Below are 108730 nucleotides of genomic sequence, written 5' to 3' on the forward strand. Positions count from 1 at the left end.
TTTTTCTAAATATTCTAGAATGAATATAAATTAGGAAAAGGAAAAAAGTTTTACAAAGAATGTTTGTTTTCATAAAATTTCAGAGTGACCACCACTTCACAGTAGTTTTCAAATAATTGATTTGTTACATAAGGATTTAAAAAATGATACGTTACACAATATGCCAGTTTGCCTAGCAAATATAGCCCTGTATGTATCTTCTGTAAAAAAAAAAAATCACCTCTGCACTTATTCCAAATTGCTTCTTTTAAGAGAACTTCTGATCTCACAGATAAAGCTAGACTAAAAAAAAAAGTTTTCTTAGAAACAACTAAGGATTCTCTCAGCATATATCTTTGATAAACTAATGAATGTCATTGGTAAAGCTTAAATTTACTTTGCATTAAACTATAGTAGATGGCTATTGAATCAAGAACTAAATATTGTATTGAACTGAATATTTAAAAACATACTTATCTCAAGATGTAGATATCTTCTAAAAGAGATAAGAACCCATTTGAAACAATAATAAACAGATAATACAGGCCAGGTGTGGTGGCTCACACCTGTAATCCCAACACTTTGAGAGGCCATGGCGGGAAGGATCCCTTGAGGCCAGGAGTTCAAAACCACCCCAGGCAACAGTGAGATTCCATCTCTACAGAAACAATAACAACACAAACAAAACAAACATAATAGAAAAATGTCTCAAGCAGTAAGAAATATGAGAAATGGAGAGGGCTAAATAAACATTAAAATGTAGAAAATAATTTATTTGACCAAGTGTTTGGACCAACATTACAACTGTAGTAGATACAATTAACGCCCTTCCCAGAACCTTTACCTGCCAGATTAATTGTTCCCCAGCTGCTGTGAGTTTTGGCTAGAACAAGAGGAAGACACCTCTCCCAGAGATGTCTGTGTTTGTGGTTATGGAAGCTCCTACCCACTCAGGGGTGCCTGTAGGGAGTAGGGAGGCAGCCCTTAGCCAATAATTGACCAACACAGGAGTACAAAATACAATTTGTCTCAGCGGAACAACTCCTAGGAGCCATTCAAACTCTCTAGAGCTCCACATGGGATCAGGATGAGTCTAGACTTCTGTTAAAAGCATATCTTTTCCTAGGTTTTCCACCTACCTTATTTGGCTTCTGTCATTTCCTAACAGTTTCCTTCTGAGAACATTCCCTCAAAAAAAAAAAAAAACAATCATTTGCACAGGAATCCTCAATTCAGGCTCTGCAGTAGGGAAACTGACCTAACAATAATCAACCTACTCGATATTTTAGCATAAATATCATGAATTTAAAAATGACTCAGGTAATTTCTAATTTTTCTTATAATTTCACTTTTGCTCCAATGAAATGTTGTCTTATGTACTTCTGAGAATCACTGATATCAGATTAGTCAGATAGTATTTGTTGATTTTATTTCTGTTTTTTCAGGGGAAGAAAAGCTCTTTTATTTGGAATGAAAATATGTCTTAGAGCCCAACAAAGTTACTGCATTATTTTGAACTAATATCTTAAAATTTCCCTTCCTGCTTGACGCTTACACTTTTTATGTTATACAAAATATATGAAGGGGAAATATAAATATGGCTGTATATGGCACAGTTATAAAATGTGTTTCAACAGTCTTAGTGTACTGAACTACCTCTCTTTGAATCATAATTTTGAGAACACAAGTCTTTCATGATTAGTCTTTTATAATTAGTTGATCTACATTAGAACTTTTTCCAATTATTTCTACATTTCAGGATAACTGAACAACTTCTTAAGAAAATGACATATATTAATGTCAATCATGCAAAATTAATTTCCTTTAATATTCACACAAGAAGATGCATGCGGGTGGATAGGACAGCTAGAAATGCTGGAGGGCTGGTTTGTTTATTTTGATTTTGCTTTCTTTTCCATAATGAGCATGTAATTCAATGAGATTGTCTACACAATACAATCAAAATCAATTAAGAACCACGTATTGATTTGTTTTGCCATATTTAACTACATTAAAAGCTTATCACTGTTACCATTTAATGCTTACCAAGTTGTTTTACTGCATATTAAATGCAAAATCTATATTAATATAATCGAGACTTCATATTTGGAATTGAGGGGGGAAATAAAGAAAATAAAAGGTTAGATTTCCTCACCAAAGGTCAATTTTCTCTGTCGGTTGAAAGATATATAAAATAATTTAAATGACAAAAGTGGCAATTTTTTTGAAAGCAAAAACATGTAAGTTCAGTTTAACATTTTAATTGTCTGTGTGTATACACACAAACAGGTGCCCTTATATACATACATATGCGCTGTGTGTTTGTGTGGGCATAATATATTTCCTGTATCAATCCAGTTTCAGTTGTAAAGGTGCTTACTTGAATAATTTTAAAACAATTTATTTCTGTTGAATAGATTGAAATGTTAAGATACCATTTCATTTTTAATTGAAAACAGTTATGCAAAAAGATACAATGAAGCAGTAAGAACCCATAGCTCCAGATAGAAACTTCCAGAAACTGATAAAATTTAATAAATTTGGGCCAGGCACGGTTAAGGCCTGTAATCCCAGCACTTTGTGAGGCTGAGGCCGGTGGATCATGAGGTCAGGAGTTCGAGGTCAGTCTGGCCAACACAGCGAAACCCCATCTCTACTAAAAATACAAAAAATTAGTGGGGTATGGTGGTGTGCACCTGTAATCCCAGCTACTCCAGAGACTGAGGCAGGAGAATCGCGTGAACCTGGGAGGCAGATGTTGCAGTGAGCCGAGATGGCGCTATTGCACTCCAGCCCAGGTGACAGTGCGAGACCCCGTATCAAAATAATAATAATAATAATAATAATAATAATTAATAAATTTGAAGTGTTTGAAGTAAACATATTTAAAAGTTTGACAGTTATGCTGAAAATTCACCAGAGCATGGAGCAGGATGATTAAGGCATGATGAAATGTAAGATATCAAGAAGCAGACATCTTGACCTCAAGTTCCATCTAGTCTATTTAGGAAGTCAATAAATGTATATGTGTGAAACAATGTGATAATTCAAATAAGATTTCTTCACTTAATGGGTATATATCAGTTACCTATCACCACAATAATGCTGCATAACAAGCAGCAAGAAACCTCAGTGACATAAAACAAGTACTTACTGCTCATACATCAGAGGCAATAATTAGATGGCTCTGCTGATCTTAAATAGCTCACTTATTCATCTGAGGGCTGGCTAGTTTCCAGCTGATCTAGGTTGGCCTTGGCTATGCCCAATCATGTGTCTGAAGTCTAGCTAGCTTACTTACTTATCTATGGGTTGGCTCTAGTCCATATGTTTCATCCTCCATAAGACTAGCCTAGCGTTTTCTTCTAGCAATGGCCAAAGAATGAAAATTAGAATGTTTCGTTCAACCACCTGCTATATGAATTCTTCCAATACCCTATTAGCCAAAGGAAGTAATGTTGCTGAGCCCAGAGTCCAAGTGAAGGGGCACCAAAAAGCTATAAAAAAAAGAGCATGGACTCCGAGATGAGGAAAGAATTAAGGCCAATAACTCAGTCCACCACAGTGGGTATTTATTGAATGATTATACTATTGTCAGAACTTGTTGGGGTTAAACTCTTTTAATAATCTTTACTGATATACCAACTTAATGGCAACAGGTAGAATGTGTTGCTATATATAGTTACATGTATATATATATATAAAATATATAAAATGTTGTATATATATTATATAAAATGTTATATATATATAAAGTTGTAGATTTATACCATTGAATTCCATTCTTTTTCTTTTTGCAGAAAAATCATTTGTAAAGGTCAGATTTCTCACTGTTTATAAGATTAGACTTGTTTTAAAGTTTATTTTTATACTATAAAAGTATCACTTTGCTAAATGAAAGAAATGTAAAAAACAAAATTTTAAGTAGCTATAACCTACTTAGGAAGGAAAAATATTTGTCAATTTTGTAGAACCTACTTACAAAAAGCAGTTGAATTATTTGTATCTCCTTATTAAATAGTTCCCTGAAAGACTGCAAATTTTAATCCATTTTTTTGTTACTATTGAGATTACTACATGCACTTAAAAATAACGAAACTACATTTTTAAGGTTTTTTTCCAAAACTAAATTTTTCATTTATTAAGATTTTGTCTTTTACTTCTTTGTAATAAAATTAGTGACTTTTTTCAAAATGAACTAAATAAATCATATTTTAAAAATTTAAATAAAATGAATTATCAATATGAAGCTAAATTTCAAACCAAGATAAATATTTACAACATTGTAATGGTAATTAAATTATTCTAGATCTAAGATATTTGAAGCTAATCCAGGACATCAAGAAAAAAGGTCAGTTAGGAGGCTACCTGAAGTTACAGAATATGTCAGAAAGATTCCCTGGGCCCAGCTGATCCAGGAGAAGCATTACCTAACCATTGAGCTATCAATTGCAGCCCATAAAAGGACATGGATGCTATTTATTATACATTGTTCTCTTAAAATATCTTTAACAACAACAATAAGCTATGCATTATTAGAAAATCTTGTAAAACAATTTGGTACATTTACATCTCTAATGCTAAATTTATATATATATATATATATATATATATATATATATGCACAGAGAGAGAGAGAGAGAGAGAGGAAAAAAAATACCAGAACAAGGTTAAAGAATGACTGTTTTATAGACTCTGGTTAGTAACCATTTGGAAAGAAAAAAATAAAACTTTTTTTTTTAACAAGAGGGGCAGTGGTGCTGGGGATGTGGCACAAAGTATTATTAAAGTATTATTATCAAATATTTTATAATTTATCTTAAAATTTAAATGTGATTTTAAGAAAGTACCATTTTACTTAGTAGATTGTGTATATTCAGAACTCATGTCCAAAATATCTGACACCAATTAGATACATAAACAAATGAAAAGACTAGGATAACCCACTATCATCGCTATTAGTATTATTGTTCTGGAAGTGTTATCCAATGCAATTAGAAGAAAAGAAAGGTGTAAAAATGGAAAGAAAAAAAAAAGTAAGCCAGGTGCGGTGGCTCACGCCTCTAATCCTAGCACTTTGGGAGGCCGAGATGGGTGGATTACAAGGTCAGGAGTTCAGGACCAGCCTGACCAACATGCAGAATCCCCATCTCTACTAAAAATACAAAAAAAAAAAAAAAAAAAAAATTAGTTGGGCATGGTGGCGCATGCCTGTAATCCCAGGTATCTTCCAGACTGCAGTGCAAAAAGGGACAACCCAAACAGACCCTGGTCATTTCACTTAGTCAAAGAGACAAAAATAAGATTTGAGGAGGCTGAGGTCCCAGCAATTTTCAAAGTAGAGTATCAAAAAGTAGGATTTGCATACAGAGAGAACAGTGGAGATTTACAAAAAGTTCTCCTCAAGTCTATAGCTGGAAAATAGCTGGAAGTAAATGGTGTTCCACCAGCCAGTGTGAGAAGGCCTGTTAATACATCAGTAGTACATAGGTACTACTAAGCCTATATACCATATGTGTGTGTGTATGTGTGTGTGTATATATATATATATATATATATATATATATACATATATGCCTATATACCTCTTACTACTCTACCAGGTAGAGCAGTAAGTAGTAAAATTCATAAAAATCACTACTAATCTTACTACTCTATCAGTAGAGTAGTAAGAGGTACATAGGCTTAGTAGTAGGATTAAATTTGCCGTAGGTTAAGACTGATTTAGACCCACCCTAACAAAGCTTAAAAAACAAGCCTGATTGACACTACTTGATTTTAAGATGGCATAAAGCTACAATAAGACAGTGTGGTATTGGAGAGTAAATAGACAAACATATCAATGGAACAGAATAGAGAGCCCAGAAATAGACCCACATAAATATAGTCAACTGATCTTTGACAAAGGGGAAACTGCAATGCAATAAAGAAAAGGTCATTTGTTTTAATGAATAGTGCTGGGAAAACTAGACACCCATGTGCAAAGAAATGAATCTGTATACAGACCTTACACCCTTCACAAAAATTAACTGAAATTGGATCATATGCCTAAATGTAACATGCGAAACTGTAAAACTCATAGAAGTTAACACAGTAGAAAGTCTAAATGACCTTGGATTTGGCAATGACGTTTCAGATAATGAAACCAAAAGACACAATTCATGAATAAGAAAGTTGACAAAGTGGATTTCATTAAAATTAAAAATTTCTGTTCTGTCAAAGATAATGTCAAGAAAATGAAAAACAAGCTACAGCCTGGGAGAAAATATTTGCAAAACACATGTCTGATAAAGGACTGCTATCCAAAATGTACAAAGAACCCTTAAATCTCAACAATAATAAAACAACCCAATTAGAAAATGGGCCAAAGACCTTAAAATACATCTCACCAAAGAAGACATATAGATGGTGTCTTAGTTTGTTTCAGCCGCTATAACAAAATACTGTAAACTGGGTAGCTTATAAACAACTGTTAGTTAATTTATGTCTCATAGTTCTGGGGGCTGGGAAGTTCAAGATCAAGGCTCCAGTAGATTCAGGGTCTGGTGAGGGCCCGATTTCTGGTTTTTCATGTTGTCTTCTCACCATGTCCTAACATGGTGGAAGAAATAAGACTGCTTTCTGGGACCTCTTTAATAGGGGCATTAACCCCATTTATGATGGCCCTGCCCTTATGACCTAATCATCTCCCAAATGCCCCACATTCTATTACCAACATATTGGTGAATAGGTTTCAAAATTCTAGGGAAATACAAATATTCAAACCATAGCAGATAGCAAAGAAGCATATGAAAAAAAATCATCCATATCATATGTCATGAAGGAAATGCACATTAAAACAATGAGACATCACTACATACCTATTAGAATGGTGAAAATGAAGAACACTGACAACATCAAATGCTGACGAGGATGTGGGATGAACAGAGTTCTCTTTTACTGCTATGGGAAAGAAAAATGGTATAGCTACTTAGAAAGATGATTTAACAGGTTTGAGGGTTGGACTTTTTTTTTTTGGTTTGATTGTTTTTTACAAAACTAAATATACTCTTACTATACAATCCAGTAATCATGCTCACACAAAAATCTATATGCAAATGTTTATAGCAGCTTTATTTATTATTGCTAAGACTTGGAACCAACAAATGCTCTTCAGTAGGTGAATGAACAAATGAATTGTGGTACTTCCAGACAATGGAATATTATTCAGCATTAAAAAGAAAGGAGCTATCAAACTATGAAGAGATGACGTATCTTAAATGCATATTACCAAGTGAGAGAACTCAGTCTGAAAGGCTACATACGATATGATTCCAACGATATAACATTCTGGAAAATGCAAAACTATGGATACAATAAAAAGATCAGTGATTACCAGGAGTTGGGGGAGAAAAGATGAATAGGTGGAGCACAGAGGATTTTTAAGTTAATTAAACTATTTGGTATAATACTATAATTGGGGATACATATTATACATTTGTTCAAATCCATAAAATGCGCAATACCAGGAGTGAGCTGTAATGTAAACTATGGTCTTTGAGGGATAGTGATGTGTCAGTGTAGGTTGTTCAAATTTAAAAAATATATCACCCTGGCTGCGGACATTGATAATGGGGGAAGCTATGCATATGTGGTGGTAGAAAGTACATTGGAAATCTCTGTACCTTCCTCTCGATTTTGCTGTGAACCTAAAACTGCTCTAAAAAATAAAGTCTCATCTTTAAAAACCAAGTCTTGAAGACATCTGAATCCAACCAACCTCTTAAGAAAAACTGAACTAAAAAAATGGAGATTTTAACTTTCCTCTCTTAGTAATTGGTATAATAAGCAGATAGAAAATCAATAAGGTTCAAGAACAGCCTGGCCAACCTGGTGAAACCCCGTCTCTACTAAAAATACAAAAATTAGCTGGGTGTGGTGGCACACGCCTGTAGTTCCAGCTACTAGGGAGGCTGAGGCACAAGAATTGCTTGAACCAGGGAGGTTGAGGTTGCAGTGAGCAGAGATTGTACCAGTGTACTCCAGCCTAGGAGACAGAGTGAGACCCTGTCTCAAAACAAACAAACAAACAAACAAACAAACAAAAATTAATAAGAATACAGAAGACCCGAACATTACTGTCAACCAACTTAAGAACACTCAACCCAAAACTGCAGAACACACATATTTATCAAGTGCATATGAAAACTTTACAAGTAAAATTTGTATTTCTTAAATACAATAACAACAAATATAATAATTAATATATACTTATAAGTATATTAATTACTTTAAAAGTATATAAATCATGCAAAATATGTCTTTGAATTAAGCTAAACGATAAAATTGAATTAAATTAAACTAAAATGATAGTTAGTGGAAACATATTTGGAAAACCCCCAAAGATTGGGAAATTAAACAAGGCACATCCAAATAACTCAAGTCAAAGAAGAAGAAAATAATAATAGTATAAGAGAAATCAATAAAATGGGAAAAAAGGAAACAATAGAGGAAAACAATGACACCTAAAGTCAGATCTTTAAAGAGATTAATAAAATTTATAAACTTCTAGCCAGACTGATTAATAATAGAGAAGACAGATTTCTAACATTAGAAAAGGAAGAGAAACGTCACCACAGAGATCTTGCAGATCTCAAAAAGATAATAAAATAACATTATAAAAAACTTTATGCTAAGTAATTTGATAATTTGAGAGTGGCTTGAAAGACAAAAACTACCAAATCCCATTCAAGAAAACATGGATGACCTATACCGATTTGAGAAACAGATAAATAATAAGTCTATATCTACTAAATCAATTGAATTCAAATTTTATATGCTTTCCACAAAGATAAATCTGGGCTGAGAGGGTGCACTGATGAATTCTACCAAACATTTAAATAAGAGTGATGCCAAGCCTACACTGAATCCTCCAGAAAATGGAAGAGGGGTGAACACTACTTATTTTATGGGGCTATATTAACCTAATACTCTGCAGATAGACATTACAAGAGAAGAAAACTAAACACAGACACAGCAATTCTCTGAAAAGTTGAAAGAACTAGACTTCAGAAATATGTGAAAAGGACAGTACATTCTGTTAAATTGAGTTTTATCTTAGGAATGTACTGTTGGCTTAACATTCAAAAACCAATCAATGTAATTCACCATATTCATAGATAAAAAAGAAAAAAATTATATGATTATCTCAGCAGACATAGGAAAAGCACTTAACAAAACTCAACATCCATTATGATAAAAGCCATTAGCAACTAGGAATAAAAGAAAAACATGAGAGGATTTCTTTATAAACCTAGAGTATAGAAGGGTTAAGTATGATACAAAACTTAGAAGCCATCAAAAGTTGATAATTTCAACTATTTAAAAGTTAGGAATTACTACATGGCAAAAATAACATTATCAATAGTGAAAGACATATGAAATAACAGGTAAAATATTTGCAATACACATCACAGAAAAGAAGTAGTTTACTAAATTAGAAGCTCCTACAAATAAATCAACAACCTAATATCAAAGGGAGCAATGGATAAACTATTTAGAAAAGAGAAAATTGAATAGTTCTTAAACATTTGCTCAAGTTCACTTGTAAAAATAAGGCATGCCAATTAAAACTAAAAAGAGATAACTCACTTTTTCCTGAGCTGATTGCCAAAGATCAAAAAACATGTACTGTGTGTTACAAGGACATGAGAAAACAAGCACTCTCATACATTTCGGTGGGCACGTAAATTGATGTAATGTCTGTGGATGGCAATTCAGTATATCCATCATAATTGAAAATGCATATGCCATTTGAAACAATATAATTATACTTTTGGAAATTTATCTTACAGATAAACACATTTCAAAACTGATTATTGTACATGAGTAATTATTGCACCAATATTTGTAATAGCAAAAGAGTTGAAGTAAACTCAGTCCACCAATTATGGACCAGTTAAATCAATTAAGATATGTTCATAGAACAGAATATTATGTAGATGCTATACATATATGTGTGTTTGTTAAAATGAGTATATTAATATATTTTAAGAAGAAAAGCAATATGTAAAATTGTATATATAATACACATATATGTTTATTTTTACATGCATGTATAATAAATGTTATGTTATAAATGTTATGCTATGTTATAAAATAATATGTTTATTTTTACAAGCATGTATAATAAGGGAGACTGCAGATTTCTAACATTAGAAATGGAAGAGAATCATCACTACAGAGATCTTACAGATCTCAAAAGGATAATAAAGTAACATTATGAAAAACTTTGTGCTAAGTAATTTGATAATTTGAGAGTGGCTTGAAAGACAAAACTACCAAATCTCATTCAAGAAAAAAATAGATAAGCTATACTGATAGGTATAGTCATCCCTCAGTATCTGTGGGGGATGGCTCCAGGACCTCCCACAGATTCCAAAATCTGTGGATGCTCAAATCCCTGATATAAAATGGCATAGTGTTCGTGTATAATCTACACACATATCCCTGTATACCTTAAACTATCTCTAGATTTCTTATAATACCTAATACAGTTAAATGCAATGTAAACAATTGTTATAGTGTATTATTTAAGGAATAATGACAAGGAAATATGTCTGTACATGTTCAGTGCAAATACAATTTTTTTCCTCCAAATATTTTCAATGCGTAGTTGGTCGAATCCACAGATGTAGAGGGCTGACTCTGTGTGTGTGTGTGTGTGTGTGTGTGTGTATGTGTGTATACTTATAATCTCTGCAAAATTACACACAAGTAAGAGTGATTGCCTCCAGAAATGAAAAACAAGTGCCTATGAGAGAGGGGCATACCATTTTAACATTTTGGATTGTATACTGTATACATATAACCTATTTAAATACCAATATGTTAGTTAATTACAAAATAGTTATTTAAAAAGCTTAGTAAATTTAGTGTTGATAGCTCATGACATGTCATTCAAGTACTCTGAGATATTTAGAAATGTACCTTATATATTTTAATATTAACTGACAGAAGACAAACTGGATTGTCTCTGTCAGAGAAGAAACACTGAAGTGGATGAATTTTTGAGCTAATTGTTATGGCTTTCCTTATATTCTAGTTTTTACTTGAACAGAGGTGGACATGACAGGAATGGATACAGAGTGGGAAAAATAGGCTTATGTTGTCTCCTACTATTCCAGTCTACTAAAAGCTTACAGGTGTATGCATATGCGTGTGTGTATATGTGTGTGTGTGTGAGAGAGAGAGAGAATGAGAGAGAGAGAGAGAGACAAAGATTGAGAAACACCACACAACAGGCAATGGTGGAGGAAGGACAGCCACAAACTAAGAAGGATCCCAATAGATACATTTTCTTTTTGTTTTTAACTTTTATTTTAAGTTCAGGGGTACAAGTGCAGGTTTGTTACATAGGTAAACTTGTATCATGGGGTTTGTTGTACAGATTATTTCATCACCCAGGTATTAAGCCTAGTACCCATTAGTTATTTTTCATGATCCTTTTTCTCTTCTCACCCTCCACCCTCCAAAAGGCCCAGTTTGTGTTCTTCCCCTCTATGTGTCCATGTGTTCCAAAAGAGATACCTTTTCTACTCTTGCTATTACTTTGAGTCAGTAAATAGTTGTTGGGTTTTTCTTGCTTTCCCTAAATAGCTGCCTTTCAGCACATTATGGAGTGAGTGCTGGTACAATATTTATTTAAGCAATGAGCAAAGGGTACATTAAGAACCTTTTGTATTGAAAAATTATTGTTAAGATATGCTTATTACTACTTGACATTGCCAGTGTAAAACAGACTGAAGGATGAAGATGGCACCGTCAACAAAAAAGTGTTTTCAGGAACTGACACCTCTCCTCGTGCTCCAGAATTGACTCAATGGCTCAAGCAGACAGAAGGACTTGATTTCCAGTTAGAATGGCAGCTTCTGCAAATACTCAGAATGTCCTTTTCTCCCCATTAAATCTTTAAAACCCTCTACTATTGCCCCAGCTTATAATTCTAGCTGGATCACCATCTATTTTCCTGTAAGACCATTATGCTTCAGCAAAATTGGAACACACTCTCTCACACACACACAAACACACACACAAATTTGACTTTATTATTTTTAAGTATTTTTTATCAAATTTATCTCTCTGAGCTTTGCACAATTCTCTTCTGTTGACCCTTCCTGGACCACTCCAGGCCCTTGTTATCGTCCTTTCTGAACTGATCCCGTATTGCTCTTATGATAATTTAAGTGTTGCCTTGTCTTTTTTGAGATACAGAATTTTGTTGAGATTGTTTTTAGATTTTATTTTGTTGGGTTTTTTCTTTTTTAATTAAAAAAAAAAAAACCTATTGCACTCTGGTGAGGAAAAGCAACATTCCAAGGACCAAATCAGACTTCTGCTTCTGTCTATAACAGGGTGATCAGCTCCAGATTTGCCCTCCCTTCATAAAAAAACTAGGTAAGTAGACATGACATTTGATCACGGAAAGCTCAAGATTGTGTCTCTACAGATAATGGAATCAAATGAGGTGAGGCCTCCAATAGCCCTAGTTTTATGCTCAGAGGTACTTTCATGATTGTGGATCAGAGAAGGGTCCTCAAGCAAAGTGCACTCTTGTTGAGATGACAAGTCAGGAACCTGCAGAGGAGAAATCCATGCAAAGAAAGAGGTCCAGAAATTACTTAGGAGTCTTCTTGAGTCTTTGCTTACTAAGGTGTGCTGTCATAGGGTGAATCTCCACAAGGACAGGCAAAGGATGACTGGGAAGTTTAAAGTGAACACTTTCCAGAACTTGCAGAGGTCCAGGAGCCATTCTAGTTCTGATAGTCAGGGGAGGCCCAAGTGAAAACCCAGGGCACTTGTTACACACCCTAAAGGTGGCACACTTTAGTAGTGGGACTAACCTAGCCCTAGGATAAAGGCTGTTTTACACTTGCTCTAAGAAAACTTAAAAAAGATAAACAAATAAGCCTTGAGGCCAGGCATGGTGGCTCACTCTTGTAATCCCAGCACTTTGGCAGGCCAAGGTGGGCAGATTGCTTGAGCTCAGGAGTTCAAGACCAGCCTGAGCAACACAGTGAAACCCTGTCTCTACCAATAAATCAGAAAAAAAAATAATAATCCTGGAAAGAATAAACTTGATCCAGAAGCACTCTTTAAAGGAAGACCACAAAATCCAGACAATCAGAAATTTAATATGTCCACACACATACATTTTGTGTGTATATTTTTATTCTCATCTAAATGCAAGAGTCATAAGAGTAGGGATTTCTCTCTGTTTTATTCATGGATATATTTCAAATACCTAGAAGAAAATTTGTGCAGAGGAAGCATGCAATAAATATTTATTGAATGATTACTTATTCTTTATTGTATATTAAATATTTATATTATACAAATTCATGTCATAAAATATTTACTGTACATTAAATGTTTATACTACACAAACTCAGCCCTCATTGATTTGTGGCTGAAATAAGAAACATGTTCCCACAATGTCATCACTCAGATTTGAACCATGGTTGCTGTGGCCACAACACAGAGTGCTAACCACTATACAGTCACTGCATGCTACTGGGGACCTGACATAAGAAACGTGTAAAGGAAAAGAGACATCTTAGTTTTCAAACATTTCTTAATAAGTGAAAATAAAGATACACAATTGCAACTCTTGGTTTAGTTAGGAAAAAAATTATAAAGCAGGGAAAGTGAACTTTCCAAAAAGGAGCAATTGGTAATTCTTGATCAGCTTAATTAAGTAGTAGCTGGGGTTGCAAAATGTGTATACGCTTACCTTTTCCACAAGATATCTGCATGAAACAGCATGTTCAGACTGCACCACTGTGAAAGCCCATAAGTAGTCTCCAAGGATCACTCAATATAGAGATCCAGTGCAACAATATGGTTTCTACTGAAATATGAGGATGTGACTCAAGCAAAAAAGCAAAATAATGCACACGGAGCGATAGTATTATTAAAATCATTCAATAGATGTTTTATTTTTTCAAAATCTGACACATTTTCTTGTCAAAAAAAGATTTCTCTAAAATATTATTTTGGTAATTTTTGGTTTTGTTACAAAATAAAAACATGGATATGAAGACCATTTTTTCACATATTGCAGCAATTAATTTACCAGAAAAATCATATATTGTTTTCTACATTCCTCCCAGCACATATTATAAATGATGAGCTCCTGTATGCATTCTGTTGATGCATTATCATTAAAAAGTTTTCTGTGGGCTAATAAATCAAATTAATGCCACCTTAAAAGTTGATGCTCCTGGGGTATTACATTTAGCTATCTTTAGCGCTCACCTCTCTGATCAGCAGGATCTCAAAGCTCAGTTGTTTCTCCAGCTGACCTAACTTCAAAATGCCACACCCAACTTTCCAGCTGCCTTAGTTGCCTACACATCTCAAAGTTCGTATTTCCAATCGAACACGCTAACTTTCTCTCTAGATGCCTGACCTTGTCTGCACACCTAGTTTCTTTTCCCCATGCTTTCCATACTTTGGTCAATGGCACCAAAATCTTCATGTTTATACATGACAAAACCCTGAGAATTGTATTAGTGATCTCCCTGTTTCTTATCACCCAGATATCATTTTTCTTTCTTATGATCTCTATATTCCAAGCCTTCCTCCCAAGTCCTGCTGCTCTTCAGGACGTTATTATTTCTAATTTAGAGGATGCCAGTAGATTCTCCACTACCCTCCTTGTCCTGTCTTCCCTGCTCCTGCCCAGTCTGTTCCCTAGGGCTATTGGTGGGGTATCTCTCACTGCAGATCTAATCATACAGATTCTTAGTAAAATTCTTCAGTGGTAGCTTATACCAGCTTATGTGGTTCACTGATCATCTGTTTATTTTGCCAGGGTTTTCAGTGTTTAAAGCTAAAGTGAACTGTTCTTTAAAATCAGACATTTGACACAAATATCCGTATTTCTGGCTTCTCTAGAAAACTCAGTCTGACAGCACTGGGCACTGCATTTTCAACTTGGCGGCAATCAGCTGAGGCTAAGTAGAAAGTGCTGAGGGGGATGATGCCCTCTCCAGTTCCCAATAATTTGTGTGATACACTTGTACTTACCAAACCACTTCTCCCCACCTGTTTGACATCTGATGGCATAAGATATCACTTGATTTTACAGCTCCTGGCCTATCCAGATCCTACCTGAGGCTTTGACCTAATAAAATCTTTTTAAATTGTTTCTTTGTATATAAATCACAGCTTTGCCTCTCAGTTCATGTACCTCTCAGTTCACGTTCCTCACATACAAGAAGAGGAGCGAAGACCAGATGGTCCCCAACTCTTCTAACTACAAGGACAGGGCTGGGAAAATAAATATCCTGACTTCACATTTCTTACTCCCTCCAGTCTCTCACTAGAGCAATTCATTAACTAAACCCAATCAGAAGCTCTAGAATGGATGGTTCGGAAGCATTTAAAACCCAAAATAAACAATGAGGAGTCTCAGCATTTAATTTATCAAAATTATGATTGTGTCCCCTTTTAGAAGCAATGCTCCCTAGAACCTTAAATTCCACAGACACAAAGTTATGGGGACAGGAATCAAAAATTCTACCAGTAGGCTATTAGGTAAAATAGTGAGAGCAGCCAATCTCATCTCTATTCCTTTGTCCCTAGATGTTATATTCTGACTGTGTAGATAGAGTCAAATATTAGCTGCTGGCTTAAGGGGTATTAGCTGCATCTTGTAAAATGGTACCAAATCTCACAGAGTATATGTTTTTAGCTCGCACTGCAGCTGAGCTTCCTCAGGACATTGTACTCTTCTATCAAGGTAAGTGTTTTGGCCTTAACGCAAATAAGATCAAAGTGAATTCCGTTGGCATCAGTCCAATGTCTCACTTCCGTTGCTTTAAAACAAATCTCCTGGTCAAAGGTAATGTTTTGTAGATTGCCATGGATACAGCAATCTGTAATCCATGAATCAAGATGCTGGCAGAAGCCCCAAATGCAGGAAAGGCAGATCTGTTCCTGAATACACGTTTGTCCCTGTGTGGACAACTGCTGCCTCCTCCATGATGAGCAGGTTGCCAGCCGTTCCCTTAATATGTGATACAGGAACTCATCGCTGTCCTCTCTGCAGTCAAATTGCACACTCAGTTGAGTGTCTAGAAGCCAGATCAGCCTTGATGAGAGCAAGTTTCTGTTGTTGAGCTCACGCATAATCCCCATTCTTGATGTCAGGGCCACTTTGTAGTGAACCCATCAAACAGGCACTAGTGTGCTGGAATAAGAAGCTGTCTGACATCCGTGATGGGATCAATTACCTACCTAATGATTAAGTGCCCTCACAGATGAAGCCCTTGGGTAAGCATTTACATGAATCACAAATGTGTTACCCTCTGTGCCCATTATAAGAGATCCATCTATATACCTGTTCCTAGACATCCTTTGTCACCAAATGTGTTCATTTCAAATTCATGACCAGTTGACCAGTTCGTTAGCCACAGTTTATGAATCAAGTACATTCATACATTAAGCCATCTTTCCTTCCAGAATAAAAGTTCAGCCACATGGACCACCCAAAGCTCTACACATTGTGGTGAGTTCCTTTCACCACTATTTTTCAGGGCCAACTCTGAGTGGGTCTTTAGTTCAGTAGTTCTGAACTACCCTTCTGGATCATGCGAATTCTAATAGTGTGAGACAGGAGGAGGCAGAGTCCTGTTTTCCTTACTTTTAAGCCCCTAACTCATCCAGATCATACAATGGCTTCTAAAATTTCTCTTGGATTTATGAAAAGTGCAGTATACACACACCACTACACATACACGGAAGCCCACACCAGCCTTGGCCTTGAACTAGAACGTGTTGTTTTGGAAATATTTCTTATTGAATAGCAAGTTTGTAGCACTAAAAGCCAACTAGAAATTAACCTTTCCCCAGCAGTAGAAAAAGGCAACATAAACATTCTTTTGGAATTACAGATTTAAAAAGGAATTAAATGTTGTTTTAGAGCTAGGTTGGTTTCCTCTTCCCCATTTCTATTGTCAGTGAACTTACTCTGACTGGAAAGGATAGCACTGATGTCAAGGAAAGCAAACAGCACCCACTCATGTAAACAATCTCATCTGTAATTCATTAACCCTGCTACCCTCAGCCTCCTAGGAAAAGTGTCTCATTTATTATTTTCCAATCCTAAGTTCATGTTTGTCTTTCAGTTCTGGGACATTATTGAGCAGTAAAGGAAAGAGATGTTCAATTACTGGTGACATTTTTTACGTGGAGTTGCCAGTTTACACCAGTGGTACAGATTGTTTACTAAATTGTTTTCACCTTTGATGGATTAGATAGACTCCTCATTATTTATATTTCTTACCCATTGAAGAAAGTAGAAAAATACATATTACCAAGGTACCCCACTCTTTCTCATTCTACTATCTAAAACAAAAGAAGCAGAGACCAAAATAGCAGTGGCTACTGGAAAACAGCAAGGCCTCCCACAGCCTGGGATACTACTGGTATTTGAGACGACTCTCGATGGTATGCCAGACAATATCAAGTGGTACTCTAATCAGGCAAATAATGGTATCAGAAACCTATAATGAGAAAATTATTTTCTTTCCTAATTTGCTTCAATCCTTTAATTTCTTCAGTAAAGAAAGTCTCATTTCAATATCTAATGTTTTAACAGAGAGAAAGCAGGCTTCGGGCTTAGAACATTTGATAGTCAACAACATCTAGCTAGAACTTACCAACGTTATTATTTTTTCATTATCTATTTATGGCAATTGATACTGATGATATAGCAGTGATAATGAGATTTCTCTGATAAATTTTAAAAGTAAGTTGTTTTAAGAAAAAAATGCTAAGTAAATAATAGTACAAGCGATACATGAATACAATAAAAATCTCAAAATGTGACTACAAATAAAGAAATTTTGAAAACACTGTTAGAGAAAAAGAAAGATTTCATAACAACTTAGTCCTAAAGTTAGAATTCACTCAATATCAGTGAGGGTTTGTGTATGGGCTGTGTGTGTATATATGGGTGTATGTGTATATAGGAGAGGAGCTGGAAGTTTTGAACTTTCTGTTTCCCATTTCCACATGCTGAAAAGACTATGTTATTGTCACATTTTCCTCTGCGCAAATATATATGCACACATTATATGAATATATACACATACAGAAACACACATACACGCACCTATTTCAGAGATGTTTGGTAGCACCTGCTCTCTATACTGCTAAATTCTGTTTTTTAAAACTGGATGTGTTTGTGCATAATATATACATCTTTTTTTTTTCCTTACTGTTTACAATCATATTTGATCCTGAAAGTTCATTCTGAAATATCTGTCAGTTCCTTCAATTAAATGTATTATACAGTTTCATGAACATTATGTCCTTGACTATTTCTGTTTATTCACTGTCTAGATTGCCTTCTACTTAAAATTTTAGGCTTAATAAACTCATTGTTTTGAATTAAATGTGTCTGGAGATTTTGTTCTTCAGGAAGAATAGAGGTAATTAGGATTTTGTGTGTAGGAATTGAAGAGCCTTCATTAAACTCAGTAGTCTTATTCAGCTGAGATTAATGGCTAAAATTTATATTTTGCTGCAATTATTTATATTTCTTATGCAGTCATGCAAATTATATTATTTATTTTACATAAAACAACTATGTAGACAGATAAAGATGGTGCATTTATACTTATGTAGAATCAAATATTTCTTTTTCAGTGTTGAAAATTGTAATAGTAAAGTATAATTTTTCTAAGGATTATCACTTTGCTAATTTTTCACTTTCTGACATTCCATTGCATCTCCCAGCAATTACTGACACATTTTCCACTGGAAATGTTCTCACTAGGTTACTAAATGCAGATATTTCCTAAAGCACAACATATTTTTTTCCTTCTGTGGATTCTTGAGTTGGAGATAAAATTGTTGTGGCATTTGAACACAAGTTACTGTGTAAATAGACACCTTCTAGAGTTGCTTTTGGATTATTGAAAGTAATTTCAGTTTTCACTCATTATCATTAAAAAAAAAAAGAGGATAGTTTTGCCACATGTGCATAAGCCCAGAAGGGATGCTGTAAACTCCGAGGAAATCAGTAGTAATCAGCAGGGTGCAGTGGCTCATGCCTGTAATCCCAGTGCTTTGGGAGGCCGAGGTGGGCGGATCACTTAAGGTCTGGAGCTCCGGACCAGTCTGGCCAACATGGTGAATCCCTGTCTCTATTAAAAATACAAAAATTAGCAGGGCATGGTGGCGCGTGCCTGTAATCCTAGCTACTTGGGAGGCTGAGGCACAAGAATCACTCGAACCCGGGAGGCAGAGGTTGCAGTGAGCCGAGATCGTGCCACTGCACTCCAACCTGGGTGACAGAGTGAGACTCCGTCTCAAAAAAAAAAAAAAAAAAAAAGATTAGCAATCGCGTAGAATAAACAGATGTACACTTTGGCAAGCATTGAACCTTATAAAGACAAGAAAAGTTGGTGAAGTTTATTCTCATGTTCAAAGTTTTCATTCTTTGGTACAAAGCACATTTTGTAAGGCACTTTTTTAAGGCATAATAAATGTGTTTTGACATTGAATCTGTGTTTTGAATGTTACAGCTGTAATACCCTGGGACCAGGAATCACTTGTTACTCATCATGTAGATATTTTTAAACAAATACTCAGCAACAACAACAAAATAGTATGACAATCATGTATTTTTTTATGTTGTCTCCACAGACATTTTTTTTTCACTTAAAGGACAATTGACATGGCAAAAGCATATCATTCAGAGAATTCTTTACCTGTAAAATATAACTTTTTCAATTAAATTTTTAAATATATTAAAGTATAACTTTTATGACAGTCTATTAAAGAACAAATTAAATGCCTCTTTTTACAACTTACAATGTAAATTTTTGCATTTATTTTAAAATCCAGTTTTTCTATATGCATCTGTCATAACCTATTTTTGGTTTTCAGATCATTTTGCAACTAAAGATTCACAAATATTTTAAGGAACAAAGAAATATCATTTTTGGAGTAGCTAACGAAACTGCTGAATAAGAAAGTACTTTTTAAATAAAAGAGAAATTTTATAATAAAGTCAGAATCATATAGACATTAAAAAATAGCTGAATACTGTCAAAGCCTGTCACTTTCTCTTGGCATTAAGATAACAATGGAGATAAATTAAATAAACAGAGAAAGATGGTCCTCAAGGCCAGATCAGCAGCCAATAGTTTGAGGCCCTTATATCTGAAGACAGATTTTCTAGAAAGAGATGTAATGGAATTAACTTGGCATCCAGATATCTTCCAAGAAACTTTTGCTCTTAAATCTTGCTATAAAATTAAAATCAAATTGAAAGTTGAAATACTAGTTAAAATGAAAGAAAATTCCAAAGGATTAGAATTGGCTCAACCTATGTTATTGTGAAGTTTTGAAATGCCATTTTTTACAAATATGAGAAAATAATTTTTCAGGGCTGGTAGAAGATAGAACATTTTGTTTTACATTATTTATCTGCTGTTGAAAAGAAGACTTCTTCCAAAAGATTACAAAAACTATTATAAAGCAAGGATAGTGCCAATATGAATTATTGCTCCAGGCATTTAAAGCTATATTTGGGGAAGGAAATCTTTACTTATTTTATCCTGTTAAGAAAAAAGATTCAATATAATCTGAAATGCCATTTGATGTAGAGTCCTCTTGCAAATGTGTGCTGTCAGGCTGCTTTTTGTAATTACTACCTACCTTCTTGTCTTTATCACAGGCAGGTTTTACCATTTTTCTTTTCATTTTTTTTCTTTTGCATGTGCTGTTTAAGCATACGCTGATTAGCATTCTAATAGTTCAAAGTCAGGTTTATGCTTCCAGTTCAAGGTAGTTGACTGAGTATGGGCATTTATCTCTCTTCCATACCAAAATTTGATTAAAATAAAATTTTAAAAAATAATAGCAACTAAAACAATGATAGCTAATTTCTGTTGAGTACCAACTATGCCAGGCACTCTTCTGCGTGTATAGCATTTAATTCTCAGGATCTCCCATTTTATAGATATAAAAGTAGAGGCATAAAATAGTTAAGGAACTTGTGTGGAGTGGTAGAACCAGTAATTGGTGGAGCCAGAGCTTGAATCCGGGCTAATGAAGTGATCCCCTATGCTGCACTGCCAGTTAAGATATGAAAAAAGAGAAGAAATCATTACATGTAATGAAAGTAAGAGTGGCCCCTTCAGTTGATGAAAATCTTGGAGAATTTCTGGGAGATAGCAAACAGATTGGAGAGAATACAATCATATCAGGAGGAGAGAGCTATGGAATATTTAATCTAAGAAATATCTACAATACACTTAGACTAACTAGCCATCATCATGCCCCCAAAAATACAATGCAGCTGCAGAATTTTTCCTAACCCTAAAGCAGGCTACTATATTAGTCAGGGTCCAACTAGGAAATGGAAATGAAGTATTTACCACAGGCAGAATTTAATACAGAGAACCAATTACCCAGGGGCTGGTGCTGCTGAGAAGCCACACTGGGGATAGAAGGCAGAAACAGGAAGCAGGATGGAGTTGGTATCCCTGAAAACAAGGGGTCGGGTCACTCAGCAGCAATTTAAAGGCAATCTGTCCAGGGAAAATTGATGCTATTTCTGGAGATACTATCCAAGACAAACAGGTAAAGAGGGAGGAGGAAAAGATGTTTTCATCATCCTTTCCCATATCTCAATCTGCTGCCTCTGTGTCCCATTGGCCAAATCCAGCCAGAACCATCTTGGGTGAAACCCAGGAAATGTAGCCTGCTGCAGTCAGTCTTCCTATGATACAGAGCAGAGTAAGGGCAAGGAATGATTCTGAGCACACAGGCTCCAGACCAGCAAGGATGTTGCTAAATAAAGTAAAAAGGCCTTCCTGGCAAGCAATCCCAGCATGGGTGTTAGGGCCAGAGATAAACAGAACAAAGCCTGACATAACCCTGGATTCCTAACATCATCAGTCATGGGGGACTAAGCTCACCTGTACTCAAAAAGGAAGACCTTAGCCTCCTTCATTCCAAGAAGACAACTTCAGTGTGAATTGGCCCACATAACTGCAGAGGAATCCCAATATCAGTTGTCCAGAATTATCAAACTAGTTATTCCTTCACAAATATGAAGAGACAACTGAGAGTCAGAAAATATCTGACTTTCTGAGCCTTACAGCTGACTTTAAGACTGGGAAAAATGAGCAGTTTAGAAGAGAGGAATCGTGATAAATAAACAGAACCCCTAACCCTAGAGGAAACAATGATACTGCAGAAGGAAAATTTTATTTTTTATTTAATTTTTGAAAATGACAGCTTTATTGAGATATAATGTACATATTATAGAACTCACCCTTTTAAAGTGTATAGTTCAGCGGTTTTCAGTGTATTCACAGATGTGTGCAATCATCACAATCTAATCTCAGAACATTTTCATTATTCCAAAAAGAAATACTGTACCCATTAGCAGTCACCCCCCATTCCCCCACTACTTCCAGCCCATGACAACCCCTAATCTACTTTGTCTCTGTGGATTTTCCTATTCTGGACATTTCATATGAATGGAAACATACAGATGTACATTTTGTGACTGGCTTCTTTCTCTTAGCATAAAGTTTTTTTTGTTTTGTCTTTTTTTTTATTTTTTCCATAAGTTATTGGGGTACAGGTGGTGTTTGATTATATGAGTAAGTTCTTTAGTAGTGATTTGTGAGATTTTGGTGCACCCATCACCCAAGCATCATACACTGCACCCTATTTGTAGTCTTTTATCCCTTGCCTCCCTCCCATTCTTCCCCGCAAGACCCCAAAGTCCATCGTATCATTCTTATGCCTTTGAGTCCTCATAGCTTAGCTCCCACATATCAGTGAGAACATACAATGTTTGTTTTTCATTTCCTGAGTTACTTCATTTAGAATAATAGTCTCTGATTGCATCCAGATCACTGTGATTGCCGCTAATTCATTCCTTTTTATGGCTAAGTAGTATTCCATCATATATATCTATATCTATATATAGATAGATAGATACCACAGATTCTTTATCCACTCGTTTATTGATAGGCATTTGGATTGGTTCCACGATTTTGCAATTGTGAATTATACTGCTATAAACTTGCATGTGCAAGTATCTTTTTCATATAATGACTTCTTTTCATCTGGGTAGATGACCAGGATTGGGATTGCTGGATCAAATGCTAGTTCTACTTTTAGTTCTATAAGGAATCTCCACACTGTTTTCCATAGTGGTTGTACTAGCTTACATTCCCACCAGCAGTGTAGAAGTGTTCCCTGATCACCACATCCACGTCAACATCTACTGTTTTTTTATTTTTTTATTATGGCCATTCTTGCAGGAGTAAGGTGGTAATGTATTGTGGTTTTGATTTGCATTTCCCTGATCATTAGTGATATTGTGCATTTTTTCATATGTTTGTTAATTTGTTTATCTTCTTTTGAGAAATGTCTATTCATGTCCTTAGCCCACTTTTTGATAGGATTGCTTGTTTTTTTTTTTTTTTTTTATTTTCTTGCTGACTTGTTTGAGTTCGTTATAGATTCTGGATATTAGTCCTTTGTCAGATGTATAGATTGTGAAGATTTTCTCCCACTCTGTGGGTTGTCTGTTTACTCTGCTGACTGTTCCTTTTGCTGTGCCAAAGCTCTTTAGTTTAAATAAGTCCCAGGTATTTATCTTTGTTTTTATTGCATTTGCTTTTGGGTTCTTGGTCCTGAAATTCTTGCCTAAGCCAATGTCTAGAAGGGTTTTTCCAATGTTATCTTCTAGAATTTTTATAGTTTCAGGTCTTAGGTTTAAGTTCTTGATCCATCTTGAGTTGATTTTTGTGTAAGGTGAGAGATGAGAATCCAGTTTTGTTCCACATGTGGGTAGCCAATTATCCCAGCACCATTTGTTGAAAAGGTTGTCCTTTCCCCACTCTATGTTTTTGTTTGCTTTGTCGAAGATCAGTTGTCTGTAAGTATTTGGGTTTATTTCTGGGTTCTCTGTTCTGTTACATTGGTCTATTTACCCATTTTTATATAAGTACTATGCTGTTTTGGTGACTATGGCCTCATAGTATAGTTTGAAATAAGGTAGTAAGATGGCTTCAGATTTGCTCTTTTTGTTAGTCTTGCTTTGCCTATGTGGGCTCTTTTTTGGTTCCATATGAATTTTAGAATTTTTTTTTCTAATTCTGTGAAGAATGATGGTGATATTTTCATGGGGATTGCATTGAATTTGTAGATTGCTTTTAGCAGTATGGTCATTTTCACAATATTGATTCTACCCACCCATGAGCATGGGATGTGTTTCCATTTGTTTGTGTCATGTATGATTTCTTTAAGCAGTGTTTTGTAGTTTTTGAAGATGGAAAATTTTATTTTTTTATTTTATTATTTATTTTATTTTTTTGAGAAGGAGTCTTGCTCTGTTATTCAGGCTGGAGTGCAGTGGCATGATCTCGGCTCACTGTAATCTCTGCCTCCCAGGTTTAAGAAATTCTCCTGCCTCAGCCTCCTGAGTAGCTGGGGTTACAGACGCACACCACTACATCCAGCTAATTTTTGTATTTTTAGTAGAAATGGGGTTTCACCGTGTTGGCCAGGCTGGTCTTGAACTCCTGACCTCAGGTGATCTTCCTGCCTCAGCCTCCCAAAGTGCTGGGATTACAGGCGTGAGCCACCATGCCCAGCCTGCAGAAGGACAATTTTAAATAATTCTAAATTAATTTCAGAGAAAATAGCACCTGCATCCATAAAACTGGAATAGACTGCTACATATATATACACACACATATATATTCATATATATATACACACATATATATTCATATATATATACACATATATTCATATATATATACATATATTCATATATATACATATATTCATATATATACATATATATTCATATATATACACACATATATTCATATATATACACACATATATTCATATATACATATACATGAAGCAGTCAAAGAAAAAGAAAATGTTCTTGGAAAGGAGCTCATAAGGTTTTTTCTACATAAAAATTTCAGTGAAGAAGAATCATGAATGAACATTGCTAAAGACCAAATTAGTGCCATGGAAGATAAGATTGAATAAATCTTTTAGGGAAAAAACAAAAACAAAAACATAGAAATGGAAAATATAAGAGAAATGGTAAGCTCCAGATAGGCTAAATAGAACTCAAGAAGATAAGGATAATAATAATAAAGTAACACTAGTAGAAGAAAACTTCCAAAGCTCAAAAGACATGAGTCTTTATATTGAAAGAGCCCACCAAGGCACAAGCAAGAAAAAAAAAAAATTGGAGGTGGAACTCCTGAAAGCAAACAACTCAACGGAGCTACTGCAATCAGAATAGGGGTGGGCTACAGGACAATCATCATCAGGATATTTAATAAATGTCTATACTACATCTACACTAATTAGCCATTCTGGACATCTAGACATTTACTGAATTCAGTGAAGAGGAAAAGCATTCTGAAAACTTCCAGAATGTTAAAATTTGATATCAACAAAGAAATGGGAATCAGAATGGCATCAGACTTCTAATCAACAGTACCGGGTGCCTGAATAAAATGGAACAGTGGCTTCAAGGTTTTGGTGGGAAATTACAGATATGGATTTAGAGATACATATAGGTATACATATGGACATAGATATAGACAAATTAGATGTAGACATAGATATAAATATAGAGAGCATAAAAACAGAGGAAGGATATGTCTTATTAGAGAAATCTTTTCTCTAGTTTAGGACTGGTAACCTGTTTATGCTTACTTTTCACTGCACTGAGCAAACTCCCACCTCACCTATATGAACCTGTAGAACAGTCTGTGGTATTCTCTTGAGGAATTCTTGCTTTCTCTAAGAATATTTCTTGTTGCTTGCACATTTCATTAATAATTTGATTAACAATTGGGTGCCTTAGTTGAAAGTAAGCATGGAGCTGGCTTGTGCCTCTAAGGAGATTTGACCTAGCCATTGCTGAATAGCAATCTACATCCCATTACGGCAAGCTTAACCAGTCATAACTTCTTTTTGTTAATATAGATGTCAAGGAAACAGAGGGAAACCTGGTTCCCCAAGCTCAGGCTGATGTACTTAGACTGACTGGCCTTTTAAAGTCTGTTGTACATCATAGTTTTGGAGGATCTAGGTCCCAGCGAAAAAGGTGCTAGGACTTCCTGGATCCCTTATGCCCCTGTGTGTAATTGCAGGTAATTTCTACCAACTCGAGTAATTTCTCTCATACTCCAAGAAACTCACTGGTATATATTTTAAAGTGCTTTATAATATAGGAAATACATAGTTATTATATAAATATAGAAAGTAGAAAGAAGAAATCAAAAATTAACCATAATTTAATCACTTAGAAAAAAATCAGTTATTTTATTGTGTCCGTCCTGTGTTTTTCTTAGAAACATAAGACAACACTTCTTTTCACTTAATGCTGAAATTTATATCCTTCCATGTCAAGAAACACGCCTTTACAACATCAGCTTTTACTACTGCATAGCTCTCTATTATATGGCTATATCAAAAGTAATATAATAAAAAGGCAACCTGTAGAATGGGAAAAATATTTGCAACCATATCCGATAAGGTATTGATATCCAAACTATGTAAGAAACTCATATAACTCAATAACAACAACAACAACAAAAAAGGAAACCCACATATAACCCAATTAAAACTGGGCAAAGGACCAACATACAAATGGCCAACAGAATATTTTTAAAATGTTCAACACTATTAATCAGGGAAATGTAAATCAAACCACAATAAAATTTCACCTCATACCTATTAGGGTAGCTATTATCAAAAAGTCAAAAGATAATTTTCAGGAAGGATGAGGAGAAAAGGGAAACCTTATACATTGTTGGTTGGGATGTAAATTGGTACAGCCATTATGGAAAACAGTATGGAAGAGTCTCAAAAAATTAAAATAGAGCTACCATAAGATCCAGCAATCCCCAATTCGGTATATATCCAAAAGAAATAAAATTACTGTTTCAAAGAGAGATCTGCACTTCCATGTTCATTGCGGCATTATTCACATTAGCCAAGAAAAGGTAACAATGTAAGTGTACATCAATAGATGAATGGATAAAGAAAATGCTAATCTTATACATCTATAGGTATATATACAGCCTTATAATAATGGAATATCATTCAGCCTTTAAAAAGAAGAACATCCTGCCATTTGTGACAATATAGATGAACCTGGAAGATATTATCATAAATGAAATAACCCAGATACACAAAGACAAATATTGCATCATCTCACTTATATGTGGAATCTAAAAAAATTCAAACTTACAAAAACAGAGAGTATAAGGATGATTACCAAGGGTCAGGGTAGCAGAAGAAATGAGAAGATGTTGTTGAAAAGATACAAATGTCCGATTGCAAGAGTAAGTTCTGGAGACCTAAAGTACAGTATGGTGACTATAGTAAATAATAATGTATTGGATACTTGAAGTTTACTAAGCCAGTAGATGTTAAGTATTCTCACTACACACACACAAACGGTAACTATGTGAGATGACAGATACGTTAATTAGCTTGATTGTTATAATCATTTCACAATGTATGTATAAATCAAAACATCTCACTGTACACCTTAAATATATGCTTTTTACTTGTCAATTATACCTTAATAAAGCAGGGGGAAATTGATAAAAACGAGGTCCTATGGTTAGGTACTTTTGATATTTCCAGTAGAAGTAAAGAATTTTGTAAAAGCACTATCTTAAAAATTGATTACTAAGACTCTAAATATCTTTCTGATTGTATCATGAAGCCATTTTCAAGAAGAAAAACTTCATCTCTATTCTAAAGTAACAGTTATATGTTTTTAAATTATATGTTTTTTTGTTTTCTTCTGACAGTCAAAATAGTGCCTGTTCACAGTAAAAAAAAATAGAAAATGTAAAAAAATTGAAAAAATTTAAAAACGCCCTAATCACACCAAAAAACAAATTGATTGCTTTAATGTATTAAGTATCTAATTATATCTGAAGAACCAAATGTCACTCACACTTTTTTTGTTTTTCATGTTGTCCTATTTCTTGTATTTTTTTATTTTACGAAATTATATACTCAAACAATAATTTTAGGAAGGCAGTGTGGTAGGCAAATTTTCTGAGTCCTTGTTTTCCAAAACTGTTCTTATTTTTCCTTTACACTTAATACTTTGGGTACAAAAGCCTAGATTTATAATAATTTTTCTTAAAACAGATGAGAGCTAATCTGTATTTGGATGAAAAAGAAGTTGACTAAGAAAAGCAAGAATAAAAAAATGTTCTAAAAGTAAAACTAGTGAGTGGTTAATTGCAAAGAGTATTTGGGGACCAAGAAGTTTCAACATAAAAAAAAAAGTCCTATAAGATAATAGCAGAAGATAAGGTCAAAAGGTAGGTAGGATGAGAAAATCTTGAAAGACAGTTGAAGGTTTTTGCCAGCTTTATTGAAAACTACTGGGAGGCATGAAAGATGTAAAGCAAGAACTTTCAGATCCTAACAGCACCATGTCTGCCACATATAGTAAGAACTCCATATTTGTTGAACGAATGAAGGAAGTTTGGCATTAACCAAGTCATGAGGTTAAAAGAATCTGCATTAGAGTGAAAAAGTGGTAATGAAAATGAGATAGTCAACAATCGTGTGCATTTTAGACATGATGTACCTAAAGGCAACAGACACTACTTGCCCCCAAATCTGATTTTCCTGTAGCAATGATGAACTTTTGTGAGTTTGCTCCTTCTATCACCCAATTTCCCCCCTGGAACAGTGTCAGATAATTGTAAAATGACCTGTTTGTAGCAGAGAATGTCCTAACATTGCCTTATGATCAGAATGTCCTAACATTGCCTTATGAACAGCATATCCTAAGTAGAAATGTCTTTCCCAGAAGTGAACATTTTTATCAAGATGCTAAAAGGCATATAATAAAGTCTTTTGGTTGAATTAGAAATCAAGATTTCTGATCTTTTCTCTACTTCTGCTTCAGTCTCCCTGCATGGCCTTAAGGAAGTCCACTAATTAGTATGTGTCCTAAAGTTATGTACTCTGAATGTACTGCCCAGTCTATGACAGGCTCTTAATAAATATTTATGGGACAAATAAATTTATAAAAGCAGATTCATTTCAGAGAAGTGGTTCAATCAAACAATTTAGCCCTTAAATTTTTTATAACACATTTGACTTCCTAAAGGGCTTTCATGTGTATTTTCTAATGGGATGCAATGGCATCATATTAGATGTTTCAACTGTCATTAAGTGAAAACCTAATTCAAACTGGCTAAATAATAATAAAACTCAGAGTCTCTCAAAATATGAAGACTTTTCTATCTCGACTAATCTGTCAACTTAATGATGTCATCAGGGATCCTGGTCCTTCACTCTGTTTTCCACAGCATTAACATTGTAACAGCCGCTTTCTTGGAGGACAGCTGCCCATCAACCTGGGGTTGAATCCTTCCTTTTATGCCTCCAGTTGAATAAATCTCTCTCTTAAAAGGTCTCCCAGATAATGAAGGAAAAATTGTCCCAGAAATCCCTCATAGCTGCAAATGGTAGCATATGTCTATTCCTTTATTTATCACTGGCCCAGGGGTGTGATTGCTCTGATTTGTATTAAATACTCAGAGGATGTGTGCGTGTGTGTGTGTGTGTGTGTGTCAGAGAGTGAGAGAGAGAAAGCGAGAGAGCGACAGAGAGAGAGAAAGGGGAGGGAGATACCAAAACAAAATTAGACTATTTTAGGCTACAGGAAGGATGCCAGGGAGAAATTCAACAACATTTACTGCAGCCTTTTTTTTTTTTTTCCGCTAGCACGAGGACTTTGAGGCTGGGCTGGCTATACTAGAATTATAGTATCATAGACTCTTAGAATTTTAGAATTAGAAGGACCTAGAGAAATGGTTTAGTTTATTGCTTTTTTTTTACAAATGAGGAAACTAAGCTCTCTAAAGGTTAAATATCTTACCCTTAGTGACACAGGCAGTTAGAACTAGTAATAACACTCAAATCATTTAATTGCCAATTATATGCTCCGTCTGTGACATTCCTCTTCACAAATGAGAATGTAGCATTCTAGGTAAGAAAGAAACAGTTGCTGACTTTGTATGTCAATAGACTACTAATAAAAAATCTATATTTGATGAAACTAAGTAATTATTAAAGGATAAATTTTGTTGTCATTTATTATCAGTATATGATTAAACATAATTTTAGGAAAAATTCCTAGGACCCCCTGTTTACAACAGAGAACTAGGAATAGCCTCTAGAAATGCTGTATCTTGGATCCTATACAACATCAAGAATGCGATGACTGGGCAGAATTTATGACTAGAAGAACTTGGGTACATATAAAGTGAGAAAAGTATTCAGTACTTTGTTTTACAATAACCTCAAAATTTCCATTTGGGATTATTTACATTGTTTTCTATTTTCAAGCCCATTCTAAAATTTTCTGTATTTTAAGACCCATTAAAACCAACGTAAACTAAATATGAGTCATTACATTATGTAAATTATGTCAGCAGCTCTGATTTTTAATGTATATTTTTCCTAGTCATAAAATAGCAGAAGTCCAGAAATTATTCCCATGTATAAAATGAAAAGTTTATTGTACAGCAAAAACTCATTGCTTGCCTTGAATATTTTTTTTCAATCTCTGACATAAAGGGACCATATGTTCCTTTCCAGAACTGTGATGTCTCTGTCACCAATGATAATCGCTAATGTGTTTCAGCTTTTCATGAAGCAATAACAGGATTCTAAGAAATGATTGTTGAAATATTCCAGAAACAATATGTGAGACAAATGAAATTAGTCATTTCAAAGAAGGGACTGAGAACACTAACTGTTGCTCTTAAGCCATTAAAACTTATAGTCAATTACATTCACTGTTATGATTCTTAGCTAGTGAACTTTTTAACGTACCACCTTGAATTGGGAAATATTTAGAAAATTTTTATGTGATATGAAAGCAGGCATAAAAATTAAGTCATCAATGCAGGAAGGCACCAGTTTCCATTACTTTGGACTTTACTGTCGATACCTTACATTCTGAACCAAAAGATATTAACAATCTTCCCAGTATCCTTCCCCCATATATTTATGATGATGAGATATAGAAACATTTTTGTAAATATATGTGAATCTTCTGGTAAAATATTAATAATGAACGATTATAAGTCAATCATTTAAGGATGCAAGTTAATCTACTTTGTTTTTTAGAAGAGAGAAGAATAAACATCAAATATAGATGTGAAATGTTTCCAGAAAAATAAGCTGGTTTTATAATTATATAATCATAATTTCAACTGGTATTTCTGCATTACACAATAACCCTAGACATCTTTTCCAAAAATTAATGCTTTTGAATTTAGTAATTATTACATGTTGTTATTTCAAATTATTATAAGTTTAATGATTATTTTTGTAGTTATTGCATGTTGATGTTTCAAGTCTACAGCACAATTCAAGCCAGGGAAAAATCCATCTATAACTATCATTCTTTTTTAAATTATTTTATTTTTTTAAGTTCTGAGATACATGTGCAGGTTGTGCAGGTTGGTTATACAGGTAAACGTGTGCCATGGTGGTTTGCTGCACCTATCAACCCATCACCTAGGTATTAAGCCCACCACGCATCAGCTGTTTTCTTTCCCTAAATCTCTCCCCTGACCCGCCCTCCTCCAACAGGTCCCAGTGTGTGTTGTTCCCTTTCCTGTCTCCATGTGTTCTCATTTATAACTATCATTCTTAATGTATATATGGAATGATATATATTTCCAGCTATTACACACCTTACTTTTGAAAGTGTTTGTGAATTATATTTATTATAATCAGCTCTAACATTTGTTCAACTTTTGCCGGAAAAGTGTTGTATTTGGAAATCCAAATGTATTAAGAAGGTAATTTCTCTTAACTACTTTTCTGAAAATTTAGCCATCACTTTACTATGCTCAATTACATACCTAGCAGGTCAAGAGGGTCCCGTTGTACAAGTTAGGAGATTTAGAACAAAATTAAACCAGCCTTCATTAGTCAAAATTCAAACCTCAAATATCAAGAGGTCAGCATTAGCAACAGAGTACCACAAGGGGCCTTTAGAAAGGTAATAGGAGTAATACTTTTGAAATATCTCCTGGTATATTTTTTTTCCTTCTTGATTAAGTGGTTTCTTTCCTCTTAGACATTCCATCATTATTGATTTAGGAAAAGGGGAAACAATTACCACAGAATTGGGAAGAAGGAGCATATGATGCAATGGAAACAATGTTCACGAAACTGTTTCATTATTCTCCTGTGCATAAAACAAAACTACATTTCCTAGTTCTCACACACTTGAATCTAGGTGGAACCTTGTATTTGAGATGTGGCCAGTGAGGGATGGCAATTCCAGTCCTTGCTATTAAGTATTTACCAACTTCCCTGTTAGATCTTCCATATACCCTCTTTACTCTCCATATTGCTAGATATGAAAGATGCCAAGGTAGGGAAGACACATGGTAGAAGTGAGAGGTGAAGCTGGCTGGGCTTCTGGGTCAGGTGGGGACTTGGAGAACTTTTCTGTCTAGCTAAAGGATTGTAAACACACCAATCAGTGCTCTGTGTCTAGCTAAAGGTTTGTAAACACACCAATCAGCACTCTGTAAAAACAGATCAATCAGCACTCTGTAAAATGGACCAATTAGCACTCTGTAAAATGGACCAATCAGCAGAACGTGGGTGGGGCCAAATAAGGGAATAAAAGCTGGCCACCCAAGCCAGCAGCAGAAACCCACTAGGGTCCCCTTCCATGCTGTGGAAGCTTTGTTCTTTTGCTCTTCCCATTAAATCTTGTTGCTGCTCAATCTTTTGGTCCACACTACCTTTAAGAGCTATAACACTCACTGCAAAGGTCTGCGGCTTCACTCCTGCAGTCAGCGAGACCATGAACCCACCAGAAGGAAGAAACTCCGGACACATCTGAACATCTGAAGGAACAAACTCCGGAGACGCCGCTTTTAAGAACTGTAACACTCACTGCAAGGGTCCACAGATTCATTCTTGAAGTTAGTGAGACCAAGAACCCACAGGAAAGAACCAATTCCGGACACAGAAGCACTTTAGCTCCCCAAGTTAACTCTTAGAGGGGAGACACATAGATCCTAGACTCCTGTACCCCACTAACTTCCACTGGACTTTGTATGAGTAAAAAATGAGATTTTATTTTTTTAAATCTTTGAGGTTCATTACCTTAATACCTATTATATGAAAGAAGTTCCCCCTTGGCAGGAAGCCCACAAGCCTTGGAAATAAGGATAAGCGAGAAGGAAGCAGAGAAGAGGGAAGTCAACTGTGAGGGACTAGACCTCACTCTTGGGATTTTAAAAATAAGCCTTGGCAGGAAGAAAGGAGGTGATAAAACATCCTACTGTGTGCATCCTAAGGTGGGCAAGGGAGTACTTTCTCTTCACCTTAAAGTGTGGCTGAGAAAAATTGAAAGTCTGTAGTGAATGCTCACTTTTAATGTGATTCTGGAACCACAGTGTTCTAGTTGTTCCAGTTTGAGTTAATTTTTTTTCTGTGCTTAGCAGAAATGGGAGCTTGGGAGAAAAATACAATCAATCATAGGTAAAAAAAAAAAGATATCTATTCAGAGGGGAAATTACTAGGAATTTAGAGAATTTGTGAGAAGGCCAAGGCAACTGGGCTTAGGACGGAACCCAGTAATTCCAGAAGTAAAAAAGGGCAGGGACCAGCCTGTAGCAGAAGCCGTCAAAGGACAATGTCTCTCCTGGAAATTAATGAACACTCACCATTTTCATTTTTGTGTCCTGGGAAGGAGTGCCTGATTAGTTGAGCTTGGTCAGGGGCCCTTCCCTCAATAACGAAGGGAAAGGTCCCTGTATTAACTCCAGGCGCTCTTTAATACTGCAAATTGTGGGGAAGAGATGATTCTTAGCAGGGAACTGTAGGGTTTGTTAAAAAAGAAAAAAGAAAACAAAGACAATGAATTCTCACCAGCCAAAAACAAACAAACAAACAAAAAAACCCACGAATATCTGCCTTATGCTTTAGAGAGGAAAGAATTACTTTTACTTGCCTTAGATTCACCTTCCAAGTGCTTATTTCATACTATAGGACTGACAAAAAGATAATATTGACTCCTTTCCAGGGAACATCTTCCAAATTACGATCTTGTTCATGGTCTTGTCCTTTACCTCCCACTCTCCATCAAGACATTAGGGCATTGTAGTCCAACATTATTGTATTTCCTAAAGTCCAGGTTACTGCCTATTAAATAGAAGCCAAAGTCCAGGAAATGCCTAAAATGTTTACACAGCTTTCCGTACCCTACAGTCAGCTGATCAAAGAAAACCAAGCAGAACTCTGAAGAAAGCCTTGCTTACAATTTTTTTTTCCTCAATATTTGTTCTATAAGAACCAAAATTCACAAAAACATAGATGGTAAAAGAAAATTGCCCTTGCGCGGTGGCTCACACCTGTAATCCCAGCACTTTGGGAAGCTGAGGCAGGCAGATCACAAGGTCAGGAGATCGAGAGCATCCTGGCTAACACGGGGAAACCCTGTCTCTGCTAAAAATACAAACAAATTAGCCGGGCGTCATGGCAGGCGCCTGTAGTCCCAGCTACTCAGGAGGCTGAGGCAGGAGAATCGCTTGAACCTGGGAGGCGGAGCTTGCAGTGAGCCGAGATCGCGCCACTGCACTCCACTCCAGCCTGGGTGACAGAGTGAGACTCTATCTCAAACAAACAAACAAACAAAAAAGAAAGAAAGAAAGAAAATACCAATGTACAGAATCAAAAAATACAACTTTTTCATGTGATATATTTGTATTTTAACCATTTTCGTGGTACGTCCCCGAGTCCCATGATTGAGTGCTTGCCTTAAACATACTTAAATTTAAAAACTCAATTAAATGCTTCATTTTTTGCCTCAGGAAAAAACTGTCTGTTCCAAATTAAAAATTTCAACTCAAAACTATGTACTTGAAACGTAGAGAACACTGCACCAAATAAATGCAGACTAGACTACACATTATTTTCAAGTGTACACAGAACATTTACCAAAATTAACCATACACCAGTGAATAAAGTGTATCAACAAATTTTAAAAGATGGAAATCATACAAAGGATGTTTTCTGACAATCAAGTAAGCTAGAAATAGATAACAAAAAGAAACTAAAAAATCCTTTTATGTTTGTCTGTAGTTCTAAATAACCCTTGGGTCAAAGAAGAATTACAATGAAATTAGAAAATATTTTTAATCTAATGTGTGAGATGCAGCCAGAACTGTGCTTAAAGAGAAATGTAGTGCCTGCAATCTATATATTGAAATAGGAAAAGCCTAAAAATAATGACCTTAAAAAGAAAGCAATCAAACCTAAAGCAAGTAGAATAAAGGATACAAGATGGATGAGAGCAGAAATAAGTGAAATTAAAAAGCTTACAACAGATCAAATCAAAAAATTGAACAGTTGGTTCTTTACAGATGAATAAAATTGATTTTTAAAAAAAGGAGCAAAAGCACAAATGACCAGCATTAGGAATGAAGAAGGAAAAGCCACTACAGAGCATGCAGACATCACAAAGGTCATAATAGGAGAACTATGAACAACTTTATATCAATAAATTTTAAAATGTATACAATAGACAAAATTATATTAAAAACTAACTAAACAAAAATAAAGCCCACTTAGTAAGCCTGATATAAGAAGTAAAAGAAAGCCTGAATATTCCTATATCTAAAAATAAAATGTCAATGATTATTAAAATCATTCACACCAAGTCAATTCCAGGACCAGATTTGCTTTACCTGTGAGCTCCATCAAACATTTAAGAAAGAAATGACACTAATTTTATCCAGAAAGTTTCCAGAAAATAATAAAAGGGCACGATTGGCATCATTCTCTATGTAGGTAATTCAAAAGAATATACAAGTAAAGTATAGAATTAAGTGAATTCAGACAGGACACTAAATACAAAATCAATATAAAATCAATTTTATTTATCAGCCACAATAATTAGAAAATTCAAAAAATAATTATTTGCAGTAGGATCAAAGGGCTTCAAATACCTAGAAATAATAAAGAACTCTCGACCAAAAATAAAAATAAAACATTATTGAAAGAAAATAAAGAATACTTAAATAAATAGAAAAATATATGAATACTAAGTTCCTGAACTGGAAAGCTCAAGATTGTAGAAATGTGAGGTCTTTCCAAATTAATTTATAGATTCAATGCAATCCAAATCAAAATTTCAGTAGATATTTTTCTTGCCAATCTGATTCACAAATGTATATGACTTTAAATGGCCAAAAATAGCCAAAAATTATCTTGAAGAAAAGACAGTTGAGGGACTATTCTGACTTATTTCACCCAACATCAGGACCTATCATTAAGCCATAGTAATTAAGACATTTTTCATTTGTGCAAAAATAGAAAACATAGACCAATGGAGCAGAATAAATATTAGAAGCAGACCTAACACATTCGGGGAAACTTGACTTATGACAAAGGTGGCAGTGAAGAATAGTGGGCAAAGACCTTCTTACAATAAATGATGCTGGAAGAATTAGTTATCCATATGGAAAACAATGAAACTAGAGCCCTTCTCACACTGCACAGAAAAATCAATTTCAAGTGAACAATAGATCTAAAGATGAAAGGTTAACAATGACCTTCACGAAGGTAGCATTGGAGAATATAGCTATGACCTTAGGGCAGTAAAGATTACTTTAACAGGACATTTAAAAAAAAGTTGGCCAGGCACAGTGGCTCACGCCTGTAATCCCAGCACTTTGGGAGGCCGAGGCGGGTGGATCATGAGGTCAGGAGTTCGAGACCAGCCGGACCAACATGGTGAAATCCTGTCTCTACTAAAAATACAAAAATTAGCCAGGCGTGGTGGCATGCACCTATAATCTCAGCTACTCGAGAGGCTGAGACAGGAGAATCATTTGAACCTGAGAGGTAGAGTTTGCAAAAACAAAACAAAACTGATCAACTGAACTACAGGAAAATTATTTCTTTTCAACAAAATGTCTTATTAAATGTGTGAATAAGCATGCCACAAAGATGGAAAAGGTAATAGTATATACAATTGACAAAGGACTTATATCTTGAATAATAAGTCCTACAAATTATAAGAAAAATATAATAAAATAGAAAAATGGTCAAACTACTGAACAGATACTTCACAGGAGGATATCTAAGTGGTCAATAAATATATTAACCTGGCCAACATAGTGAAACCCCATCTCTACTAAAAATACAAAAATTAGCCGGGCGTGGTTGCACATGCCTGTAGTCCTAGCTATGCGGGAGGCCAAGGCAGGAGAATCACTCGAACTGAGAGGCAAAGGTTGCTGTGAGCCAAGATCACGCTACTGCACTCCAGCCTGGGCAACAATGCAAGACTCCATCTCTCTCTCTTGCTCCCTATATATATATATAGGGAGATATATATGTATATATAACATATATATATCATACATATGTATATGTTGTGCATATACATGTTAACATATATGTTATTATATATATATCATAACATATATATCTCTCCCTATATATACATATATGTAGGGAGATTAAAAGGAGTTAAAAGGTGCTCAGCTTCATAAGTTTTCAACAAAATCCAAATACAAAATATGGTATCACTCTACACACAGAATGGGAGAAAAAAGACTAACAATACCAAATGATGTTGAAAATGTAGAACAACTGGAATTCTAACATTCTCCTAGTAAAAGTTGAAAGTGACGCCATTTTGAAAAACTGATAATATCAAGTGAAGCTGAATTAAAATATGTACAACTTTTTTTCCAAAAATTTCACTCTAGGTATAAGCCCAACAGAAAAAAGTACATATATTCATCAGAAAACATGTAAAATAATGTTCATAGCAGCATTAATTCAATAATCAAAAACTGGAAACAATTCCAAATCCTATCAACAGTAACAGTGATTTAAAAAATAATAATAATTCATTTCAAGGCCATATAATGGATACAATACAAAATGCAAATGGGCAACTTCTACCAAGAACATGAAGATTCCACAAGCATATGTTGACTGAAAGCAGCCAGGCCCAAACACTATTATGCTAGCAAGGAAATTTGTCAAACATTCAAAATTATTTTGGAGTTAGATGCCAGAATAGTATCACTTTTGGGAGAAGGGAAGATGTATTATTGAATGGGGACATGAGAGCTTCTAGGGTGTTGATAGTGCTGTATTTCTTGGATTAGGTGGTACTTATATGGGTGAGTTCACTTTGTGATAGAGCTATATGTTTATATGTGTACTTTTTATATGCAGAAGTATGTTATACCTCAGTGAAAAAGTTTATTTTAAAAAATACTTACAACTTTTAAATGATATTTTTAAATATTTCTTCAATAACTGTTCCAAAGCAATCTAGAGTCTATGCTTTCTCAAGTTCATCATAATTTAAAAATAAATACTAGTTACATGTTCAGTGTTAACTTAGAATGGTTAGAACAGGTCAACAGTGGAAAAGAAATAAAATCCAATGTATATTAAAATATTAGTAAATAAAATAACAAACTTACATAATACACCTCAGCCTTGGTTGATTATTTCCAAAACACTTTACTGTATTAACTTGCTGGGAAAAAATACATATGTGATACACTCTACATAGGTAGGAAAACTCATGTATTAACAATCTGGACCTGGATTATTTCAATACATTTTTTTTACTTAAGAAAGAAACCATAAAGAAAATGTGTATAAGAAATTAAAAAATGAAAAAGAGTTGTACATTCAAATGAGGGATTAAAGCAATGCTATATGAAAATGAGGTATTTACATTTAAATTTCTATAAAATGTATCTACTAATGAAAGAAACATGAAAAAGAGTGACAATATGAGAATTGCTGAAAACAGAGCAATTTGAACATCAGGATTTAAGCATTTGTTTTGAAGCAGTCAGCACTAATATATTCCTTCATTCCTGATACGCAATGATACATGAGTTAAAATTTAATTACACCCACCACAAAAAATAAACAAGTTCAGATATAATTATTCTTTATCTGCAACCCCATTCAGAGCATTTGGTCTCAGTCTGCATTTAATATTTACAATACTCTTCAAATAGGGATATAGCCATAAAGTGCCCATTCTATGTTCAAGATTTTGATGCTAAGTCAGGCAAGGTATGAATCCCTAGGGCAGGCAATGTAAGTGGTTAAAAAAAAAATGAAAACAGAACTTGAATTCCTTCAAGCTGATTTACCCCACAGAAATATTTAGAATAGAAGGAAAAAATACCTTACATGGTGGCTGATTTTGTTTTATTTTTATTTATTTATTTTATTTTTTTGCACTTGAGACTTTTTGTTTTGACTTGCCTTTTTTTAATTTATTTTTTGTGTTTATACAATTTAGAAATGAAGTTCAGCCTGCTGAGAACTGGTGTCCCATTTTCACGTTTTTGGTTTATTTCTCCAAGTTGCTTATATCTTTTACCAAAATCTAAATAAGTAATAAGTATCATCCATTCCCATATTTGGAAGAAAGGTGATAAATCTACGTGATTTCGAGTAGACTAAGCTTGGGGTTAATTCCCTAAAAAATTCCGGAACTTTCAAACTGTTAAATCTAGCATCAAGCTTCTTTGCAAATATTTACACAACTTCATTTTATTATGTTAAGGCCTTGTTTTAAAGCTCTTACTGATAAGTTTCTATTTGTTTTGGCATAAAATGTCCATATGTCCATATGGTGCTTAATGTGGTGAATTATTTTTCTCTTTAAACCACTTTTTCCTCCCTAAATCTTCTTAAACCTTAAACTGTGGTCCATGTTCACACTCAGCTGTTCCCAGGAAGGCTGGTGAATGCAATGCTAAATTTTCACTACCTCTTTGATGTTTTTCTTTATTTGCTTTATGTCATATATAACTTGTTTTACTAGAACATCTTGAACAGGAAGTGGACTGTCAGGACACCATTAAAAACGTGATGGTGTTGACAGGATATAAACAGGGAGATGAGAAGGAAGAAACAAGTAGCCAGGAGGAAAATATTAGATGACAGTAAAATTTAAATGATAACATAAAAGAAGTCAGCTCAGAATTTCTCTATCCCTGACACACTAACCCTAGTGCCTGGCACATAGTACGTATTCAGTAGTATAATTTGAAATCTGTTAATAATTCTCAGAGCAAACCATGGTGGAAAGACTAAGATCAAAAGGTAGTTTGGGGGACATATATTATTATATATTACATCATATATTATTACATGCTGTATATAATATATAACCTTGATATTCTGAGTCACTGTTTTTCATCAATAAAAACATGAAAACAATATCCACTAAAAACTTTCATGATGAAGATCAGAAGAAATAGTTTATGTGATGCATCCAGTAAGTACCAAGAACTAGTAGGCAATCAATAAATGGCTATGATTTCTTCTCAAACATTTATATACACACATATATAGCTATAATCAGATGTGTGGAAAACATAGAGGCCAAAATGAACTTTTAAAGAGGGAAAAAGTCATTCAAAGTTGTGATCATCTTGTTATAACTTGTTGCATGTCTACTGCTGACCAAGTTTCATAAGCATTTCCTGTTTTAAAATCAGCTTTCCAGTGACACAGGAGAAAGAGTAATGACTACGGCCGCCAATTGTTCCATCTAGACATCATGGAATATCAAATGGACCTTATATTGAAAACCATTTTCTTTAAGGCTCAGGGAAATTCCCTTCTTAATTGTCACTTATTAAAAATAAGGACAATGATGTGGTCAAAAAATAGTGTTATTTATCCTCTTTAGAAACCTAATGATGGTTTATGTGTCTTAGAAGACTAATATTTAACTTGGCATCCTTGATAAACTAAAATAGATATAAAACACGCCCTTTTTACACTTTAGTCAAGTTTTTTTGTCCTAAATCAATATGGCTGCGCCCATCAGTCATTGTCATTACTGAGGCTGTCATCTCCAAAATTATGTGTGGACTCTGGGAATTTATGTCATTCCAGGAGACCAGGCAATGGACCTAATCCTTGCTGGTCATCACCTTCACTGCAACCTCATTTACAATTCAATAGCATTGTTACTTGCTGGTCCCTCACCGTATCTCCAGACAGATCACAGAGATGCCCTTGACACCTCTCCACAGCCGTGGTGAACTCTCACCAACTGCTCCTCAGTATCCTCCCAACAAATACACACAACTGTTTCCTCCATTTAGAAAATACATCTCCATTATCTCATAAAAACCACCCACCCCAAACTTTCCATTCTCCAATCTCTTTCCCTTCACCTCATCTTTTCCTCAGAAGTCCTGCTTTGAGCTTGTTCATTGCCTTTAAAATATAAAGCATCTTTAATTTCCCTTGGGACAAGGGGTCCAGGAACAAATTGTCAAGGCTGTATTCTAAAGGTGATATGTTGGGTAATGTGAAGGTCAGAAGGGAAATAATTACTTATTATTCATTCCATTTCTACTAGAAGCAAGACAAAGTAGAACTTAAAATCTCAGTAGGTAGTCCTTTCACATAAATAAATTTTAAGGAAAAGCAGTCTTCAGTAATGAGAAGAGAAGTCAGGCAAACCAGGGTTTAATCTCTAAGTCCATATGATCCACCAATTCCACTCCCACATATATATCCAAAGGAAATAAAAACATGTCTACACAAAAACTTGTGCACAAATGTTTATGACAGCATTATTCATAATATCTCCAAAATGGAAACAACCAAATTTCCATTCTGATGGATGTATAAACAAAATGTAGTATGTCCATATAATGGAATATTATTCAGCAATAAAAAGGAATGAAATACTTATGCATACTACAACATAGATGAACTTTGAAAACATATGCTAAGTAAAATAAGTCAGTCAAAAATACTACATGTTGTATGATCCCATTTATACAAAATGTCCAGAATAGGTAAACTGATAGAGACAGAAAGTAGCTTAGCTGCTTAGTGGGGTGGGGCGGGGGGAAGGTACAAGAAGGGAGGTGGAGGGGTGATCAGTTTAGGTGGGGGAAGAATGAGCATAACTGCTAATAAGTGTGGAGTTTCTTTGGGAGTTGATGAAAATGTTCTAAAATTACAGTGTGGTGTTGGTACAACCTTGCCAATATACTCAAAACCATTGAGTTGAACAATGTAAACGAATGAATTTTATGATATGCGATTTATATTTCAATAAAGCTATTTTAAAAACATTGAATGACTTTGGGCAAGTTACTTAACATCTAGAACTCTGTTTTCCCCTCTGAAAAATAAAGATACTACTACTTACTTCACAGGGTACCGTGAAGCTGTGTCTGGAAAGATACATGGATACATGGCATGGAGTACATGTTCAATCATTTTTCTTTTCTTTCTTTTTTTTTTTTTTTTTTGAGACATAGTTTTGCTCGGTTACCCAGACTGGAGTGCAATGGTACAATCTCAGCTCACTGTAACCTCTGCCTCCAGGGTTCAAGCAATTATCATGCCTCAGCCTCCCGAGTAGTTGGGATTACAGGTGCCTGCCATCGTACCCAGCTAATTTTTTTTTATTTTTAATAGAGACTGGGTTTCATCAGGTTGGCCAGGCTGGTCTCGAACTCTTGACCTGAAGTCATCCTCCCGCCTTAGCCTCCCAAAGTGCTGGTATTACAGGCGTGAGCCACTGCGCCCGGCCCAATAATTTCTTTATCTTTCCTTCTATGTATTTCTGCCTTCCTACTTTTATTCAAATTGTTCAGGAACTCAATTTTCTGTTTAAGTGTGATAGAGGTATTCTCAGTTTCTCAGAGGTAGTAATAGGGTTTGCATTCATTAAGTCATAAAGGATCATGTTTCTTCTTATCTAGGGAGCCAAGATAAATTGTACTAAGAAGTAGAATATATTAGATAATACAAAATAATATAAAACACATAGAAACTTGTATTAGGGTACAAATCAGACACATGTGCCCCTACAGTTTAAAAATATATAGATAAATGTAATTGAGAGTATAGTATTACCATAATGAAGGACATGTAGATTAATGGAACACAAAAGAGTCCAGAAGTGGACATACACACATATATGATTAATTGACTTTGAACAGAGATGTCAAGGTAATTCAATAAAGAATGATAGTCTGTTCAAAAAATGACACTGGAAGAACTGGATATCCACAAGGAAAAAATGAACTTTGACCCTTACCTCTAAACATGCATTTTTAAAAACTCAAAATGGATTATGTATCTAAATTTAAAAGCCAAAAATTATAAAACTTTTAGAAGAAAAAATGAGAAAATCTCCATGACTTTGAGTTAAGCAAGGAAGTCTTAGAAAATAAAAAGCACAAGCCATTTTTTAAAATGATAAATTGGACTTTACCAAAATTAAAAACTTTAACACTTCCAAAGGCACCATCAAGAAAACTAAAAGGTAAGCCCAAACTGCAAGAAAATATTCGTAATACATATATTTGACAAATACTTAGTATTCACAATTAATAAAGAACTCTTGAAACTCAATAGGAAGAAAACAACTCAAGTAGAAAGTGGGTATATGAAATGAGCTTGACACTAGTCATTCAAGAAACGCAAATTAAAACTATCATGTGATGCCACTGAAACTTTACTACAATGGCTAAAATTATAACAGACTGATAATACCAAGTGTTGACAAGGATATGGAGCAACTGATATTTCATATATTGTATTCAAAATGTAAAATTGTACAGTCACTTTGGAAAATGGTGTGGTGGTTTGTTATAAACTTACACTTTTACCATATGACTCAACAATCCCACTCCTAGGTATTTTCATGATACAAATGACGGTACATGTTCATATAAGAACTTGTACACAAATGTTCATGTAAGTTTTATTTGTAGTAGCCAAAAACCAAAAACAACTCAAATTCCATCACCAGGTAAATGGATAAACAAATGGTGGTATATCCATACAATGGAATATGGAATGGTTGAGTTTATGTGTCACTTTTGCTAGATATTTGGAAAAACATTATTCTAGATGTTTCTGTGAAGGTATTTTTTAGATGAAGTTAACATTTAAATCAGTACACTTTGAGTAAAGCAGTTTACATTCCATAATGTGGATGGGCCTCATCCAATCAGTAAAAGGCCTTAATAGAAAAGGACTGGAGGAAGGAGGTGCAGCAAGATGCCCAAATAGAACCCCCAACAATCACCATCCCCTATCCCTGCAGGAACACCAAATTAAACATCTATCCACACAAGAAAACACCTTCATAAGAACCAAAAATCAGGTGAGCAATCACAGTACCTGGTTTTAACATCATAGCAAGGAAAAAGGTGCTGAAGAAGGTAGGAAAGACAGTCTTTAATCACCTACACCAACCATCCTTAGTCTCCTGGCAGTGCCACATGGTATGGAGGGAGAATGTGTGTGCTTGTGGGAGGAAAAGCAAAGTGATTATGGGACTTTGCAATGGAATTCAGTGCAACCTGTCATAGCAGAAGGCAACAAAGGGCAAAATTCAGCTGGTGCCCATGGAGTGAGCATTTAGACCAGCCCTAACCAGAGGTGAATCATTTACCCTAGCGGTCAAAACTCTGAGTTCATCTAGCCCCACCACCATGGCTAAAATACTCTGGGTCCTAAATAAACTTGAAAAGCAATCTAGGCCACAAGGACTATAATTCCTGCACAAGTCCTGGTGCTGTGCTAGGCTTAGAGCCAGTGCACTTGGGATGTGCATGACCCAGTGAGACACCAGCTGGGGTAACCAAGGGAGTGCCTGCATCAACCCTTTCTTTTTTTTTTTTTTTTTTTTTTGAGACAGAGTCTCACTCTGTCACCCAGGCTGGAGTGCAGTGGCGCCATCTCAGCTCACGGCAACCTCCGCCTCCTGAATTCAAGTGATTCTCCTGCCTCAGCCTCCTGAGTAGCTAGGATTACAGGCATGCACTACCACACCCGGCTAATTTTTGTATTTTTCATAGAGACGGGGTTTCACCACGTTGATGAGGCTGGTCTCAAACTCCTGACCTCGTGATCCACCCGACTTGGCCTCCCAAAATGCTGGGATTACAGGTGTGAGCCACCGTGCCTGGCCAGCTCCTGGAAATTTCTACACCCACTTTGGGCCAGAAGGGATTTCACCCCACCTGAAGGGAGGGACCCAGTCCTGCCAGAATTTACCACCTGCTGACTAAAGAGCCCTTGAGCCTTGAATAAACAACAGTGGTAGCCAGGCAGCTGTCTCCTCGAGCCTTGAGCAAGACCCAGTACTGCGTTGGCTTCCGATGTAACCTAGCAAATTCCCGGCTGTGGTGGCCACAGGAAAAGACTCCTTCTGCTTTTGCAGAGGAAACAGTAAAAAGGACTTTGTCTTACAACTTGAGGACAATCTCAGCCACAGTAGAGTGCCAAGTAGACTCCTAAAGTACCCAATTCCAGGACTTAACTCCTTGAGGTCATTTCTAGACCCACCTGAGGCTAGAAAGGAACTTGCTGCCCTGAAAGGAGAGACCCAGGCCTGGCGGGACTCACCACCTGCTGACTAAAGAGCACATGGACCTTTAATGAGCATCAGCAGTAGGCAGCCCTTAGTTGCCATGGAACTGGGGCAATGGTGACCACAGACAGAGACTCCTTCTGCTTAAGGAAAGGAGAGAAAAAATTATAGAGGACTTTGTCTTGTAGTCCAAGAACCAGCACAGCCACAGTCAAATAAAGCACCAAGCAAATTCCTAAAGATCCCAGTTGCAGACCCTAGCTCCTACATGGCATGTTTATACTCACTCTGGGCCAGAGGGAACTTGCTGCACTGAAAGGAAAGACCCAGTCCTGGCAGGATTCATCACCTGCTGACTAGCCCTTGGGCTTCGAATAAACATCAGCAGTAGCCAGTAAATAGTCATTAAAGGCCTTGGGCGATACTCAGTACTTTGCTAGGTTCAAGTGTAACCCAGTATAGTCCCAGCAGTGGTGGTCATGGGAGTGCTTGGAACTCCCCTCCCTCAACTCCAGGCAGCTCAGTATGGAAAGAGAGATTGTTTTTTCGGGGAGAAAGTAATGGAAGAGAACATGAGACTTTGCTTGATAACCCAGGCAATTCTCTCCAATCTTATCCAAGACCACCAGGGTGGTACATTTATGAGTCTGCAAAAGTCACAGCATTACTAGGCTTGGGGTGCCCTCTAAAGCATGTATGGCTGCAGTGACCAAAGACTTAGATCACAACACTAAATTCCCTTTTAATACTTCACAAGAAAGATGGGTAAAACAAGCCCAGGTTGCAAAGATTAGAATAAATATCTAACTCTTCAATGCCCACACATTGATGAACATCCACAAGCGTCAAGATAATCCAGGAAAATGACATCACCAAATGAACTACATAAGGCACCAGTTACCAATACAGGAGAGACAAGAATATGTGCCTTTTCAGAGAGAGAATTCTGTTTTGAGAAAGCTTGATGGAAGCCAAAGTAACACAGAAAAGGAATTCAGAATCCTATCAAATAAATTTAACAAAGAGATTAAAATAATTTTTAAAAGTCAAGCATGAATTCTGGAGTTGACAAATGCAACTGACATACTGAAGAATGCATCAGAGTCTCTTAATAGCAGAATTGGTCAAGCAGAAAAAAGAATCAGTGAGCTTGAAGAAAGGCTGTTTAAAAATACACAGAGAAGAAAAAAGAACAAAAGAATAAAAAAGAATGAAGCACACCTACAGGGCATAGAAAATAGCCTCAAAGGGAAAGTCTAAGTGTTATTGTCCTTAAAGAGGAGGTAGAGAGAGAGGTCAAAGTAGAAAGTTTATTCAAAGGGATGATAATAGAGATCTTTCCAAACCTAGAGAAAGATACCAATATTCAAGTACAAGAAGGTTATAGAACACCAAGCAGATTGAACCCAATTAAGGCTACCTCAAGACACTTAATAATCAAATTCCCAAAGGAGAACAATGAAGAAAAGATCTGAAAAGCAGCAAGAGAAAAGAAACAAATAACATAAAAAGGAGCTCAAATAGATTTTCCAGGAGAGCAGACTTCTCAGTAAAAACCTTATAGGCTGGGAGAGAGTAGCATCATGTATTTAAAATGCTGAAGGAAAAAACTTGTATCCTAGAATATTATATCCAGCAACAATATCCTTCAAACATGAAAGAGCAATAAAGACTTATCCAGACAAACAAAAGTTAAGAGATTTCACCAAAACCAGACCTATCCTACAAGAAATGCTAAAGTAAGTTTTTCCATTAGAAAGGAAAGGCTGTGAATGAGCAATAAGGCATCATCTGAAGGTATAAAACTCACTGATAACTGTAAATATGCAGACAAATACAGAAGATTATAACACTGTAATTGTCTTGTGTAAACTACTCATATATTGAGTAGAAAGACTAAAAGACAAACCTATCAAAAATAATAGCTACAACAAGTTTTTAAGACATAGACAGTGTAATAAGATATCAATAGAAACAACAAACAGTTAAAGGCAGGGGAGATGAAGTTAAAGTATAGAGTTTAATTAGTTTTCTCTCTAAAAGAGAGTTAGTTTTCTGCTTGTTTGTTTATTCGTTTCTTTGTTTTTGCAATCATAGTTAAGTTGTCATGAGTTTAAAATAATAGGTAATATGTTATATGCAAGACTGATGGTAACCTCAAATCTAAAAACCTACAACAGATACACAAAAATATATAAAACAAGAAATTAAAAGATGCTAGACAAAATCACTTTCGCAAAAAGGAAGATAGGAAGGAAGAGGGAAAGAGAAGACTGCAAAACAACCAAAACACACATAACAAAATAGCAGTAGTAAGTCATTAGTTGTCAATAATAATAGTGAATGTAAATGGACTAAACTCTCCAATCAAAAGAAATAGAGTGGCTGAATGGATTTTAAAAAAAAAGACACAATAACCTTTTACCTACAAGAAACACATTTTACCTATAAAGACACACATATACTGAAAATAAAGGGATGGGAAAAGATATTCCATGTAAGTGGAAACCAAAAAGGAGCAGGAGCAGCTATATGTATATAGATAAAATAGATTTCAAAAAAAAGGTCACTATATGATGATAAAGTAGTCAAGAGGGTATTCAGCAATAGAATATAACAATTGTAAACACATGTGCACCCAACACTGGAACACCCGTATATGTAAAGCATGTATTATTAGAGATAGAGAGACTATGTCCCAATATAATGATAGTTGTAGACTTCAACACCCCCACTTCCAGCGTTTGACAGATCATCCAGACGGAAATCCAACAAAGAAACATTGGACCTGATCCGCATTATAGACCAAATGGATCCAATAGATATTTACAGAACATTTCACCCAATGGCTACAAAATACACATTCTTCTCCTCAGCACATGGGTCATTCTCAAGAATGGAGCATATGTTAGGTCACAAAACAAATCTTAAAATATTTAAAAAACAGTTGAAATAATATCAAGCATTTTCTCTGACCACAGTGGAATAAAACTAAAAATCAATAACACAGGAATTTTGGAAACTATAAAAACAACAAACACATGGAAATTAAACAATATGGTCCTGAATGACCAGTGGATCAATGAAGAAATTAACAAGAAAATTTAAAAATTTCTTGGAACAAATGAAAATGGAAACACAACATATCAAAACCTATGGAATACAGCAAAAGCAGTACCAAGAGAAAAGGTTATAAAAACAAGCACCAACATCAAAAAAGTAGAAAAACTGCAAATAAACAACCTGATAATGCATCTTAAAGAACTAGAAAAGCAAGAGCAAACCAAACCCAAAATTAGTAGAAGATAAATTATAAAGATCAGAGCAGAAATATATAAAATTGAAATAAAAAAATACAGAAGATCAATAAAAAGTTGCTTTATTGAAAAGGTAAATGACATTGACAAACCTTTAGCCAGACAAAGAAAAAAAAAGAAAGAAGATCCAAATAAATAAAATGAGAGATGAAAAAGGAGACATTACACCAATGCTGCAGAACTTTAAAAGATCATTAGAGACTACTATGAGCAACTATGTGCCAATAAATTGGAAAGCCTAGAAAAAATGGGTAAATTTCTAGACACATACAAGCTACCAAGATTGAACCATGAAGAAATTAAAGCCTTGAACAGACTAATAACAAGTAATGAGATAAAGCTATAGTAAAAAGACTCCCAGCAAAGGAAAGCCCAGACCCAATGGGCTTCTCTGCTGAATTCTACAAAACATTTAAAGAAAAACTAGTACCAATTACTCAAAGTATTCAAAAAAATAGAAGAAGAGGGAATATTTCCTAACACATTATGTAAGGCCAGTATTACCCTGATACCAAAACCAGGCAAAGATACATCAAAACAAGAAAACTACAGGCCAATATCTCTGAAGAACATTGCAAAAATACCCAACAAAATACTAGCAAACTGAATTCAACAACACATTGCAAAGATCATTCAGCATGACCAACTAGGATTCATCCCAGAGATACAAGGATGGTTCAATATATGCAAATCAATCAACATGATACATCATATCAACAGAATGAAAGGCAAATCCATATGATCATCTCAATTGATGCTGAAAAAGCATTTGATAAAATTCCACATCCCTTCATGATAAAAACCCTCAAAAAACTGGGTACAGAAGAAACATACTTTAACACAATGAAATCTATATATGGCAAACCCACAGCTAGTATTGTACTCAACACAGAAAAACTGAAAGCCTTTCCTCTAAGATCTGGAACAAGATAAGTATGCCCAGTTTCACCATTGTTATTCAACATAGTACTGGAAGTCCTTCTTAGAGCAATCAGACAGAAGAAAGAAATAAAAGGCAAGTAAATTGGAAAGGAAGAAGTCAAATTTAGATGTGTGCAAATATGATCTTATGTTTGGAAAAACCTAAACACTCCATCAAAAAACTATTAGAACTGATAAATTCAGTAAAGTCGCAGGATACAAAATCAACATATAAAAACCAGTATCATTTCTATATGCCAACAGCTAATAATCTGAAAGAGAAATCAAGAAGGTAATTTCATTTATAAAAGCTACAAACAAAACAAAATATCTACTAGTAAACTTAACCAAAGAAGTGAAAGCTCTCTACAGTGAAAACTATAAAACACTGATAAAATAAATTGAAGATACACAAAAACATTGAAAAATATTTCATGTTCATGGATTGGAAGAATCAATATTGTTAAAATGTCCATATCACCCAAAGCAATACACAGATTCAATGCAATCCCTATCAAAATACCAATGATACTATTTGCAGAAATAGAAAAAATAATCCTAAAATTTATGTGGAGCCACAAAAGACCCAAAATACCCAAAGCCACCCTGAGCAAAAAGAACAAAAGTGGAGGAATCACATAACCTGACTTTAAATTATTCTACAGAGCTATTGTAACCAAAGCAGTGTTGTACTGGCATAAACATGGACACATAGACCAATGAAACAGAATAGAGGACACAGGAATAAATCTGTACATCTACAGTGAACTCATTTTCCACAAAGATGATAAGAACGTACACAGGGAAACAGACAGCCCCTTCAATAAACAGTGCTGGGGAAACTGGATATCCACATGCAGAAGAATGAAACTAGACCCCTATCTCTCACCATATACAAAAATCAAAAAAAAAAAATTAAAAACTTGACTATAAGATGTGAAACTAAGAAACTACTAAAAGAAAATGTTGGGCAATTCTCCAGGACATTGGTCTGGGCAAATATTTCTTGAGTAATAGCCCATAAGCACAGGCAACCAAAGCAAAAATGGACAAATGGGATCACATCAAATTAAAAAGCTTCTGGACAGCAAATGAAACAATCAATAAAGTGAAGAGACAACCCACAGAATGGGAGAAAATATTTGCAAACCATCCATCTGAAAACGGATTAATAACCAGAATATATAAGGAGCTCAAGCAACTCTATAGGAAAAAAAATCTAATAATCCAATTTAAAAATGGGTGAAAGATCTAAGCAGACATTTCTCAAAAGAAGACATACAAATGACAATTAGATACATAAAAATGTGCTCAACACCACTGATCATCAGAGAAATGCAAATCAAAACTACAATGAGATATCATCTCACCCTAGTTAAAATGGCTTTTATCCAAAAGACAGGCAATAATGAAACTGGCAAGGGTGTGGAGAAAGGAGAACCTTTATACAATGTTGGTGGGAATGTAAATTCTTACAGCCATTATGAAGAACAATATGGAGGTTCCTCAGAAAACTAAAAATAGAACTACCATATGATCCACAAATTCCATGGCTAGGTATATAATCAAAAGAGAGGAAATCAGTATATTGAAGCGGTACCTACATTCCCATGTTTATTTCATCACTATTCACAATAACCGAGATTTGGAATCAACTTAAGTGTCCATCAACAGATGAACGGATAAAGAAAATATGGTAAATATACACAATGGGGTATTATTCAGCAATAAAAAACAATGAGATCCTGTCATTTGCAACAACATGGATGGAACTGGAGGACATTATGTTAAGCCAAATAAGCCAGGCACAGAAAGACAAACTTCATTTCTTCTCACTCATTTGTGAGAGCTAAAAATTAGAACAAATGAACTCATGGAGATAGAGAGTGAAACGATGGTTACCAGAGGCTGGGAAATGTAGTGGGAAGGTGGGCGGGGGGAGTAAATGGGAAGGTTGATGCATACAAAATATAGTTAGATAAAATAAATAAGATCTAGTATTTGATAGCACAACAGGGTGACTACAGTTAGCAATAATCTGTTGTATGTTTTGGAATAACTAAGGGAGTACAACTGGAATGTTTGTAACACAAAGAAATAATGAATGTTTGAGGTGATGGATATTTCGTTTATCCTGATGTGATTATTACATGTTATAACCTGTATCAAAATATCTCAAGTACCTCATAAATATGTATGCCTACTTTGTACCCATTAAAAACTAAAAATAAAAAAAAAGAGAAACATTGACCTCACCTGAAAAGAGAATTCTGGCAGCAGACTACCTTCAGCATCAACTCTTCCTTCAGCCTGCCTGCCTACTCTGCAGATTGTGGACTTGGCAGCCTCCATGATCATAAGAAAAAATTCCTTAAAATAAACTTCTTCCTCTAGATAGACAGGGGTGATGGATGGGTGGATGGATGGATGGATGGATGGATGGATGGATGAATGAATGAATGGACAGATAAATTTGTTCTGTTTCTCTGGAGAACCCTAACTAATACAGGATACATTTCAGCAATTTAAAAGGATGAACCACAGAAACATACAAAGCTTTTTCTCTCAAAACCATTATGCTGAGCTAAAGAAGCGTACAAAAGGGAACTTATTGCATAATTCCATTGACAGCTGGCTCTCCACATCCATGGGTTCTGCAACTGCAAATTCAACCAAGTGTAGATTGAAAATATTCAAAACTAGTACAGCCACTATGGAAAACAGTGTGGAGATTCCTTAAAGAACAAAAAGTAGAACTACCATTTGATCCAGCAATCCTACTACTGGGTATCTACCCAGAGGAAAATAAGTCATTATTCAAAAAAGATACTTGCACATGCATGTTTATAGCAGCATGATTCACAATTGCAAAATCATGGAACCTACCCAAATTCTCATCAATGAATGAGTGGATAAAGAAACTGTGGCATATATGTATGACGGAATACTACTCAGCAATAAAAATGGATGGATTAACAGCATTTGCAGTGACCTGGATAAGGTTAGAGACTACCATTCTAAGAGAAATAACTCAGGAATGGGAAACATTCACTGATATGTGGGAGCTAAGCTATGAGGACACAAAGGCATAAGAATGATACAATGGACTTTGGGGACTTGGGAAGAGTGGGAGGGGGACGAGGGATAAAAGACTACAAATATGGCACAGTGTATACTGCTCCAGTGATGGTGCACCAAAATCTCACAAAGCACCACTAAAGAACTTACTCATGTACCCAAATTCCACCTGTACCCCAATAACTTATGGAAAAATAAAAATAATAAAAAGAAAATATTCAAAAAGTGCTTAAAATAAAAATAACAATACAACAATAAAAAGTAATACAAATTTCAAAATACAATATAACAACTATTTACATAGCATTTTTCTGTATTAGGTATTATAAGTAATCTAGAGACAATTTTAAGTATAGGAAAGGATATGCACAGGTTGTGTGCAAATACTACTCTATTTTGTATAAGGGACTTGAACATTCACAGATTTTGGTATTCTTGGGGTGGAAGAGGGTGAATGGAGTTGGAGTCAGTCCCCCCAGATACCAGGGAACAACTGTATATAAAACTAGAAAAGACACAACTCATCTTTACTGATAGAAAGCAGATCAATGGTCACCTGTGGATGGAGGTAGGAGGCATCATTCACCAGGAATGGGCATAAGAAAACCTTTCAGAGTAAAATAATAATAACGTTCTACATCTTGCCTGTGGTAGTGGTTACAAAAGTGTATACATTTGTCTAAACTAATCAAACTGTATATTTTAAATTCATGGACTTTATTATATTTAAATAATACCTAAAAACAGAGAGGAAAAAAAATACACCAATGCATTAAGATTAGATTTGACTACAGGCAATAGAAAATAGAAAAACAGTAAGTGGGACAATGTGGAGATGTTTTTCTTTCACATGTAAAAAGTGCAGAGTCCAAAGGTGTTGCAGGAACTCTACAGTTGTCCAAAACCTGGCTTTCCACTCCACCATCCCTAGATGAAGGATGTATCCTCATGGCCCAAGGAGCTCCAGCCATCACAGCTGCCTTTCAAGCAGCAAGATGGAGGAAGGGTGGAGACAGGGTCCAAAGGCAGGGTCAGATGTCTTATATTAAAGGTGCACCAAGGTTTCACCATCACTTCCACTTACGTCCTATCAGCCATCTCTTACTTGCATAGCCCCATCCAGCTAAAGAGTGAAGCTGTAAAATGTAAGTGTTTTGTTTTGTTTTGTTTTGTTTTGTTTTTAGCCATGGCATACTGGCCATATGCATGGCTAAAAAATGAAGATTTTAACAAAAGGAGAAACAAATTTCAGTATCAGGGGACAACTTCAATAATCACTGATTTAAACCAGGAACTCTTTAGAACAGGAATTCATAGTATCCTGAGACTCAGTTACAGAGCTTGGCAGATAATAAATGCTCAATAAATTTACAGTGAATGAGTGAATGAACTAACTGCATCTATGAGGGCAGCGAGGGTGTCTTCTTTCTCCCAAAAATTCAGCACAGAGAGTAAGAACTCCCTGGACACTTGGTTGGTTAATTTACGAGCTATTGTTTCTCAGTAGATGGGTTCCATTTATTTTACGTTCTTCATCATCTCTGAAATTTGTTTACTTGTCCTCATGTTGTTTCCTTCTCCGAAGCCATTTTAAAATAATTGCTCACATTTCTGATACTTTCATCCAATGACATTCAGCCCAGGAAACACAACTTTAACATGGTCTTTCTTTGGGAGATTATCCTTGTCACATTATCTTGTATTTCATATTAGGTTTGAATTCCTAAGAGTGTCAAATTAGTGTTCCTGGTAGGAGCGGAATAGAATCACATGAAATAGAAGCCTGTATTTGGTAGAATAATTCTATCATCTGACAAGTACAAACAGTACACCATATTTGGTTCATACCTTAGGAAAAAATTAATCAGTGCAAGTAAAATAGACTATTATTTTTATTTAATTATACTATTCTGTTTACAATTCCAGTGAGAACAGTGACTAATGCCAAACTGCAATCGTATTGATTGGCACAAGTGATGATAAATTACATTTAATTTTAAATTTGGTTACCTGAAATTTCCCTTACTGCAAGCAAAATTAGTTTATTTTGGCAATACACAATATAACTGGGCATGCGAGTATAATGAATAATAATGAATTCTCAAAACACTCAAATGAGGATAACTGTATATAGGGTCATCAATTAATTTATAAGACATAGAGCTAGATGAGACTTGGAGACCAATCCCCAAGGACCTAATTTACCTCTTTATTTTAGAGATGAAACATCTGAGACTGATAGAGCTTACACATCTGGTTAGTGGCCAGTTTGTATTTTAGTCTGCTTCTTTATGCTGCAAAGAACAACCTCTCACTTGGCCAAGCTTAAGAAACAGGGTTATCAATGGAACATGTGTCATGATGGAAGAAACTGTCACATGTCCAGACCTCAGAGACACAGCACTGAAGAGGGGCTGGGACCAGAGAGAGCCAAGAACTCTAGCAGCAGGAGTTCCTGGAACTTTAGTATCCCAGCAGTATACATTATTCTCGGTGTCTGCTTCTCTTTGCCTAATACCAAATTCTCACCTCTCCTCTGTTTGTCTTACAGCCTTTTAGCCTTTGCTAACCGGTAATTTGTGCTTTCACATAAATTAGGCTTGTTGGGACTCTAGTAATCTCTCTTCACTTTCAGTACACATTATGGACTCTTTTTCTTCTACTTTTAAATTTAATTCTCCCCCCACAAGAAAAAAAAGTCTGGCTTCCCTAACTCATCTCTTTATACCAAATAATGTTCTGTGTCCTTGGCTCTCAAACATCCTTGGACAAGTTGCCCAGTGCTAACCCAATAAGCTGTGGCCAGGAGAAGGTTGATTCTCATGTACTCCCAACGGTGACCACCCATAACTGTTCTTGAATAGAGGTGTGGCCATGTCAGCGTCCCTTTAGAGAAGACTTTGGGGCAGTTCAGGAGTTATTATTGTCATGACTAGTGAACAGAACAAGGGAAAGAACCCACAAAACCCAGTTTCCACTATACCACAGAGGGTCCTCTAGTGCTTGAACAGATATAAATGTTCTGATTTTAAACCCTTGCCAGATATAATTTATGACCATTAAAGATAAGCAAACTACTTGTAAGACAGCAGGCATCTCTAACAAGCCCAGAGAAAGGGACAAGTAACATTGGGCCTGTTAAGGATATGAAGTGGACAATCTCCATGGGGTAAGGCTTGTCAAGGCTGGTTGCTAAAATATTGAGTCATTCTGTACCAGCCGGTAAATAGCAGAAGTTACTGACCCTATAATTCTTAATGTCATTACTCTTATCCAGTGACAACCACAGTGGATTAATTGGGCCTAGAAGTAGGACTAGTAGACGAGATATCAACAGAGAGGTAGCAGGAAGGATAATACAATGCCCTTCTGCAACCTATAGCTGCCCAGCACTGACTAGGGTAACAAGCAGACATCAAGGTTGGTGGCACTGCTGATAGCACTGCTTGGGGGCGGAAGGGCTGATACCACCCATATGAGAACCATTGGCATCCACATATTACCTGCCTACCTAATGAGTTTCAATTTATTAGGCTGGTGCAAAAGTAATTTGCCATTACTTCTAATGGCAAAAGCCACAATTACTTTTGCACCAACCTAATAATTGGGGAAGTTGTTGGAAGGGTTCAATGTCATTTCCTGTTTTAAATCATGGCCTAGATTGGGGCACTATTTAGCAAGGGAAGATGCATGCAACAAAAAAAATCACACCAATAATATCTAAAAATCAACAAAATTTTAGAACTCATTAGGAAAATTCATGAACAATTTGTGCTACTAAATAAATAATTTAATTTCCTTAGAGGATAAAAGAAATGTGTTTTTAATTATTGACATGTGTTGATTTATAATTAATTAATGGGAGGTATACCTCAAAGCACTTATCTTTTTATGTTAATATACTCGTCTAGAAAATATAGAACATTAACAAGGTGCAGCTTTTATACATTTCCTGAATGTGTGAATAGTTCCAGAAAAAGTCCTAGGATTAACTTTTATTCAATCAGCTTGCGTCACATATTCATCCCTGAACCAATCACTCTGCTCTAAGGGGTTGCTATGTTGATTGGTCGGGCCTGAGTCATTTGACCACTCCAGAGCCAATGGATGAAGTCACTTCAGTACAACCATAGACTGAGATAATAGCAAAGGCATTCTTTTCCAAAGTATATTAGAATAGAAAATGGTTGTTGAGCAACAGATACACAACATAACTTTGCAAACAAACAAACAAAAAAAGCCTTTATTTATGTTGCAAGGAATGGGCATTTATCAGGCAACAGACCCATGTCATTGGTTTGTGACTACAGATGCCCTTAATGTTTAAAGCTGGAATCCATATATATATATATCTCTCTGCACATTCACTACAAAATTCTTATCAATTACTACATAAACGCATAAAATTCACAAACTGGAAAGACCTCAAGTTCATTTGTTCCAAATCCCACGTCTTGCAATTAAGAAAGCTAATACACAGAGAGTCTGACTCATCAAAGTCACATACATCATGGCATGATAGAAATCCAGCTTCCTCCTTGCCTTTGAGTGAGTTAAATGGCATTACTGTGAACTCAAATGACTGTAATACAATGATGAGAACAGCAAGCGCCATTAGAAGGTACAAATAAAGTCCTCCGAGAATTCAAATATAGTAATTATCTTTGGCAAAAAGGCAGGCCATGCATTTCATCTAGATAGCTCAAACTTACACCGTTGGATGTGCAAACCTATTTTTTATATCATTTTATGTAAATTTTTGAAAACTATATTAAATTCTTCCTTGCCTTTTTAAAATAGCAACCACTGAACATAATTTGGTCTTTTTGATAACTACGCTATCATTATGAATCACTAGCACTGCATTATTATGTGAAATACATGCAGTTCTGAATCTGTTTTTTAATTTTCTGCTTCTTCCTTCCTTATCTATGAACTGTTACTTCATAGCTGCCAGTTTGCTTGCTTCTAACATTTTCTCTGACTTTCTAATGTGTTACTTTTAATCTACTTTGAGCTGGGAAACCAAGAAACCCACATTATTATGACCTCTGTTAAATAAAAATAAACAGTCTCTAAGTGAGAGCATATAAGCCTGTAAGAAGGAAAGTCCATGGCTTTAGTCTGGTGACACAGGAGCTATTTTGAGTACTAGAGGGCCTTTTCTGCTTGTTTCTGAGTTTGCATTCCAGGGAACAGAGGGTGCTGGGAGCCTGACCTCTGGTCAAGTAGGACATTACCATATATAAACATGATGGAGATTTACTAACAAGGGGTTTTACAAACGATACCAGATTACTGAGATTACCGCCATGCCAGGTCAGTGCGGATGGTGTGGCAACCAGCTCATGCAGAAACACCCTCCAGACACACTCTAGGAAAGCTCCTGGAATATTGCTCATGGTTTAAGCTTCTTTAGCTGTGGGCCTACAGCTGCTTTATCCCAGTTTCTGTTGGCAAGAACGTAACCCTAAGTCCTGGTTCCCTAAAGTGCTGAGTCACTCTGACAGTTTCTGAGGTTAAAATAAGGCATCCCTTCTCACCAGGAAGATCGTCAAAAATGTGTGCAAATCCATATCATTGTTGTAAGCTCACAAGTCTTCAGGTCAGACCAAATTTTCAGCTCATCTTACCCAAAAGTGAGATTGCTGTTTAAACTCAGTATTCCTAGGCTTCATGAAAGAATGGAATCACAGCAAAAAATACAACACATTTCACTGGCTCTGGACTCTAACAGAAGGTTCAAAACCTTTGACACCCTATACAATTCCCTGTCAATTATTTGTGGAGACCTACAAGAGGTGCCTCAAAAATATGAATACTCCTATGGGGTGCCACAGTCTCTAACAAGCCATGATACTATTCTTCCGTTTTTCTCCAAGAACTAAACTTGACAACTGACGCCCCGTTGTTCAAGTAAGTATCATCCCTAGGTACTCAAGTGTTCACAGGATCCCTCAGCTCTGTGATCAGGGTACTTAGAAATGTGTGCCTGTTCCCACCCCACTCCTGCCCCACTATGGTAGAGACATCTCTAACGCAAAGCTGTGCTATTTGTGTCCCAATGATTTACAAAGCTTCCAGGTCAACAGGTCTCTCTTGTAGATGCTCAGATCTATATAGGATTCACCTATGGTTCAGGAGTAAGGATGCTTGAAACAAAAGTTAAAGCTGAGAGGCAGTCACTGTGTTCTATTTAAAAATAATTTCTTAATCATTTAATATATTGGTTCAGGTATCTTTTATTTTCAGGGTAAGTGCCTTCCAAGTACAATCCTAAGACCCTATGCCAAAAGGTTTCTGGTGAACTTGCCCCACTAATTTCTAATGTATTTCCCAAAATGTCTCAGAATTCAGTTGTGGTGGTTGGAAGGGGACAATGTATGTGAACTGAAATTCTGACAATCGATAATCTTCCCCCTCTCTTACTCTTCACCACCTAAGGTATCTACATTATAAATTTAAATTTAAATTTCATTCCTTCCTTTATTTATGTCAATTAAATAAATGATCATTATATTCAAGCAGCTTGACTTTTTAAAAAATTCCTTGATGAACTGATTTATAAAGAGACTAATTGCTCTTTAATAATTACAACAGGACTTGTAGGACTCTTCACTCCCTACTTTATTTCATGTGCAACTATTTTATGATTCATTTTCTAAAATGATCAGCCTCATGTACATGGTCCCCACTGCTTCTTTGAATCCCAGGTAGGCAAAAATAGCTATGTATATGATAAAAGAAAGATTTGTACCCTGGAGAAATGTATAAAAATTGTACACTGTAATTGTTTCATGTTTTCTAGAAGAGTACATTCCTATCAAAAAGATAAGTTCATTCGGATATAGTCCCCATTAATTTTCATGTTTTTCAAGCAGATACCATCATTTTCCCTGTTCTGGCTATGAGAAACAACATCCTTCCAGGAAGCTGCAGGGACTAGGTTAATAAAATAGCTGTGTCAAATGGTTAGCTGCCAAGATATCTCAGGGACTGAAATTCCTTTATAACAAAGTTGGAAATACATTGCAGGTACCCTCAGAATTTTGGCAACTGGACAGTCAAATATCAGAGGGTTTGGGGGAATATGGAAAAGGATATCTTCTCAGCCTGGATATGTGGCAAAGCCACACAGGTCTGACAGAGAACACAGAGCCCAATCCATTTGCTATTGAGTCCCTTGACACACTTCCATTTTGGAGAAGAAGTTGAGGGCCTGGAATAACTGAGCAAAGGCTGCACATACACTTGCATGGCATCCCAAGTGTAGCCTCATGTACACATACATGCTCACACTCATAGCATTTTACCATAATATTACCATTATATGCTTTCACGCATATGAATCTAAATGAGCGTGTTTCACTTGAAAAGAGAGAGACATTGGCCTTCTCCCTGTTTCTTTTCTTCCTCTACCTTCCCTTCCACGTGCTCTTTCCACTCACTCTTCTTCTTCCTTCCCTACTTTTCCCTTCCCTGTCCCTTGCTTTCCCTTCAGGCATGCCTCCCATTTCCCCTTCTTCCACATTGCCTTATCACCATCTCCCTCTTTAGCTTCTTAGGGGCCTGTAAAGGCAACATCTTGAATATGTGGAAACAGTCTCTGGGCATCTTACAGTCATTCTATGGCTAATAAAAATTTATCTTGAAACTTAGGATGCTGTTGGAATAGCAGTATTATCACCTTGAGTCAAAGGTAGAACATGGAGAAGAAATTAGGTGTCCTGGTTTCCCCCAGGGCCTCCCAGTCTCCCCCAGACACTAGCTCACCTGCCTCCCTTAAGCTGTGCATCTCAAGCTTTCCCCAACCCAAAGGTAATTGCCTTCCCTGTGGACAGCATGGAGCCTCGGGAAGTGTTGCATTTTACAGTCCAAGTTATACCTGGTCCCAGAGCCAGGCTATGATTTCACACATTTCCATTATTGCTTTATCCCTGAGTCAACACAACATCTTTTTCATCACCTCTTGCTGTTTTAATCGGCATTTCAAGGAAGAGAGAGATGTATAGAGGGCTCCATTTGGAGAAAAGTTAATTTAGCTCAGTGTTGCCTGGGGTCAGGTGAGCCTAAAATGTTCATTTATCACCCGCATAAACTACTGAGATTATTCCACTGAAATATCTATCTGAATGTTTGAAAAATCTGTTAAGAATGAGTCCTTGAACATCTGAACTCTGCGCCACTTCTCACATACACAAAAGGAATGCAAGATTTTTTTCTAAAGAATGCCGTTTTTGTTTCAGTTTTTCAGTCATTGAACTGCACGTTCTTTTATAGATCATTCTTATTTCTCTTCTGAGAATAGGAAAATGGGAGACACTTTAAGGGATTTTTTCAATTAAAATGAGTTGCAGAAAACTAAGAAATGTAACACTTCATTAGCAAGCATTTAATTCCCTAGCTTTTTATTTTTAAGGAAATTAAAAAACCGTATGCTCTCTGGTACCATTTGTGTTTTTCAATTGCCGTATACATTATAACCTAGAACAGAGAATTTTTTGATAAATATGAGGTATTAACAAAAGACTTCAACCAGAATTACTAACTGTGATTTCTGTCATTTAATGCCAATGAGTGTAAGTTGTTGTTTTTGCTTGATGAAGCACAAAGAATGATTAAAAAGCATATATTAGAAACTGCACACACTATGGATGTAATGCTTTAGTGTGCTGGCTTGAAATGGTGGATATCGAAGTATTATTCTGTGGTACTTCTAGTAAATAAAAATTTACAATAATGTTTATAATAACGCCCTCTATATTATAAAAGTGTACCCATTCATGAAACATTTTGCTTTAAAATGGCATTTTAAAGATTATAATATGATGCAGTAAATTCTAATGCATTCAAAATGGCAGGAGATAATTTTTTGATTAGTTGAGTGATTTCCTACATATTATATACATACTAGAAAATTTTATAGAATTCTATTCCAGTCAAAATACATTTTACTCTGTGAAACAACATTTAATCCTTTTATGATGATGCTTCAAAATTTATTTGAAGGTCTGGTAGTATGTGGGTTATTGCTACACACAGCCATTCCCATTGTACAATATGTGTGTTTACATTCTACCTACTGGGCATTAACGAAGTATGAACTGTTTGAATTTTGCATTAAGGAAAATTTAACACGAATTCAAATTTAACACAACTGAAAAAGCTGTCTTCGGCCTTTCAGACATCAAACCATTGTTGCAACACAAGGCATGTAAGAAACATCTCCACAAGAAGAACAAAAGCTAAATGTCAAAGACTAATATATTATCCTGGAACTAAATTAATACTGCCACATTCTCTTCTAAAGAGAACAATACAATCCCTATCCCTTTTTTTTGCTCCCTTTTCTTTCTTCTGGTCCTCAGAAGAGGACCAAAATTCTAGTATATTCTGTCTGCATTTTAATCTTTGAATGTGGCATGTCAACTTTATATATGGTATGATATTCACACATGTACGCACATAAAATCACTGTATGTGAACCAGCAAAACTCCTACACAAAGTAAGCCACTCATACCTGATTTCAAAGCCTTCCTAATCTGGTTCATTGAGACCTCTTTCTTTCTTTTTTTTTTTTTTTTTTTTAAGACGGAGTCTTGCTCTGTCGCCCAGGCTGGAGTGCAGTGGTGCGATCTCGGCTCACTGTAAGCTCCACCTCCCGGGTTCACACCATTCTCCTGCCTCAGCCTCTCGAGTAGCTGGGACTACAGGCGCCTGGCACCACGCCCGGCTAATTTTTTGTGTTTCAAGTGAGGCTTTCAAAATTACTTTTAATTAAAAGCAAAAAACAAAACAAAAACAGAGCTCCTTTCCAGATCTCATTAGTCACAGTTCAACTTTTTGTTTTCTTGTTTTCCTCTTTTCCTTCTCTCTTTCCTTCTTTTCTTTAATTGCCTGGAGAATTTCTACTTTCTATTGACTCAGTCAAAGTCCAGGACCACTGCTAAAGATTTTAAAATACACATCTAAAAGCAGTCACAGGTACCTTATTCAATGTTTCCTGCCTTTATTTCTTTTAAATAAAATAGTTTCCATTTCACAAGTCTAAGCAAATATAATGAGCAATTTGTAAGAAAGGGGTGACAATTTAGAAGCAAAGTATATGCATTTTACATGCTGACTACAAAAAAAGATGGAAATTGAGTCAGAGCTCTTTATCTGCCACTTACTATTCTTAGAATAATGGCTGATAATGATAGAAATCGCACTGCCTAACGGCACTATTAACATCTTCCATGTTAGCTCACACTCTATATATGAGGTCTTTTTGTAAATTTGGTAAGTTCTATATGGGTTTTCTATGCAAAAAGAAAGAAAGAAAAAAAAACACAACACAACAATTTGGGGGCTAAATTTATGAGCCACAAACATTCACCAGCTTGCAAATTGCCCTTCATCTTTAGTCTTCTTTTGTTAAAACTAGAAGATCTTGACTTAGTATTCAATTTTTTTACCTAATCTATGAAATTTCTTATGAACCTAGAAAGTCATTGAGCAGTACAATAATCATCAGATGTATTTATCTTTCTAAGCCGATGTGAGGACAAGAAACAGGATGACAGTGATACATATGTCCTTTTAGAGGCGCAGTTTCTTAGACTCTGGGTATTAGTCATTCAGCATTGATGTGAATACATGTGCATTTTTATTAAAGATACAAGATATCATGAACAAAATGTCTTAAGTGAAAAGTGGGTTTTTTTGGTTGGGGGTAATTTTTGGAAGGACACAATTTATAGAAAGAACACCAATTGAAAAATTGAATCTACAATTAGTTACATAGCTGTTTTCCCTGACGAATATTTGTACCATTTATTTTGGCCAGTTTCTGATTTTTTTATGATGAATCATGGGCCTTTGCAGAAAAAAAAAATGCTGAGGTCTCTTGGCCAAGATGATTACAGCTGGAAAGAATGGATTCATTTCTTGAAGATGAAGAAGTTAAAACACAGTTGTCATAACTTGAATTTCAAAAAGGATCTGCTGCCTAAGAGATATGGCATTTTTTTGTTTGCTGCAGTTAAATGGTAAACACAAATAATTTGTAGTAGTGGTTCTCAATTTATTGTTTATAAACCATTCTTAATTTAAATCAACAGAATAAGTTCCAACAGTGCATTTGTAACTGAGTTCTTGGGAGCTCAGTCATATTTTACTGTAGACAGAATGTTATGAATGTTGTTGAGGCAGCTAAACAAGACCACAAAACTGATTTCATATTGTCCATCATTTTGACATATGTTTATCAAGCACCAATCAGGCACAATCTAATAAACAGGATGTTAATATAATAGATAAGGCCCCTCACCCCAAGAAGCATAGAATTTATAACAAGAATATCCAGTCTTTTCAACAGTCATCTATATGAATGACCAAACAAAAAACAAAAGTTCTGGAGATAATTCAAACTGAAGAAAAAGAAAGTCTCTAAACATGTACAATTAAGTATATTGACTATTTGTAATAATCTTCTGTCATTATAAAAATTGATCTAAGCTTGTTTGCATGACACCCACATAGTAGTGAAACAAGTAGATCTGCAGGCAGATATTTAGGTGCTGTGGGTTTTCCAAGGTTTGTGTTATCTTAGTTATTGGAGTGCATATATTTCAAAGAAGCTGAAATGTCAGCCTGCCAGGATGCCCCTGGTCTGCAGAGGAATCAGGGAACAGTGGGAGAAGAAGGGTTATAGTTAAAGCTACCCATTCTTGACAATATTGGGGTTGCAAGGTAGTTGTGTTTTATGCAATGCATTCATGAATTCCTGAAAGTGTCCCTCATAATTCAAACTGGCATTATTCAAGATTAATTTTCCTAATGGAATAAGCGAAAACTACAGGGAATGCATCTGGCCTGCATAAATCTACATAAATACACAATATTTAGAGTGTATTTTTGCTTAATGTTGCTTTGTTTTCTCAACATTGCCTCTGATATTTTACAGAGTGCTGTCTCCTAAATTGTCACAGCCGGTAATCTGGCCTTCTATGTAGTGTTTTATGACATCTAACTTTGGTTCCAAAGTTACTGACTTTCAGGTGAATTGTCTAGCACTAGTTCTAGCTTCACCACTTAGTGAATGCTCATGATATTGCTAGAGGATATTTTTTAAAATTTCAAAGTATGGTAATTATGAAGCTAAAAGAACAGTAAAATACTGACTAGACCCCTCCCCCTAAGCAGTGCCCATCTATGTGAGACTGTGACATGGTTGGCAGCCATTTCTGTTTACCAGCTATAGGAACAGAAATAATATAGTTTGCAATTTGCTGGGCCTGAAAGCACTGAAATTGTACAAGTCCTGATTCTGTTGTTTTTTGGTTTGGGTTTTAATTTGGAGCATAGGAAAAAAAACTACTGATCTCTATTTCCAGCATAAATACAGATCATGAAAGCAGGGCTTCAGGTGCCTTTTGGTTGTAAGAAAGAGGTGGCAGAAAAGTTTCTACAGGGATGTCACTTGATTTCCAATTTGACATGGCAGTAAGATTTCATTAATTTTTTTAAGTCAGAACATTTTAAATTGTATCATAATTCAAATTCCAGGAGTCCTCACAGAGCAAGTACCCTATTCTAATCCCCATGGTATGGCCTGAGAAATGTGGGTTACACATTTGACTTCCTATGGGGAAAGGGTCGGTCAGAAGAAGAAAAAGGTTTGGGCTCTGAAGTCTGATGTGGTTTCAGCAAATGCTCTCACCCAGGCCTCTGCCCAGTGGGCTAGAACTGAGGCTGACTCTTACTACTGCAAGTCCAACGTGCCCAAAAACCTGGATCATATAAGGAAGTTAATGGGAACATCAGTCAACTGGATGATAAACATATACATTCAGCACCACCAGGTATAGTCTTTAAGAAGAAAGGTTTAAGAATCTCTTTACATAGGACCAGTTTAGCTTTCTTTGGAGAAAGTGCAATGTTCAAATTAGTATAATAAAAACATTGAATAAAGAGTATTTATAAAAATAATGAAAGTTTTGCAAAGGTGATTTCTAAAAAGAGGTATCCCTAGCAAGTACAGAATTATGACCTAAACTTTTTGTGTCTTGATTGTGACTGGTGCTCTTTTTTTTTTATCTCTGTTTCTATTTTCAGTAAGTCTTAAATGCTTACCATTTTGATACTGCACTCTTTTTCTAAGCTTTATCTTCTCTCTACTTGTGAAGTGGACAAACACACATTTCTTGACTTTGTATATGTAATCCCAGTGACATTTGTTAAAAAGTTGTTCACAATTCCCTCTACTTAAACTTGATGCTTTTATTAACATCTCTTGGAATTCTTCAGGGGCCTTATTGCTACAAAAACCTATGCAGAAATTTTGATGTGCCACTGTACCAAGACCCAGAGATTTTTTCTTGTTAAATGTTTTGCAGCATATGGCTACAGACAGAGCATTCCTTTTGAATTTAGTTTCTAGGATCATTACCTAACATCTCTATTTATAGTGAATTGCATATACAACTTATTTACATATGCACTTTCTGGTCAGCCAGTTCCCTCTGTTTTATTGTGTCCTTTATGCTTAGCATGCCCCACCACCATTTTATAATATGCAATTTGTACACTTTATCACATCAATTCATGTTTCATTTTACAAGCAACTGCTCTATTTATATATTTTAATAATCTTTAATGCTTCTTGTGAGTTTCTACAAGATGCTTTGATAAAGCACAAATTAAAATTTTAGCTGAATTTTTTTATCTCTTCAACATTTTCCATTTTGGCAAAAAAAAAAATACAAAAATGTCTCCTGAAAATTGTTATCTTTGGGGTCTGTGACTCTTTTAACCCCTTTTAATGATGAGAGCATTTTTGGTAAATAACTCTCCTGGATTTTTGTCCAAGACACAGTGCTTTATATAGAATTTGCCACTGGCAAAAAGAATAACCATTGTATTTGGAACATGGCATTTATTATCTAAGTATGTTGGAATCCCAAGAAAATAAATTCCATAATCATTTGTAACGTTTTTGTGTAAAATTTTCTTACAAGATTATTGGTATTCAATTTTTCTTCTGTATTTTAAAATAGTTATAAATTATGTTTTGGCATTTTCCTGGTTTCAATCAAGTATAATTCCATAATGATATTGATTTCTGAGACTTAACCATCCTGACATTCTAAACCAGGCCACAAAAACAAAATTACAGATTTTCCCATTTCTAATTTTCATTGTTCTTATGTCCTCATTTTATTTCATGATTACATTCCTATGTTCTATAATTAAAAGGTAACACTGGGAGATCCTCATTAGACTGTGGACTCCTAGAGGGAAGAGACTCTTGTCTTATTTGTCTTTGTAACTCTGGTATGCTTTTGGAAAATAGTCCTGCTACTAATATATAACATATTTGTCAAATTGGCTTTCGAATGCATTAATATTTTTCTGTGACAGTTTTAGTGCATCTCTAATTTTCTATCAAATTCATTGCTACCTGCAGGTTCTTCTAATTCTGATCTCCTGTCACATTCTCCATTGTAAAAATCAAATATATTTTGCTATTTTAATTAAACTTTATTATGTGATATATGCTTAAAGTGGAAAAATTAGAAAATACAAAATCAAAATGTCCCTGAAATCCTCACCCAGAGCTAGTCATGATTAATATTTTAGTGAATATAATGCAAGTCTTTTCCTTTTGGGTACAAATACAACAATATATGTTAGCATTATTTTCAAAAATTGGGATCATATTACGTATTCCATTTTGAAACATCAATAAACATACAACTATAGCATCACTTTTAGTAATGGCATTTTGTTCCACTGTAACTATTCATATGATTTATTTTTTAAATGTTGTATACTGGCAGCCCATGTCTCAGAGCCCACAAATGCATCTGGTTTTTCCTACAGATAATTTTAAAACTTGACAAATTACCTTACAAAAAATGGGCTTGCAGTATCTTTCGATGAATCAAAACCTCTAGCAACATCTCCAGGTAGCAATCATCTGCTAGAGCTGCCTGCACAGTTTGCCTCACCTCCTACTTGCCACCATCTCTTTTGTCCCACACCCAGCCTACTTAACTAATTTCGATTACCTTTCATTTGATTCATTACCTTTGATTAAATAATTCCCTGTTTTGGAGAATTTTTCACTATTACAAAAGCCTTATGATGAATAGCCATTTGTATACATTTATCGTTGCATGTTCTTCTGATTTGTTTTTCTCCTTACAATAAGTTCTTAGGAGTGTAACTGGAGGTTCAAACAGTATCTTAAGTGTTTTGATTCGTATCATAAGATTTCTATCCAAATGCATTAATATTTGTATGCTCCTCCCATTAGAGCCTGTGAGCATTTATTGGCACCTGCTAGCCCTCCTCCCCCTTGTCCTTGTGAGCTGTGCTAATTCAACTTATGTTTTATTGATCTAGAAAAAATGTTTTAAGTGATAATGCTCATTGTTGGCAAGTGTGTGGCAGAGGCAGAATATACTACACTTGCATAAGTCAGTACTTCTCTGGCAGATTGCCTGCATTATACGCATTTACATGTCTCACCTCTATTAGATTATATTTTCTAAAACATTGTTAGGGGTACAATTCTCAGCCCATTCATTTTTTATTAATAATCATACAAAACTATGCCACAGATTTTGTGCCTGCACTTCTGTTTCATTAATCTTTTCATATAACTGAGAAAAGTTAATGAAAAAGGATAAGCTAAGCATAATTTACCATTTTAATCCCTTAACTTAAATCATATTGTGAAGGAAAATGTCACCAAAAACCTCTTCAACTGTTTATGTAAAAATCCAGTTTACACATTTTTGTCCTTTGAGGGAATAAATTACTAATTCTGCGGGTCATGCTGATGTCTACATATTCTAAGCTATTAAAATAGCCTGGCAATAGGAGAGAAGCTAGTGAAGGAAAAGGGTTGTAACCATTAGATTCCGACGTCTTAATATAATTTATGGGAAGCCCATAATTAAGCCCAATTCTGAATTGTCGCTTCTTTTTTTTTTTTTTTTTCAATTTTTATTGTAGATTCGAGGGTACATGTGCACATTTGCTATGTGGGTAAATTGCACGTTGCAAAGATTTGGTGTGCAAATTATTTCATCATCCACCTACTGGGCCTAGTACCCAATAATAGATAGTTTTTCAACCCTCAACCTCCTACCACCCTCACCTGTCAAAGAGGCCCCGGTGCCCACGGTTGCCATGTGTACTTAATGTTAAGCTCCCACTTATAAGTGAGAACATGTGGTATTTGGTTTTCTGTTTCTACATTAATTCCCTTAAGTTAACGGTCTCCAGCTGCATCCATGTTGCTGCAAAGAACATAATGTCATCCTTTTTTATGGCTGCATAGTATTCCGTTGTGTATACGTACCGTATTTTCTTTATCCAGTCTGCTGTTGATGGGCACCTGTATTGAGTCCATGTCTTTGTTATTATGAATAGGGGTGTGATAAACATGCAAGTGTATGTGACTTTCTGGTAGAATAATTTGTTTTCTTTTTAATATGTACCCAGTAATGAGTTTGCTGGGACAAATGGTAGCTCTGTTTTTCCTTTGAGAAATTTCCTGCTTTCCACAGTGGCTGAACTAATTTACACCCTCACTAACAGTGTATAAGGAGTCCCTTTTTTCTGGAACCTTGCCAGCATCTGTTGTTTTTTGACTTTTTAATAATAACAATTCCGACTGGTGTGAGGTGGTATCTCATGGTGGTTTTGATTGCATTTCTTTCATGATTAGTGATGCTGAGCATTTTTTTCTTTTTTTTGAGATGGAGTCTCGCTCTGTCACAGGCTGGAGTGCAGTGGTACAGTCTCAGCTCACTGCAACCTCCGTCTCCCAGGTTCAAGCAATTCTCCTGCTTCAGCCTCCTGAATAGCTGGGACTACAGGTGCGCACCACCATGCCCAGCTAATTTTTGTATTTTTAGTAGAGATGGGGTTTCACCATGTTGGCCAGGATGGTCTCGATCTCTTGACCTCATGATCTTCCCACCTCAGCCTCCCAAAGTGCTGGGATTACAGGTGTGAGCCACCATGCCAGGCCTGAGCCACCACGCCCAGCCGAGCATTCTTTTATATGTTTGTTGGCCACATATGTGTCTTCTTTTGAGAATTGTCTGCTCATGTGCTTTGCCCATTTTTTAATGGGTTGTTTGGGGTATTTGGCTTTTTGATTTGTTTAGATTTCTTACAGATTCTGCATATTAGAACTTGTCAGATGTAGAATTTGCAAATATTTTCTCCCATTCTGTAGGTTGTCTGTTTACTCTGTTGTTAGTTTCCCTTGCTGCACAGCATGCTTTAGTTTTAGGTTTCATTTGTCTATTTTTGTTTTTGTTGGCAATTGCTTTTGAAGACATCTTGTCATGAAATATTTGTCAAGGCCTGTGTCCAAAATGGTATTTCCTAGGTTGTTTCCTAGGGCTTTTATAGTTTTAAGTCTTAGATTTAAGTCTTTAACCCACTACTAGCTGATTTTTGTATATGGTGAAAGGAAGTGGCCCGGTTTCAATCTTCTGCATATGCCTAACCAGTTATCTCAGAACCATTTATTGAATAGCATGTTATTTCTCCACTGCTTGTTATTGTGAATTTTCTCAAAGATCAGATGGTTGTAGGTATGTGGCTTTATTTCTGGGTCCTCTAACCCGTTCCATTGGTCTATGTGTCTGTTTTTTGTTCCAGTACCATGCTGTTTTAGTTACTGTAGCCTTGTAGTATAGTTTTAGGTGGGGTAGTGTGATTCCTCTGGTGTTGTTCTGTTTGGTTAGATTGCTTTGGCTACTTGGCTCTTTTTTGGTTTGAAATGAATTTTAGAATTTTTTTTCTAATTCTGTGAAAAATGACATTGGTAGTTTTTTAGGAATAGTATAGAATTTGTAAATTGCTTTGGGCAGTATGGCCTTATAACAATATTGATTCTTCCTATCCATGAGCGTGAAATGCTTTTCCATTTGTTTGTGTCATCTCTGCTTTCTTTCAGCAGTGTTTTATAATTCGTGCCATGGAGATCTTTCACCTCCCTATTTAGCTCTATTCCCAGATATTTTATTCTTTTTGTGGCTACTAAATTGTCACTTCTGAGGGAGTAGGAGCACAGAGATATTTTAATGTTTAATTTCACTTCTCATACTCACCTAGACTGATAGATGATGCTCAATATATATTTGTTGAATCTAATACATTAGATTAGAAACCAGTTCTCTTAAAAGTGAAAACTTTTCTTGTATTTTACCCAAATTTCCCCTCAATGACATTTGGGTATATACCTGCTCATGTGTCCAATCAATTCAGAATCTCATTATTCAAGAAAAGACCTCGGTTTTGTACTGTCAAAAGAAAAGATGTGTTTGAGATAATGTTCTTTAGTTTAAAAAAATTAAAGTTGTTACTAATTAATGTGTTCAAATCATTTTATCAGACATATGTGTATACAATATGATAGTATATAGTATATATATGTATATATATGCATTATCACTTAGGATATTTAGCTGCAGTATATTTTTAGCTTTGGAAGATAGGGCTACTTGTAAGAAATTGTGAGAACTAACAAATAAATGGCTCAAAATATCATACACATATGAAAATTCCTAAAGGGAGAAAACTCTCCATTGGCAAAATATGTCTTGGGGAAATTATGGTTTTTTCTTCCCCTATAAAATCTTTGAAGCCATGGAAAATTCCAAACAACAGGTGAGAAAACTAAAAAGTAGCCACTTTACTACCATAAGAAGATATTGATGAAAGGTAGTAACGTCAGCATACACTTCAACATTATCAGCAAGGAAACTTTTTTCCCAAGAAATAATAGAAATAGAGATGAACAAGGGTTATGTTATAAATCATAGTTTGAATTGTGAATTTTTTCAGGTGAATAGACTGAAGGGTAGAAGATGCTAAGCCATTTGCCATTTAATCCATTTCATTTAAAGGATCACTAGCTATATTTAATGACATCCAAAAATAAACTCTTCAGATGCTGAAATACTAGGCTGGGAAGGCAGGCAGGGGAAACAAGGTTATTCTGGCTTTATTTCATTTTCTTGAAGGGCAAAGGCAGCTTCTCATTCATAATAAGAAACTGACCTCAAACTGACAGAAGGTACAAAAAAAAAACAAACTATACCAGGTCTATGGAACTAGAGTTGACAATTGATATCTATCCACAATAGCAGCAAATTATTTCCTTCTACAGAAATTCAAGACAGAATCCCCACCTCTAATGAAGTTGGAAATTGTAATGGTTATTAATTCGTCTAACTAATGTGAAATTGTATCTAGCAAAGTACAAGCAGGGCAAGTACTTGATTTCAAGCAAACAGTTCTTAATGATTGCATAATACACACGTCAAAGGACCTGAGACTCAACAGGACTTATTTCATTGAACACTTTCAACACCTATTATAATTGGGCCTTTTTATTCAACAGTAGCTCAAGCATGTTAACATTGTCAAACTGCATAAAAACATTAAGTTCTGAAACTTTCTCCTTATATTTTTTTAACTTGAATTCGCATATGATTACCTTTTTTTTCTTTTTGATTTCAGGTACAAAAATATCCACATAGATATACCTGTCAAAAAGCTACCGTTAGTAATTAGGTAGCTACTATACAGTTGGATGGTTTAGCTAGAATCAGTATATGATATTTTTAAAACAATTTTTTTAATGAGATATGGCTGTCTCTCTTACAACACTCTGAATATCTCCTATTGCATTTTCTCCTTTCTAGAGCCCCTGTATTCTATCTACTGAAATCTCTGGCTTACTCATGTGGAACGCATCCAGCTTTATTGAGGTGGTAGCTGAATGTCAGAATCAGTAATTATCAGTGGGACACAAGATGGAGACATGACCTGCCAAAGAACATCATATTGTATCACCTATAGTACTTTGTCAAGGTGCAAATATGGAGGATCCTCACTGGAGATTTGGCATTGATTCCCCTGGCAAGGGTGCATGGGAGAGAACAGCACATCTTGCAGGTTGAAAATTAATTCCACTGCGAGTATGTGTCAATCCTTAGAAGTGTTGGTATCAAAAAAAAGTTGAGAACTACTCTTCTAAATCCCACCTAACCACCCAGAGATATGCTTACAGCTTTGTTTCTCTCCAAGCACTTGGCATATAAGTGCTTAGAAAGTACTGTTAAATAAACAAGTAAGTCAACGCATAAATAATTGAAAGTTTTCATATAATCTGAAAGTTTAAACATTTGCTTTACAGTCTAAAATTCCTGAAGTCATCATTGTGGAACAGATGATTTCACAATAAACACTGATCCTAAACAAAATAACATGAGATCTCCATCAGTGAAATAGTAAAATGAACATTAACTATTCGAAGTCTCAACTAAATGAGGACCCAATTTATTCAGACATCCTAACCTTGTTCCCCCAATAGCCATATCTCCCCTCTCCAAGAGGCCGCATTTGTGTACCTTCTCAAGCCATTGTTTCTTTGATGGACCCATACTTGCTCTGGAAAAATCAGGAGCTTCAGGAAGGGTGGAAAGGATAATGATCTTTCTACTATCCATGCTCCTTCTATCAGCCAACAGTTCCATTCACTTCCTCAGCCCTAATTTCAGACTTTAGTTAAACTGATCAGTGAGAAGTCAGCATGAGTAAAGGAATAAGTAGTTCCCCATGGCTGAGGCAGCTAGCTGATCCCCAAACTTGGTGCTCCTCCCTTCCATAATAGAAGTGGTTATTGAAAAGTTACTGTCAGCTAGGGTCTACATTTCCTGACTTTTCTTGCATTTAAGAATGGTCGATGTGACTAGTTCTTGCCGGTGGACTATCAACAGTAGTGAGATGTGTTGCTCCTGTGCTCATAAACGGAAGAGCCTTCTCCTCACCCCTGCTTTCCTCTTTTGCCAGCTGGATACCAGGGAGACAAAGTCTTAGAGAATAATGGAACCACAAAGTGGAAGAAATCTGGATAGAAGACTAGCACTCACCAGTCAGGAACACTACCACTGGTATTTTACATGAATAAGAAATGATGAATTCATGTCCTTTGTAGGGACATGGATGAAGCTGGAAACCATCATTCTCAGCAAACTATCACAAGGACAAAAAACCAAACACCACATGTTCTCACTCATAGGTGGTAATTGAACAATGAGAACACATGGACACAGGAAGGGGAACATCACACAGCGGGGACTGTTGTGGAGTAGGGGGATGGGGGAGGGATAGCATTAGGAGATACACCTAATGCTAAATGATGAGTTGATGGCTACAGCATAACAGCATGGCACATGTATACATATGTAACAAACCTGCACGTCATGCACATGTACCCTAAAACTTAAAGTATAATAATAATAAAATTTAAAAAAAAAGAAAGAAATTTGTGTTCTGTTAAGTCACTGAAATTTGAGGACGTATTTATGATAGTAGCAACAATTATACTAATGAGTACATTTCTCCACCTATTTACTTTATGCTCCAGTAATAATAACCTACACGCAATTTCCCGGCTCCACCAGGCAGTTTCATGCCTTCATGTGTTTGCACATGCTGATCCTTCATAATTCTTAATTTTCTCTACCTATTTTCTCTCCTTTCTGGCACTTTTTCCTTCACTGACTCTCACTAATCCTTAAAAACTCAGCTCCTAGGCTTCTGTGAAGCATTACTCTTCCAACAGGCTCCATTCCTGCCATGTACTTCCCTGGTCTGTACATAATTCCACTTTTGCATATGTCACAATATTTTAGGATTCTCAGTTTATAAATATGTCAACCTTACAACATACACATTTGTCATATTTCTACCCTCTAAAGCTTCCAACAGAGTGGTGATACATAAAAGATGATTTATGACTGTATGCTAGGTTCCTATCTCATTAGGATTTTATTTTAAATTAATCTGATCCATGGAGGATTAGAAACTAAGAGTCTGTTAACCATTGGAAGATGGTGAAGGCAATGAAAGAGAGGAATCCTGGTGTGTGTTGCTAATTACTCTAGAATAACAGCAATGCAAGCTTGCAAATCAAGCAAGGAAAACACGTGCACTTCTGTAGGTTAACAATTTCGGCAGAAGTTCAAAGGAAACAGAGATCCTAATGTAGGGGATGAGCCCAATTTTAAGTTTCAACATTTCAACATAAGACCTTTGGTTCAACATATGGCTCAACATAAGACTTTTATTGCATGTAGTATTTATATTTTAATATAAATGAATTTTGTTTTAAAGGACATGGTCTATTGTTTTTCAGAAATTTGGGAAGATTAAATGAGTTAATAGACTCTGGCACATAATGAGCATTGAATAAATGTTGGATAAATGCACTTATAAAATGATGTTCATGACCAAAATGATAAGTATTTTTTTAAACTGAGTCTATGTGGTTTAGTATCATAAGTGCTGACCCAGGTTTTTCATCCTTTATTCCTTTTTTTTTTTTAATACTGTACTTTATGCCAAATATTCCTGTCTTGAGGCAGGCTTGGAGGCTGGTATGGTATGTGGGAGTAGAAGATGAGATTCTGTGGGTAGAATCATAAGGCATTGGGAGGTGAGGGAGCTCGTTTACAAACTTCTCTGGGCCTTTCATTTGGTGCAAATTTGAGACAGGTTGTTTTTCAACTTAGAAAAAGAATCGCTCATTGAATTTTTCTTTTAAAATTATATTTTATTATATTTAAAATATATATTATATAAAATATTATATATTATATTTTATTATATTATATTTAAAATTATATTTTATTCTGCCTACTGGTTTTACACTGGTCCCCATAAAATGTACATTACAAAAAATACAAACCTCATTTGATAAGCCTATTACCTGATATTCATGGCTGCCAGCTTTATTCTATTGAATTCAAATTTGCCTGTGGCAGTGCTTTGTATCTAATTTGTGACTTTTACAAGGTGAACCTTGCATCATTTTCCTTTGCCTCTGCTTTCATTTATCTAAATGAAAACAGTTTCTCTTAATGCATAGGTTTGCTTGATAAGCCATTAATACCACAGATGGGCCTTGAAATGCTCATAAAAAGAAGCATCAAAATAAATATTTATTGTTGTTTCACCCAGACATACAAACCTTGGATATCTTTAATATGGCTGGCTACTTGGTTTCTAGTTTAATAGAGCTTATTTACTTGATTTCATTTTCTCAAATAATTGCTATTTCTCCGAGGGTTATTTGAGGGGAAGAGGTGGTTGAAGGAGTGGAATGAATATTGAAATATGTGAGATGGAGGCTGACGGTACATTTAAGTTGATTAGAAGAAGACTGAAATGAAATGAGGGCCAAATGTTTTGCACGTAAATTCATGAACTTGTACAGAATTTATCAAACTCAGAAAAATATCTGTTAAACACAGCATTTCATAAACGCAGCTTAGGAAAAGACAAACAGAGCTCTTAGCTTACTAAATTTCACAGAGAATAATTCTCAAAGGGAAAAACAAATCATGAAGAGGCTTGTGGTATTTTCTTTAGCTTCTATATCCTTTATGATTGGTGCTCAGTATATTTTAAGTCATATTTATATTCCAAATGCCTCTATCATGTGATGAGCAATATTTGCTCAGCTTCAGAAATAATCTTTAAGAGCTATTTAAAACATAAATGTCATTAAACAACATGCAATAAAGTTTAAAATTCCTCTCTTGTTGGCAGAACCCTGTGAAGGGCGCTTAACTAGGCATATGGTCCCTGAGGGTCCAGAGCTCATGATGCGATGGAAAAAGACATAAGTCCTCATGTCAGGGACACAATGGAGGGAAGTCCGCCCACTGTGGACATCAGGGAAGCCTTCGTGGATGATATGGTAACTGAACTGGGTTTAAAGAATGTAGGCATTTATAGGAATTAATGAGCAAAAAGAGGTATAAGGAAAAGGATCTGGCAGAGGGAAAAACATTAACATGAGCATTTCTCAGGTGTGACAGAGCATAATGTGCAAGGAATATTACAGCTATTTCTATATTACTGAACATTTTTTAACATCCTATTCTTGCTATCATTTAAAGAAATTATTTTTAGGAATTACATATTTTTAAGTATTAATTCTTTAGCTAAAGTTTTATTTAGCTAAACCATGATTTTTTTTAATACATGTAAGTTTGAGGATGAAAACAGGAAATGCTCTCTAATGTCCCTTGTTTCAAAAGGAAACTTACTACCTCTATACATGCTTATTTGTATTTGTTACATAAATACTAATGAGGTATCTAATCAATTGCAAAATCTATAAAAGAAAAAGGATCACAATTGAAAAATATCAATTTTTGTGATATTTTTGTATCAAAAAAGAATATCATATTCTTTTTTACAAATTGATCATAAAAGCTAAGAAAACTTTTTTCTTTGGAAGCATTTTGCTTGGCCTTCTGTAATTAAGAGAGAACTTTAGGTGAGACAAGAATCTTTATTAAGAGAGTGATGTCTTTAAAGAAAGTTATTTGAAGAGACTGTAAATAAAAGTAAATTTAATCTATTTAATCTTAGATTTAAGAAATCCCTGGTGCATCATTTGAGCCAAATGAAAATTACCTCCTATAGATTCCTCTAGATATTTCTCTGGAAATAGCATCTCCTAGGAACCAAAAAAGATACGACTAATATTGGGGAAGCATATCCGTAATCTTTAGAGAATATGTAGTTTATATTTCCATGGAGTTTTCCTTTCTGATTATATAATATTTACTTGATAACAGAAGAAATTTATTCTTTATTTCTTCATTTTTAATCCATTGAATTTCAGGAATTATATGCATTTGGCATTTATTCCAATTCCTTAAAAGTGATTATATGTTTCTCTTCTAATTGGAGCTTCTTAAATTGAAGGAGTAAATAATTTACATTTTATCAGAAAAGTTGAATCTGCAGAGGATTCTAGTTTTATAGGTGGAATACAATGCTAGAAACAGCATTAATCTTGTACAAGAAGACTTCTAAAATCTCATTTATCTGGCCATAAAAATGTTGGGTGAGTTCAAAAATGTACAGAAAATTATTTTATAATGAACTGTAATTGGCAGTATGTTTAACAAACTTCAGTAACCTTGCCATATATATAGATATTGATTCCATAATTGAGTTGTGATCTCCTTGAGAGCAAGAACTACTGGTCTCATACCACCTCAGAAAACTGAGTTTTCCTCTAGAAAAATCCATATTTCCAATTTTTGTATTTGTCAGCACATGCTGGTTACTGTCCTTTTTTTTTTTAACTTGGAAAACAACATTTAGAGCATTAGCATTAATTAGATGACTAATACATATATTTGCAAATTCTCAAACATAGAACCTGTTTATTAAAAGAGAAACTAAGATATTCCAGAAGAAAGGACCCTGCAATGCCATGACAAATGTATGTTGCAGTGATTCTCTAAGTTCTCCCCCAAAGGAACTTACAGCCATTTACTCAGGCAAACTTACACGAAGGAAAGGGGAATACCCTGTTGGATATGGGGCACCAGTTGATGCTAACTGAGACACCTAAAACACTATTACGGTCCCTCTGTTAAAGCATATATATATATATATATATATATATATATATATATATATATATGTGTGTGTGTGTGTGTCAAGTAGTAATTAGGTTTCTAGCTCATGTCTACCTCACAGACAGTCCTAGGATTCATCTTGTGATCATTTCCTCACTTCTCAAATAAATAATTGTAATGGATATACTAAGCATTGGTAGAGTCCTCACACTGGTACTTTGATAAATAAAATAAGAGTTATTATAGTAAGGTACAGCAAGTGGAAGCCTCTAAGACTACCTTTCTACTCCACCAACATAGTTAATCAAAAACAACATTGCAACTCAGAAGAATGGCAGAGATTAGTACCAACTTCAAGGATTTAAAAGATACAGGGATTGCATTCCCCATAATATCACCATTTAATTCACCCATTTGGTTTTGAGAAAACTAGATATTTTGTGGCAAATTACAGTGGACTACCATAAACCTAACCAAATAGTAACTTCAAACACAGCCTCAGGTATATGATATCTAGCTACCGATACGGCAAATGCATTTTTCCATACCTGTTGGAAAAGAGAATTAGAAGTAATTTGCATTCGTTTGGAATGGACAGCAGTGCAAATTCATGGTTTTGCCCTAGATATATGTTAATTATCCTGCTCTCTGTCATAATATAGTCCAAAGGGACTTGTTTGATTTAATCATCCTGCAGAATATCACTTTGATCCACTATATTAATGAATCATGTTAATCAGACCTAATAGGCAATACATCAGCTCGATAGGTGTATAAGCAACCACACTGTTTTGCCACCCTTATAAAGAAGGTATCTTCTTTATAAAGCACAGGCATGAAGTTCAACAAAGAAGTCCCGACCCTTTGACTAGGCTCACAATCTGGTTGCCAACCATGTCACTTGCCTTATATCCCCCACATGACCTCCACCTGAATAGTACCACACACCCTTTTCCTTATGCAATGCATTCGTCCTTCTTCTCCACTGAGTGACCTAGGACAATAATGGAATGCCCACATCCCTTGTTTCTTATGGTCTGAGTTACAAAGTTATTTGTGGGCAAGAGATTGGTGTTTCAGAAAACTTTTCATTCCCATATAGTCTACATCCAATCAACAGAACTGGCAGCACAGCTTCTCCACAACTCATCCTCATTTCAGACAACTCAGGAAGAAACTCTCAGGCAAACACTCCATTTATCCCTGCCCATCCAGAGATACTCACTCCTCTTGTCTAAGTTTTAATACGAGCTTCACATGCCTACCCTTCCTTCCCATCATCTCTGACTCACACATGTTCAGTTCCTCCACCCTGGAATTAGAAGTGCCCAGGGGAGAAAATTATTCCCCTCTCAATGCTCATGTGTTGTTTTTTTTAATTCATAGGATTTATCTCTAGTGCACTATTAATCTAAAAAGTTGATTTGCCTTTCTAAGAAATAACACACATAGTTGAAATTCATTCTTACAAATGAAAAGGCCTGGCATTAGCTACTTTGTCTTTCATGTAACTTGCTTTATCTTCCACAGCATTCTCAAGTAAAAAGTGCAAATCTTAGTACAAAACTTAAAACACTTTAGTCGCTAGATATAAGAGCAGCAATTAACAGGGACCAGCTTGATCCCCTCTACCAAGAGTTTCTAGGAAACACGGTTAATCACAGGAGCAGCTAGCTGACTTCTCCTGAGAAGCCTGGTCCTTCTCTCCTCTCACCAGACAGCAGAAGACTGCTTGGAATACTTGTATGGGAAAGCACGATCAGCGAAAGCCTTTATGTCTCACATCTTTCCTGTGCTAATCCCCACGCTTCTCTGGACTTACACCTCCTCATCTACACCCCTACAGATTTACTCTTCCTCTCAGATCTCTCCGCTGTGCCCTCTGGAACCTCTGTGGAATCCACATTAAATAAGTTTTTCCGTGTCCTCAGCATCTTGCATCTTGACTGAATATTTCTCATGTTCTCATGTGGAAACTGGATTTTCTCATGGTACACCTCGTTCCATGTCTTCCCAGGGGAGATAGTGTCAGATCACTTCCCAGTGCCACTTCAAGACCTCTGCATCCCTCTCTAACTTGTGTAGCAAGCATCTGCCTCTTTGAAGTTTTCAGTCTCTTGGCAATATCCCCCACATTGCCATTTCTCTTGGAAAACAGCAGCACATTCTCATTGCATTTCCTCTCTACCACAAGATCTGATATCATCCTGGGGGATATCAACATCCACCCAAACTGTCCAACACCCTGACCTCCTTCCTTGGTCTTCTCATTGTCAGGGAGCCATATGTCAATTCACTTTCAGCCACCCCTGGACTCTAAATATGCACCTCCAAAAATTAAATTCGAGTGTCCCACATTGTCACCACAGCCTTCTCTCTTGCCAGCTTTCTGCTGCAATTACTTCTTTTTCTGTTCCTTAACCTTCTGGGTCCTCCAGTGCCACACCCCTCCACTTCATTCCGAGCTGACAATCCCTCCTAACTTCATCATTCCCTCTCAAGATTACCATCAATATTTCAGCTCTTCTGTAATCACTTGCCAATATTCTCAAGTCTTTTCAACATTCTCTTTCTGTAACATCTATGGAGCAAAAAATGAACTTTGTTTTTACTATTTAATTCCAATATTTAATTTGGGAAACAACATGGCATGTTAATCTTATATGTTATTTTTTAATCTGCTAAGAGTTGATATTTTATTAATTTTTAGATTATTTTACCCACTTATTATGTATTAGAATTTTCTTAGCCCTATTTGATGTAAAGTATGATGGGATACTTGAAAATGTGGTATAGAGAAGAAGTCTTGCTGGGATGTCAGACAAGTATGATAGTTCATAGCCAGACTGCAAGTCTGGCTGAGGACTCTGAGCTATGTACTTCCCTTGCTCTCAACATGTGGGAAAGTAGCAGATTTTTAACTATACATTCATAATCTTTTATAAATGAAGCAGGGAAATGCAAGGATTGGGTGGGAGTCAGCTGCATGGGAAGTTTTCTGCATTGTTTCCCTACACTCAACCCTGCCAAGCCTTCATGATAGATGCGCCCATTTAGGGCCACCCCAAATGTTGATGTGGATTGCACCCTACAAAATGGCACCTGGCAAGGGAGTGAGAAGGGGTTTACGTTGAGTGTGCATTTTGTGCTCACTAAGCTGTGTGCTCTGGCTTAGAGGAGAAACTTTTTCTAATGCCTGCAAAAGCATAATGTCAACTACAAGCACTTCTGTCCCATGCTCTCTAATTCTGAACCTCTAATTTAAATGTATTTAAGCCAAACTGATCCAGTTAAATCACCTGCTGACTTCCTTTTCTTTTCCCCCTCCTCTACCCCTTCCATTCCAGAAGAAAACTACCAAGAGAGGCAACCATATGTAGTGTCTGGAGTCAAGCATCTGAATTTTATCCCAGATCAACTACTTAAAGACTAGGACCTTGGACAAATTATTTGACCACTCTGAGCTTCAGCTTTCTTGTCTGTAAAATGGGTGGGTAATAAGTTTTTTGTAAAGATTAAATAAGATAAAGGTAGTGAAGCATCCAGGACAGTGCCCAGCATATAGCAGGTACCCATTAAATATGTACAGACAGATAGTAGATAAGATGGATGGATGGATAGATGGATGGATGAAGGAAAACAAAGAGTTTGGGTATCTTCAGCCACTCTTTTCCTTTATGAAGTGACACATGATTTACATGACTGGAGTGATGGCACTGTAGAAGAGAATCCTAAGAAACCAACAAGGGAGAAATTTTTAATAAAAGGCCTTTATTTCTGGATTTTTTTCTATTTATTTTGCCTGATGACAGCAGGGCTTTATTACTGCAGAACAAGGAATGATTTGTATACTGGAGAATTTTCCATCATTCAAATCTCTGAAACTTTACACATAAACTCAAAGACCTTATGCATGTTACGAATAAATTAAGCAAATTACTAGCATTGTAGGTGGTTTAATTTTACTGATAACTTATTTACACTGATAGCCTAGTTCTAAGAAAACACCACTTATCCAGTTTCCAAATACATACTGCAAGTACATGGAGAGAATAAACGGCATGAATTAGTTTCAAGCAGAACATATCAAAAATACAAAAATGTGTTAAGTAATTTAAAAAAACTCCATATTTCACTGATGGCCATATTAACACTCTTATTTCTGTAAAGAACTTTTGCAATTGTTTTGTAATTAAATTTTAAGTGCTAACCAGGTATACATGATTAAACACTAAATTTAAACACAGCAAAGCAAGGTGACGGGATGACTTAGGAAGAAATTGAGTTAACTATAAAATAATTATTGCCATATTCAGATGCTACACTTTACTAGTCTCTCCTTCCCTACCCCCCCCCCCCCACACACACACACACACACACACAAATGCAGATACACATGCACACACTCATGCATGTGCCCACACTTGAGGAATGAAAGAAAAAATTATTGAAATACAGATTCCACTTTCTAAAATAATATACTGATATTATTATTTAAAATACGTTATCAGAGAAAAGAGAGTCCATTTCTATCAATGGCAAGCTGGTGTTTATTTAGTAAAAGCAGTCAAAACAAGGCAATGTGTTAAAAGCCCACAAAAAGCTATTAAACATATAAAAAGTAGACTAAGTGTTTTTAAGAACCCTAAAATATTACAAGTAGAATTGAATCTCTCTTTTTAAAAAAACTGACAGGTCAATCACATTAAGACAGTAAAAAAGTCTCACAAGCAAAGATATCATTTCACAAGTAGTTATTGAGTATACATTACCACCATCATGTGTCAGATACAGTGCTATGTGCTGGGAACACATCAATGAGCAAACAAGTAAAATCCCTGCCATGAAGCTTATATTCTAGTGAGAGAAAATGTTTATCCGTTGCCTGGCTAACTCCTAAGCATTATGAAAACAAACAAACAAACAAATAAAAACACTGTATAACTCTGTTACAAAACTTTTGTTCCAACATTTTTTAGAGTTTCAAAAGGAGAAAAGGAATTTCTTTAAGAAACAAGAATAAATTGAAGTTTCTTAGAGACTTATAGAAAAATTGGGGAATTTATGTACTAATTTTATCTTACAGCAAAAAAAAAAGACAATTTAGAAAGATCATTCCCAAAAACGACTTTCTGATTCCTTAGCCAAGCCAAGCTGTGCCTCATTTCTATGTAATCCCACCCATCTATTTATGTACCTTCAAACAAAAATTACTTATTGAACTCATACTATGTCCAAAGAATATTACTTGCCAAAAAGCCTAGTGTCTTGTGTGGGAAACAGAAAAATAGCTAGATATTTAAAGTACAATATGAAATGTCCCACAAGAAAGGCATAAAGATCCTGGCCAGTCTTAAACAATCAAAGAAAATCAACAAGGGATTCCTGAGCTGGGTATTAAAATTGATTAGGAGGTGAGAGTATGTGATAAATTGTTAATAATTATAGACATGGCTGGGCCTTAGGATGTTTTCATGGGAGTGGAGAGAGCTGCAGCTGAGAAGTTCACAGAGGATTAAGTTATGATAGTCTCCCTATTCCCTGCTGAGGATATTAGAGTTAACCCTGAAGTCTCTCAGGAAATGTTAAAGAAGAAAAGTCCCATGAAAAGGTTTACGTTGTAGAAACCTCCATTTGGGGTAATGCAGAGAACAGATCTTCATCCACTCTAGGAATTTAATTTGAGGGAACGAAGGTAGCTCCAGAGCTGTATTCATTTCCTAGGGCTGCCATAACAAATTACCACAAACTAGGTGGCTTAAAGTAACAGAAATTTACTATCTCACCATTCTGGATGGTAGAAGCCCAAAGTCAATTATCAGTGCTATGCTCTTTATAAATGCTCTAGGAGAAAATCCTTTTTGCCTCTTCCTAGCTTGTGGTGGTTGCCAATAATCTTTGGTTTTCCTTGGTTTGCAGATGCATGATTCCAATCTCTGCCTCCTCTTCATATGGCATTCTTCCCGTGTATTTCCATCTTCATTTGGCATTCTCCTACCTACATCTGTGTTCAAATTTCTCTCTTCTTATAAGGACATAAGCCATTGGATTAAGGTACACCCTAATCTAGTATAAATTAACTTGATTACATCTACAAAAGATCCTATTTCCATATAAGGCTATATTCTGAGGTTCTAGGTGAGTATGAATTTGGTAGGGACATAATTCCATCCTGTACAGGAGCTATTGTGATAGCCTAGTCAGAAGATGAGAATGGAATAAAACTGAGATAGTGACAGGGGAAACAAATTAACTCAAAATAATTTAAAAAAGTATAATCAATTGGGTTTAAGGACTCACTGGATATGTAGTGTAGCAACTAGTTGCACTGATGGCTCCAATTATTGGTCGTCCTATACCCACTCCCTTTGACCTATAATTTTATTGGTTTATTTTCCCCTGATATAGATCATGCAGCTTCCTTTGGCCAATAGGGCTTGAAGGTTTGGCATAAGCAGAGACTTTTAAAGACTTTGTAATGTTTCTATTTCCTCTTCTGGAACCCTGCCACCTCCATGAGAATAAGCCCACACTAGCCTGCTGGAGGATGAGAGAGCACACACAACAGAGCCTGCTTTTCCCATCTGAAACTATCGCAGACCAACTTATAGCAAACCAATCTACAAACGTCTAAGAAAGCCCAGCTAAGATCAGCTGACCCAAAGCTGACAGATGTATGAGTGACCTCAGCCACAATCAGAAGTACCTCCCAACTGATACATAAACTCATGAAAAATAAATGCTTAATGGGATAGTTTGTCACACAGCAATAGACAATTGACACATGAAGAATAAGGGAGGAGAAAGAATCAAAGATAACTTCCACTGGTTTGCATAACTAGGTATATAGCATAAACATAAGAGAAAAAGTAGAAACCCTGTGTTTTTAGTAGAGATGGGGTTTCACCGTGTTAGCCAGAATGGTCTCAATCTCCTGAATTCGTGATCCACCTGCCTCGGCCTCCCAAAATGCTGCTCGGGAAGCTGAGGCAGGAGAATCGCTTGAACCTGGGAGGCAGAGGTTGCAGTGAGCTGAGATCGCGCCACTGCACTCCAGCCTGGGCGACTGAGCGAGTCTCCATCTCAAAAAAAAAAAAAAAAAAAATAGAAACTATTCTGTGTTTTTACTAATATTATGTTCTCTTTTGGAATGTTATACTCCCCTGGTCTTACATATCTAGGTATAAATGGTTCAGAAACAACTTTAATATTGCCCTTTTCAATAAGCTTTGTCTGGTACTCACCCAAACTAATCTCTCACTCTCCTTAACATTCTTGCTAAGTTATTATGACACATCTCACTCCCGCAACCATCAAAACATTTCTCTGCCCCCTATTTAGACTATAATTCTTCCAAAGAATCCCTCACTCTTGGTACCGAATTCTGTATCGATCAGAGTTCAATAAGAGAAGCAGAAGCACTAGGAGACATATATAATTTATTACATAATTTGACCTTACGTAATTGCAGGGTTTGGTATAAAATTTTCTGGAAAGCTGTTATCTTCATATCTGATGTTGGAGCTTAAAGTCTACAGGGCAAGAGATCAAGAAGGGACAAAGAGTATAAAATGTGGAAGAGAAAGGATAAGCTATAACTCACATGGTCAAACTGGAACCCACAAGGACAGACTGGAACTCAATCAGGCTCTTACTACTTCTGCCTTCAGTGATGTGAGTGCCTTGCAAAAAAAAGCTGGTGCTCTTCATCATGGAAATAAACACACACCTGCATACCTGGCCAAGGAGTAGAGGAAGCTAAAAGAGGGTTCATAGGAAGGTGGAGAACCTGCTGCCCTGGCTGCTGTCTCACACCAGCATCTAACAAAATGCTAATTTGTCAATAGCACCTGCGCTGGCCTTCTGCACATAAAAACAATATGATGGCTGCTTCTTTCCACCCCCCGAATCTCAAATAAAAGAAAAAAAAATCTCTTGCAGCCCAACCAACTGGAAACTTACAGTGCAGATAATTCTACTAAATGAACTTGAGCCTAGCCAAGTTAGCATATTATAAAAACCACCAAGTCCACCCCTTGTCAACATGGTGCCAACACACAACTTTAAACCACAATTAATTTCCAAATAAAGATGGTAAAGTCATGCTTCTTTCTTCCTTTCTTTCTTTTTTTGACAGAGTCTTGCTCGTAGCCCAGGCTGGAGTGCAATATCATGATCTTGGCTCACTGCAATCTTGACCTCTCAGGTTCAAGTGATTCTTCTGCCTCAGCCTCCCGAGTAGCTGGGATTAAAGGTGCCTGCCACCACGCCCAGCTAAATTTTTGTATTTTTAGTAGAGACACAGTTTCACCATGTTAGTCAGACTGGTCTCAAACTCCTGACCTCAGGTGATCTGCCCGCCTCGGCCTCCCAAAGAGGTGGGATTACAGGCATGAGCCACTGCGCCTGGCCAAGTCATGTTTCTTTCTAAAGTGATAAGACCATCTCATGTGCAACTGAAAAGAGTATGTAAAGTTCCTTTTCCATCTTTGAGGAATGTTCATTCATCTCCTGATCATGGCAGGGTAAGAACTAGTCTTTCCCTAATCATTCAGCTTAAAAGTCCCAGCCCAAAGGTTCTCTCTCTTAAGAGTCTGCATTGGCATATGATACTGCTGTATTGCTGTGTGCTGCCCCAGAGTGTCAGGGCAACACCTCTGCAAGTGTCCTATCACTGCGAATTTTCTCAAATAAATATTCTTCTATAAGGGCTGATTGTGTATGCTGCAGGTCACTTCTTGTTTGCTCAACAATGTAGTTTTTAAAAATTAATGAGTCATAATAAGTCAAGTATGAATTTAATTTTTTTATTATTATTATTATACTTTAAGTTTTAGGGTACATGTGCATAACGTGCAGGTTAGTTACATATGTATACATGTGCCATGCTGGTGTGCTGCACCCATTAACTTGTCATTTACCATTAGGTATATCTCCTAATGCTATCCCTCCCCCCTCCCCCCACCCCACAACAGTCCCCAGAGTGTGATGTTCCCCTTCCTGTGTACATTTGTTCTCATTGTTCAATTCCCATCTATGAGTGAGAACATGCAGTGTTTGGTTTTTTGTCCTTGTGATAGTTTACTGAGAATGATGATTTCCAATATCATCCATGTCCCTACAAAGGACATGAACTCATCATTTTTTATGGCTGCATAGTATTCCATGGTGTATATATGCCACATTTTCTTAATCCAGTCTATCATTGTTGGACATTTGGGTTGGTTCCAAGTCTCTGCTATTGTGAATAGTGCCGCAATAAACATACGTGTGCATGTGTCTTTATAGCAGCATGATTTATAATCCTTTGGGTATATACCCAGTAATGGGATGGCTGGGTCAAATGGTATTTCTGTTCTAGATCCCTGAGGAATCGCCACACTGACTTCCACAATGGTTGAACTAGTTTACAGTCCCACCAACAGTGTAAAAGTGTTCCTATTTCTCCACATCCTCTCCAGCACCTGTTGTTTCCTGACTTTTTAATGATTGCCATTCTAACTGGTGTAAGATGGTATCTCATTGTCGTTTTGATTCGCATTTCTCTGATGGCCAGTGATGATGAGCATTTTTTATGAACATTGATGCAAAAATCCTCAATAAAATACTGGCAAACAGAATCCAGCAACACATCAAAAAGCTTATCCACCATGATCAAGTGGGCTTCATCCGTGGGATGCAAGGCTGGTTCAATATATGCAAATCAATAAATGTAATCCAGCATATAAACAGAACCAAAGACAAAAACCACATGATTATCTCAATAGATGCAGAAAAGGCCCTTGACAAAATTCAACAACCCTTCATGCTAAAAACTCTCAATAAATTAGGTATTGATGGGTCATATCTCAAAATAATAAGAGCTATCTATGACAAACCTACAGCCAATATCATACTGAATGGGCAAAACCTGGAAGCATTCCCTTTGAAACCTGACACAAGACAGGGATGCCCTCTCTCACCACTCCTATTCAACATAATGTTGGAAGTTCTGGCCAGGGCAATTAGGCAGGAGAAGGAAATAAAGGGTATTCAATTAGGAAAAGAGGAAGTCAAATTGTCACTGTTTGCAGATGACATGATTGTATATCTAGAAGACCCCATTGTCTCAGTCCAAAATCTCCTTAAGCTGATAATCAACTTCAGCAAAGTCTCAGGATACAAAATCAATGTACAAAAATCATAAGCATTCTTATACACCAATAACAAACAAACAGAGAGCCAAATCATGAGTGAACTCCCATTCACAATTGCTTCAAAGAGAATAAAATACCTAGGAATCCAACTTACAAGGAACGTGAAGGACCTCTTCAAGGAGAACTACAAACCACTGCTCAAGGAAATAAAAGAGGATACAAACAAATGGAAGAACATTCCATGCTCATGGGTAGGAAGAATCAATATCGTGAAAATGGCCATACTGCCCAAGGTAATTTACAGATTCAATGCCATCCCCATCAAGCTACCAATGACTTTCTTCACAGAATTGGAAAAAACTACTTTAAAGTTCATATGGAACCAAAAAAGAGCCCGCATCGCCAAGTCAATCCTAAGCCAAAAGAACAAAGCTGGAGGCATCACACTACCTCACTTCAAACTATACTACAAGGCTACAGTAACCAAAACAGCATGGTACTGGCACCAAAACAGAGATATAGATCAATGGAACAGAACAGAGCCCTCAGAAATAATGCCGCATATCTACAACTATCTGATCTTTGACAAACCTGAGAAAAACAAGCAATGGGGAAAGGATTCCCTATTTAATAAATGGTGCTGGGAAAACTGGCTAGCCATATGTAGAAAGCTGAAACTGGATCCCTTCCTTACACCTTATACAAAAATTAATTCAAGATGGATTAAAGACTTAAACGTTAGACCTAAAACCATAAAAACCCTAGAAGAAACCTAGGCATTACCATTCAGAACATAGGCATGGGCAAGGACTTCATGTCTAAAACACCAAAAGCAATGGCAACAAAAGCCAAAATTGACAAATGGGATCTAATTAAACTAAAGAGCTTGTGCACAGCAAAAGCAACTACCATCAGAGTGAGCAGGCAACCTACAAAATGGGAGAAAATTTTCGCAACCTACTCATCTGACAAAGGGCTAATATCCAGAATCTACAATGAACTCCAACAAATTTACAAGAAAAAAACAAACAACCCCATCAAAAAGTGGGCAAAGGATATGAACAGACACTTCTCAAAAGAAGACATTTATGCAGCCAAAAGTATGAATTTAATTTTAAAAAAATTCCTAACATTGTGTTTAGGACAGCATTTTACATGACTGATTGCTGAAAATAGCCCAGCAGTTATATAATTTACCCCTAATTAATCTATGTTTCTATCAACTGAAAGACTATTTGTAATTCAAAAACCTGATATTTTCCTTTTTCTACAAATTGAATTTCTTTCTTCCTATTCAAGTATGCTTTTTGCCAAAAAAAAAAAAAAAAAGACAACTTACAGTGTTACACTTTAGAGACAGATTTACCAAGGGATCCAAAATTTTACTCATGTTTTAAAATCCTATTTATCTGTTTGTTATTGATTCTTATTTCCTTCTTTTTCACATTCAAAAGTAAAACTATTCTATTAATCTTGATATGTATAATTGCACTCTCTGAACACTGAACTCAGGCCAAAATATGTCAATTTTTTTCTCTGTGATTCTGGACATGGTGCACAGCTGGTAATAAAATGAGGAATTATCATTAAGACAAATAAGGTTATAATGGTCAGTTGAGCCAAGAGATGAGAAGAATTCTAAGTAAAGATAGTTCTTAGCCTGCTTTTTTAATTAGCTGTGTTCATTCTGAGGTCATTCCATGTGAATTTGTTTAATACACTTCCTCCTCACTTACTTTTACCAGTCTTTTATACATTTTAATGAATGGGATATTCAAGAATGATTTGACATTTTTTCTTTTCCTTAATGATTATCCTTATTACATCATATTATTAATTACACAATGTAAAACATATTGATTTTATAACATAAAATACTTCAATGTTATCAGTAGTGTTAAAAATATAGTGGTGCTATTTATTTAAATTAATTAATTTAAATAAATTTAAAACTCTGAGGGAAGTGCTGTTAATTTATCCATTTTATAAATGAGGAAATTGAGGCCTAAAAAGTAACTTGCCAATAAGAGGCAGAAACAATGTTACAACACAGACAGGATAATTCAAGAGTTGTTCTTAACTACTGTGTTCTACTATGTAATGATAACACTTTGCAATATATACTGCTTTACAGTTTACAAAACACTAACATATGATCTTCACACCAAAACCAAGAAAGAAATATATCCATTTTCAAACCTAAGTAGTAAGACTCAAATAACTTAAATAATCTTGCCAAAGTCAAACAGGTGAGGCATGATAAATACAGGACAAGAACCCCAGTTTTCTCCTAACGTGTATTGTTTCTTTTGTATACTTTGATTCCTATAAAATGTTAAAATATCAACCTGTGAAGTGTATGGCAATAATAAAAATTCTTCTGTTTTTGTCAAATCACAGTTTCCTTTAAAGTATCCAGAATTTATTGGTTATATTCAGGTCATCTTTGTGTATGAAAGATATCTGTACTTTAATAATACATATGGATATCAGTTTGGAAATTATAATCTATATTATAAAAAATAGTGTATATTTTTCCAATTTATCATAATTCTTTGTCAACGTAGTTCATCATTTGAATATGAGCTGAGTAAGGGAGCACAGGATGAGGAGTAAGGTGACTTGACTTCTGGTCCTGTTTTGTCAGTAACAGGTGAATCGAGTGAGTCATTTAACTGCTCTGGTCTTCAATTTCCTCAGGTGTACAATAAGAGGGACCTCCAAGTTACAGCCCCATAGTCTAGGACAGTAATTATGTGCTTCACTGAGTCTGTGACAAGTAAAGAGAGAAAACTATACAAATTTTTATACAACAAAGAAGCTTTGAATAAGGTACTGATGAATTACAAACTGTCACATAGATGAGGGGCATTTGCCTCCCCCAAAAGAGGGAGATGCATGTTGCTAATAATGCATTGAGCTCTTTCCATGTGCCAGATTCTGTGCAAAACATTTTTGTATGCACACTTTATTGTTACACAGCTCAAAGGCACCCCAAGAACATTAATAAATTTATCTGGAAATGTATAATGGGTACTACTAAACGTGTTCCTTATATTGCCAACCTTACTTATACTCCATTTTGTCTTTGGCATTACATCTTAGCACTGTTTTTTTCCATGATGTTAACTGGTTTCCAACTTGTATTTTTCCAAGTACTGAACACATTCAATTAAAATATAACCAAGGCTCAGAAAAGAGAGTGGTAGCAAAGATGCCAGAGTCAGCAATTATGTAACTTTTTAAAGATTAAGTGTATAAATTAAATAAGTGTATATGTAATAGTGTGTATACATGTATGTACACACACAATAGACTCATTTCAAATTGTCAGAAATTTCAGATTTAAAAACTTTAAGCAACTAAATGTTAGTAGAACTAGAAAAGACAAAAATAATTATTTTTGAAAGTGTAAAAGATACTGCAATGTCAAAGTAATGCTGAGCATCTATTTGTACTGTGGTATGCATTAAAATCCATTACATTCTTTTTCATTTCCCTAGGTAAAAATGTTACTGCAATGTGTTGATACAAATTGTATTTAAATCTGTTTCCTTTATTTAAAAGCCTTATGTTTTGTGTTAAGAGAGGACAGTTGTAAAATTGTTAACTGTACATTAGTTTCATACAGATTTCAGAGGATATTAAGCAATATACACATCTTGATTGGGAATTAGCACCAAACACAGCATATTCCATAGGATTCCATCTTTACAATCTGTTTCATACTGCATGAAAAACACTAAAGCCAAAAGCAATAGAATTGTTAGAATATTAAACGAAGCTTATATGATAATAAATACTTGGTCATTATGAAGAATTATAATGGATCTCTTCAAAGAATGAATAGCATTTGGCTTACTCAATAACAATATATGGTTTTTATTGAGTACCTACTATGTGCCAGGCATTGTTCTGAGAAATGTGAATATCACAATGCCCTTTACCTTAGAAATAACATGGCAAGACCAAAATTTGTTATATCATCCTAGATATATATTAAGGCTTACATTTTCAAAGAAAGCCAAATAAATACTTTGACAAAATCTTCACTACCTATATCTATCCAAGAGTAGTGTCTCTAAGGTCAATTCGATATACAGATACTTAGTTTTTTTCTTCCCTGCATAGGTGAACTTTAGGTTGTTTATGCTCATGCTTAACTATTTGATGCTTAGGTACATTTAGAAGTAATACAAATGGTCCCAGGGAGAGACTTTGTTATATTATTAACAAATTAAACTAAAACTGTCTTTGTTAATTATTCTTTAGTCATCTGGGCTGGAATATGACAAAATCAAAATACCCAAGACAAAAATAGGTGTTTCCTTAATGTAGATTTAGGAGTTCACACCAAGCTTAGGGTCATCAAAAACAATGCTTATAAAAGCTAAGCTAGAATTACATATTTTTCTGAGCTCAATAGAGCAGGAAATCTGAGAGGTTGTGTATATTTTTCTCTCAAAGCTTAAAAATTTGAAAATACAGGTAGAACCTGTGGCCAATTGAAATGCTGAAATTTCTGGCTATTTCAGATATTAAGACTCTGTATTGGCCTTGTCATTACACTTATTGGTGTGGTGCCCTCTCTGCAGAAACTGGAACAAGAGAAAGTCAGATAAAATGCAGGGAAGTTTCACTGGCCTTGAAGAATAGTCCTTTAAACATATTTATAAAAGTGGAGTAAACTAAAAAACTCTGGAACATTTGAGATTTAGAAAACCATGAATAATTTGACTAGTCACCAGCTTGCATACCAGGAATATGGGCTCAATTTTATGATCCTAGATTAATTCATATAATGCATACTTCAATTCACTTTCATGCACATCACCTAATATTCAATTACACTGACCAGTCTTTTGTACCTCTTTTTATATTTGGATGGATGTCTTCATTTTTAGCAATGCTCTTTTACTTAAACCTAAAATCAAATCTGACAACCATTCTGAAAACTTGAACAGTTATTGTACTTGAAAAAACATCTGCAACTTCTATTTAAAGAAAATTCAAAAACCAGGTATCAGTCAGGGTCTCATCAAGAAACAGAATTTACTCCAAATGAATTAAAGAAGACTTTAAAGGGAAACAAATAAGTGACAGTAAGTGCTTAGAGACTAGCAATAGTGGAAAGCCATGGCCACTCTTGCAACTGAAGGGACAAGGGAAAAAATAGTAGTCCTGGAATCCAGCAAAAACTGAATCCATGGAGAATGGACTTCCCAGAAGGAACTAGAGTCATGAAGTAATGGATCTACTGTCAGTGCCTCAGTACAAAAACAGGGAGGAAGTCATTGAAAAATACCCCAACTGCTCTCCGGTCAGATATCCTCCCTGTGCATCCTATTAGCCAAATGCACTAGAACTAGAAGCCAAACCCAATCTCCCATTGGCCAAACACAACCAGAGGACAACCCTCAGTAGGCGTTAACCTGCCAAGGAATAAATAAAGCAGAACAGGGAAGGATAGACAATAGTTTGGGAGGTGTCGGGGTACAAATGGTGGTTAATCAGCATACCAGTATACCTAAGCACCCATTAAATTTAAGATAGAAATTGGGAATGTAAATAGAGTGTTTTTTGGAGTTCATTAAGTGGCAACAGAATGGAAAGAAAAAGCATTTATTCCCTGAAAGAGTGACTGCTACTGAGTTGGTCAATTTAAAGCCTATGCTCCTAACATCACTTTAAAAATGTGTATAAAGTGGACACATATACAAGGATATTCATTCCAATAACATTTGTAATATCCAAAATGTCAACCCAAATGTCATGCAACATTGGTTGTATAGTGGTGAGCATAGCTGCCTTCCAACTCAAATGTTTCTCCACAATGGAATAAATGCATGAGGTAGGTATGCTCATTCAATAAAATAACCTATCATAATAAAATTGAACAGCCTGGAACTATACATAACAACATGGAAAATCATTAACAACATTACATTGACCAAAAGAAGTAATATGGAAGCAAATACATTAACAGTATGGCTCTCTGTATATGAAGTTTAAAAACTTGTTTGGAATATATTCATATGCAGAAAAACTATAAAGTAAAACAAGGAAATAACTACCATACAAGTTAGAATAATGGTAACTTCTAAGGGGAATGGAGGGGAATTTGACAGAAAACTGACACATGGAGGCTTCTGAGATTCTGGCAATATTAATTTTTTTTTCTTACTTGGATGGTCTTTACATGGATGTTTGCTTTATAACTATTCAATACAATGTATGCTTATTTTGTATACTCTTCTATATCTGTGTCATATTTCACAACGAAAATGTTTTTAAAATTATTACTTGAGTTTCTGTTATTTGAAAAATTTGAATTTTACAATAAGGAGCCTTCTTGGTAATTAAATAGATAATCTCTTTCCAGGGAACTTTATGCTTTGAAATAATTTCCTGTGGCTTCTAATCTTTAATTACAGCACTCACCAGATACAATAAATTAGAAGGAAAGTCTAAAACATTTTGTTTCTGTAACCTCTTTGGAAAGGACATCTTAGGTGTATCTCCATTGAGGAAGACAATTTGTTTCAGAAACACATGTGCCATGCATTTGTTTTCAGAAGAAGAAACAGCATAGAAAATATAATTGCATGGCTTTATCTCAGAAGCAAATAATTATAGTACAGAAAAATCATTAAATAACAATTAAAATAGCATCAGTGTGCCAAAAATACACATATATAATTGGCTTCTGGGTGACTTTGGACCTCAGGGATGTAAGGGTAAGGGATCAAGTTAGTGATGAGAGACTGATACCCTCAGGGATCTCTATGGACAGAAAGTGAGTCTAGGGCAGGAGGGAAAAAACCAACTGAAATTAAATGGAAATTAAGTTAGGGTCTTAATTAGAGCTCTGAAATGATTTGTGCACAGAATAATTTCATCTTCATATAACATTTTGACTCCCATTCCTTGAAATTTAGAAAAGTTCTGTCATATCTTGGCTTTGTTTTTTCTTTAATAAACAAGCATGTTGGAGACGTGACTTACAGGTAGTAAGAAATATTTAATAATTTGGGGTGTTGAATACTATCCTTTTCTACCAATTTATTCTAAGTTGCTTTCTATTTTTATACAAAGTATGTTCTGGAACTGTACTATGGCTTCCTTCACCTGTCAAATTCCTTTTCCCAACATATTTTTCTCATAACCTAAAATGTTTCTATAAGCATTAGTTATGCTTGCGTGCTCATTTATGTTTTTTTTTTTTTTTTTGAATGACTTTCCCTCGAGTCCCCTTGCCTTTCGTTGTTAGCACACACTAAAGGCTCTAGCCTTAAGTCCTTTAGTAATTTCTGCATTAGGCGGGTAGAGTGGCCAAGACACAAAGGAAACAGTTACTTCTCCTCCATCAGATTGGGTACCATGGTCTCCAAACCCCTCTGGATAGATGGAAGCCCTAGTAAAATTCAAACTGCAGGTAGAATTTAGTTTTGAAACACCACTACTTGTACTCCCTTATTATTTTTAGATTACATCTCTACAACAGTCTTCAATTGTTTTGAAAATAGAGGCGAAAAGAGATAGAACTTAGATATGGTTAATATTAAAATTTCTTCAGCATGGATTAAATAAACCCTCTCCATTATGTTTCAACTATTTACAAACATCTCTAGGTTTTCAGCAAGTTTTTTTTCACCCTTTGAGTATTCTATTTGCCTACTCCCCTAATGGCTAGTGGCTAGAAAGGGCTGATCATGACAAGACAATTATCCTACAAATGACATCATTTGAGCAGGTCTCTGTGCACATGAGGAGGAATTACCTAAATACAGTGATGCAGCAAGAGTTGCAATTCAATTTTCCTGAGATCTTAACCATTAGAAGCCAAAAAGCCCATCTAATTATAAAAAAAATCAATAAACATTTGTGTCAAACTTCAGAAATAAAAAACTACAGGGATATGACTCCACTTGTAACATAGCCTTTAAATCAAAAGATCTCTAAATACAAGTAAATAGATGAATATTTAATTCAAATCTTATTTAAAATATTACCACTAAACTCTCTTGCATGTTACAAACTTACTTAGAAGTAGGGAAAAAAGCAGAATATAATAAAAGGGGAATTTGAGCTAGAATTAGAGTACCTGGGTTACCAATCTACCATCTGCTAACTAGATGTCTTTGAATACATTGAATTCTTCATCCTCTTTTTTTATCTGTAAATTGTTGGTAGTAACATAAGACTTATCCGTCAAAGTGAATTATTTCACGGATGAAACTGAGTTCCTTTCAGCCATCTTAGAAGCTGTCTTAGAAGCACAATTCAGAATAGAGACCAAAGGAGAGAACAAGACGGCTTAGTACAACCTCAATCAAAAGACAAGGAGAACCAAAGGTAAACTGTCCAGCTGAATACAGAACCCTATGTCCTCCTACCTTCCATAGGATCTTGTTCTGCCAATGATCTCTTCTCTCCTAAACCTGTAATCTCTCTTCTTTTTCACATGGCTCTTTTATCTACAAAAATAAAAATAAAAAAATAAAAAATAAAAGGCCAAATTACCTACATGCTGAAACAAATGAAACAAGAAAACCTTCCTAAGCATTGCTTTTCCCTTAAACTGTCACATTTGTCTTTTTCTCTCCTGTTAAACTTTTAAAAATCCCTACACTTATTCTATCAACTTCCTAATTATTCCCAAACCTAATAATACGAAAGCATTTCTGCCCCTTCACTCTACTGAAACCACTTTTGCTAGGTTATCAACTACTTCCTACTTGCAACATTCAAGTGATATTATTCAGACTCAAATGCTTGCATTTAACAGTTTACGCCCTTCTTTTTCTTTAATCCACGGATTAGCAAACCACAGCCCACTCCTTGTTTTTGTATGGCCCGTGATCTTAGAACAGTTTTCACAATTTTAAATCGTTTAAAAACTAAAAAGAATAGTATTTTATGACATGTAAAAAGTATATGATATTGAAATTTCAGTGTCCACAAATTAAGTTTTTTGGAACACTGCCATACCTATTTACTTGTCTACAGCTGCTTCTGTACTACAGAAGCAGAGTTGCCTAGTTGCACTCTAGTTGCTGTAGAGACAGGATAGCCTGAAACATTTACTACCTGGTCTTTTACAGATTAAGTTTGCCACTGTAAACTTAAACTCCCTCCAGCCAAGGTTTCAGGATGCATTTCCTGGAAAAGTTCGTACTTCTCTGATAAGTCCTCCATGAGATGTTGTAAAGATTAAATAATCTAACATATACAAAGTACCTAAGACACTATTGTCCCAAAGCTTATGTTTGAATCCATATTAGCTCTTTTGTCTGTTGACTCCTTCTCCTCTTCCTATGTCTGTGTTCCCCCAAAGGTTCCATTTCATTTTTTTGTTCTTTCTTTATTCCTTACACTCTTCTTATTAACTTTATTTCCTCCCGTAACCTCAAGCATCATCTCCATGCTGATGAATTCCACAGCTACATATTCAACCCAGATTTTGCCTTACCTGGATGTCTTTTTGAGAAAACAAACTAAGTGCATTCAAATTTAAACCCATCCTTCCCCATAAAATTTGCTTCTCAAAAAACAATCCCTGTTCTCAATTTTTAGTACTGCTATCCTCCCAAACTCTTAACCTAAAGACCTCTTCCTTTCTGTCTCTTTTTCACCCTCCACATCCAACCAGGCCATGAATCCTTTCTATCACATTTTAGAAGCTTGTCCCACCATCCACAAATTCACCACTTTAAGTTTACTTCATTTTGCTTCTGGAATGACTAACTCATCTATCTGCCAATAGTCTGGTCCTACTTGTATCTATCCTCTACATTTTCAATAGAATTGCCTTTCATCTTCCTATATAACAAACAGGATCACAGGACTCAATGCTTAATCATCTCTGTGACTCACACTGCCCACAGAAAGAATATAGTCCAAACACTTGAACCTAGCCTTTCACAATGCATTCATTCATTCATTCAACAAATAGTTATTATTTACTACATGCCAAGCTCTATGCCAGACTGTGGATAGGGCAGTGAACAAAATCAGCATGGTATCTGCTTACAGGGAGATTCCAATCCTGCAGAAGAGACCAATATTAAACAAAGAATCATTGCATTTTCCATCTACCCATATGGAAAAAGGTATACTTTCATAGTGTCATCTGCATGTGCAGTGACCTCTGTCTAGAATACCCTAACCTTCAAAGCAAGACTCAAATATTTACTCCTCTGGTATGGAAACTTTTCCCAATTTGTGGCTGTCAGAGTTAATTCTGGCCTTCTTTGGATTCTGTAAGACTATCTTAATTATTTAAACACAGTAGTATACATTCTTACTGCTCTTACTTCACTGGGTTGTGAACTTCTTATACTCACAGACTATGTCTTATTGATGCCCCATGTTAACTCAGTAATCATTATAGTTTATTTAATTAATGAATTATGTCTCTTCTGTGATTAAAGGACAAAAACCAGGTTAGATCTATGCTGTAATTAATAAAAAGCAATATTTGATAAAATAATAAAAAATACTTAAAGAGATAACATACGTTGCTCATAGATGAATAATAAAAAGTAGTAATTTTTGAATTTTTAAGTAATTAATTTTAATAACATGACTTTTACATTTATTTCATTCAGAAAAGCCAAATTATTTCCCAAAAAATGCATATTGGCTATTAATGCTTAATTTTTATCCACTAATTTTGTTTCTTATTTTAGTATGTTCAAAGTATATTTTAGTGAACTATAAATCTCTTTGCTAAGAAATATTTGAGAATATTATCCTCACAATAAGATATTTGTTTTGTATGAATAATATGTTTACATTTTGTAGATATTCAAGTCACAGACAATGCAGAAATAGAGAATGATGAATCGGCTGCAGAGTCAAGAAAATAATTGTAATAATAAGTAGTCTAATTTATAAGATGTGCCAAAGGGGAGATCCAGGAAATTACCAAGCAGTTAACATCAATACTAAGAAAGAAAAAGAACAAATAATAATAGAATTGATCAGGAAGTACTTAGGCAAGAACAATTTAATGAGCAACTAGCAGCATGAGTTCATGTAGAAAGATTACAGAATACAAACCAGACAGAAAGCGTGAGAACAAGCAGAGTCAGCCCAAGGAACCTGAATTTGTCTATTTTAAATTACATCGATAGCCATGTGAAAAAGCGTCATAAATTAAAATAATCCTGTGAGGTTCATTTATATAAAATTAACTTTTGGCTCATATACTACAAAAGACATTATTTTATTTAAAAACCTTCCTATTCAGAAGATACCTTCCAATTCAATGATGCCTCTATCACTGGACTCTGAGTGGTGCATATGAGTGCAACTGATAGTACTTAAATTATCTTAGCCCACCTCCCAAAAGATAGTTGCATAAATCTTACTAATATATGCTTTTCAAGCCAGCCAGATATGGCTGTCTTTGTGAGTGCCTCCAGCATGAAAACTAGTATAAATGAAGTCCTAAAAAGATGACAGCTATTAGCAATCCAGGGGCTATAGGTAGTGCAGCAAGTTTTACTTTTCTAAAGATAATTTGATTATGTGTAAGAGCTCAAAGCAAAGTCTTTAAAAGTATTTGGACTACAAAGTGAAGTTAAAGATTGTCTAAATGGGCCAGAGGAAACTTCACTTATTAAAGGCTGTCTCTAACATAATGCAGCTCAGGTCACCTATAAGCATCTACCCTCTAGAAAGACATGCCTATCACTTACTTATGAAAGAGGAACTTTCTGCTTGGATCAGGAATCATGCAGCTCAATCAGCAGAGGCAGGAGTGTGCCTTGGCCAACAGGGGCATTCTCAAGGTGGCCAGGTGCCAAAGAAGTGTTGGCCAAGTGGACAGTCTGCTATCGTGACCTCTATAGTGGGTAAAGGACAGCCAGCATAGTTGTGTGACTAATTTGTTTGACAACAAAGAAGGGGTCACCCCCCAAAACTGAAGCAAAATAAGAAATATGGTGGAAAATATTTGAGTTTTATTGTAATGACACCATGGAAATATAACTATAATTGGGACAGCCTGCCCTCCTTATTGTTCCTCAGTAGTTAAACTCAAACACAATTTTTCAAATGCCACCCATTTTTCTAAAACGTTTAATTTCAAGGTCTGTTGATTCTTTATATGGGCCAAAATATATACTCTTTATCATCTTAAATATCTCCCTTTTTCTTCCCTGATACTTCATTATTCAGCACCTTCATATATTACATAAAGCTTTCTTCTCTTAAAGTTAAATATTTAACTAATTGATACAACTCTTAGGTACATTGGTTCCTTTATACAGAGTATGATATATGTATTTGATGGTTATCAACAATGATGTTCATAAATTTAAAATACTCTTATATAAAAACTGCCCTGTTGAGAATTTTATTTTGTAATGCTTTCCCTATCTATCAACATTTTTATTGGTGAATATAGTAACCTTGCTTTTTTTAGAAAGTGAAATTAATTTAATACAAAAGTGATACATCTTTATTTACTATATCTGCCTTCATCTCTAATGTTAAAAATAGCTTTTTTCTGTTAGTTTTCTCCTCTTTCCTCATGAACATTTATGTAATTTTTAGAATTTTTGACTCATAGTTAAAGCAAAACATAATTTAGAATAATACATTTTACCCTTTTAGATTATTCTAATCCTCTACAAATTTTATCACATTTACCAGCTTTTGGATAATATTTAAAATAGCCTTCTGCCCTAATAAGTTTACAGAACCTTGCTAATGTTCATTCTCTATTTCTATAAATAAAGGTAATAAGAAATAGTAGAAATCCTGCCTGATTAATGATCTGTGAAGTTTATAACTTAGTTTTTTAAGAGGTTATATCTGTAAAAGGTAGAAAAGAAGAGGGATAAAGTAGTTGTTTACTCACTCTACATATTCACTTCTAACAGTTTATTATATGGACAATTGAAATAAATCACTCAAGAAGTAGGTTTTCATTATAATACACAGAACTGTAAAACACAGTTATACCAGTGAGGCTATAAACATTATAAACATACCCTAGTAAAGAATGTTCAACAATACTGTTTATTTTGTTTGTTGGTTTTTGTTTGTTTGTTTTTGTTGTATTCATCTCTTTCTCTATATCCTTGTAAAACTACCTAAAGCAGGGATATAAATTTTGATAAAGTGTATTGAGTAAGATAGATTCCTATCTTATCAAAAGGATTTCTTAGTGACAGTTCTATTTGCTTTACCTCATTTAATCCTCATTCACATTGAGTTAGGTGCTATTACTATCCACATTTTACTGATGATTAAACTGAAGCACAGAGATGTTAGTTCGCACAACTAGAAAACAGGATATTTGGAAATCTCTTATTTTAAGTGCCAGGAGATATCTAGATGTAAAGATATTTTTGTATCTTGGACAATTTTCATATCTTGACCAAGCTTCACTGATGCCTCTTGAGAGAAAGGAAGAAGGACCCTAGGTCTCTGAACTCCTTGTTAACGTTTCTTCCCATAAAATCATGCTACATTTTTATTTTCAAAAACAAGACGTAATTTCAAAGGAGAAAGTAGTGACTTCTGGCAGATGTGATCAGGAAAATTAGGAAACTGGCATTTGATCTGAGTCTTGGAGGATAGGCAAGTTTTTCAAACAGTGAAGGCTGGAAGATAATCTAAACAATGGGTCAGCCTGGGCAAAAGGATGAAAGCAAAAAATTGAAGTGATGTGAAAGGTATCTCTGAGAGAATTTAGTAATATGGGTAAAAATTTTAAAAGCAGGGAAGAGCGATGGAAATTGGAATCAAACATAAAGCTCTCCTTGTAAATTTAAAATTCATAAAGTTTAATGATATTCTTAGAAAAAAATTAAAACAAAGGAAATATAGAAAATATTCTTTTTTCATCATAAGTAATATAAGTAGACATTTGCATAAGTTCCCATTTATAATCTCCAGTGGCTGTATAATGAATTCATTTGTAAGCTACGTAGTAGCTTATAATACAATATTACATACAATAACATAATATGATCAGTCTAACCCTCTGCTTTCTCTGAGACCAAAAAAGGCCATAAAACATACAATGATAGGCTAGGTGAACTTTGCTGTCTGCCACAGTAGCCATCTCAAAAGCCTGGCTCGATTCCCTCAGCATCTCTTGACTGTGATGGACTCCACTTAGAAAGAAACCTGAACATGAGGAATATTTACATACGTATATAACACTCTTTCTCACGTAAATACCAGCTGAAATTTTATGAAATGATAAAAAATTTGGGAGAACCAGTTGCATACTCAAAACCAGATACAGGCACACTTACAATGTTGAAGCCATTGGGCCTTCAAGTTTAGTGTCAGCAAAAGCTGTAAACGAAAATTCCCCTCAATGGTCCTTGCTTTCCAGACAGATCCTGTGTTAAGTTCCCTGCCCTCTTGTTCATTCTGCTTATTTTTTATAGTGATATAATTGTTAGATAAAATTTAGACAATATAACCAAGCAGAAAAAGAAAATGTAATTTCAAACTACCCGTAATCCCCATATTCAGAAATAACCACTGTAAGGATTTTAGGAAATATACATCCAATCTTTTTCTATGTGTATGTGTGTTTGTGATGTTTTACATAATTTAGATAACAATTTACATATTGTTCTATAAACTGATTTTTCACTAATTATCATATCATGAACACTTCCCATATAATTAAATATCCGTTGCATTACTTTTAATGTTTAAGTTCTATTCTAGATGTATCATAATCAATCCTCTACTTGAGAGATATTAAGTTTGTTTCCAATTATGTGCTATTATACATAGCAATGTAAATAACATCCTTGTATATAAATCTTTGCTCATATCCATTATTATTATTTAGAATAAATTCCTGGTTGATGAGGATATGCAACAATCCTACAAATACACACACACATATATGTGTGGGGGGGTATACATGTGTGTATATATATATACACACATGTATATACATATATACATATATATACGTGTGTGTGGTTGTGTGTGTGTGTGCATGAGAGTACGAACTTCCCCACATTCTCCACATTCAGCAAAAACTGAATTCTGGCATGATCATCTTTTCTTTTTAATCTTTGTCAATTTTATAGATGAATAATTGTACCTTGTTACTTTAAATTACGTTTTCTTTATTAAGAAGAGTAAACTTTTTTCATGTTTATTATATGCTGCATTTCTTTTGCGTGCCCTGTCGAGTTTTTTCTCCGGAATGATATTTTGAGTTGGGCCTTTGGTAGGTGATCTAGAATCTGATACCAGCCAAGCCCTGGCCTCAGCAGAAGTGCGGTTCTGGGGTACTGTCTTTGCTCATCTAGCATTTCAACAGCCTGGCTTCCCTTGAGCTGTGTGTTCACACTTCCAGCTACACAGTGACAGCACCACCCAATCCTGCCTCACGTGGCACATAAAGAGAGGAGAGAGAGAAAGAAAAAGGCTGTACTTGAGTCCATACCATCAGGACTGCAATTATATCAAAATTTCAAACTTTTGATATTAGAAACAAATTAATCAGAAAGATACCAAGATGTTTTATCTCTTTTTAAAAAGTATCAAAAAGCCAGTATATTCCTGTTCTGGCTGCAAAATTGCATGCTTCTAAATGAAACCGGCTAGTATCCATTAAGCACTTACTATGTGCCAGACAGTGTCTGAAGCTTTCACATATACTCTTTTCCTTAGCCCTGACAAATGTTTAGGGAACATTATCGCCCTTTATATTAAAATCCATATCACAGGGGTAACTTGTCTAAGTGTACTGGGTGAACAATAGCAAAGTTGAACTTCAAATCCCTGCCTCAAGTCACAATTCTAAGGCACACCCTTTTGTGTAGGACCAACGTGTAACCACAGTAGAAAAGCCCAGGGTTTAAAACATACCATTACTCAGCCAATTCATTACAGTAGTAATGATACCATTGTTTTCTTCTCATCTGCTTGTTTCTGATGATATAATATCTCTGAGATCAAACCCCGCCCTTTCAAAAAGTTTTACCAACACAGTTCACTGTCTAAGAAATTTACAGTCTTCAAAACTATACTGTGGTAATTTTTTTTTTTTTTAATGAGTTGAGATGGAGTCTCACTCTGTCGCCCAGGCTGGAGTGCAGTGGCATGATTTTGGCTCACTGCAACCTCTGCCTCTCAGGTTCAAGTGATTCTCCTGCCTCAGCCTCCTGAGTAGCTGAGACTACAGATGTGCGCCACCACGCCCAGCTAATTTTTTTTGTATTTTAGTAGAGACAGGGTTTCACCATGTTGGTCAAGATGGTCTTGATCTACTCACCTCGTGATCTGCCCGCCTCAGCCTCCCAAAGTGCTGGGATCACAGGCATGAGGCACCATGCCTGGCCTACTATGGTTATTTCTAAAACCAAGTTGGAATTTAGTACAGAAGTGACTATGGTTAGTGATTTTCAGCAGTAAATAGATTCAAAAATATAAAGATCCCCTGAATCTTAATACTCAGAGGAACATTTTCTATTTTCAATCACAGATTCTAGATTTTGGTTGTCACTCACTTCTGGCTTTTCTACAAAGGACTTGTGATAAATGGTTCCAAATATTTGTGACGGTATGAGGTAAGTCTCACAAAGAGTCCAATTTCAAAACTGATCAGAGAAATAAATGAATTCCTAGGACAAGCTTTACACCATATAGGAGAGTTGGATGTTCTGAGTCTCCTCTCAGTGCAGACCAGCAGTGACTTTTATCTCTGTTCCCTCATCATTTAGCATAGCATGAAATACAGAGAAGCTCAATAAACATCTGCTAAGTAAATAACCCAGGAGAGACAACTGAAAACTTTATACACAGGAAGATGTTACATAAAACAAAAAGAAACACTACCACTGTGGGTTCTTGACTGCTAGCAGGCATGTTACGAAGGGGGATGTCACATCTAAGAAAGTGTTGTCTATTTAAAACGGAATACTCCAAGGCTTGGACATCAATGCTGAAAGGCAAGAAAAATGCCCAGAATCCTATGAAAAGTTCATAAAATCTCGCTGTAGCTTCATCCTTTCTCTATTTCCTGATTCCATCATGCCCTCTCTTCACTGTCAAGCTTCTTGGAAGGTTCATTCCTGCAGCCATCCCTGCCCTCCTTGTCAGTTCCCTACCACGCCACTCATCTCCTGATTCCAGTGCTCTTTCCCTTATCAGGAGACTTTCACATCTAATTCCTGGTTACCCTGGTCTTGAATATAAGTGCAAATCTTTAAAAGCCATCAAAACCTGTGTATATCTTTTCTAGCCATTTAAACTAAAAACCAAGCATTCTCACCAAGAAAAAAATCAACAACAAAGTAAATACCTTGAAGCTCTCCAAAGGAGGCCCATCTCTCTTCCTATTATAATGGCTAGTGTGACATCTGTGCAAGGTTCTTCAGTAGATGAAGCCGATCAGCTGCCTCTTACAAGCTCAATGAACCCCTACCCCAAACCCCCAGTTATTTTTGTAAGTTCTCTGTATTCTGTCTTGACAGTGTCTCTCATCCTAATTTCACTGGTGTGGGTTTGTGTGTGTGTGTTAACCCTAGCCTGGTCCACTGTTATCCCTATTTCTAACATCTCCACACTGTAATCCACCTTACACATCATGCCTCTCCTCACTCATAAGCCTCAGCCATTCCTCAAGAACCAAATTAAGTTCAAACCTCTCTACAAACTTCTGAGCTCCACATTCATGATAATCCATCTTTCTAGCTCTTTCTACCACTCCCTCTTATAACAAATGTATGGCCTTTTATGCCAGAGAACCCAGACTTTTGTCTCTGCCTCTTACAAACCATGTAACCTTGGGTAACTTGCTTAATTTCTGTACCTTACCTCCCTCATCTGTAAAATCTGTAACTTTTATATACATATTTGATATAATGATTAATTAGGTTAATAGATATGAAGGGCTTAATAAGATGCCTGATGTATATAGCAAGCATCCAGTAAATGATAACTCATTATTAATTATGTACTCAGAGAAAATCAGTAACAATCTGTTCCCACACAAATGACACTTCGTTGCCATGGTACTTTTACATGGCTGTTTCCTTGTTCCTCAGTTCAAATAATGCTATCTATCCTTCAGGACCCATTTCAAACAACATTTCCTCCAAGATAGAGTCCGCATATGAACTAAAAGTCAGTCTTATATCAGAGCAATTTGTTTGCATTTGTGGGGATTCTTAACCCAGGAATACAGTGAACTGATAAGACAGAGCCCTGTCGCAGAGGCACAATCTAGTGGAGAAGGGGATGCTAACCCTCCTGGGTCACCATACGCAGGACTCAGCAACCATGTCTTCCTCAGGTTTGCATTCTGAGAAAGTTCTCCTGCAGAAACCTATGCTTACTACATGCTTGATTATATTTAATTAAATTTGCCATTTTTAATTTAATGAAAATTCAAAACATGTAAGTCATTTCAACATATGGTATGTTGCTAAATAAAAACCTTTATTTTAAAAATAGGTTCTAATTAATAGTAATTTATATTATGTTCCTGATCCACAATGTTGTCTAGCACAGAGGTGTTAGCCATTGCATGAAAGATAGGAACTGAGCCCCTCTTCTCTCTTCAGAAACTTGGAAGCAAGAAAAAAAGTCAGACTTTCATGTCTTTACTCATCTGCACAAATTTCATATTTTACCTTTTTAAAATAGCTTTATTTATATATACTCTACATACTATACAGTTCACCCATTTAAAGAATTAAATTAAGTTTATCCTAAAGCTGCTTCCTTACATATTTTAAATTTGGCCTAAAAGTTTCTCAGTATGTAGTGAACTGTAACCTAACTGGATGCTGAAAAGACTGTAACCTACTCTTGTGCCAATTACAGAGTTTCAGCATATCTAAGGTGGCCAGTTGTTCAAACTGTGTTCAAATAAGGCAAACGCCAAATTACAACCAATTCCATTTCTGTACCTCATTTTTGTCTTCTGTACATCACTTTCCTTTTTCTGCCCGTAAATCTTTTTCAACCACGAGGCAGTGCTGGAGTCTCTCTGAACCTATTGCAGTTCAGTGGCTGCCCGATTTGCACATCATTCTTTGCTCAATGAAGCACTGTTAAATTTAATTTGACTAGGTTTGTCTTTTAACAAAGATGTACAGTTCAATGCTTTTTTGTATGTTTTCAAAGTTGTGTAATGATCACCATAATCAAATGTACAATTTTTTATCACCTTCCAATTAGCAGACACTATCATTCCCTCCTACCCTTCCACTCTCAGCCTAGGCAACCAAAATTCTCTACAGTTATATCACTCCTGAATATTTCATATAAATGAAATCATATAATATGTCTTCTTTTGTGACTGGCTTCTTTCACTTAGCACAAGGTTTTCAAGGCATTTCCATGTGTAACATGTACTTTATTCCCTTTTATTGCCAAACAATATCCTATGGTATGGAGAGATCACATTTTATCTATTCATCAGTTGATAGACATTTGACTTATTTCTGCTTTGGGGTTATTATGAATAATGCTGCTATGAATTTTCACGTCTACATTTTCGTGTGGATGTATGTTTTCATTTCTCATGAGTGTATACCTAGGAATGGAATTGCTGAGCCATATGGTAACTTTATGCTTAACATTTTGAAGAATTGCCACTGTTTTCCAAAATGGCTGCACTATTTTATATTCCCATCAACAATGTATGAGGGATCCAATTTCTCCACATTCTGGACAGCACTTGTTACTATCTGACTTTTTGATTATAGCTATCCTAGTAGGCATAAAATCATATCTAGTTGTTCCTTTGAGTTGCATTTTCCTGCTGGCTAATAATGTTGAGGTTTTTTATGTGTTTGTCTACCTTCTTTAGAGAAATGTATATTAAGATCCTTTGCCCATTTTTAATGTGTTTTTATTATCTTTGTATGTGTTTTATTATCTTTATATGTTCTGAACACAAGTCCTTATCAGGTATATAATTTGCAAATATCTTCGCACATTCTTGGCTTTTTCTTTTCACTTTCTTGATACCCTTGGAAGTACAGATGCTGTTAATATTGATGAAATCAAATTAATTTACCTACTTTTTCTTGTATTTCTTATGCTTTTGGAGTTGTATCTAAGATGGCTTTGCATAACCCAAGGTCACAAAGGTTTACTCCTACGTTTTCTATTTAGAGTTTTATAATTTTTCTCTTAAGCTTGGGTCTATGATCCATTTTGACTTAATTTTTACATGTGGTATTATGAGTCCAACTTCATTTTTCTGCACGCAGATATCCAATTATTCCAGTACCATTTGTTATAAAGATTACTCATTCTACATTTTTTCAACCCTTTTCAAAATCTAGTGGCTCATAAATGTAAGG

At 35.5% G+C, this 108730-nt stretch overlaps 1 long non-coding RNA gene across 1 annotated transcript; it reads right to left on the reverse strand.

The window, feature by feature from the left end:
* Positions 1-1115: 1115 nt before the first annotated feature.
* On the reverse strand, positions 1116-96891 carry LOC129058350 (uncharacterized). Its single transcript, XR_008523456.2, has 3 exons — positions 96809-96891; positions 6840-6921; positions 1116-1167 (listed from the first exon to the last, which is right to left on the reverse strand). It is a non-coding gene; the product is annotated as an uncharacterized LOC129058350 (long non-coding RNA).
* Between the last annotated feature and the right edge of the window lie 11839 nt (positions 96892-108730).

This window comes from Pongo abelii, chromosome 2 (genome assembly GCF_028885655.2).
Source record: "Pongo abelii isolate AG06213 chromosome 2, NHGRI_mPonAbe1-v2.0_pri, whole genome shotgun sequence".
In the NCBI taxonomy this organism is placed as follows: Eukaryota; Metazoa; Chordata; class Mammalia; order Primates; family Hominidae; genus Pongo; species Pongo abelii.